Raw genomic sequence first — 144,179 nt, 5'->3', positions numbered from 1 at the left:
GTTTAAGCTATCTCAACACCACTCAATAGAGACCAGTTTACTCCATCTCACCACTCAGCAAAGACTAGTTTACCCAATCTCACCACCACTCAGAAGAGATCAGTTTACTCCATCTCGCCACCACTCAACAGGGATCAGTTAACTCTATCGCACCACCACTCAACAGAGACAAGTTTACTCCATCTCACCACCAGTCAGCAAAGACCAGTTTACTCCATCTCACCGGGACTCAACAGAGACCAGGTTAATCCATCTTTCCACCACTTAGCAGAGACCAGTTTACTCCATCTCACCATGACTCAACAGAGACCTGGTTACTCCATCTCACCAGCAGTCAGCAGAGACCAGTTTAATACATCTCATCACCACTCAACAGAGACCAGATTAAGCTATGTCACCACCACTCCATAGAGACCAGTTTACTCTGTCTCACCACCACTCAACAAAGACCAGTTTACTCAATCTCACTACCACACAGCAGAGACCAGTTTAATCCATCTCACCACGACTCAACAGAGAATAGGTTACTCCATCGCACCACCACTCAAGAGACCCAGTCTACTCTATCACACCACCACCAACAGAGACCAATTTACGCCATCTCATCGACACTCAACAGAGCAGTGTACTCTATCTCAGCACCAGTCAACAGAGAACATCTTACTCCATCTCATCACCACTTAGCAAAGACCAGTTTAAGCCATCTCATCACCACAAAAGAGACGCCAGTTTACTCCATCTCACCACCACTCAACAGAGACCAGTTTACTCCATCTCACTACGACTCAACAGAGACCAGGTTACTCCATCTTATCACCGCTTAGCAGAGACCTGGTTACTAAATCTCACCACCTGTCAGCAGAGACCAGTTTAATACATCTCATCACCACTCAACAGAGAAGGATTAAGCTATGTCATCACCACTCAATAGAGACCAGTTTACTCCATCTCACCACACAGCGGAGACCAGTTTACTCCAACTCATCACCACGCAGCAAAGACTAGTTTACTCCATCTCACCACAACTTAGCAGAGAAAAGGTTACTCCATCTTACCACCACTCAGAAGAGACCAGTTTACTCCATCTCACCACGACTCAACAGAGACCAGGTTACTCCATCTCACCACCAGTCAGCAGAGACCAGTTTAATACATCTCATCTCAATCTCAACAGGCACCAGTGTAAGCTATCTCAACACCACTCAATAGAGATCAGTTTACTCCGTCTCACTACCACTCAACAGAGACCAGCTTACTACATCTCACCACTCAGCAAAGACTAGTTAACGCAATCTCACCACCACTCAGAAGAGATCAGTTTACTCCATCTCGCCACCACTCAACAGGGATCAGTTAACTCTATCGCACCACCACTCAACAGAGACAAGTTTACTCCATCTCACCACCAGTCAGCAGAGACCAGTTTCCTCCATCTCACCACGACTCAACAGAGACCAGGTTACTCCATCTTTCCACCACTTAGCAGAGACCAGTTTAATACATCTCATCACCATTCAACAGAGACCAGATTAAGCTATGTCACCACCACTCCATAGAGACCAGTTTACTCTGTCTCACCACCACTCAACAAAGACCAGTTTACTCAATCTCACTACCACACAGCAGAGACCAGTTTAATCCATCTCACCACGACTCAACAGAGAATAGGTTACTCCATCGCACCACCACTCAAGAGACCCAGTCTACTGTATCACACCACCACCAACAGAGACCAATTTACGCCATCTCATCGACACTCAACAGAGCAGTGTACTCTATCTCAGCACCAGTCAACAGAGAACATCTTACTCCATCTCATCACCACTTAGCAAAGACCAGTTTAAGCCATCTCATCACCACAAAAGAGACGCCAGTTTACTCCATCTCACCACCACTCAACAGAGACCAGTTTATTCCATCTATCCACCACACAGCAGAGAAAAGTTTACTCAATCTCACCATCACACAGCAGAGTACAGTTTTATTTATCTCACCACCACACAGTAGAGACCAGTTTACTCCAACTCACCACCACACAGCAAAGACTAGTTTACTCCGTCTCACCACCACTTGGCAGAGACCAGTTTACTCCACCTCACCACCACTCAATGGAGACCAGTTTACTCCATTGCACCACCATTCAACATAGACAAGTTCTCTCCATCTTACAACCTCTAAACAGATACCAGTTTACCCCATCTCACCACTACCTAGCAAAGACGAGTTTACTCCATCTGACCACTAGTCTGCAGAGACCAGTTAAATCCATCTCACCACAACTCGGCAGCAACCAGTTTACTCCATCTCACCACCACACAGCAGAGACCAGTTTACTAATTCTCACCACCACACAGCTGAGACCAGTTTACTCCACTTCACCACCACGAAGCAAAAATTGGTTTAATCCATCTCACCACCACTTGGCAGAGACCAGTGTACTCCATCACACCACCACTCAGCAGAGACCAGTTTACTCCATTGCACCACCATTCAACAGAGACCAGTTCACTCCATCTTACCACCACTCAAAAGACGCCAGTTTATGCAATCTCATCAGCACTCAACAGACACCAGTTTCCTCCATCGCACAACCACACAGCAGAGAACAGTTTATGCCATCTCACCACCTCCACAGTGCAGTTTACTCCATCTCACCACCAGTCAGCAGAGACCAGTTTACTCAATCTCACCACCACTCAATAGAGACCAATTTACTCCATCGCACTACCACTCAACAGAGACCAGTTTCCTCCATCTCATCACCACTCAACAGAGACAAGTTTAATCCATCTCATCACCACTCAACAAAGACCAGTTTACACCATCTCACCAACACATAGCAGACCAGTTTACTCCATCTTGCTACCACACAAAAGGGTCTAGTTTACTCCATCTCACCACCGCACAGCAGAGACCAGTTTACTTTATCTCACTACCACACAGCAGAGACCAGTTTACTCCATCCCACCACCACTCAGCAAAGACTAGTTTACTCTATCTCACCACCACTCAACAGAGACAAGTTTACTCCATCTCATCACCACTCAACACAGACAAGCTTACTCCATCTCATCACCACTCAACAGACACCAGTTTACTCCATCTCATCACTGCTCAACAGAAACCAGTTTACTCCATTGAACAACCAGTCAACAGTGAACATTTTACTCCATCTCACTAACACTCAAAAGAGACCAGTTTACCCCATCTTACCACCACCAGGCAAAGACCAGTTTACTCCGTCTCACCGGTAGTCTGCAGAAACCAGTTAAATCCATCTCACCACCACTTGGCAGCGACCAGTTTACTCCATCTCACCACCACTAGCAGAGATCAGTTTACTCCATCTCATCACCACTCAACACAGAAAAGCTTACTCCATCTCATCACCACTCAACAGACACCAGTTTACTCCATCTCATCACTGCTCAACAGAAACCAGTTTACTCCATTGAACAACCAGTCAACAGTGAACATTTTACTCCATCTCACTAACACTCAAAAGAGACCAGTTTACCCCATCTTACCACCACCAGGCAAAGACCAGTTTACTCCGTCTCACCGGTAGTCTGCAGAAACCAGTTAAATCCATCTCACCACCACTTGGCAGCGACCAGTTTACTCCATCTCACCACCACTAGCAGAGATCAGTTTACTCCATCTCACAACCACACAGCAGAGACCAGTTTACTCCATCGCACCACCAATCATCACAGAGCAGTTTACACTATCGCACCACCACTCAAAAGAGACCAGTTTACGCCATCTCACCACCACTAAACAGAGAACAGCATACTCCATCTCACCAACACTCAGCAAAGACTAGTTTACTCCATCGAACCACCACACAGCAGAGATCAGTTTACTCCATCGAACCACCACACAGCAGAGACCAGTTTAATCCAGCTCACCAAGAAACAGCAGAGACAGAGCAGAGATCAGTTTACTCCATCGAACCACCACACAGCAGAGACCAGTTTAATCCAGCTCACCAAGAAACAGCAGAGACCAATTTACTCCATCAAACCACTACTCAACAAAGAACAGTTTACTCCATCCTACCACCAATTAACAGAAATAGTTTACTCCATCTCATGACCACTCAACAGAGACCAGTTTACTCCATCGCACCACCACCCAACAGACACCAGTTTACTCAATTGCATGACAACTCAAAAGAGACCTGGTTACTCCATCTTACCACCACTCAGCATAGACCAGTTTACTCCATCTCACCATGACTCAACAGAGACCAGGTTACTCCATCTTAACACCAGTCAGCAGAGACCAGTTTACTCCATCTCACCACGACTCAACAGAGACCTGGTTACTCTATCTCACCACCAGTCAGCAGATACCAGTTTACTACATCTCACCACGACTTGGCAGAGTCCACTTTACTCCATCTTACCACCACTCAGCAGAGACCAGTTTACTCCATCTCACTACGACTCAACAGAGACCAGGTTACTCCATCTTATCACCGCTTAGCAGAGACCTGGTTACTCCATCTCACCACCTGTCAGCAGAGACCAGTTAATACATCTCATCACCACTCAGCAGAGAAGGATTAAGCTATGTCACCACCACTCAATAGAGACCAGTTTACTCCATCTCACCACACAGCGGAGACCAGTTTACTCCAACTCATCACCACGCAGCAAAGACTAGTTTACTCCATCTCACCACAACTTAGCAGAGAACAGGTTACTCCATCTTACCACCACTCAGAAGATACCAGTTTACTCCATCTCACCATGACTCAACAGAGACCAGGTTACTCCATCTCACCACCAGTCAGCAGAGACCAGTTTAATACATCTCATCACAATCTCAACAGCCACCAGTTTAAGCTATCTCACCACCACTCAATAGAGACCAGTTTACTCCATCTCACTACCACTCAACAGAGACCAGCTTACTCCATCTCACCACTCAGCAAAGACTAGTTTACCCAATCTCACCACCACTCAGAAGAGATCAGTTTACTCCATCTCGCCACCACTCAACAGGGATCAGTTAACTCTATCGCACCACCACTCAACAGAGACCATTTTACTCCATCGCACTCCCATTCAACAGAGACCAGTTTCCTCCATCGCACAACCACACAACAGAGAACAGTTTATGGCATCTCACCACCTCCACAGTGCAGTTTACTCCATCTCACCACCAGTCAGCAGAGACCAGTTTACTCCATCTCACTAACGCTCAACAGAGACCAGTTTCCTCCATCGCACAACCACACAGCAGAGAACAGTTTATGCCATCTCACCACCTCCACAGTGCAGTTTACTCCATCTCACCACCAGTCAGCAGAGACCAGTTTACTCCATCTCACCACCACTCAATAGAGACCAATTTACTCCATCGCAGTACCACTCAATAGAGACCAGTTTCCTCCATCTCATCACCACTCAGCAGAGACAAGTTTACTGCATCTCATCACCACTCAACAGACATCAGTTTACTCCATCTCATCACCGCTCAACAGAGACCAGAGTAATCCATCGCTACACCATTCAACAGAGACCAGTTTACTCCATTGCACAACCAGTCAACAGTGAACATTTTACTCCATCTCACTACCACTCAAAAGAGACCAGTTTACCCCATCTTACCACTACCAGGCAAAGACCAGTTTACTCCGTCTCACCGGTAGTCTGCAGAAACCAGTTAAATCCATCTCACCACCACTTGGCAGCGACCAGTTTACTCCATCTCACCACCACTAGCAGAGATCAGTTTACTCCATCTCACAACCACACAGCAGAGACCAGTTTACTCCATCCCACCACCAGTCAGCAGATACCAGTTTACTACATCTCACCACCACTTGGCAGAGTTCAGTTAACTCCATCTTACCACCACTTAGCAGAGACCAGTTTACTCCATCTCACCACGACTCAACAGAGACCAGGTTACTCCATCTCACCACCAGTCAGCAGAGAAAAGTTTTACACATTTAGTCACCACTCAACAGAGACCAGTTTAAGCTATCTCACCAACACTCAATAGAGACCAGTTTACTCCGTCTCAGCACCACTCAACAGAGACCAGTTTACTCAATCTCACTACCACACAGCAGAGACCAGTTTATTCCATCTCACCACCACACAGCAGAGAGCATCTAACCACAACTTGGCAGAGACCAGTTTACTCAATCGCACCACCACTCAATAGAGACCAGGTTACTCCATTGCACAACCATTCAACAGAGACCAGTTCACTCCATCTTACCACCACTCAGCAGAGACCAGTGTAATCCGTCTCACCACCACACAGCTGAGACCAGTTTACTCCACTTCACCACCACGCAGCAAAAATTGGTTTAATCCATCTCACCACCACTTGGCAGAGACCAGTGTACTCCATCACACCACCACTCAGCAGAGACCAGTTTACTCCATTGCACCACGATTCAACAGAGACCAGTTCACTCCATCTTACCACCACTCAAAAGACGCCAGTTTATGCAATCTCATCAGCACTCAACAGACACCAGTTTCCTCCATCGCACAACCACACAGCAGAGAACAGTTTATGCCATCTCACCACCTCCACAGTGCAGTTTACTCCATCTCACCACCAGTCAGCAGAGACCAGTTTACTCAATCTCACCACCACTCAATAGAGACCAATTTACTCCATCGCACTACCACTCAACAGAGACCAGTTTCCTCCATCTCATCACCACTCAACAGAGACAAGTTTAATCCATCTCATCACCACTCAACAAAGACCAGTTTACACCATCTCACCAACACATAGCAGACCAGTTTACTCCATCTTGCTAACACACAAAAGGGTCTAGTTTACTCCATCTCACCACCGCACAGCAGAGACCAGTTTACTTTATCTCACTACCACACAGCAGAGACCAGTTTACTCCATCCCACCACCACTCAGCAAAGACTAGTTTACTCTATCTCACCACCACTCAACAGAGACAAGTTTACTCCATCTCATCACCACTCAACACAGACAAGCTTACTCCATCTCATCACCACTCAACAGACACCAGTTTACTCCATCTCATCACTGCTCAACAGAAACCAGTTTACTCCATTGAACAACCAGTCAACAGTGAACATTTTACTCCATCTCACTAACACTCAAAAGAGACCAGTTTACCCCATCTTACCACCACCAGGCAAAGACCAGTTTACTCCGTCTCACCGGTAGTCTGCAGAAACCAGTTAAATCCATCTCACCACCACTTGGCAGCGACCAGTTTACTCCATCTCACCACCACTAGCAGAGATCAGTTTACTCCATCTCACAACCACACAGCAGAGACCAGTTTACTCCATCGCACCACCAATCATCACAGAGCAGTTTACACTATCGCACCACCACTCAAAAGAGACCAGTTTACGCCATCTCACCACCACTAAACAGAGAACAGCATACTCCATCTCACCAACACTCAGCAAAGACTAGTTTACTCCATCGAACCACCACACAGCAGAGATCAGTTTACTCCATCGAACCACCACACAGCAGAGACCAGTTTAATCCAGCTCACCAAGAAACAGCAGAGACAGAGCAGAGATCAGTTTACTCCATCGAACCACCACACAGCAGAGACCAGTTTAATCCAGCTCACCAAGAAACAGCAGAGACCAATTTACTCCATCAAACCACTACTCAACAAAGAACAGTTTACTCCATCCTACCACCAATTAACAGAAATAGTTTACTCCATCTCATGACCACTCAACAGAGACCAGTTTACTCCATCGCACCACCACCCAACAGACACCAGTTTACTCAATTGCATGACAACTCAAAAGAGACCTGGTTACTCCATCTTACCACCACTCAGCATAGACCAGTTTACTCCATCTCACCATGACTCAACAGAGACCAGGTTACTCCATCTTAACACCAGTCAGCAGAGACCAGTTTACTCCATCTCACCACGACTCAACAGAGACCTGGTTACTCTATCTCACCACCAGTCAGCAGATACCAGTTTACTACATCTCACCACGACTTGGCAGAGTCCACTTTACTCCATCTTACCACCACTCAGCAGAGACCAGTTTACTCCATCTCACTACGACTCAACAGAGACCAGGTTACTCCATCTTATCACCGCTTAGCAGAGACCTGGTTACTCCATCTCACCACCTGTCAGCAGAGACCAGTTAATACATCTCATCACCACTCAACAGAGAAGGATTAAGCTATGTCACCACCACTCAATAGAGACCAGTTTATTCCATCTCACCACACAGCGGAGACCAGTTTACTCCAACTCATCACCACGCAGCAAAGACTAGTTTACTCCATCTCACCACAACTTAGCAGAGAACAGGTTACTCCATCTTACCACCACTCAGAAGATACCAGTTTACTCCATCTCACCATGACTCAACAGAGACCAGGTTACTCCATCTCACCACCAGTCAGCAGAGACCAGTTTAATACATCTCATCACAATCTCAACAGCCACCAGTTTAAGCTATCTCACCACCACTCAATAGAGACCAGTTTACTCCATCTCACTACCACTCAACAGAGACCAGCTTACTCCATCTCACCACTCAGCAAAGACTAGTTTACCCAATCTCACCACCACTCAGAAGAGATCAGTTTACTCCATCTCGCCACCACTCAACAGGGATCAGTTAACTCTATCGCACCACCACTCAACAGAGACCATTTTACTCCATCGCACTCCCATTCAACAGAGACCAGTTTCCTCCATCGCACAACCACACAACAGAGAACAGTTTATGCCATCTCACCACCTCCACAGTGCAGTTTACTCCATCTCACCACCAGTCAGCAGAGACCAGTTTACTCCATCTCACTAACGCTCAACAGAGACCAGTTTCCTCCATCGCACAACCACACAGCAGAGAACAGTTTATGCCATCTCACCACCTCCACAGTGCAGTTTACTCCATCTCACCACCAGTCAGCAGAGACCAGTTTACTCCATCTCACCACCACTCAATAGAGACCAATTTACTCCATCGCAGTACCACTCAATAGAGACCAGTTTCCTCCATCTCATCACCACTCAGCAGAGACAAGTTTACTGCATCTCATCACCACTCAACAGACATCAGTTTACTCCATCTCATCACCGCTCAACAGAGACCAGAGTAATCCATCGCTACACCATTCAACAGAGACCAGTTTACTCCATTGCACAACCAGTCAACAGTGAACATTTTACTCCATCTCACTACCACTCAAAAGAGACCAGTTTACCCCATCTTACCACTACCAGGCAAAGACCAGTTTACTCCGTCTCACCGGTAGTCTGCAGAAACCAGTTAAATCCATCTCACCACCACTTGGCAGCGACCAGTTTACTCCATCTCACCACCACTAGCAGAGATCAGTTTACTCCATCTCACAACCACACAGCAGAGACCAGTTTACTCCATCCCACCACCAGTCAGCAGATACCAGTTTACTACATCTCACCACCACTTGGCAGAGTTCAGTTAACTCCATCTTACCACCACTTAGCAGAGACCAGTTTACTCCATCTCACCACGACTCAACAGAGACCAGGTTACTCCATCTCACCACCAGTCAGCAGAGAAAAGTTTTACACATTTAGTCACCACTCAACAGAGACCAGTTTAAGCTATCTCACCAACACTCAATAGAGACCAGTTTACTCCGTCTCAGCACCACTCAACAGAGACCAGTTTACTCAATCTCACTACCACACAGCAGAGACCAGTTTATTCCATCTCACCACCACACAGCAGAGAGCATCTAACCACAACTTGGCAGAGACCAGTTTACTCAATCGCACCACCACTCAATAGAGACCAGGTTACTCCATTGCACAACCATTCAACAGAGACCAGTTCACTCCATCTTACCACCACTCAGCAGAGACCAGTGTAATCCGTCTCACCACCACACAGCTGAGACCAGTTTACTCCATTGCACCACCATTCAACAGAGACCAGTTCACTCCATCTTACCACCACTCAGCAGAGACCAGTGTAATCCGTCTCACCACCACTCAGCAGAGACCAGTTTACTCCATTGCACCACCATTCAACAGAGACCAGTTCACTCCATCTTACCACCACTCAAAAGACGCCAGTTTATGCAATCTCATCAGCACTCAACAGACACCAGTTTCCTCCATCGCACAACCACACAGCAGAGAACAGTTTATGCCATCTCACCACCTCCACAGCGCAGTTTACTCCATCTCACCACCAGTCAGCAGAGACCAGTTTACTCAATCTCACCACCACTCAATAGAGACCAATTTACTCCATCGCACTACCACTCAACAGAGACCAGTTTCCTCCATCTCATCACCACTCAACAGAGACAAGTTTAATCCATCTCATCACCACTCAACAAAGACCAGTTTACACCATCTCACCAACACATAGCAGACCAGTTTACTCCATCTTGCTACCACACAAAAGGGTCTAGTTTACTCCATCTCACCACCGCACAGCAGAGACCAGTTTACTTTATCTCACTACCACACAGCAGAGACCAGTTTACTCCATCCCACCACCACTCAGCAAAGACTAGTTTACTCTATCTCACCACCACTCAACAGAGACAAGTTTACTCCATCTCATCACCACTCAACACAGAAAAGCTTACTCCATCTCATCACCACTCAACAGACACCAGTTTACTCCATCTCATCACTGCTCAACAGAAACCAGTTTACTCCATTGAACAACCAGTCAACAGTGAACATTTTACTCCATCTCACTAACACTCAAAAGAGACCAGTTTACCCCATCTTACCACCACCAGGCAAAGACCAGTTTACTCCGTCTCACCGGTAGTCTGCAGAAACCAGTTAAATCCATCTCACCACCACTTGGCAGCGACCAGTTTACTCCATCTCACCACCACTAGCAGAGATCAGTTTACTCCATCTCACAACCACACAGCAGAGACCAGTTTACTCCATCGCACCACCAATCATCACAGAGCAGTTTACACTATCGCACCACCACTCAAAAGAGACCAGTTTACGCCATCTCACCACCACTAAACAGAGAACAGCATACTCCATCTCACCAACACTCAGCAAAGACTAGTTTACTCCATCGAACCACCACACAGCAGAGATCAGTTTACTCCATCGAACCACCACACAGCAGAGACCAGTTTAATCCAGCTCACCAAGAAACAGCAGAGACAGAGCAGAGATCAGTTTACTCCATCGAACCACCACACAGCAGAGACCAGTTTAATCCAGCTCACCAAGAAACAGCAGAGACCAATTTACTCCATCAAACCACTACTCAACAAAGAACAGTTTACTCCATCCTACCACCAATTAACAGAAATAGTTTACTCCATCTCATGACCACTCAACAGAGACCAGTTTACTCCATCGCACCACCACCCAACAGACACCAGTTTACTCAATTGCATGACAACTCAAAAGAGACCTGGTTACTCCATCTTACCACCACTCAGCATAGACCAGTTTACTCCATCTCACCATGACTCAACAGAGACCAGGTTACTCCATCTTAACACCAGTCAGCAGAGACCAGTTTACTCCATCTCACCACGACTCAACAGAGACCTGGTTACTCTATCTCACCACCAGTCAGCAGATACCAGTTTACTACATCTCACCACGACTTGGCAGAGTCCACTTTACTCCATCTTACCACCACTCAGCAGAGACCAGTTTACTCCATCTCACTACGACTCAACAGAGACCAGGTTACTCCATCTTATCACCGCTTAGCAGAGACCTGGTTACTCCATCTCACCACCTGTCAGCAGAGACCAGTTAATACATCTCATCACCACTCAACAGAGAAGGATTAAGCTATGTCACCACCACTCAATAGAGACCAGTTTACTCCATCTCACCACACAGCGGAGACCAGTTTACTCCAACTCATCACCACGCAGCAAAGACTAGTTTACTCCATCTCACCACAACTTAGCAGAGAACAGGTTACTCCATCTTACCACCACTCAGAAGATACCAGTTTACTCCATCTCACCATGACTCAACAGAGACCAGGTTACTCCATCTCACCACCAGTCAGCAGAGACCAGTTTAATACATCTCATCACAATCTCAACAGCCACCAGTTTAAGCTATCTCACCACCACTCAATAGAGACCAGTTTACTCCATCTCACTACCACTCAACAGAGACCAGCTTACTCCATCTCACCACTCAGCAAAGACTAGTTTACCCAATCTCACCACCACTCAGAAGAGATCAGTTTACTCCATCTCGCCACCACTCAACAGGGATCAGTTAACTCTATCGCACCACCACTCAACAGAGACCATTTTACTCCATCGCACTCCCATTCAACAGAGACCAGTTTCCTCCATCGCACAACCACACAACAGAGAACAGTTTATGCCATCTCACCACCTCCACAGTGCAGTTTACTCCATCTCACCACCAGTCAGCAGAGACCAGTTTACTCCATCTCACTAACGCTCAACAGAGACCAGTTTCCTCCATCGCACAACCACACAGCAGAGAACAGTTTATGCCATCTCACCACCTCCACAGTGCAGTTTACTCCATCTCACCACCAGTCAGCAGAGACCAGTTTACTCCATCTCACCACCACTCAATAGAGACCAATTTACTCCATCGCAGTACCACTCAATAGAGACCAGTTTCCTCCATCTCATCACCACTCAGCAGAGACAAGTTTACTGCATCTCATCACCACTCAACAGACATCAGTTTACTCCATCTCATCACCGCTCAACAGAGACCAGAGTAATCCATCGCTACACCATTCAACAGAGACCAGTTTACTCCATTGCACAACCAGTCAACAGTGAACATTTTACTCCATCTCACTACCACTCAAAAGAGACCAGTTTACCCCATCTTACCACTACCAGGCAAAGACCAGTTTACTCCGTCTCACCGGTAGTCTGCAGAAACCAGTTAAATCCATCTCACCACCACTTGGCAGCGACCAGTTTACTCCATCTCACCACCACTAGCAGAGATCAGTTTACTCCATCTCACAACCACACAGCAGAGACCAGTTTACTCCATCCCACCACCAGTCAGCAGATACCAGTTTACTACATCTCACCACCACTTGGCAGAGTTCAGTTAACTCCATCTTACCACCACTTAGCAGAGACCAGTTTACTCCATCTCACCACGACTCAACAGAGACCAGGTTACTCCATCTCACCACCAGTCAGCAGAGAAAAGTTTTACACATTTAGTCACCACTCAACAGAGACCAGTTTAAGCTATCTCACCAACACTCAATAGAGACCAGTTTACTCCGTCTCAGCACCACTCAACAGAGACCAGTTTACTCAATCTCACTACCACACAGCAGAGACCAGTTTATTCCATCTCACCACCACACAGCAGAGAGCATCTAACCACAACTTGGCAGAGACCAGTTTACTCAATCGCACCACCACTCAATAGAGACCAGGTTACTCCATTGCACAACCATTCAACAGAGACCAGTTCACTCCATCTTACCACCACTCAGCAGAGACCAGTGTAATCCGTCTCACCACCACACTGCTGAGACCAGTTTACTCCACTTCACCACCACGCAGCAAAAATTGGTTTAATCCATCTCACCACCACTTGGCAGAGACCAGTGTACTCCATCACACCACCACTCAGCAGAGACCAGTTTACTCCATTGCACCACCATTCAACAGAGACCAGTTCACTCCATCTTACCACCACTCAAAAGACGCCAGTTTATGCAATCTCATCAGCACTCAACAGACACCAGTTTCCTCCATCGCACAACCACACAGCAGAGAACAGTTTATGCCATCTCACCACCTCCACAGCGCAGTTTACTCCATCTCACCACCAGTCAGCAGAGACCAGTTTACTCAATCTCACCACCACTCAATAGAGACCAATTTACTCCATCGCACTACCACTCAACAGAGACCAGTTTCCTCCATCTCATCACCACTCAACAGAGACAAGTTTAATCCATCTCATCACCACTCAACAAAGACCAGTTTACACCATCTCACCAACACATAGCAGACCAGTTTACTCCATCTTGCTACCACACAAAAGGGTCTAGTTTACTCCATCTCACCACCGCACAGCAGAGACCAGTTTACTTTATCTCACTACCACACAGCAGAGACCAGTTTACTCCATCCCACCACCACTCAGCAAAGACTAGTTTACTCTATCTCACCACCACTCAACAGAGACAAGTTTACTCCATCTCATCACCACTCAACACAGAAAAGCTTACTCCATCTCATCACCACTCAACAGACACCAGTTTACTCCATCTCATCACTGCTCAACAGAAACCAGTTTACTCCATTGAACAACCAGTCAACAGTGAACATTTTACTCCATCTCACTAACACTCAAAAGAGACCAGTTTACCCCATCTTACCACCACCAGGCAAAGACCAGTTTACTCCGTCTCACCGGTAGTCTGCAGAAACCAGTTAAATCCATCTCACCACCACTTGGCAGCGACCAGTTTACTACATCTCACCACCACTAGCAGAGATCAGTTTACTCCATCTCACAACCACACAGCAGAGACCAGTTTACTCCATCGCACCACCAATCATCACAGAGCAGTTTACACTATCGCACCACCACTCAAAAGAGACCAGTTTACGCCATCTCACCACCACTAAACAGAGAACAGCATACTCCATCTCACCAACACTCAGCAAAGACTAGTTTACTCCATCGAACCACCACACAGCAGAGATCAGTTTACTCCATCGAACCACCACACAGCAGAGACCAGTTTAATCCAGCTCACCAAGAAACAGCAGAGACAGAGCAGAGATCAGTTTACTCCATCGAACCACCACACAGCAGAGACCAGTTTAATCCAGCTCACCAAGAAACAGCAGAGACCAATTTACTCCATCAAACCACTACTCAACAAAGAACAGTTTACTCCATCCTACCACCAATTAACAGAAATAGTTTACTCCATCTCATGACCACTCAACAGAGACCAGTTTACTCCATCGCACCACCACCCAACAGACACCAGTTTACTCAATTGCATGACAACTCAAAAGAGACCTGGTTACTCCATCTTACCACCACTCAGCATAGACCAGTTTACTCCATCTCACCATGACTCAACAGAGACCAGGTTACTCCATCTTAACACCAGTCAGCAGAGACCAGTTTACTCCATCTCACCACGACTCAACAGAGACCTGGTTACTCTATCTCACCACCAGTCAGCAGATACCAGTTTACTACATCTCACCACGACTTGGCAGAGTCCACTTTACTCCATCTTACCACCACTCAGCAGAGACCAGTTTACTCCATCTCACTACGACTCAACAGAGACCACTTTACTCCATCTTATCACCGCTTAGCAGAGACCTGGTTACTCCATCTCACCACCTGTCAGCAGAGACCAGTTAATACATCTCATCACCACTCAACAGAGAAGGATTAAGCTATGTCACCACCACTCAATAGAGACCAGTTTACTCCATCTCACCACACAGCGGAGACCAGTTTACTCCAACTCATCACCACGCAGCAAAGACTAGTTTACTCCATCTCACCACAACTTAGCAGAGAACAGGTTACTCCATCTTACCACCACTCAGAAGATACCAGTTTACTCCATCTCACCATGACTCAACAGAGACCAGGTTACTCCATCTCACCACCAGTCAGCAGAGACCAGTTTAATACATCTCATCACAATCTCAACAGCCACCAGTTTAAGCTATCTCACCACCACTCAATAGAGACCAGTTTACTCCATCTCACTACCACTCAACAGAGACCAGCTTACTCCATCTCACCACTCAGCAAAGACTAGTTTACCCAATCTCACCACCACTCAGAAGAGATCAGTTTACTCCATCTCGCCACCACTCAACAGGGATCAGTTAACTCTATCGCACCACCACTCAACAGAGACAAGTTTACTCCATCTCACCACCAGTCAGCAAAGACCAGTTTACTCCATCTCACCGGGACTCAACAGAGACCAGGTTAATCCATCTTTCCACCACTTAGCAGAGACCAGTTTACTCCATCTCACCATGACTCAACAGACACCTGGTTACTCCATCTCACCAGCAGTCAGCAGAGACCAGTTTAATACATCTCATCACCACTCAACAGAGACCAGATTAAGCTATGTCACCACCACTCCATAGAGACCAGTTTACTCTGTCTCACCACCACTCAACAAAGACCAGTTTACTCAATCTCACTACCACACAGGAGAGACCAGTTTAATCCATCTCACCACGACTCAACAGAGAATAGGTTACTCCATCTCACCATCAGCCAGCAGATACCAGTTTACTCCATCTCAGCACCACACAGCAGAGACCATTTACTCCATCGCACCACCACTCAAGAGACCCAGTCTACTCTATCACACCACCACCAACAGAGACCAATTTACGCCATCTCACCGACACTCAACAGAGCAGTGTACTCCATCTCAGCACCAGTCAACAGAGAACATCTTACTCCATCTCATCACCACTTAGCAAAGACCAGTTAAAGCCATCTCATCACCAAAAAAGAGACGCCAGTTTACTCCATCTCACCACCACTCAACAGAGACCAGTTTATTCCATCTATCCACCACACAGCAGAGAAAAGTTTACTCAATCTCACCATCACACAGCAGAGTACAGTTTAATTTATCTCACCACCACACAGTAGAGACCAGTTTACTCCAACTCACCACCACACAGCAAAGACTAGTTTACTCCGTCTCACCACCACTTGGCAGATACCAGTTTACTCCACCTCACCACCACTCAATGGAGACCAGTTTACTCCATTGCACCACCATTCAACATAGACAAGTTCTCTCCATCTCACAACCTCTAAACAGACACCAGTTTACCCCATCTCACCACTACCTAGCAAAGACGAGTTTACTCCATCTGACCACTAGTCTGCAGAGACCAGTTAAATCCATCTCACCACAACTCGGCAGCAACCAGTTTACTCCATCTCACCACCACACAGCAGAGACCAGTTCACTACATCTCACCAACAGTTAGCAGATACCAGTTTACTACATCTCACCACCACTTGGCAGAGTCCAGTTTACTCCATTTTACCACCAGTCAGCAGAGACCAGTTTACTCCATCTCACTACCACTCAACAGAGACCTGGTTACTCTATCTCACCACTAGTCAGCAGATACCAGTTTACTACATCTCACCATGACTCAACAGAGACCTGGTTACTCCATCTCACCAGCAGTCAGCAGAGACCAGTTTAATACATCTCATCACCACTCAACAGAGACCAGTTTACTCCACGTCACCACCACACAGCAGAGACCAGTTTACTCCACGTCATCACCACGCAGCAAAGATTGGTTTACTCCATCTCACCAACACTTGGCAGAGACCAGTTTACTCCACCGCACCACCACTCAATAGAGACCAGTTTACTCCATTGCACCACCATTTAACAGAGACCAGTTCACTCCATCTTACCACGACTCAAAACAGGCCAGTTTAAGCAATCTCAGCACCACTCAACAGAGACCAATTTACTCCATCGCACTTCCATTCAACAGAGACCTGTTTCCTCCATCGCACAACCACACAACAGAGAACAGTTTATGCCATCTCACCACCTCCACAGTACAGTTTACTCCATCGCACCGCCAGTCAGCAGAGACCAGTTCCCTCCATCGCACAACCACACAGCAGAGAACAGTTTATGCCATCTCACCACCTCCACAGTGCAGTTTACTCCATCTCACCACCAGTCAGCAGAGAACAGTTTACTCCATCTCACCACCACTCAATAGAGACCAATTTACTCCATCGCAGTACCACTCAACAGAGACCAGTTTCCTCCATCTCATCACCACTCAACAGAGACAAGTTTACTCCATCTCATCACCACTCAACAGACATCAGTTTACTCCATCTCATCACCGCTCAACAGAGACCAGTGTAATCCATCGCACCACCATTCAACAGAGACCAGTTTACTCCATTGCACAACCAGTCAACAGTTAACATTTTACTCCATCTCACTACCACTCAAAAGAGACCAGTTTCCCCATCTTACCACTACCAGGCAAAGACCAGTTTACTCCGTCACACCGGTAGTCTGCAGAAACCAGTTAAATCTATCTCATCACCACTTGGCAGCGACCAGTTTCTCCATCTCACCACCACTAGCAGAGATCAGTTTACTCCATCTCACAACCATACAGCAGAGACCAGTTTACTCCATCCCACCACCAGTCAGCAGATACCAGTTTACTACATCTCACCACCACTTGGCAGAGTTCAGTTAACTCCATCTTACCACCACTTAGCAGACACCAGTTTACTCCATCTCACCACGACTCAACAGAGACCATGTTACTCCATCTCACCACCAGTCAGCAGAGGCCAGTTTTACACATCTCGTCACCACTCAACAGAGACCAGTTTAAGCTATCTCACCGCCAATCAATAGAGACCAGTTTACTCCGTCTCACCACCACTCAACAGAGACCAATTTACTCAATCTCACTACCACACAGCAGAGACCAGTTTAGTCCATCTCACCACCACACAGCAGAGACCATCTCACCACAACTTGGCAGAGACCAGTTTACTCAATAGCACCACCACTCAGTAGAGACCAGTTTACTCCATTGCACCACCATTCAACAGAGACCTGATCACTCCATCTTACCACCACTCAAAAGAGGCAAGTTTACGCAATCTCATCAGCACTCAACAGAGACCAGTTCCCTCAATCGCACAACCACACAGCAGAGAACAGTTTATGCCATCTCACCACCTCCACAGTGCAGTTTACTCCATCTCACCCCCAGTCAGCAGAGACCAGTTTACTCCATCTCACCACCACTCAATAGAGACCAATTTACTCCATCGCACTACCACTCAACAGAGACCAGTTTCCTCCATCTCATCACCACTCAACAGACACCAGTTTACTCCATCTCATCACCGCTCAACAGAGACCAGTGTAATCCATCGCACCACCATTCAACAGAGACCAGTTTACTCTATTGCACAACCAGTCAACAGTGAACATTTTACTTCATCTCATTACCACTCAAAAGAGACCAGTTTACCCCATCTTACCACCACCAGGCAAAGACCAGTTTACTCCGTCTCACCAGTAGTCTGCAGAAACTCGTTAAATCCATCTCACCACCACTTGGCAGCGACCAGTTTACTCCTTCTCATCACCACTCAACAGAGACCAGTTTAAGCTATCTCACCCCCACTCAATAGAGACCAGTTTACTCCGTCTCACCACCACTCAACAGAGACCAGTTTACTCAATCTCACTACCACACAGCTGAGACCAGTTTACTCCACTTCACCACCACGCAGCAAAAATTGGTTTACTCCATCTCACCACCACTTGGCAGAGACCAGTTTCCTCCATCGCACCACCACTCAGCAGAGACCAGTTTACTCCATTGCACCACCATTCAACAGAGACCAGTTCACTCCATCTTACCACCACTCAAAAGACGCCAGTTTATGCAATCTCATCAGCACTCAACAGACACCAGTTTCCTCCATCGCACAGCAGAGAACAGTTTATGCCATCTCACCAGCTCCACAGTGCAGTGTACTCCATCTCACCACCAGTCTTCAGAGACCAGTTTACTCCATCTCACCACCACTCAATAGAGACTAATTTACTCCATCACACTACCACTCAACAGAGACCAGTTTCCTCCATCTCACCAACACATAGCAGACCAGTTTACTCCATCTTGCTACCACACAGAGGGGTCTAGTTTACTCCATCTCACCACCACACAGCAGAGACCAGTTTTCTTTATCTCACTACCACACAGCAGAGACCAGTTTACTCCATCTCACCACCACTCAGCAAAGACTAGTTCACTCTATCTCACCACCACTCAACAGACACCAGTTTACTCCATCTCATCACTGCTCAACAGAAACCAGTTTACTCCATTGAACAACCAGTCAACAGTGAACATTTTACTCCATCTCACTACCACTCAAAAGAGACCAGTTTACCCCATCTTACCACTACCAGGCAAAGACCAGTTTACTCCGTCTCACCGGTAGTCTGCAGAAACCAGTTAAATCCATCTCACCACCACTTGGCAGCGACCAGTTTACTCCATCTCACCACCACTAGCAGAGATCAGTTTACTCATCTCACAACCACACAGCAGACACCAGTTTACTCCATCCCACCACCAGTCAGCAGATACCAGTTTACTACATCTCACCACCACTTGGCAGAGTTCAGTCAACTCCATCTTACCACCACTTAGCAGAGACCAGTTTACTCCATCTCACCACGACTCAACAGAGACCAGTTTACTCCATCTCACCACCAGTCAGCAGAGAAAAGTTTTACACATTTAGTCACCACTAGCAGAGATCAGTTTACTCCATCTCACAACCACACAGCAGAGACCAGTTTACTCCATCCCACCACCAGTCAACAGATACCAGTTTACTACATCTCACCACCACATGGCAGAGTTCAGTTAACTCCATCTTACCACCACTTAGCAGACACCAGTTTACTCCATCTCACCACGACTCAACAGAGACCAGGTTACTCCATCTCACCACCAGTCAGCAGAGACCAGTTTTACACATCTCGTCACCACTCAACAGAGACCAGTTTAAGCTATCTCACCCCCACTCAACAGACACCAGTTTCCTCCATCGCACAGCAGAGAACAGTTTATGCCATCTCACCAGCTCCACAGTGCAGTGTACTCCATCTCACCACCAGTCAGCAGAGACCAGTTTACTCCATCTCACCACCACTCAATAGAGACCAATTTACTCCATCGCACTACCACTCAACAGAGACCAGTTTCCTCCATCTCACCAACACATAGCAGACCAGTTTACTCCATCTTGCTACCACACAGAGGGGTCTAGTTTACTCCATCTCACCACCACACAGCAGAGACCACTTTACTTTATGTCACTACCACACAGCAGAGACCAGTTTACTCCATCTCACCACCACTCAGCAAAGACTAGTTTACTCTATCTCACCACCACTCAAAAGAGACAAGTTTACCCCATCTCATCACCACTCAACACAGACAACTTTACTCCATCTCATCACCACTCAACAGACACCAGTTTACTCCATCTCATCACTGCTCAACAGAGACCTGTTTACTCCATTGAACAACCAGTCAACAGTGAACATTTTACTCCATCTCACTACCACTCAAAAGAGACCAGTTTACCCCGTCTTACCACCACCAGGCAAAGACCAGTTTACTCCGTCTCACCACCAGTCAACAGAGACCAGTTCAGTCCATCTCACCACCAGTCAGCAGAGACCAGTTTACTCCATTTCACCACCACACAGCAGAGAACAGTTTACTCCATCTCACCACCATTTGGCAGAGACCAATTTACTCCATCGCACTACCACTCAACAGAGACCAGTTTCCTCCATCTCATCACCACTCAACAGAGACCTGGTTACTCCATCTCACCACCAGTCAGCAGAGACCAGTTTAATACATCTCATCACCACTCAACAGAGACCAGATTAAGATATGTCACCACCACTCAATAGAGACCAGTTTACTCCATCTCTCCACACAGCGGAGACCAGTTTACTCCAACTCATCACCACGCAGCAAAGACTAGTTTACTCTATCTCACCACCACTCAAAAGAGACAAGTTTACTCCATCTCATCACCACTCAACACAGACAACTTTACTCCATCTCATCACCACTCAACAGACACCAGTTTACTCCATTTCATCACTGCTCAACAGAGACCAGTTTACTCCATTGAACAACAGGTCAACAGTGAACATTTTAGTCCATCTCACTACCACTCAAAAGAGACCAGTTTACCCCGTCTTACCACCACCAATTAAAGACCAGTTTACTTCATCTCACCACAACTCAACACAGACCAGTTTATTCCATCTCACCACCATTCAGCAGAGACCAGTTTACTCCATCTCACCACCAGTCAACAGAGACCAATTCAGTCCATCTCACCACCAGTCAGCAGAGACCAGTTTCCTCCATTTCACCACCACACAGCAGAGACCAGTTTACTCCATCTTACCACCATTTGGCAGAGATCAGTTTACTCCATCTCACCACCACACAGCAGAGATTAATTTGCTACATCTCACCACCAGTCAGCAGAGACCAGTTTACTCCATCTCACCACCACTCAATAGAGACCAATTTACTCCATCGCACTACCACTCAACAGAGACCAGTTTCCTCCATCTCATCACCACTCAACAGAGACCTGGTTACTCCATCTCACCACCAGTCAGCAGAGACCAGTTTAATACATCTCATCACCACTCAACAGAGACCAGATTAAGCTATGTCACCACCACTCAATAGAGACCAGTTTACTCCATTGCACCACACAGCAGAGACCAGTTTACTCCAACTCATCACCACGCAGCAAAGACTAGTTTACTCTATCTCACCACCACTCAACAGATACCAGTTTACTCCATCGCACCACCACTCAACAGAGACCAGTTTACTCCGTCTCACTACCACTCAACAGAGACCAGTTTACTCCATCTCACCACGATACAACAGAGACCAGGTTACTCCATCTTACCACCACTTAGCAAAGACTAGTTTACTCTATCTCACCACCACTCAACAGATACCAGTTTACTCCATCGCACCACCACTCAACAGAGACCAGTTTACTCCGTCTCACTACCACTCAACAGAGACCAGCTTACTCCCTCTCACCAATCAGCAAAGACTAGTTTTCCCAATCTCACCACCACTAAGAAGAGATCAGTTTACTCCATCTCGCCACCACTCAACAGGGATCAGTTAACACTATCGCACCACCACTCAACAGAGACAAGTTTACTCCATCTCACCACCACTCAGCAGAGACCAGTTTACTCCATCTCACCACGACTCAACAGAGACCAGGTTACTCCATCTTACCACCACTTAGCAGAGACCAGTTTACTCCATTTCACCACCACTCAACAGAGACCAGTTTACTCTATCGCACCACCAATCAACACAGACCAGTTTACTCCATATCATCACCACACAGCAGAGACAAGTTCACTCCATCTCACCACCAGTCAACACAGACCAGTTTACACCATCGCACCACCACTCAAAAGAGACCAGTTTACTCCATCTCAACACCACTCAATGCAGACCCGTTTACTCCTTCGCACCTCCACTCAACAGACCCAGTCTACTCCATCACACCACCAATCACACAGCTGAGACCAGTTTACGCCATCTCACCACCACTAAACAGAGAACAGCATACTCCATCTCACCAAAACTCAGCAAAGACTAGTTTACTCCATCTCACCACCACACAGCAGAGATCAGTTTACTCCATCGAACCACCACACAGCAGAAACCAGTTTAATCCAGCTCACCAAGAAACAGCAGAGACCAGTTTACTCCATCAAACCACTACTCAACAAAGAACAGTTTACTCCATCCTACCACCAATTAACAGAAATAGTTTACCCCATCTCATGACCACTCAACAGAGACCAGTTTACTCCATCGCACCACCACCCAACAGACACCAGTTTACTTGATTGCACCACAACTCGACAGAGACCTGTTTACTCCATCTTACCACCTCTCAGCATAGACCAGTTTACTCCATCTCACCATGACTCAACAGAGACCAGGTTACTCCATCTTACCAACAGTCAGCAGAGACCAGTTTACTCCATCTCACCACGACTCAACAGAGACCTGGTTACTCCATCTCACCACCAGTCAGCAGAGACCAGTTTACTACATCTCACCACCACTTGGCAGAGTCCACTTTACTCCATCTTACCACCACTCAGCAGAGACCAGTTTACTCCATCTCACCACCACTCAACAGAGACAAGATAACTCCATCTCAACACCAGTCAGCAGAGACCATTTTACTCCATCTCACCACGACTCAACAGAGACCAGGTTACTCCATCTCACCACCAGTCAGCAGAGACCAGTTTACTCCATCTCACCACCACACAACAGAGACCAGTTTACTCCATCACACCACCAATCAAGAAACTCAGTCTACTCTATCACACCACCACAAACAGAGACCAGATTACGCCATCTCACCGCCAGTCAACAGAGAACAGCTTACTTCATCTCATCACGACTTAGCAAAGACCAGTTTACTCCATCTCACCACCACTCAACAGAGACCAGATTATTCCACCTCACCACCACACAGCAGAGAACAGTTTACTTCATCTCACAAACACACAGCAGAGAACAGTTCACGCCATCTTATCACCACCAGGCAAAGAACAGTTTACTCCGTCTCACCGCTAGTCTGCAGAAACCAGTTAAATACATCTCACCACCACTTGGCAGCGCCCAGTTTACTCCTTCTCACCACCACACAGCAGAGATCAGTTTACTCCATCTCACAACCACACAGCAGAGACCAGTTTACTCTATCTCACCACCAGTCAGCAGATACGAGTTTACTACATCTCACCACCACTTGGCAGAGTCCAGTTTACTCCATCTTACCACCACTCAGCAGAGACCAGTTTACTCCATCTCACTACGACTCAACAGAGACCAGGTCACTCCATCTTATCACCGCTTAGCAGAGACCTGGTTACTAAATCTCACCACCTGTCAGCAGAGACCAGTTTAATACATCTCATCACCACTCAACAGAGAAGGATTAAGCTATGTCATCACCACTCAATAGAGACCAGTTTACTCCATCTCACCACACAGCGGAGACCAGTTTACTCCAACTCATCACCACGCAGCAAAGACTAGTTTACTCCATCTCACCACAACTTAGCAGAGACCAGGTTACTCCATCTCACCACCAGTCAGCAGAGACCAGTCTAATACATCTCATCTCAATCTCAACAGGCACCAGTTTAAGCTATCTCAACACCACTCAATAGAGACCAGTTTACTCCATCTCACTACCACTCAACAGAGACCAGCTTACTCCATCTCACCACTCAGCAAAGACTAGTTTACCCAATCTCACCACCACTCAGAAGAGATCAGTTTACTCCATCTCGCCACCACTCAACAGGGATCAGTTAACTCTATCGCACCACCACTCAACAGAGACAAGTTTACTCCATCTCACCACCAGTCAGCAGAGACCAGTTTACTCCATCTCACCACGACTTGGCAGAGACCAGTTTACTCCATCGCACCACCACTCAATAGAGACCAGTTTACTCCATTGCACCACCATTTAACAGAGACCAGTTCACTCCATCTTACCACGACTCAAAACAGGCCAGTTTAAGCAATCTCAGCACCACTCAACAGAGACCAATTTACTCCATCGCACTTCCATTCAACAGAGACCAGTTTCCTCCATCGCACAACCACACAACAGAGAACAGTTTATGCCAACTCACCACCTCCACAGTGCAGTTTACTCCATCTCACCGCCAGTCAGCAGAGACCAGTTTACTCCATCTCACCACCACTCAATAGAGACCAATTTACTCCATCGCAGTACCACTCAACAGAGACCAGTTTCCTCCATCTCATCACCACTCAACAGAGACAAGTTTACTCCAACTCATCACCACTCAACAGACATCAGTTTACTCCATCTCATCACCGCTCAACAGAGACCAGTGTAATCCATCGCACCACCATTCAACAGAGACCAGTTTACTCCATTGCACAACCAGTCAACAGTTAACATTTTACTCCATCTCACTACCACTCAAAAGAGACCAGTTTACCCCATCTTACCACTACCAGGCAAAGACCAGTTTACTCCGTCACACCGGTAGTCTGCAGAAACCAGTTAAATCTATCTCATCACCACTTGGCAGCGACCAGTTTCTCCATCTCACCACCACTAGCAGAGATCAGTTTACTCCATCTCACAACCACACAGCAGAGACCAGTTTACTCCATCCCACCACCAGTCAGCAGATACCAGTTTACTACATCTCACCACCACTTGGCAGAGTTCAGTTAACTCCATCTTACCACCACTTAGCAGACACCAGTTTACTCCATCTCACCACGACTCAACAGAGACCAGGTTACTCCATCTCACCACCAGTCAGCAGAGACCAGTTTTACACATCTCGTCACCACTCAACAGAGACCAGTTTAAGCTATCTCACCCCCACTCAATAGAGACCAGTTTACTCCGTCTCACCACCACTCAACAGAGACCAATTTACTCAATCTCACTACCACACAGCAGAGACCAGTTTAGTCCATCTCACCACCACACAGCAGAGACCATCTCACCACAACTTGGCAGAGACCAGTTTACTCAATCGCACCACCACTCAGTAGAGACCAGCTTACTCCATTGCACCACCATTCAACAGAGACCTGTTCACTCCATCTTACCACCACTCAAAAGAGGCCAGTTTACGCAATCTCATCAGCACTCAACAGAGACCAGTTCCCTCCATCGCACAACCACACAGCAGAGAACAGTTTATGCCATCTCACCACCTCCACAGTGCAGTTTACTCCATCTCACCCCCAGTCAGCAGAGACCAGTTTACTCCATCTCACCACCACTCAATAGAGACCAATTTACTCCATCGCACTACCACTCAACAGAGACCAGTTTCCTCCATCTCATCACCACTCAACAGACACCAGTTTACTCCATCTCATCACCGCTCAACAGAGACCAGTGTAATCCATCGCACCACCATTCAACAGAGACCAGTTTACTCTATTGAACAACCAGTCAACAGTGAACATTTTACTTCATCTCATTACCACTCAAAAGAGACCAGTTTACCCCATCTTACCACCACCAGGCAAAGACCAGTTTACTCCGTCTCACCAGTAGTCTGCAGAAACTCGTTAAATCCATCTCACCACCACTTGGCAGCGACCAGTTTACTCCTTCTCATCACCACTCAACAGAGACCAGTTTAAGCTATCTCACCCCCACTCAATAGAGACCAGTTTACTCCGTCTCACCACCACTCAACAGAGACCAGTTTACTCAATCTCACTACCACACAGCTGAGACCAGTTTACTCCACTTCACCACCACGCAGCAAAAATTGGTTTACTCCATCTCACCACCACTTGGCAGAGACCAGTTTCCTCCATCGCACCACCACTCAGCAGAGACCAGTTTACTCCATTGCACCACCATTCAACAGACACCAGTTTCCTCCATTGCACAGCAGAGAACAGTTTATGCCATCTCACCAGCTCCACAGTGCAGTGTACTCCATCTCACCACCAGTCAGCAGAGACCAGTTTACTCCATCTCACCACCACTCAATAGGGACCAATTTACTCCATCGCACTACCACTCAACAGAGACCAGTTTCCTCCATCTCACCAACACATAGCAGACCAGTTTACTCCATCTTGCTACCACACAGAGGGGTCTAGTTTACTCCATCTCACCACCACACAGCAGAGACCACTTTACTTTATGTCACTACCACACAGCAGAGACCAGTTTACTCCATCTCACCACCACTCAGCAAAGACTAGTTTACTCTATCTCACCACCACTCAAAAGAGACAAGTTTACTCCATCTCATCACCACTCAAACACAGACAACTTTACTCCATCTCATCACCACTCAACAGACACCAGTTTACTCCATCTCATCACTGCTCAACAGAGACCAGTTTACTCCATTGAACAACCAGTCAACAGTGAACATTTTACTCCATCTCACTACCACTCAAAAGAGACCAGTTTACCCCGTCTTACCACCACCAGGCAAAGACCAGTTTACTCCATCTCACCACCAGTCAACAGAGACCAGTTCAGTCCATCTCACCACCAGTCAGCAGAGACCAGTTTACTCCATTTCACCACCACACAGCAGAGACCAGTTTACTCCATCTTACCACCATTTGGCAGAGACCAATTTACTCCATTGCACTACCACTCAACAGAGACCAGTTTCCTCCATCTCATCACCACTCAACAGAGACCTGGTTACTCAATCTCACCACCAGTGAGCAGAGACCAGTTTAATACATCTCATCACCACTCAACAGAGACCAGATTAAGATATGCTACCACCACTCAATTGAGACCAGTTTACTCCATCTCACCACACAGCGGAGACCAGTTTACTCCAACTCATCACCACGCAGCAAAGACTAGTTTACTCTATCTCACCACCACTCAAAAGAGACAAGTTTACTCCATCTCATCACCACTCAACACAGACAACTTTACTCCATCTCATCACCACACAACAGACACCAGTTTACTCCATCTCATCACTGCTCAACAGAGACCAGTTTACTCTGTTGAACAACCAGTCAACAGTGTACATTTTAGTCCATCTCACTACCACTCAAAAGAGACCAGTTTTCCCCGTCTTACCACCACCAGGCAAAGACCAGTTTACTTCATCTCACCACAACTCAACACAGACCAGTTTATTCCATCTCACCACCATTCAGCAGAGACCAGTTTACTCCATCTCACCACCAGTCAACAGAGACCAGTTCAGTCCATCTCACCACCAGTCAGCAGAGACCAGTTTCCTCCATTTCACCACCACACAGCAGAGACCAGTTTACTCCATCTTACCACCATTTGGCAGAGATCAGTTTACTCCATCTCACCACCACACAGCAGAGATTAATTTGCTACATCTCACCACCAGTCAGCAGAGACCAGTTTACTCCACATCACCACCACTCAATAGAGACCAATTTACTCCATCGCACTACCACTCAACAGAGACCAGTTTCCTCCATCTCATCACCACTCAACAGAGACCTGGTTACTCCATCTCACCACCAGTCAGCAGAGACCAGTTTAATACATCTCATCACCACTCAACAGAGACCAGATTAAGCTATGTCACCACCACTCAATAGAGACCAGTTTACTCCATCTCACCACACAGCGGAGACCAGTTTACTCCAACTCATCACCACGCAGCAAAGACTAGTTTACTCTATCTCACCACCACTCAACAGATACCAGTTTACTCCATCGCACCACCACTCAACAGAGACCAGTTTACTCCATCTCACCACGACTCAACAGAGACCAGGTTACTCCATCTTACCACCACTTAGCAGAGACCAGTTTACTCCATCTCATCACCACACAGCAGAGACAAGTTCACTCCATCTCACCACCACTCAACACAGACCAGTTTACACCATCGCACCACCACTCAAAAGAGACCAGTTTACTCCATCTCAACACCACTCAATGCAGACCCGTTTACTCCTTCGCACCTCCACTCAACAGACCCAGTCTACTCCATCACACCACCACTCAACAGAGACCAGTTTACTCCATCGCACCACCAATCAACACAGTCCAGTTTATTCCATCTCACCACCATTCAGCAGAGACCAGTTTACTCCATCTCACCACCAGTCAACAGAGACCAGTTCAGTCCATCTCACAACCAGTCAGCAGAGACCAGTTTACTCCATTTCACCACCACACAGCAGAGACCAGTTTACTCCATCTTACCACCATTTGGCAGAGACCAATTTACTCCATCGCACTACCAATCAACAGAGACCAGTTTCCTCCATCTCATCACCACTCAACAGAGACCTGGTTACTCCATCTCACCACCAGTCAGCAGAGACCAGTTTAATACATCTCATCACCACTCAACAGAGACCAGATTAAGATATGTCACCACAACTCAATAGAGACCAGTTTACTCCATCTCACCACACAGCGGAGACCAGTTTACTCCAACTCATCACCACGCAGCAAAGACTAGTTTACTCTATCTCAACACCACTCAAAAGAGACAAGTTTACTCCATCTCATCACCACTCAACAGACACCAGTTTACTCCATCTCATCACTGCTCAACAGAGACCAGTTTACTCCATTGAACAACCAGTCAACAGTGAACATTTTAGTCCATCTCACTACCACTCAAAAGAGACCAGTTTACCCCGTCTTACCACCACCAGGCAAAGACCAGTTTACTTCATCTCACCACAACTCAACACAGACCAGTTTATTCCATCTCACCACCATTCAGCAGAGACCAGTTTACTCCATCTCATCACCACTCAACACAGACAACTTTACTCCATCTCATCACCACTCAACAAACACCAGTTTACTCCATCTCATCACTGCTCAACAGAGACCAGTTTACTCCATTGAACAACCAGTCAACAGTGAACATTTTAGTCCATCTCACTACCACTCAAAAGAGACCAGTTTACCCCGTCTTACAACCACCAGGCAAAGACCAGTTTACTTCATCTCACCACAACTCAACACAGACCAGTTTATTCCATCTCACCACCATTCAGCAGAGACCAGTTTACTCCATCTCACCACCAGTCAACAGAGACCAGTTCAGTCCATCTCACCACCAGTCAGCAGAGACCAGTTTCCTCCATTTCACCACCACACAGCAGAGACCAGTTTACTCCATCTCACCACCACACAGCAGAGATTAATTTGCTACATCTCACCACCAGTCAGCAGAGACCAGTTTACTCCATCTCACCACCACTCAATAGAGACAAATTTACTCCATCGCACTACCACTCAACAGAGACCAGTTTCCTCCATCTCATCACCACTCAACAGAGACCTGGTTACTCCATCTCACCACCAGTCAGCAGAGACCAGTTTAATACATCTCATCACCACTCAACAGAGACCAGATTAAGCTATGTCACCACCACTCAATAGAGACCAGTTTACTCCATCTCACCACACAGCGGAGACCAGTGTACTCCAACTCATCACCACGCAGCAAAGACTAGTTTACTCTATCTCACCACCACTCAACAGATACCAGTTTACTCCATCGCACCACCACTCAACAGAGACCAGTTTACTCTGTCTCACTACCACTCAACAGAGACCAGTTTACTCCATCTCACCACGACTCAACAGAGACCAGGTTACTCCATCTTACCACCACTTAGCAGAGACCAGTTTACTCCATCTCACCACCACTCAACAGAGACCAGTTTACTCCATCGCACCACCAATCAACACAGACCAGTTTACTCCATATCATCACCACACAGCAGAGACAAGTTCACTCCATCTCACCACCACTCAACACAGACCAGTTTACACCATCGCACCACCACTCAAAAGAGACCAGTTTACTCCATCTCAACACCACTCAATGCAGACCCGTTTACTCCTTCGCACCTCCACTCAACAGACCCAGTCTACTCCATCACACCACCACTCAACAGAGACCAGTTTACTCCATCGCACCACCAATCAACACAGACCAGTTTATTCCATCTCACCACCATTCAGCAGAGACCAGTTTACTCCATCTCACCACCAGTCAACAGAGACCAGTTCAGTCCATCTCACCACCAGTCAGCAGAGACCAGTTTACTCCATTTCACCACCACACAGCAGAGACCAGTTTACTCCATCTTACCACCATTTGGCAGAGACCAATTTACTCCATAACACTACCACTCAACAGAGACCAGTTTCCTCCATCTCATCACCACTCAACAGAGACCTGGTTACTCCATCTCACCACCAGTCAGCAGAGACCAGTTTAATACATCTCATCACCACTCAACAGAGACCAGATTAAGATATGTCACCACCACTCAATAGAGACCAGTTTACTCCATCTCACCACACAGCGGAGACCAGTTTACTCCAACTCATCACCACGCAGCAAAGACTAGTTTACTCTATCTCACCACCACTCAAAAGAGACAAGTTTACTCCATCTCATCACCACTCAACACAGACAACTTTACTCCATCTCATCACCACTCAACAGACACCAGTTTACTCCATCTCATCACTGCTCAACAGAGACCAGTTTACTCCACTGAACAACCAGTCAACAGTGAACATTTTAGTCCATCTCACTACCACTCAAAAGAGACCAGTTTACCCCGTCTTACCACCACCAGGCAAAGACCAGTTTACTTCATCTCACCACAACTCAACACAGACCAGTTTATTCCATCTCACCACCATTCAGCAGAGACCAGTTTACTCCATCTCACCACCAGTCAACAGAGACCAGTTCAGTCCATCTCACCACCAGTCAGCAGAGACCAGTTTCCTCCATTTCACCACCACACAGCAGAGACCAGTTTACTCCATCTTACCACCATTTGGCAGAGATCAGTTTACTCCATCTCACCACCACACAGCAGAGATTAATTTGCTACATCTCACCACCAGTCAGCAGAGACCAGTTTACTCCATCTCACCACCACTCAATAGAGACCAATTTACTCCATCGCACTACCACTCAACAGAGACCAGTTTCCTCCATCTCATCACCACTCAACAGAGACCTGGTTACTCCATCTCACCACCAGTCAGCAGAGACCAGTTTAATACATCTCATCACCACTCAACAGAGACCAGATTAAGCTATGTCACCACCACTCAATAGAGACCAGTTTACTCCATCTCACCACACAGCGGAGACCAGTTTACTCCAACTCATCACCACGCAGCAAAGACTAGTTTACTCTATCTCACCACCACTCAACAGATACCAGTTTACTCCATCGCACCACCACTCAACAGAGACCAGTTTACTCCGTCTCACTACCACTCAACAGAGACCAGTTTACTCCATCTCACCACGACTCAACAGAGACCATGTTACTCCATCTTACCACCACTTAGCAGAGACCAGTTTGCTCCATCTCACCACCACTCAACAGAGACCAGTTTACTCCATCGCACCACCAATCAACACAGACCAGTTTACTCCATATCATCACCACACAGCAGAGACAAGTTCACTCCATCTCACCACCACTCAACACAGACCAGTTTACACCATCGCACCACCACTCAAAAGAGACCAGTTTACTCCATCTCAACACCACTCAATGCAGACCCGTTTACTCCTTCACACCTCCACTCAACAGACCCAGTCTACTCCATCACACCACCAATCACACAGCTGAGACCAGTTTACGCCATCTCACCACCACAAAACAGAGAACAGCATACTCCATCTCACCAACACTCAGCAAAGACTAGTTTACTCCATCTCACCACCACACAGCAGAGATCAGTTTACTCCATCGAACCACCACACAGCAGAGACCAGTTTAATCCAGCTCACCAAGAAACAGCAGAGACCAGTTTACTCCATCAAACCACTACTCAACAAAGAACAGTTTACTCCATCCTACCACCAATTAACAGAAATAGTTTACCCCATCTCATGACCACTCAACAGAGACCAGTTTACTCCATCGCACCACCACCCAACAGACACCAGTTTACTCGATTGCACCACAATTCGACAGAGACCTGTTTACTCCATCTTACCACCACTCAGCATAGACCAGTTTACTCCATCTCCACATGACTCAACAGAGACCAGGTTACTCCATCTTACCAACAGTCAGCAGAGACCAGTTTATTCCATCTCACCACGACTCAACAGAGACCTGGTTACTCCATCTCACCACCAGTCAGCAGAGACCAGTTTACTACATCTCACCACCACTTGGCAGAGTCCACTTTACTCCATCTTACCACCACTCAGCAGAGACCAGTTTACTCCATCTCACCACCACTCAACAGAGACAAGATAACTCCATCTCAACACCAGTCAGCAGAGACCAGTTTAATACATCTCACCACGACTCAACAGAGACCAGGTTACTCCATCTCACCACCAGTCAGCAGAGACCAGTTTACTCCATCTCACCACCACACAGCAGAGACCAGTTTACTCCATCACACCACCAATCAAGAAACTCAGTCTACTCTATCACAGCACCACCAACAGAGACCAGTTTACGCCATGTCACCGCCAGTCAACAGAGAACAGCTTACTTCATCTCATCACGACTTAGCAAAGACCAGTTTACTCCATCTCACCACCACTCAACAGAGACCAGATTATTCCACCTCACCAGCAGTCAGCAGAGACCAGTTTAATACATCTCATCACCACTCAACAGAGACCAGATTAAGCTATGTCACCACCACTCCATAGAGACCAGTTTACTCTGTCTCACCACCACTCAACAAAGACCAGTTTACTCAATCTCACTACCACACAGCAGAGACCAGTTTAATCCATCTCACCACGACTCAACAGAGAATAGGTTACTCCATCGTACCACCACTCAAGAGACCCAGTCTACTCTATCACACCACCACCAACAGAGACCAATTTACGCCATCTCATCGACACTCAACAGAGCAGTGTACTCTATCTCAGCACCAGTCAACAGAGAACATCTTACTCCATCTCATCACCACTTAGCAAAGACCAGTTTAAGCCATCTCATCACCACAAAAGAGACGTCAGTTTACTCCATCTCACCACCACTCAACAGAGACCAGTTTATTCCATCTATCCACCACACAGCAGAGAAAAGTTTACTCAATCTCACCATCACACAGCAGAGTACAGTTTAATTTATCTCACCACCACACAGTAGAGACCAGTTTACTCCAACTCACCACCACACAGCAAAGACTAGTTTACTCCGTCTCACCACCACTTGGCAGAGACCAGTTTACTCCACCTCACCACCACTCAATGGAGACCAGTTTACTCCATTGCACCACCATTCAACATAGACAAGTTCTCTCCATCTTACAACCGCTAAACAGATACCAGTTTACCCCATCTCACCACTACCTAGCAAAGACGAGTTTACTCCATCTCACCACGACTCAACAGAGACCAGGTTACTCCATCTTACCACCACTTAGCAGAGACCAGTTTACTCCATCTCACCACCACTCAACAGAGACCAGTTTACTCCATCGCACCACCAATCAACACAGACCAGTTTACTCCATATCATCACCACACAGCAGAGACAAGTTCACTCCATCTCACCACCACTCAACACAGACCAGTTTACACCATCGCACCACCACTCAAAAGAGACCAGTTTACTCCATCTCAACACCACTCAATGCAGACCCGTTTACTCCTTCGCACCTCCACTCAACAGACCCAGTCTACTCCATCACACCACCAATCACACAGCTGAGACCAGTTTACGCCATCTCACCACCACTAAACAGAGAACAGCATACTCCATCTCACCAACACTCAGCAAAGACTAGTTTACTCCATCTCACCACCACACAGCAGAGATCAGTTTACTCCATCGAACCACCACACAGCAGAGACCAGTTTAATCCAGCTCACCAAGAAACAGCAGAGACCAGTTTACTCCATCCAACCACTACTCAACAAAGAACAGTTTACTCCATCCTACCACCAATTAACAGAAATAGTTTACCCCATCTCATGACCACTCAACAGAGACCAGTTTACTCCATCGCACCACCACCCAACAGACACCAGTTTACTCGATTGCACCACAACTCGACAGAGACCTGTTTACTCCATCTTACCACCACTCAGCATAGACCAGTTTACTCCATCTCACCATGACTCAACAGAGACCAGGTTACTCCATCTTACCAACAGTCAGCAGAGACCAGTTTATTCCATCTCACCACGACTCAACAGAGACCTGGTTACTCCATCTCACCACCAGTCAGCAGAGACCAGTTTACTACATCTCACCACCACTTGGCAGAGTCCACTTTACTCCATCTTACCACCACTCAGCAGAGACCAGTTTACTCCATCTCACCACCACTCAACAGAGACAAGATAACTCCATCTCAACACCAGTCAGCAGAGACCATTTTACTCCATCTCACCACGACTCAACAGAGACCAGGTTACTCCATCTCACCACCAGTCAGCAGAGACCAGTTTACTCCATCTCACCACCACACAGCAGAGACCAGTTTACTCCATCACACCACCAATCAAGAAACTCAGTCTACTCTATCACACCACCACCAACAGAGACCAGTTTACGCCATCTCACCGCCAGTCAACAGAGAACAGCTTTCTTCATCTCATCAGGACTTAGCAAAGGACAATCTACTCCATCACACCACCAATCACACAGCTGAGACCAGTTTACGCCATCTCACCACCATAAAACAGAGAACAGCATACTCCATCTCACCAACACTCAGCAAAGACTAGTTTACTCCATCTCACCAAGACACAGCATAGATCAGTTTACTCCATCGAACCACCACACAGCAGAGACCAGTTTAATCCAGCTCACCAAGAAACAGCAGAGACCAGTTTACTCCATCAAACCACTACTCAACAAAGAACAGTTTACTCCATCCTACCACCAATTAACAGAAATAGTTTACCCCATCTCATGACCACTCAACAGAGACCAGTTTACTCCATCGCACCACCACCCAACAGACACCAGTTTACTCGATTGCACCACAACTCGACAGAGACCTGTTTACTCCATCTTACCACCACTCAGCATAGACCAGTTTACTCCATCTCACCACCACTTGGCAGAGTCCACTTTACTCCATCTTACCACCACTCAGCAGAGACCAGTTTACTCCATCTCACCACCACTCAACAGAGACAAGATAACTCCATCTCAACACCAGTCAGCAGAGACCATTTTACTCCATCTCACCACGACTCAACAGAGACCAGGTTACTCCATCTCACCACCAGTCAGCAGAGACCAGTTTACTCCATCTCACCACCACACAGCAGAGACCAGTTTACTCCATCACACCACCAATCAAGAGACTCAGTCTACTCTATCACACCACCACCAACAGAGACCAGTTTACGCCATCTCACCGCCAGTCAACAGAGAACAGCTTACTTCATCTCATCACGACTTAGCAAAGATCAGTTTACTCCATCTCACCACCACTCAAGCAGAAACCAGATTATTCCACCTCACCAGCAGTCAGCAGAGACCAGTTTAATACATCTCATCACCACTCAACAGAGACCAGATTAAGCTATGTCACCACCACTCCATAGAGACCAGTTTACTCAATCTCACTACCACACAGCAGAGACCAGTTTAATCCATCTCACCACGACTCAACAGAGAATAGGTTACTCCATCGCACCACCACTCAAGAGACCCAGTCTACTCTATCACACCACCACCAACAGAGACCAATTTACGCCATCTCATCGACACTCAACATAGCAGTGTACTCTATCTCAGCACCAGTCAACAGAGAACATCTTACTCCATCTCATCACCACTTAGCAAAGACCAGTTTAAGCCATCTCATCACCACAAAAGAGACGCCAGTTTACTCCATCTCACCACCACTCAACAGAGACCAGTTTATTCCATCTATCCACCACACAGCAGAGAAAAGTTTACTCAATCTCACCATCACACAGCAGAGTACAGTTTAATTTATCTCACCACCACACAGTAGAGACCAGTTTACTCCAACTCACCACCACACAGCAAAGACTAGTTTACTCCGTCTCACCACCTCTTGGCAGAGACCAGTTTACTCCACCTCACCACCACTCAATGGAGACCACTTTACTCCATTGCACCACCATTCAACATAGACAAATTCTCTCCATCTTACAACCTCTAAACAGATACCAGTTTACCCCATCTCACCACTACCTAGCAAAGACGAGTTTACTCCATCTCACCACTAGTCTGCAGAGACCAGTTAAATCCATCTCACCACAACTCGGCAGCAACCAGTTTACTCCATCTCACCACCACACAGCAGGGACCAGTTTACTACATCTCACCACCAGTTAGCAGATACCAGTTTACTACATCTCACCACCACTTGGCAGAGTCCAGTTTACTCCATTTTACCACCAGTAAGCAGAGACCAGTTTACTCCAAGTCACCACCACGCAGCAAAGATTGGTTTACTCCATCTCACCACCACTTGGCAGAGACCAGTTTACTCCATCGCACCACCACTCAGTAGAGACCAGTTTACTCCATTGCACCACCATTTAACAGAGACCAGTTCACTCCATCTTACCACGGCTCAAAACAGGCCAGTTTACGCAATCTCATCAGCACTCAAAAGAGACCAGTTCCCTCCATCGCACTCCCATTCAACAGAGACCAGTTTCCACCATCGCACAACCACACAACAGAGAACAGTTTATGCCATCTCACCACCTCCACAGTGCAGTTTACTCCATCTCACCACCAGTCAGCAGAGACCAGTTCACTCCATCGCACTAACGCTCAACAGAGACCAGTTTCCTCCATCGCACAACCACACAGCAGAGAACAGTTTATGCCATCTCACCACCTCCACAGTGCAGTTTACTCCATCTCACCTCCAGTCAGCAGAGACCAGTTTACTCCATCTCACCACCACTCAATAGAGACCAATTTACTCCATCGCAGTACCACTCAATAGAGACCAGTTTCCTCCATCTCATCACCACTCAGCAGAGACAAGGTTATTCCATCTCATCACCACTCAACAGACATCAGTTTACTCCATCTCATCACCGCTCAACAGAGACCAGGTTACTCCATCTTAACACCAGTCAGCAGAGACCAGTTTACTCCATCTCACCACGACTCAACAGAGACCTGGTTACTCCATCTCACCACCAGTCAGCAGAGACCAGTTTACTCCATCTCACCACGACTCAACAGAGACCTGGTTACTCTATCTCACCACCAGTCAGCAGATACCAGTTTACTACATCTCACCACGACTTGGCAGAGTCCACTTTACTCCATCTTACCACCACTCAGCAGAGACCAGTTTACTCCATCTCACTACGACTCAACAGAGACCAGGTTACTCCATCTTATCACCGCTTAGCAGAGACCTGGTTACTCCATCTCACCACCTGTCAGCAGAGACCAGTTAATACATCTCATCACCACTCAATAGAGAAGGATTAAGCTATGTCACCACCACTCAATAGAGACCAGTTTACTCCATCTCACCACACAGCGGAGACCAGTTTACTCCAACTCATCACCACGCAGCAAAGACTAGTTTACTCCATCTCACCACAACTTAGCAGAGAACAGGTTACTCCATCTTACCACCACTCAGAAGATATCAGTTTACTCCATCTCACCATGACTCAACAGAGACCAGGTTACTCCATCTCACCACCAGTCAGCAGAGACCAGTTTAATACATCTCATCTCAATCTCAACAGGCACCAGTTTAAGCTATCTCACCACCACTCAATAGAGACCAGTTTACTCCGTCTCAATACCACGCAACAGAGACCAGCTTACTCCATCTCACCACTCAGCAAAGACTAGTTTACCCAAACTCACCACCAATCAGAAGAGATCAGTTAACTCTATCGCACCACCACTCAACAGAGACAAGTTTACTCCATCTCACCACCAGTCAGCAGAGACCAGTTTACTCCATCTCACCGGGACTCAACAGAGACCAGGTTACTCCATCTTTCCAACACTTAGCAGACACCAGTTTACTCCATCTCACCATGTCTCAACAGACACCTGGTTACTCCATCTCACCAGCAGTCAGCAGAGACCAGTTTAATACATCTCATCACCACTCAACAGAGACCAGATTAAGCTATGTCACCACCACTCCATAGAGACCAGTTTACTCTGTCTCACCACCACTCAACAAAGACCAGTTTACTCAATCTCACTACCACACAGCAGAGACCAGTTTAATCCATCTCACCACGACTCAACAGAGAATAGGTTACTCCATCTCACCATCAGCCAGCAGATACCAGTTTACTCCATCTCACCACCACACAGCAGAGACCATTTACTCCATCGCACCACCACTCAAGAGACCCAGTCTACTCTATCACACCACCACCAACAGAGACCAATTTACGCCATCTCACCGACACTCAACAGAGCAGTGTACTCCATCTCAGCACCAGTCAACAGAGAACAACTTACTCCATCTCATCACCACTTAGCAAAGACCAGTTTAAGCCATCTCATCACCACAAAAGAGACGCCAGTTTACTCCATCTCACCACCACTCAACAGAGACCAGTTTATTCCATCTATCCACCACACAGCAGAGAAAAGTTTACTCAATCTCACCATCACACAGCAGAGTACAGTTTAATTTATCTCACCACCACACAGTAGAGACCAGTTTACTCCAACTCACCACCACACAGCAAAGACTAGTTTACTCCGTCTCACCACCACTTGGCAGAGACCAGTTTACTCCACCTCACCACCACTCAATGGAGACCAGTTTACTCCATTGCACCACCATTCAACATAGACAAGTTCTCTCCATCTCACAACCTCTAAACAGATACCAGTTTACCCCATCTCACCACTACCTAGCAAAGACGAGTTTACTCCATCTGACCACTAGTCTGCAGAGACCAGTTAAATCCATCTCACCACAACTCGGCAGCAACCTGTTTACTCCATCTCACCACCACACAGCAGAGACCAGTTTACTACATCTCACCACCAGTTAGCAGATACCAGTTTACTACATCTCACCACCACTTGGCAGAGTCCAGTTTACCACCAGTCAGCAGAGACCAGTTTACTCCACCTCACCACGACTCAACAGAGACCTGGTTACTCTATCTCACCACCAGTCAGCAGATACCAGTTTACTACATCTCACCATGACTCAACAGAGACCTGGTTACTCCATCTCACCAGCAGTCAGCAGAGACCAGTTTAATACATCTCATCACCACTCAACAGAGACCAGTTTACTCCACGTCACCACCACACAGCAGAGACCAGTTTACTCCACGTCATCACCACGCAGCAAAGATTGGTTTACTCCATCTCACCACCACTTGGCAGAGACCAGTTTACTCCATCGCACCACCACTCAATAGAGACCAGTTTACTCCATTGCACCACCATTTAACAGCGACCAGTTCACTCCATCTTACCACGACTCAAAACAGGCCAGTTTAAGCAATCTCAGCACCACTCAACAGAGACCAATTTACTCCATCGCACTTCCATTCAACAGAGACCAGTTTCCTCCATCGCACAACCACACAACAGAGAAAAGTTTATGCCATCTCACCACCTCCAGAGTGCAGTTTACTCCATCTCACCGCCAGTCAGCAGAGACCAGTTTACTCCATCGCAGTACCACTCAATAGAGACCAGTTTCCTCCATCTCATCACAACTCAGCAGAGACAAGTTTACTCAATCTCATCACCACTCAACAGACATCAGTTTAATCCATCTCATCACCGCTCAACAGAGACCAGAGTAATCCATCGCACCACCATTCAACAGAGACCAGTTTACTCCATTGCACAACCAGTCAACAGTGAACATTTTACTCCATCTCACTACCACTCAAAAGAGACCAGTTTACCCCATCTTACCACTACCAGGCAAAGACCAGTTTACTCCGTCTCACCGGTAGTCTGCAGAAACCAGTTAAATCCATCTCAACACCACTTGGCAGCGACCAGTTTACTCCATCTCACCACCACTAGCAGAGATCAGTTTACTCCATCTCACAACCACACAGCAGACACCAGTTTACTCCATCCCTCCACCAGTCAGCAGATACCAGTTTACTACATCTCACCACCACTTGGCAGAGACCAGTTTACTCCATCTCACCACGTCTCAACAGAGACCAGGTTACTCCATCTCACCACCAGTCAGCAGAGAAAAGTTTTACACATTTAGTCACCACTCAACAGAGACCAGTTTAAGCTATCTCACCCCCACTCAATAGAGACCAGTTTAGTCCATCTCACCACCACACAGCAGAGACAATCTCACCACAACTTGGCAGAGATCAGTTTACTCAATCGCACCACCACTCAGTAGAGACCAGTCTACTCCATTGCCCCACCATTCAACAGAGAACTGTTCACTCCATCTTACCACCACTCAAAAGACGCCAGTTTACTCCATCTCATCACCGCTCAACAGAGACCAGTGTAATCCATCGCACCACCATTCAACAGAGACCAGTTTACTCCATTGCACAACCAGTCAACAGTGAACATTTTACTTCATCTCATTACCACTCAAAAGAGACCAGTTTACCCCATTTTACCACCACCAGGCAAAGACCAGTTTACTCCGTCTCACCAGTAGTCTGCAGAAACTCGTTAAATCCATCACACCACCACTTGGCAGCGACCAGTTTACTCCATCTCATCACCACTCAACAGAGACCAGTTTAAGCTATCTCACCCCCACTCAATAGAGACCAGTTTACTCCGTCTCAGCACCACTCAACAGAGACCAGTTTACTCAATCTCACTACCACACAGCAGAGACCAGTTTATTCCATCTCACCACCACACAGCAGAGAGCATCTAACCACAACTTGGCAGAGACCAGTTTACTCAATCGCACCACCACTCAATAGAGACCAGGTTACTCCATTGCACAACCATTCAACAGAGACCAGTTCACTCCATCTTACCACCACTCAGCAGAGACCAGTGTAATCCGTCTAACCACCACACAGCTGAGACCAATTTACTCCACTTCACCACCACGCAGCAAAAATTGGTTTACTCCATCTCACCACCACTTGGCAGAGACCAGTGTACTCCATCGCACCACCACTCAGCAGAGACCAGTTTACTCCATTGCACCACCATTCAACAGAGACCAGTTCACTCCATCTTACCACCACTCAAAAGACGCCAGTTTATGCAATCTCATCAGCACTCAACAGACACCAGTTTCCTCCATCGCACAACCACACAGCAGAGAACAGTTTATGCCATCTCACCACCTCCACAGTGCAGTTTACTCCATCTCACCACCAGTCAGCAGAGACCAGTTTACTCCATCTCACCACCACTCAATAGAGACCAATTTACTCCATCGCACTACCACTCAACAGAGACCAGTTTCCTCCATCTCATCACCACTCAACAGAGACAAGTTTAATCCATCTCATCACCACTCAACAAAGATCAGTTTACACCATCTCACCAACACATAGCAGACCAGTTTACTCCATCTTGCTACCACACAAAAGGGTCTAGTTTACTCCATCTCACCACCACACAGCAGAGACCAGTTTACTTTATCTCACTACCACACAGCAGAGACCAGTTTACTCCATCTCACCACCACTCAGCAAAGACTAGTTCACTCTATCTCACCACCACTCAACAGAGACAAGTTCACTCCATCTCATCACCACTCAACACAGACAAGCTTACTCCATCTCATCACCACTCAACAGACACCAGTTTACTCCATCTCATCACTGCTCAACAGAAACCAGTTTACTCCATTGAACAACCAGTCAACAGTGAACATTTTACTCCATCTCACTAACACTCAAAAGAGACCAGTTTACCCCATCTTACCACCACCAGGCAAAGACCAGTTTACTCCGTCTCACCGGTAGTCTGCAGAAACCAGTTAAATCCATCTCACCACCACTTGGCAGCGACCAGTTTACTCCATCTCACCACCACTAGCAGAGATCAGTTTACTCCATCTCACAACCACACAGCAGAGACCAGTTTACTCCATCGCACCACCAATCAACACAGACCAGTTTACTCCATATCATCACCACACAGCAGACAAGTTCACTCCATCTCACCACCACTCAACACAGACCAGTTTACACCATCGCACCACCACTCAAAAGAGACCAGTTCACTCCATCTCAACACCACTCAATACAGACCAGTTTACTCCTTCGCACCTCCACTCAACAGACCCAGTCTACTCCATCACACCACCAATCCCACAGCTAAGACCAGTTTACTCCGTCTCAGCACCACTCAACAGAGACCAGTTTACTCAATCTCACTACCACACAGCAGAGACCAGTTTATTCCATCTCACCACCACACAGCAGAGAGCATCTAACCACAACTTGGCAGAGACCAGTTTACTCAATCGCACCACCACTCAATAGAGACCAGGTTACTCCATTGCACAACCATTCAACAGAGACCAGTTCACTCCATCTTACCACCACTCAGCAGAGACCAGTGTAATCCGTCTAACCACCACACAGCTGAGACCAATTTACTCCACTTCACCACCACGCAGCAAAAATTGGTTTACTCCATCTCACCACCACTTGGCAGAGACCAGTGTACTCCATCGCACCACCACTCAGCAGAGACCAGTTTACTCCATTGCACCACCATTCAACAGAGACCAGTTCACTCCATCTTACCACCACTCAAAAGACGCCAGTTTATGCAATCTCATCAGCACTCAACAGACACCAGTTTCCTCCATCGCACAACCACACAGCAGAGAACAGTTTATGCCATCTCACCACCTCCACAGTGCAGTTTACTCCATCTCACCGCCAGTCAGCAGAGACCAGTTTACTCCATCGCAGTACCACTCAATAGAGACCAGTTTCCTCCATCTCATCACAACTCAGCAGAGACAAGTTTACTCAATCTCATCACCACTCAACAGACATCAGTTTAATCCATCTCATCACCGCTCAACAGAGACCAGAGTAATCCATCGCACCACCATTCAACAGAGACCAGTTTACTCCATTGCACAACCAGTCAACAGTGAACATTTTACTCCATCTCACTACCACTCAAAAGAGACCAGTTTACCCCATCTTACCACTACCAGGCAAAGACCAGTTTACTCCGTCTCACCGGTAGTCTGCAGAAACCAGTTAAATCCATCTCAACACCACTTGGCAGCGACCAGTTTACTCCATCTCACCACCACTAGCAGAGATCAGTTTACTCCATCTCACAACCACACAGCAGACACCAGTTTACTCCATCCCTCCACCAGTCAGCAGATACCAGTTTACTACATCTCACCACCACTTGGCAGAGACCAGTTTACTCCATCTCACCACGTCTCAACAGAGACCAGGTTACTCCATCTCACCACCAGTCAGCAGAGAAAAGTTTTACACATTTAGTCACCACTCAACAGAGACCAGTTTAAGCTATCTCACCCCCACTCAATAGAGACCAGTTTAGTCCATCTCACCACCACACAGCAGAGACAATCTCACCACAACTTGGCAGAGATCAGTTTACTCAATCGCACCACCACTCAGTAGAGACCAGTCTACTCCATTGCCCCACCATTCAACAGAGAACTGTTCACTCCATCTTACCACCACTCAAAAGACGCCAGTTTACTCCATCTCATCACCGCTCAACAGAGACCAGTGTAATCCATCGCACCACCATTCAACAGAGACCAGTTTACTCCATTGCACAACCAGTCAACAGTGAACATTTTACTTCATCTCATTACCACTCAAAAGAGACCAGTTTACCCCATTTTACCACCACCAGGCAAAGACCAGTTTACTCCGTCTCACCAGTAGTCTGCAGAAACTCGTTAAATCCATCACACCACCACTTGGCAGCGACCAGTTTACTCCATCTCATCACCACTCAACAGAGACCAGTTTAAGCTATCTCACCCCCACTCAATAGAGACCAGTTTACTCCGTCTCAGCACCACTCAACAGAGACCAGTTTACTCAATCTCACTACCACACAGCAGAGACCAGTTTATTCCATCTCACCACCACACAGCAGAGAGCATCTAACCACAACTTGGCAGAGACCAGTTTACTCAATCGCACCACCACTCAATAGAGACCAGGTTACTCCATTGCACAACCATTCAACAGAGACCAGTTCACTCCATCTTACCACCACTCAGCCGAGACCAGTGTAATCCGTCTAACCACCACACAGCTGAGACCAATTTACTCCACTTCACCACCACGCAGCAAAAATTGGTTTACTCCATCTCACCACCACTTGGCAGAGACCATTGTACTCCATCGCACCACCACTCAGCAGAGACCAGTTTACTCCATTGCACCACCATTCAACAGAGACCAGTTCACTCCATCTTACCACCACTCAAAAGACGCCAGTTTATGCAATCTCATCAGCACTCAACAGACACCAGTTTCCTCCATCGCACAACCACACAGCAGAGAACAGTTTATGCCATCTCACCACCTCCACAGTGCAGTTTACTCCATCTCACCACCAGTCAGCAGAGACCAGTTTACTCCATCTCACCACCACTCAATAGAGACCAATTTACTCCATCGCACTACCACTCAACAGAGACCAGTTTCCTCCATCTCATCACCACTCAACAGAGACAAGTTTAATCCATCTCATCACCACTCAACAAAGATCAGTTTACACCATCTCACCAACACATAGCAGACCAGTTTACTCCATCTTGCTACCACACAAAAGGGTCTAGTTTACTCCATCTCACCACCACACAGCAGAGACCAGTTTACTTTATCTCACTACCACACAGCAGAGACCAGTTTACTCCATCTCACCACCACTCAGCAAAGACTAGTTCACTCTATCTCACCACCACTCAACAGAGACAAGTTCACTCCATCTCATCACCACTCAACAGACACCAGTTTACTCCATCTCATCACTGCTCAACAGAAACCAGTTTACTCCATTGAACAACCAGTCAACAGTGAACATTTTACTCCATCTCACTAACACTCAAAAGAGACCAGTTTACCCCATCTTACCACCATCAGGCAAAGACCAGTTTACTCCGTCTCACCGGTAGTCTGCAGAAACCAGTTAAATCCATCTCACCACCACTTGACAGCGACCAGTTTACTCCATCTCACCACCACTAGCAGAGATCAGTTTACTCCATCTCACAACCACACAGCAGAGACCAGTTTACTCCATCGCACCACCAATCAACACAGACCATTTTACTCCATATCATCACCACACAGCAGAGACAAGTTCACTCCATCTCACCACCACTCAACACAGACCAGTTTCCACCATCGCACCACCACTCAAAAGAGACCAGTTCACTCCATCTCAACACCACTCAATACAGACCAGTTTACTCCTTCGCACCTCAACTCAACAGACCCAGTCTACTCCATCACACCACCAATCCCACAGCTAAGACCAGTTTACGCCATCTCACCACCACTAAACAGAGAACAGCATACTCCATCTCACCAACACTCAGCAGAGTACAGTTTAATTTATCTCACCACCACACAGTAGAGACCAGTTTACTCCAACTCACCACCACACAGCAAAGACTAGTTTACTCCGTCTCACCACCACTTGGCAGAGACCAGTTTACTCCACCTCACCACCACTCAATGGAGACCAGTTTACTCCATTGCACCACCATTCAACATAGACAAGTTCTCTCCATCTCACAACCTCTAAACAGATACCAGTTTACCCCATCTCACCACTACCTAGCAAAGACGAGTTTACTCCATCTGACCACTAGTCTGCAGAGACCAGTTAAATCCATCTCACCACAACTCGGCAGCAACCTGTTTACTCCATCTCACCACCACACAGCAGAGACCAGTTTACTACATCTCACCACCAGTTAGCAGATACCAGTTTACTACATCTCACCACCACTTGGCAGAGTCCAGTTTACCACCAGTCAGCAGAGACCAGTTTACTCCATCTCACCACGACTCAACAGAGACCTGGTTACTCTATCTCACCACCAGTCAGCAGATACCAGTTTACTACATCTCACCATGACTCAACAGAGACCTGGTTACTCCATCTCACCAGCAGTCAGCAGAGACCAGTTTAATACATCTCATCACCACTCAACAGAGACCAGTTTACTCCACGTCACCACCACACAGCAGAGACCAGTTTACTCCACGTCATCACCACGCAGCAAAGATTGGTTTACTCCATTTCACCACCACTTGGCAGAGACCAGTTTACTCCATCGCACCACCACTCAATAGAGACCAGTTTACTCCATTGCACCACCATTTAACAGCGACCAGTTCACTCCATCTTACCACGACTCAAAACAGGCCAGTTTAAGCAATCTCAGCACCACTCAACAGAGACCAATTTACTCCATCGCACTTCCATTCAACAGAGACCAGTTTCCTCCATCGCACAACCACACAACAGAGAACAGTTTATGCCATCTCACCACCTCCACAGTGCAGTTTACTCCATCTCACCGCCAGTCAGCAGAGACCAGTTTACTCCATCGCAGTACCACTCAATAGAGACCAGTTTCCTCCATCTCATCACAACTCAGCAGAGACAAGTTTACTCAATCTCATCACCACTCAACAGACATCAGTTTAATCCATCTCATCACCGCTCAACAGAGACCAGAGTAATCCATCGCACCACCATTCAACAGAGACCAGTTTACTCCATTGCACAACCAGTCAACAGTGAACATTTTACTCCATCTCACTACCACTCAAAAGAGACCAGTTTACCCCATCTTACCACTACCAGGCAAAGACCAGTTTACTCCGTCTCACCGGTAGTCTGCAGAAACCAGTTAAATCCATCTCAACACCACTTGGCAGCGACCAGTTTACTCCATCTCACCACCACTAGCAGAGATCAGTTTACTCCATCTCACAACCACACAGCAGACACCAGTTTACTCCATCCCTCCACCAGTCAGCAGATACCAGTTTACTACATCTCACCACCACTTGGCAGAGACCAGTTTACTCCATCTCACCACGTCTCAACAGAGACCAGGTTACTCCATCTCACCACCAGTCAGCAGAGAAAAGTTTTACACATTTAGTCACCACTCAACAGAGACCAGTTTAAGCTATCTCACCCCCACTCAATAGAGACCAGTTTAGTCCATCTCACCACCACACAGCAGAGACAATCTCACCACAACTTGGCAGAGATCAGTTTACTCAATCGCACCACCACTCAGTAGAGACCAGTCTACTCCATTGCCCCACCATTCAACAGAGAACTGTTCACTCCATCTTACCACCACTCAAAAGACGCCAGTTTACTCCATCTCATCACCGCTCAACAGAGACCAGTGTAATCCATCGCACCACCATTCAACAGAGACCAGTTTACTCCATTGCACAACCAGTCAACAGTGAACATTTTACTTCATCTCATTACCACTCAAAAGAGACCAGTTTACCCCATTTTACCACCACCAGGCAAAGACCAGTTTACTCCGTCTCACCAGTAGTCTGCAGAAACTCGTTAAATCCATCACACCACCACTTGGCAGCGACCAGTTTACTCCATCTCATCCCCCCTAACAGAGACCAGTTTAAGCTATCTCACCCCCACTCAATAGAGACCAGTTTACTCCGTCTCAGCACCACTCAACAGAGACCAGTTTACTCAATCTCACTACCACACAGCAGAGACCAGTTTATTCCATCTCACCACCACACAGCAGAGAGCATCTAACCACAACTTGGCAGAGACCAGTTTACTCAATCGCACCACCACTCAATAGAGACCAGGTTACTCCATTGCACAACCATTCAACAGAGACCAGTTCACTCCATCTTACCACCACTCAGCAGAGACCAGTGTAATCCGTCTAACCACCACACAGCTGAGACCAATTTACTCCACTTCACCACCACGCAGCAAAAATTGGTTTACTCCATCTCACCACCACTTGGCAGAGACCAGTGTACTCCATCGCACCACCACTCAGCAGAGACCAGTTTACTCCATTGCACCACCATTCAACAGAGACCAGTTCACTCCATCTTACCACCACTCAAAAGACGCCAGGTTATGCAATCTCATCAGCACTCAACAGACACCAGTTTCCTCCATCGCACAACCACACAGCAGAGAACAGTTTATGCCATCTCACCACCTCCACAGTGCAGTTTACTCCATCTCACCACCAGTCAGCAGAGACCAGTTTACTCCATCTCACCACCACTCAATAGAGACCAATTTACTCCATCGCACTACCACTCAACAGAGACCAGTTTCCTCCATCTCATCACCACTCAACAGAGACAAGTTTAATCCATCTCATCACCACTCAACAAAGATCAGTTTACACCATCTCACCAACACATAGCAGACCAGTTTACTCCATCTTGCTACCACACAAAAGGGTCTAGTTTACTCCATCTCACCACCACACAGCAGAGACCAGTTTACTTTATCTCACTACCACACAGCAGAGACCAGTTTACTCCATCTCACCACCACTCAGCAAAGACTAGTTCACTCTATCTCACCACCACTCAACAGAGACAAGTTCACTCCATCTCATCACCACTCAACACAGACAAGCTTACTCCATCTCATCACCACTCAACAGACACCAGTTTACTCCATCTCATCACTGCTCAACAGAAACCAGTTTACTCCATTGAACAACCAGTCAACAGTGAACATTTTACTCCATCTCACTAACACTCAAAAGAGACCAGTTTACCCCATCTTACCACCACCAGGCAAAGACCAGTTTACTCCGTCTCACCGGTAGTCTGCAGAAACCAGTTAAATCCATCTCACCACCACTTGGCAGCGACCAGTTTACTCCATCTCACCACCACTAGCAGAGATCAGTTTACTCCATCTCACAACCACACAGCAGAGACCAGTTTACTCCATCGCACCACCAATCAACACAGACCAGTTTACTCCATATCATCACCACACAGCAGAGACAAGTTCACTCCATCTCACCACCACTCAACACAGACCAGTTTACACCATCGCACCACCACTCAAAAGAGACCAGTTCACTCCATCTCAACACCACTCAATACAGACCAGTTTACTCCTTCGCACCTCAACTCAACAGACCCAGTCTACTCCATCACACCACCAATCCCACAGCTAAGACCAGTTTACGCCATCTCACCACCACTAAACAGAGAACAGCATACTCCATCTCACCAACACTCAGCAAAGACTAGTTTACTCCATCTCACCACCACAGAGCAGAGATCAGTTTACTCCATCGAACCACCACACAGCAGAGACCAGTTTAATCCAGCTCACCAAGAAACAGCAGAGACCAATTTACTCCATCAAACCACTACTCAACAAAGAACAGTTTGCTCCATCCTACCACCAATTAACAGAAATAGTTTACTCCATCTCATGACCACTCAACAGAGACCAGTTTACTCCATCGCACCACCACCCAACAGACACCAGTTTACTCAATTGCATGACAACTCAAAAGAGACCTGGTTACTCCATCTTACCACCACTCAGCATAGACCAGTTTACTCCATCTCACCATGACTCAACAGAGACCAGGTTACTCCATCTTAACACCAGTCAGCAGAGACCAGTTTACTCCATCTCACCACGACTCAACAGAGACCTGGTTACTCCATCTCACCACCAGTCAGCAGAGACCAGTTTACTCCATCTCACCACGACTCAACAGAGACCTGGTTACTCTATCTCACCACCAGTCAGCAGATACCAGTTTACTACATCTCACCACGACTTGGCAGAGTCCACTTTACTCCATCTTACCACCACTCAGCAGAGACCAGTTTACTCCATCTCACTACGACTCAACAGAGACCAGGTTACTCCATCTTATCACCGCTTAGCAGAGACCTGGTTACTCCATCTCACCACCTGTCAGCAGAGACCAGTTAATACATCTCATCACCACTCAACAGAGAAGGATTAAGCTATGTCACCACCACTCAATAGAGACCAGTTTACTCCATCTCACCACACAGCGGAGACCAGTTTACTCCAACTCATCACCACGCAGCAAAGACTAGTTTACTCCATCTCACCACAACTTAGCAGAGAACAGGTTACTCCATCTTACCACCACTCAGAAGATATCAGTTTACTCCATCTCACCATGACTCAACAGAGACCAGGTTACTCCATCTCACCACCAGTCAGCAGAGACCAGTTTAATACATCTCATCTCAATCTCAACAGGCACCAGTTTAAGCTATCTCACCACCACTCAATAGAGACCAGCTTACTCCATCTCACCACTCAGCAAAGACTAGTTTACCCAAACTCACCACCAATCAGAAGAGATCAGTTAACTCTATCGCACCACCACTCAACAGAGACAAGTTTACTCCATCTCACCACCAGTCAGCAGAGACCAGTTTACTCCATCTCACCGGGACTCAACAGAGACCAGGTTACTCCATCTTTCCAACACTTAGCAGACACCAGTTTACTCCATCTCACCATGTCTCAACAGACACCTGGTTACTCCATCTCACCAGCAGTCAGCAGAGACCAGTTTAATACATCTCATCACCACTCAACAGAGACCAGATTAAGCTATGTCACCACCACTCCATAGAGACCAGTTTACTCTGTCTCACCACCACTCAACAAAGACCAGTTTACTCAATCTCACTACCACACAGCAGAGACCAGTTTAATCCATCTCACCACGACTCAACAGAGAATAGGTTACTCCATCTCACCATCAGCCAGCAGATACCAGTTTACTCCATCTCACCACCACACAGCAGAGACCATTTACTCCATCGCACCACCACTCAAGAGACCCAGTCTACTCTATCACACCACCACCAACAGAGACCAATTTACGCCCTCTCACCGACACTCAACAGAGCAGTGTACTCCATCTCAGCACCAGTCAACAGAGAACATCTTACTCCATCTCATCACCACTTAGCAAAGACCAGTTTAAGCCATCTCATCACCACAAAAGAGACGCCAGTTTACTCCATCTCACCACCACTCAACAGAGACCAGTTTATTCCATCTATCCACCACACAGCAGAGAAAAGTTTACTCAATCTCACCATCACACAGCAGAGTACAGTTTAATTTATCTCACCACCACACAGTAGAGACCAGTTTACTCCAACTCACCACCACACAGCAAAGACTAGTTTACTCCGTCTCACCACCACTTGGCAGAGACCAGTTTACTCCACCTCACCACCACTCAATGGAGACCAGTTTACTCCATTGCACCACCATTCAACATAGACAAGTTCTCTCCATCTCACAACCTCTAAACAGATACCAGTTTACCCCATCTCACCACTACCTAGCAAAGACGAGTTTACTCCATCTGACCACTAGTCTGCAGAGACCAGTTAAATCCATCTCACCACAACTCGGCAGCAACCAGTTTACTCCATCTCACCACCACACAACAGAGAACAGTTTATGCCATCTCACCACCTCCACAGTACAGTTTACTCCATCTCACCGCCAGTCAGCAGAGACCAGTTTACTCCATCGCGCAACCACACAGCAGAGAACAGTTTATGCCATCTCACCACCTCCACAGTGCAGTTTACTCCATCTCACCACCAGTCAGCAGAGAACAGTTTACTCCATCTCACCACCACTCAATAGAGACCAATTTACTCCATCGCAGTACCACTCAACAGAGACCAGTTTCCTCCATCTCATCACCACTCAACAGAGACAAGTTTACTCCATCTCATCACCACTCAACAGACATCAGTTTACTCCATCTCATCACCGCTCAACAGAGACCAGTGTAATCCATTGCACCACCATTCAACAGAGACCAGTTTACTCCATTGCACAACCAGTCAACAGTGAACATTTTACTCCATCTCACTACCACTCAAAAGAGACCAGTTTACCCCATCTTACCACTACCAGGCAAAGACCAGTTTACTCCGTCACACCGGTAGTCTGCAGAAACCAGTTAAATCTATCTCATCACCACTTGGCAGTGACCAGTTTCTCCATCTCACCACCACTAGCAGAGATCAGTTTACTCCATCTCACAACCACACAGCAGAGACCAGTTTACTCCATCCCACCACCAGTCAGCAGATACCAGTTTACTACATCTCACCACCACTTGGCAGAGTTCAGTTAACTCCATCTTACCACCACTTAGCAGACACCAGTTTACTCCATCTCACCACCAGTCAGCAGAGACCAGTTTTACACATCTCGTCACCACTCAACAGAGACCAGTTTAAGCTATCTCACCCCCACTCAATAGAGACCAGTTTACTCCGTCTCACCACTCAACAGAGACCAATTTACTCAATCTCACTACCACACAGCAGAGACCAGTTTAGTCCATCTCACCACCACACAGCAGAGACCATCTCACCACAACTTGGCAGAGACCAGTTTACTCAATCGCACCACCACTCAGTAGAGACCAGTTTACTCCATTGCACCACCATTCAACAGAGACCTGTTCACTCCATCTTACCACCACTCAAAAGAGGCCAGTTTACGCAATCTCATCAGTACTCAACAGAGACCAGTTCCCTCCATCGCACAACCACACAGCAGAGAACAGTTTATGCCATCTCACCACCTCCACAGTGCAGTTTACTCCATCTCACCCCCAGTCAGCAGAGACCAGTTTACTCCATCTCACCACCACTCAATAGAGACCAATTTACTCCATCGCACTACCACTCAACAGAGACCAGTTTCCTCCATCTCATCACCACTCAACAGGCACCAGTTTACTCCATCTCATCACTGCTCAACAGAGACCAGTGTAATCCATCGCACCACCATTCAACAGAGACCAGTTTACTCTATTGAACAACCAGTCAACAGTGAACATTTTACTTCATTTCATTACCACTCAAAAGACACCAGTTTACCCCATCTTACCACCACCAGGCAAAGACCAGTTTACTAAGTCTCACCAGTAGTCTGCAGAAACTCGTTAAATCCATCTCACCACCACTTGGCGGCGACCAGTTTACTCCTTCTCATCACCACTCAACAGAGACCAGTTTAAGCTATCTCACCCCCACTCAATAGAGACCAGTTTACTCCGTCTCACCACCACTCAACAGAGACCAGTTTACTCAATCTCACTACCACACAGCTGAGACCAGTTTACTCCACATCACCACCACGCAGCAAAAATTGGTTTACTCCATCTCACCACCACTTGGCAGAGACCAGTTTCCTCCATCGCACCACCACTCAGCAGAGACCAGTTTACTCCATTGCACCACCATTCAACAGAGACCAGTTCACTCCATCTTACCACCACTCAAAAGACGCCATTTTATGCAATCTCATCAGCACTCAACAGACACCAGTTTCCTCCATCGCACAGCAGAGAACAGTTTATGCCATCTCACCAGCTCCACAGTGCAGTGTACTCCATCTCACCACCAGTCAGCAGAGACCAGTTTACTCCATCGCACTACCACTCAACAGAGACCAGTTTCCTCCATCTCACCAACACATAGCAGACCAGTTTACTCCATCTTGCTACCACACAGAGGGGTCTAGTTTACTCCATCTCACCACCACACAGCAGAGACCACTTTACTTTATGTCACTACCACACAGCAGAGACCAGTTTACTCCATCTCACCACCACTCAGCAAAGACTAGTTTACTCTATCTCACCACCACTCAAAAGAGACAAGTTTACTCCATCTCATCACCACTCAACACAGACAACTTTACTCCATCTCATCACCACTCAACAGACACCAGTTTACTCCATCTCATCACTGCTCAACAGAGACCAGTTTACTCCTTGAACAACCAGTCAACAGTGAACATTTTACTCCATCTCACTACCACTCAAAAGAGACCAGTTTACCCCGTCTTACCACCACCAGGCAAAGACCAGTTTACTCCATCTCACCACAACTCAACACAGACCAGTTTATTCCATCTCACCACCATTCAGCAGAGACCAGTTTACTCCATCTCACCACCAGTCAACAGAGACCAGTTCAGTCCATCTCACCACCAGTCAGCAGAGACCAGTTTACTCCGTTTCACCACCACACAGCAGAGACCAGTTTACTCCATCTTACCACCATTTGGCAGAGATCAGTTTACTCCATCTCACCACCACACAGCAGAGATTAATTTGCTACATCTCACCACCAGTCAGCAGAGACCAGTTTACTCCATCTCACCACCACTCAATAGAGACCAATTTACTCCATCGCACTACCACTCAACAGAGACCAGTTTCCTCCATCTCATCACCATTCAACAGAGACCAGTTTACTCCATTGCACCACCATTCAACAGAGACCAGTTCACTCCATCTTACCACCACTCAAAAGAGGCCAGTTTATGCAATCTCATCAGCACTCAACAGACACCAGTTTACTCCATCGCACAACCACACAGCAGAGAACAGTTTATGCCATCTCACCACCTCCACAGTGCAGTTTACTCCATCTCACCACCACTCAATAGAGACCAATTTACTCCATCGCACTACCAATCAACAGAGACCAGTTTCCTCCATCTCATCACCACTCAACAGGGACAAGTTTAATCCATCTCATCACCACTCAACAAAGACCAGTTTACTTCATCTCACCAACACATAGCAGACCAGTTTACTCCATCTTGCTATCACACAGCAGGGTCTACTTTACTCCATCACACCACCACAAAGCAGAGACCAGTTTACTTTATCTCCCTACCACACAGCAGAGACCAGTTTACTCCATCTCATCACCACTCAACAGAGACCAGGTTACTCCATCTCACCACCAGTCAGCAGAGACCAGTTTACTCCACCTCACCACCACACAACAGAGACCAGTTTACTCCATCGCACCACCACTCAAGAGACCCAGACTACTCTATCACACCACCACCAACAGAGACCAGTTTACGCCATCTCACCGCCAGTCAACAGAGAACAGCTTACTTCATCTCATCATGACTTAGCAAAGACCAGTTTAAGCCATCTCATCACCACAAAACAGACACCAGTTTACTTCATCTCACCACCACTCAACAGAGACCAGTTTATTCCATCTCACCACCACACAGCAGAGAACAGTTTACTCAATCTCACCATCTCACAGCACAGATCAGTTTACTTCATCTCACAACCACACAGCAGAGACCAGTTTACCCTATCTTACCACCACCAGGCAAAGAACAGTTTACTCCGTCTCACCGCTAGTCTGCAGAAACCAGTTAAATCCATCTCACCACCACTTGGCAGCGCCCAGTTTACTCCATCTCACCACCACACAGCAGAGACCAGTTTACTCCATCTCACCACGACTCAACAGAGACCAGGTTACTCCATCTCACCACCAGTCAGCAGATACCAGTTTACTACATCTCACCACCACTTGGCAGAGTCCAGTTTACTCCATCTCACCACAACTTAGCAGAGAACAGGTTACTCCATCTTACCACCACTCAGAACAGACCAGTTTACTCCATCTCACCACGACTCAACAGAGACCAGGTTACTCCATCTCACCACCAGTCAGCAGAGACCGATTCAATACATCTCATCACCACTCAACAGGCACCAGTTTAAGCTATCTCAACACCACTCAATAGAGACCTGTTTACTCCGTCTTACTACCACTCAACAGAGACCAGCTTACTCCCTCTCACCACTCAGCAAAGACTAGTTTGCCCAATCTCACCACCACTAAGAAGAGATCAGTTTACTCCATCTCGCCACCACTCAACAGGGATCAGTTAAAACTATCGCACCACCACTCAACAGAGACAAGTTTACTCCATCTCACCACCACTCAGCAGAGACCAGCTTACTCCATCTCACCACGACTCAACATAGACCAGGTTACTCCATCTCACTACCTCAAAGCAGAGACGAGTTTACTCCATCTCAACACCACTCAAGAGACCCAGTCTACTCTATCACACCACCAACCAACAGATACCAGTTTATGCCATCTCACCGCCACTCAACAGGGCAGTTTATTCCATCTCACCAGCAGTCAACAGAGAACAGATTATTCCATCTCAACACCACTTATCAAAGACTAGTTTACTCCATCTCACCACCACTCAAAAGAGACAAGTTTACCCCATCTCACCACCTCTCAAAAGAGGCCAGTTTACGCAATCTCATCACCACTCAACAGAGACCAGTTTAGTCCATCTCACCACCACTCAACAGAGACCAGTTTCCTCCATCGCGCAACCGCACAGCAGAGAACAGTTTATGCCATCTCACCACCTCAACAGTGCAGTTTACTTCATCTCATCAACCACTCAAAAGAGACCAGTTTAAGATATCTCGCCACCAATCAATAGAGACCAATTTACTCCATCGCACTACCACTCAACAGAGACCAGTTTCCTCCGCCTCATCACCACTCAACAGAGACAAGTTTACTCGATCTCATCACAACTCAACAGAGACCTGTGTAATCCATCGCAGCACCATTCAACAGAGACCAGTTTACTCCATTGCACCACCAGTAAACAGTAAACATTTTACTCCATCTCACTGCCACTTAAAAGAGACCAGTTTACCCCATCTTACCACCACCAGGCAAAAACCAGTTTACTCCGTCTCGCCGCTAGTCTGCAGAAACCAGTTAAATCTATCTCACCACCACTTGGCAGCAACCAGTTCACTCCATCTCACCACCACACAGCAGAGACCAGTTTACTTTATCTCACTACCACACAGCAGAGACAAGTTTACTCCATGTCATCACCACTCAACACAGACAAGTTTACTCCATCTCATCACCGCTCAACAGAGACCAGTTTACTCCATTGCACAACCAGTCAACAGTGAACATTTTACTCCATCTCACTACCACTCAAAAGAGACCAATTTACCCCATCTTACCACCACCAGGCAAAGACCAGTTTACTCCATCTCACCACCATTTAGCAGAGACCAGTTTACTCCATCTCACCACAACTCAACAGAGACCAGTTTACTCCATCTCACCACCATTTAGCAGAGACCAGTTTACTCCATCTCAACACCAGTCAGCAGAGACCAGTTCAGTCCATCTCACCACCAGTCAGCAGAGACCAGTTTACTCCATTTGACCACCACACAGCAGAGACCAGTTTACTCCATCTTACCACCATTTGGCAGAGACCAGTTTACTCCATCTCACCACCAGTCAGCAGAGACCAGTTTACTCCATCTCACCACCAGTCAGCAGAGACCAGTTTACTCCATGTCACCACCACTCAGCAGAGACCAGTTTACTTCATCTCAGCACCAGGCAGCAGAGACCAGTTTACTTCATCTCACCACCACTCAGCAGAGACCACTTTACTTCATCTCACCACCAGTCAGCAGAGACCAGTTTACTCCATTTGACCACCACACAGCAGAGACCAGTTTACTCCATCTTACCACCATTTGGCAGAGACCAGTTTACTCCATCTCACCACCATTCAACAGAGACCAGTTTACTCCATTGCACAACCAGTCAACAGTTAACATTTTACTCCATCTCACTACCACTCAAAAGAGACCAATTTACCCCATCTTACCACCACCAGGCAAAGACCAGTTTACTCCATCTCACCACCATTTAGCAGAGACCAGTTTACTCCATCTCACCTCAACTCAACAGAGACCAGTTTACTCCATCTCACCACCATTTAGCAGAGACCAGTTTACTCCATCTCACCACCAGTCAGCAGAGACCAGTTCAGTCCATCTCACCACCAGTCAGCAGAGACCAGTTTACTCCATTTGACCACCAAACAGCAGAGACCAGTTTACTCCATCTTACCACCATTTGGCAGAGACCAGTTTACTCCATCTCACCACCAGTCAGCAGAGACCAGTTTACTTCATCTCACCACCGCTCAGCGGAGACCAGTTTACTTCATCTCGCCACCAGTCAGCAGAGACCAGTTTACTCCATGTCACCACCACTCAACAGAGACCAGTTTACTCCATCTCACCACCATTTAGCAGAGACCAGTTCAGTCCATCTCACCACCAGTCAGCAGAGACCAGTTTACTCCATTTGACCACCACACAGCAGAGACCAGTTTACTCCATCTTACCACCATTTGGCAGAGACCAGTTTACTCCATCTCACCACCAGTCAGCAGAGACCAGTTTACTCCATCTCACCACCAGTCAGCAGAGACCAGTTTACTCCATGTCACCACCACTCAGCAGAGACCAGTTTACTTCATCTCAGCACCAGGCAGCAGAGACCAGTTTACTTCATCTCACCACCACTCAGCAGAGACCACTTTACTTCATCTCACCACCAGTCAGCAGAGACCAGTTTACTCCATTTGACCACCACACAGCAGAGACCAGTTTACTCCATCTTACCACCATTTGGCAGAGACCAGTTTACTCCATCTCACCACCATTCAACAGAGACCAGTTTACTCCATTGCACAACCAGTCAACAGTTAACATTTTACTCCATCTCACTACCACTCAAAAGACACCAATTTACCCCATCTTACCACCACCAGGCAAAGACCAGTTTACTCCATCTCACCACCATTTAGCAGAGACCAGTTTACTCCATCTCACCTCAACTCAACAGAGACCAGTTTACTCCATCTCACCACCATTTAGCAGAGACCAGTTTACTCCATCTCACCACCAGTCAGCAGAGACCAGTTCAGTCCATCTCACCACCAGTCAGCAGAGACCAGTTTACTCCATTTGACCACCAAACAGCAGAGACCAGTTTACTCCATCTTACCACCATTTGGCAGAGACCAGTTTACTCCATCTCACCACCAGTCAGCAGAGACCAGTTTACTTCATCTCACCACCGCTCAGCGGAGACCAGTTTACTTCATCTCGCCACCAGTCAGCAGAGACCAGTTTACTCCATGTCACCACCACTCAGCAGAGACCAGTTTACTTCATCTCAGCACCAGGCAGCAGAGACCAGTTTACTTCATCTCACCACCACTCAGCAGAGACCACTTTACTTCATCTCACCACCAGTCAGCAGAGACCAGTTTACTCCATCTCACCACCACTCAGCAAAGACTAGTTTACTCCTTGTCACCACCTCAAAGCAAAGACCAGTTTACTCCATCTCACCACCACTCTATAGAGACCAGTTTACTCCATCTCAGCACCAATCAACAGAGACTAGTTTACTCGATCGCACCACCACTCAAGAGACCCAGTCTACTCTATCACACCACCAACCAACAGATACAAGTTTACGCCATCTTACCGCCACTCAACAGAGCACTTTACTCCATCTCACCACCAGTCAACAGCGAACAGCTTATTCCATCTCACCACCAATTAGCAAAGACTAGTTTACTCCATCTCTCCACCGCTCAACAAAGACCAGTTTATTCCATCTCACCCCCACACCGCAGAGAACAGTTTACTCAATCTCACCACCACACAGCCGACCAGTTTACTCCATCTCACCACCTCAAAGCAGAGACGAGTTTACTCCATCTCACCACCACTCAAGAGACCCAGTCTACTCTATCACACCAACAACCAACAGATACCAGTTTATGCTATCTCACCGCCACTCAACAGGGCAGTTTATTCCACCTCACCAGCAGTCAACAGAGAACAGATTATTCCATCTCAACACCACTTATCAAAGACTAGTTTACTCCATCTCTCCACCACTCAATAGAGACCAGTTTACTCCATCTCACCACCATTTAGCAGAGACCAGTTTACTCCATCTCACCACAACTCAACAGAGACCAGTTTACTCCATCTCACCACCATTTAGCAGAGACCAGTTTACTCCATCTCACCACCAGTCAGCAGAGACCAGTTCAGTCCATCTCACCACCCGTCAGCAGAGACCAGTTTACTCCATTTGACCACCAAACAGCAGAGACCAGTTTACTCCATCTTACCACCATTTGGCAGAGACCAGTTTACTCCATCTCACCACCAGTCAGCAGAGACCAGTTCAGTCCATCTCACCACCAGTCAGCAGAGACCAGTTTACTCCATTTGACCACCACACAGCAGAGACCAGTTTACTCCATCTTACCACCATTTGGCAGAGACCAGTTTACTCCATCTCACCACCAGTCAGCAGAGACCAGTTTACTTCATCTCACCACCACTCAGCAGAGACCAGTTTACTTCATCTCGCCACTAGTCAGCAGAGACCAGTTTACTCCATGTCACCACCACTCAGCAGAGACCAGTTTACTTCATCTCAGCACCAGGCAGTAGAGACCAGTTTACTTCATCTCACCACCACTCAGCAGAGACCACTTTACTTCATCTCACCACCAGTCAGCAGAGACCAGTTTACTCCATCTCACCACCACTCAGCAAAGACTAGTTTACTCCTTGTCACCACCTCAAAGCAGAGACCAGTTTACTCCATCTCACCACCAGTCTATAGAGACCAGTTTACTCCATCTCAGCACCAATCAACAGAGACTAGTTTACTCGATCGCACCACCACTCAAGAGACCCAGTCTACTCTATCACACCACCAACCAACAGATACAAGTTTACGCCATCTTACCACCACTCAACAGAACACTTTACTCCATCTCACCACCAGTCAACAGCGAACAGCTTATTCCATCTCACCACCAATTAGCAAAGACTAGTTTACTCCATCTCTCCACCGCTCAACAAAGACCAGTTTATTCCATCTCACCACCACACCGCACAGAACAGTTTACTCCATCTCACCACCACACAGCCGACCAGTTTACTCCATCTCACCACCTCAAAGCAGAGACGAGTTTACTCCATCTCACCACCACTCAAGAGACCCAGTCTACTCTATCACACGACCAACCAACAGATACCAGTTTATGCCATCTCACCGCCACTCAACAGGGCAGTTTATTCCATCTCACCAGCAGTCAACAGAGAACAGATTATTCCATCTCAACACCATTTAGCAGAGACCAGTTTACTCCATCTCACCACAACTCAACAGAGACCAGTTTACTCCAGGTCACCACCATTTAGCAGAGACCAGTTTACTCCATCTCACCACCAGTCAGCGGAGACCAGTTTACTCCATTTGACCACCACACAGCAGAGACCAGTTTACTCCATCTTACCACCATTTGGCAGAGACCAGTTTACTCCATCTCACCACCATTCAACAGAGACCAGTTTACTCCATTGCACAACCAGTCAACAGTTAACATTTTACTCCATCTCACTACCACTCAAAAGAGACCAATTTACCCATCTTACCACCACCAGGCAAAGACCAGTTTACTCCATCTCACCACCATTTAGCAGAGACCAGTTTACTCCATCTCACCTCAACTCAACAGAGACCAGTTTACTCCATCTCACCACCATTTAGCAGAGACCAGTTTACTCCATCTCACCACCAGTCAGCAGAGACCAGTTCAGTCCATCTCACCACCAGTCAGCAGAGACCAGTTTACTCCATTTGACCACCAAACAGCAGAGACCAGTTTACTCCATCTTACCACCATTTGGCAGAGACCAGTTTACTCCATCTCACCACCAGTCAGCAGAGACCAGTTTACTTCATCTCACCACCGCTCAGCGGAGACCAGTTTACTTCATCTCGCCACCAGTCAGCAGAGACCAGTTTACTCCATGTCACCACCACTCAGCAGAGACCAGTTTACTTCATCTCAGCACCAGGCAGCAGAGACCAGTTTACTTCATCTCACCACCACTCAGCAGAGACCACTTTACTTCATCTCACCACCAGTCAGCAGAGACCAGTTTACTCCATCTCACCACCACTCAGCAAAGACTAGTTTACTCCTTGTCACCACCTCAAAGCAGAAACCAGTTTACTCCATCTCACCACCACTCTATAGAGACCAGTTTACTCCATCTCAGCATCAATCAACAGAGACTAGTTTACTCGATCGCACCACCACTCAAGAGACCCAGTCTACTCTATCACACCACCAACCAACAGATACAAGTTTACGCCATCTCTCCACCGCTCAACAAAGACCAGTTTATTCCATCTCACCACCACACCGCACAGAACAGTTTACTCCATCTCACCACCACACAGCCGACCAGTTTACTCCATCTCACCACCTCAAAGCAGAGACGAGTTTACTCCATCTCTCCACCACTCAATAGAGACCAGTTTATTCCATCTCACCACACAGAGGAGACCAGTTTACTTCATTTCACCACCACTTGACAGAGACCAGTTTATTCCATCTCATCACCACTCAATAGAGACCAGTTTACTCCATCTCACCACCACACAGCAGGGTCTAGTTTACCCCATCTCACCACCACACAGCACAGACCAGTTTACTTTATCTCACCACCACACAGCTGAGACCAGTTTACTCCTTCTCACCACCACTCAGCAAAGACTATTTTACTCTATCTCACCACCACTCAACAGATACCAGTTTACTCCATAGCACCACATCTCAACAGAGACCAGTTTACTTCATCTCACCACCACTCAACAGACACCAGTTTACTCCGTCGCACCACAACTAAACAGAGACCAATTTACTCCATCTCATCACCAGTCAGCAGAGACCAGTTTACTCCATTTCACCACCACAAAACAGAGACCAGTTTACGCCATCTCAACACCACAAAACAGAGACAAGTTTACTCCATCTTACCACCATTCAACAGAGACCAGTTTATTCCATCTCACCACCACACAGCAGAGACCAGTTTACTTTATCTAACCACCACATATTAGAGACCAGTTTACTCCATCTCACTACCAGTCAGCAGAGACCAGTTTACTTTATTTCACCACCACTCAGCAGAGACCAGTTTACTCCATCTCACCACGACTCAACAGAGACTAGTTTACTCCATCATACCACTGCACAGCAGATACCAGTTTACTCCATCTCACCACCATTCAGCAAATACCTGTTTACTCCATCTCACGACCAATCAGCAAACACTAGTTTACTCCATCTCACCACCACACAGCCGACCAGTTTACTCCATCGCACCACCACTCAAGAGACCCAGTCTACTCTATCACACCACTAACCAACAGATACCAGTTTATGCCATCTCACCGCCACTCAACAGGGCAGTTTACTCCATCTCACCAGCAGTCAACAGAGAACAGATTATTCCATCTCAACACCACTTATCAAAGACCAGTTTACTCCATCTCTCCACCTCTCAATAGAGACCAGTTTATTCCATCTCACCACCACACAGCAGAGAAGTTTACTCAATCTCACCGCCGCATATTAGAGACCAGTTTACTCCATCTCACTACCACTTGACAGAGACCAGTTTATTCCATCTCATCACCACTCAATAGAGACCAGTTTACTCCATCTCACCACCACACATTAGAGACCAGTTTAGTCCATCTCACCACTACACAGCAGAGACCACTTTAGTCCACCTCACCACCACGCAGCAAAGACTAGTTTACTCCATATCACCACCAATTGGCAGAGACCAATTTACTCCATCACACCACCACTCAATAGGGACCAGTTTACTCCATTGCACCACCATTCAACAGAGACCAGTTCACTCCATCTCACCACCACTCAAAAGAGACCAGTTTACCCCATCTCACCACCACCAACCAGCAAAGACTAGCTTACTCCATCTGACCACTAGTCTGCAGACACCAGTTTACTCCATCTCACCACCACACAGTAGAGACCAGTTTACTCCATCTCACTACCAGTTAGCAGAGACCAGTTTACTCCACTTCACCACCACTTGGAAGAGACCATTTACTCCATCTCACCACGAGTCAATAGAGACTAGCTTACACCATCTCACCGCCGCACAGCAGAGACCAGTTTACTTTATCTCACCACCACTCAGCAAAAACCAATATACTCCATCTCACCACACCTCAGCAAAGACTAGTTTACTTTATATCACAACCACACAGCAGACCAGTTTACTCCATCTCACCACCACACAGTAGAGACCAGTTTACTCCATCTCACTACCAGTTAGCACAGACCAGTTTACTCCATTTCACCACCACTTGGAAGAGACCATTTACTCCATCTTACCACCACTTAGCAGAGACCAGTTTTATACATCTCATCACCACTCAACAGAGAAAAGTTTAAGCTATCTCACCCCCACTCAATAGAGACAGGTTTACTCCGTCTCACCACCACTCAACAAAGACCAGTTTACTCAATCTCACTACCACACAGCAGAGACCAGTTTAATCCTTCTCACCACCGCACAGCAGAGACCATCTCAGCACAACTTGGCAGAGACCAGTTTACTCAATCGCACCACCACTCAATAGAGACCAGGTGACTCCTTTGCACCACCATTCAACAGAGACTAGTTCACTCCATCTCACCACCACTCAAAAGAGACAAGTTTACCCGATCTCACCACCCCTCAAAAGAGGCCAGTTTACGCAATCTCATCACCACTCAACAGAGACCAGTTTAGTCCATCTCACCACCACTCAACAGAGACCAGTTTCCTCCATCGCGCAACCGCACAGCAGAGAACAGTTTATGCCATCTCACCACCTCAACAGTGCAGTTTACTTCATCTCATCACAACTCAACAGAGACCTGTGTAATCCATCGCAGCACCATTCAACAGAGACCAGTTTACTCCATTGCACCACCAGTAAACAGTAAACATTTTACTCCCTCTCACTGCCACTTAAAAGAGACCAGTTTACCCCATCTTACCACCACCAGGCAAAAACCAGTTTACTCCGTCTCGCCGCTAGTCTGCAGAAACCAGTTAAATCTATCTCACCACCACTTGGCAGCAACCAGTTCACTCCATCTCACCACCACACAGCAGAGACCAGTTTACTTTATCTCACTACCACACAGCAGAGACAAGTTTACTCCATGTCATCACCACTCAACACAGACAAGTTTACTCCATCTCATCACCACTCAACAGACACCAGTTTACTCCATCTCATCACCGCTCAAAAGAGACCAGTTTACTCCATTGCACAACCAGTCAACAGTGAACATTTTACTCCATCTCACTACCACTCAAAAGAGACCAATTTACCCCATCTTACCACCACCAGGCAAAGACCAGTTTACTCCATCTCACCACCATTTAGCAGAGACCAGTTTACTCCATCTCACCTCAACTCAACAGAGACCAGTTTACTCCATCTCACCACCATTTAGCAGAGACCAGTTTACTCCATCTCACCACCAGTCAGCAGAGACCAGTTCAGTCCATCTCACCACCAGTCAGCAGAGACCAGTTTACTCCATTTGACCACCACACAGCAGAGACCAGTTTACTCCATCTTACCACCATTTGGCAGAGACCAGTTTACTCCATCTCACCACCAGTCAGCAGAGACCAGTTTACTTCATCTCACCACCGCTCAGCGGAGACCAGTTTACTTCATCTCGCCACCAGTCAGCAGAGACCAGTTTACTCCATGTCACCACCACTCAGCAGAGACCAGTTTACTTCATCTCAGCACCAGGCAGCAGAGACCAGTTTACTTCATCTCACCACCACTCAGCAGAGACCACTTTACTTCATCTCACCACCAGTCAACAGAGACCAGTTTACTCCATCTCACCACCACTCAGCGAAGACTAGTTTACTCCTTGTCACCACCTCAAAGCAGAGACCAGTTTACTCCATCTCACCACCAGTCTATAGAGACCAGTTTACTCCATCTCAGCACCAATCAACAGAGACTAGTTTACTCGATCGCACCACCACTCAAGAGACCCAGTCTACTCTATCACACCACCAACCAACAGATACAAGTTTACGCCATCTTACCGCCACTCAACAGAGCACTTTACTCCATCTCACCACCAGTCAACAGCGAACAGCTTATTCCATCTCACCACCAATTAGCAAAGACTAGTTTACTCCATCTCTCCACCGCTCAACAAAGACCAGTTTATTCCATCTCACCACCACACCGCAGAGAACAGTTTACTCCATCTCACCACCACACAGCCGACCAGTTTACTCCATCTCACCACCTCAAAGCAGAGACGAGTTTACTCCATCTCACCACCACTCAAGAGACCCAGTCTACTCTATCACACCACCAACCAACAGATACCAGTTTATGCCATCTCACCGCCACTCAACAGAGACCAGTTTACTCCATCTCACCAACACATAGCAGACCAGTTTACTCCATCTCACCACCACACAGCAGGGTCTAGTTTACCCCATCTCACCACCACACAGCACTGACCAGTTTACTTTATCTCACCACCACACAGCAGATACCAGTTTACTCCTTCTCACCACCACTCAGCAAAGACTATTCTACTCTATCTCACCACCACTCAACAGAGACCAGTTTACTCCATTGCACCACCATTCAACAGAGACCAGTTCACTCCATCTTACCACCACTCAAAAGAGGCCAGTTTATGCAATCTCATCAGCACTCAACAGACACCAGTTTACTCCATCGCACAACCACACAGCAGAGAACAGTTTATGCCATCTCACCACCTCCACAGTGCAGTTTACTCCATCTCACCACCACTCAATAGAGACCAATTTACTCCATCGCACTACCAATCAACAGAGACCAGTTTCCTCCATCTCATCACCACTCAACAGGGACAAGTTTAATCCATCTCATCACCACTCAACAAAGACCAGTTTACTTCATCTCACCAACACATAGCAGACCAGTTTACTCCATCTTGCTATCACACAGCAGGGTCTACTTTACTCCATCACACCACCACAAAGCAGAGACCAGTTTACTTTATCTCCCTACCACACAGCAGAGACCAGTTTACTCCATCTCATCACCACTCAACAGAGACCAGGTTACTCCATCTCACCACCAGTCAGCAGAGACCAGTTTACTCCACCTCACCACCACACAACAGAGACCAGTTTACTCCATCGCACCACCACTCAAGAGACCCAGACTACTCTATCACACCACCACCAACAGAGACCAGTTTACGCCATCTCACCGCCAGTCAACAGAGAACAGCTTACTTCATCTCATCATGACTTAGCAAAGACCAGTTTAAGCCATCTCATCACCACAAAACAGACACCAGTTTACTTCATCTCACCACCACTCAACAGAGACCAGTTTATTCCATCTCACCACCACACAGCAGAGAACAGTTTACTCAATCTCACCATCTCACAGCACAGATCAGTTTAGTTCATCTCACAACCACACAGCAGAGACCAGTTTACCCTATCTTACCACCACCAGGCAAAGAACAGTTTACTCCGTCTCACCGCTAGTCTGCAGAAACCAGTTAAATCCATCTCACCACCACTTGGCAGCGCCCAGTTTACTCCATCTCACCACCACACAGCAGAGACCAGTTTACTCCATCTCACCACGACTCAACAGAGACCAGGTTACTCCATCTCACCACCAGTCAGCAGATACCAGTTTACTACATCTCACCACCACTTGGCAGAGTCCAGTTTACTCCATCTCACCACAACTTAGCAGAGAACAGGTTACTCCATCTTACCACCACTCAGAACAGACCAGTTTACTCCATCTCACCACGACTCAACAGAGACCAGGTTACTCCATCTCACCACCAGTCAGCAGAGACCGATTCAATACATCTCATCACCACTCAACAGGCACCAGTTTAAGCTATCTCAACACCACTCAATAGAGACCTGTTTACTCCGTCTTACTACCACTCAACAGAGACCAGCTTACTCCCTCTCACCACTCAGCAAAGACTAGTTTGCCCAATCTCACCACCACTAAGAAGAGATCAGTTTACTCCATCTCGCCACCACTCAACAGGGATCAGTTAAAACTATCGCACCACCACTCAACAGAGACAAGTTTACTCCATCTCACCACCACTCAGCAGAGACCAGCTTACTCCATCTCACCACGACTCAACATAGACCAGGTTACTCCATCTCACTACCTCAAAGCAGAGACGAGTTTACTCCATCTCACCACCACTCAAGAGACCCAGTCTACTCTATCACACCACCAACCAACAGATACCAGTTTATGCCATCTCACCGCCACTCAACAGGGCAGTTTATTCCATCTCACCAGCAGTCAACAGAGAACAGATTATTCCATCTCAACACCACTTATCAAAGACTAGTTTACTCCATCTCACCACCACTCAAAAGAGACAAGTTTACCCCATCTCACCACCTCTCAAAAGAGGCCAGTTTACGCAATCTCATCACCACTCAACAGAGACCAGTTTAGTCCATCTCACCACCACTCAACAGAGACCAGTTTCCTCCATCGCGCAACCGCACAGCAGAGAACAGTTTATGCCATCTCACCACCTCAACAGTGCAGTTTACTTCATCTCATCAACCACTCAAAAGAGACCAGTTTAAGATATCTCGCCACCAATCAATAGAGACCAATTTACTCCATCGCACTACCACTCAACAGAGACCAGTTTCCTCCGCCTCATCACCACTCAACAGAGACAAGTTTACTCGATCTCATCACAACTCAACAGAGACCTGTGTAATCCATCGCAGCACCATTCAACAGAGACCAGTTTACTCCATTGCACCACCAGTAAACAGTAAACATTTTACTCCATCTCACTGCCACTTAAAAGAGACCAGTTTACCCCATCTTACCACCACCAGGCAAAAACCAGTTTACTCCGTCTCGCCGCTAGTCTGCAGAAACCAGTTAAATCTATCTCACCACCACTTGGCAGCAACCAGTTCACTCCATCTCACCACCACACAGCAGAGACCAGTTTACTTTATCTCACTACCACACAGCAGAGACAAGTTTACTCCATGTCATCACCACTCAACACAGACAAGTTTACTCCATCTCATCACCGCTCAACAGAGACCAGTTTACTCCATTGCACAACCAGTCAACAGTGAACATTTTACTCCATCTCACTACCACTCAAAAGAGACCAATTTACCCCATCTTACCACCACCAGGCAAAGACCAGTTTACTCCATCTCACCACCATTTAGCAGAGACCAGTTTACTCCATCTCACCACAACTCAACAGAGACCAGTTTACTCCATCTCACCACCATTTAGCAGAGACCAGTTTACTCCATCTCAACACCAGTCAGCAGAGACCAGTTCAGTCCATCTCACCACCAGTCAGCAGAGACCAGTTTACTCCATTTGACCACCACACAGCAGAGACCAGTTTACTCCATCTTACCACCATTTGGCAGAGACCAGTTTACTCCATCTCACCACCAGTCAGCAGAGACCAGTTTACTCCATCTCACCACCAGTCAGCAGAGACCAGTTTACTCCATGTCACCACCACTCAGCAGAGACCAGTTTACTTCATCTCAGCACCAGGCAGCAGAGACCAGTTTACTTCATCTCACCACCACTCAGCAGAGACCACTTTACTTCATCTCACCACCAGTCAGCAGAGACCAGTTTACTCCATTTGACCACCACACAGCAGAGACCAGTTTACTCCATCTTACCACCATTTGGCAGAGACCAGTTTACTCCATCTCACCACCATTCAACAGAGACCAGTTTACTCCATTGCACAACCAGTCAACAGTTAACATTTTACTCCATCTCACTACCACTCAAAAGAGACCAATTTACCCCATCTTACCACCACCAGGCAAAGACCAGTTTACTCCATCTCACCACCATTTAGCAGAGACCAGTTTACTCCATCTCACCTCAACTCAACAGAGACCAGTTTACTCCATCTCACCACCATTTAGCAGAGACCAGTTTACTCCATCTCACCACCAGTCAGCAGAGACCAGTTCAGTCCATCTCACCACCAGTCAGCAGAGACCAGTTTACTCCATTTGACCACCAAACAGCAGAGACCAGTTTACTCCATCTTACCACCATTTGGCAGAGACCAGTTTACTCCATCTCACCACCAGTCAGCAGAGACCAGTTTACTTCATCTCACCACCGCTCAGCGGAGACCAGTTTACTTCATCTCGCCACCAGTCAGCAGAGACCAGTTTACTCCATGTCACCACCACTCAACAGAGACCAGTTTACTCCATCTCACCACCATTTAGCAGAGACCAGTTCAGTCCATCTCACCACCAGTCAGCAGAGACCAGTTTACTCCATTTGACCACCACACAGCAGAGACCAGTTTACTCCATCTTACCACCATTTGGCAGAGACCAGTTTACTCCATCTCACCACCAGTCAGCAGAGACCAGTTTACTCCATCTCACCACCAGTCAGCAGAGACCAGTTTACTCCATGTCACCACCACTCAGCAGAGACCAGTTTACTTCATCTCAGCACCAGGCAGCAGAGACCAGTTTACTTCATCTCACCACCACTCAGCAGAGACCACTTTACTTCATCTCACCACCAGTCAGCAGAGACCAGTTTACTCCATTTGACCACCACACAGCAGAGACCAGTTTACTCCATCTTACCACCATTTGGCAGAGACCAGTTTACTCCATCTCACCACCATTCAACAGAGACCAGTTTACTCCATTGCACAACCAGTCAACAGTTAACATTTTACTCCATCTCACTACCACTCAAAAGACACCAATTTACCCCATCTTACCACCACCAGGCAAAGACCAGTTTACTCCATCTCACCACCATTTAGCAGAGACCAGTTTACTCCATCTCACCTCAACTCAACAGAGACCAGTTTACTCCATCTCACCACCATTTAGCAGAGACCAGTTTACTCCATCTCACCACCAGTCAGCAGAGACCAGTTCAGTCCATCTCACCACCAGTCAGCAGAGACCAGTTTACTCCATTTGACCACCAAACAGCAGAGACCAGTTTACTCCATCTTACCACCATTTGGCAGAGACCAGTTTACTCCATCTCACCACCAGTCAGCAGAGACCAGTTTACTTCATCTCACCACCGCTCAGCGGAGACCAGTTTACTTCATCTCGCCACCAGTCAGCAGAGACCAGTTTACTCCATGTCACCACCACTCAGCAGAGACCAGTTTACTTCATCTCAGCACCAGGCAGCAGAGACCAGTTTACTTCATCTCACCACCACTCAGCAGAGACCACTTTACTTCATCTCACCACCAGTCAGCAGAGACCAGTTTACTCCATCTCACCACCACTCAGCAAAGACTAGTTTACTCCTTGTCACCACCTCAAAGCAAAGACCAGTTTACTCCATCTCACCACCACTCTATAGAGACCAGTTTACTCCATCTCAGCACCAATCAACAGAGACTAGTTTACTCGATCGCACCACCACTCAAGAGACCCAGTCTACTCTATCACACCACCAACCAACAGATACAAGTTTACGCCATCTTACCGCCACTCAACAGAGCACTTTACTCCATCTCACCACCAGTCAACAGCGAACAGCTTATTCCATCTCACCACCAATTAGCAAAGACTAGTTTACTCCATCTCTCCACCGCTCAACAAAGACCAGTTTATTCCATCTCACCCCCACACCGCAGAGAACAGTTTACTCAATCTCACCACCACACAGCCGACCAGTTTACTCCATCTCACCACCTCAAAGCAGAGACGAGTTTACTCCATCTCACCACCACTCAAGAGACCCAGTCTACTCTATCACACCAACAACCAACAGATACCAGTTTATGCTATCTCACCGCCACTCAACAGGGCAGTTTATTCCACCTCACCAGCAGTCAACAGAGAACAGATTATTCCATCTCAACACCACTTATCAAAGACTAGTTTACTCCATCTCTCCACCACTCAATAGAGACCAGTTTACTCCATCTCACCACCATTTAGCAGAGACCAGTTTACTCCATCTCACCACAACTCAACAGAGACCAGTTTACTCCATCTCACCACCATTTAGCAGAGACCAGTTTACTCCATCTCACCACCAGTCAGCAGAGACCAGTTCAGTCCATCTCACCACCCGTCAGCAGAGACCAGTTTACTCCATTTGACCACCAAACAGCAGAGACCAGTTTACTCCATCTTACCACCATTTGGCAGAGACCAGTTTACTCCATCTCACCACCAGTCAGCAGAGACCAGTTCAGTCCATCTCACCACCAGTCAGCAGAGACCAGTTTACTCCATTTGACCACCACACAGCAGAGACCAGTTTACTCCATCTTACCACCATTTGGCAGAGACCAGTTTACTCCATCTCACCACCAGTCAGCAGAGACCAGTTTACTTCATCTCACCACCACTCAGCAGAGACCAGTTTACTTCATCTCGCCACTAGTCAGCAGAGACCAGTTTACTCCATGTCACCACCACTCAGCAGAGACCAGTTTACTTCATCTCAGCACCAGGCAGTAGAGACCAGTTTACTTCATCTCACCACCACTCAGCAGAGACCACTTTACTTCATCTCACCACCAGTCAGCAGAGACCAGTTTACTCCATCTCACCACCACTCAGCAAAGACTAGTTTACTCCTTGTCACCACCTCAAAGCAGAGACCAGTTTACTCCATCTCACCACCAGTCTATAGAGACCAGTTTACTCCATCTCAGCACCAATCAACAGAGACTAGTTTACTCGATCGCACCACCACTCAAGAGACCCAGTCTACTCTATCACACCACCAACCAACAGATACAAGTTTACGCCATCTTACCACCACTCAACAGAACACTTTACTCCATCTCACCACCAGTCAACAGCGAACAGCTTATTCCATCTCACCACCAATTAGCAAAGACTAGTTTACTCCATCTCTCCACCGCTCAACAAAGACCAGTTTATTCCATCTCACCACCACACCGCACAGAACAGTTTACTCCATCTCACCACCACACAGCCGACCAGTTTACTCCATCTCACCACCTCAAAGCAGAGACGAGTTTACTCCATCTCACCACCACTCAAGAGACCCAGTCTACTCTATCACACGACCAACCAACAGATACCAGTTTATGCCATCTCACCGCCACTCAACAGGGCAGTTTATTCCATCTCACCAGCAGTCAACAGAGAACAGATTATTCCATCTCAACACCATTTAGCAGAGACCAGTTTACTCCATCTCACCACAACTCAACAGAGACCAGTTTACTCCAGGTCACCACCATTTAGCAGAGACCAGTTTACTCCATCTCACCACCAGTCAGCGGAGACCAGTTTACTCCATTTGACCACCACACAGCAGAGACCAGTTTACTCCATCTTACCACCATTTGGCAGAGACCAGTTTACTCCATCTCACCACCATTCAACAGAGACCAGTTTACTCCATTGCACAACCAGTCAACAGTTAACATTTTACTCCATCTCACTACCACTCAAAAGAGACCAATTTACCCATCTTACCACCACCAGGCAAAGACCAGTTTACTCCATCTCACCACCATTTAGCAGAGACCAGTTTACTCCATCTCACCTCAACTCAACAGAGACCAGTTTACTCCATCTCACCACCATTTAGCAGAGACCAGTTTACTCCATCTCACCACCAGTCAGCAGAGACCAGTTCAGTCCATCTCACCACCAGTCAGCAGAGACCAGTTTACTCCATTTGACCACCAAACAGCAGAGACCAGTTTACTCCATCTTACCACCATTTGGCAGAGACCAGTTTACTCCATCTCACCACCAGTCAGCAGAGACCAGTTTACTTCATCTCACCACCGCTCAGCGGAGACCAGTTTACTTCATCTCGCCACCAGTCAGCAGAGACCAGTTTACTCCATGTCACCACCACTCAGCAGAGACCAGTTTACTTCATCTCAGCACCAGGCAGCAGAGACCAGTTTACTTCATCTCACCACCACTCAGCAGAGACCACTTTACTTCATCTCACCACCAGTCAGCAGAGACCAGTTTACTCCATCTCACCACCACTCAGCAAAGACTAGTTTACTCCTTGTCACCACCTCAAAGCAGAAACCAGTTTACTCCATCTCACCACCACTCTATAGAGACCAGTTTACTCCATCTCAGCATCAATCAACAGAGACTAGTTTACTCGATCGCACCACCACTCAAGAGACCCAGTCTACTCTATCACACCACCAACCAACAGATACAAGTTTACGCCATCTCTCCACCGCTCAACAAAGACCAGTTTATTCCATCTCACCACCACACCGCACAGAACAGTTTACTCCATCTCACCACCACACAGCCGACCAGTTTACTCCATCTCACCACCTCAAAGCAGAGACGAGTTTACTCCATCTCTCCACCACTCAATAGAGACCAGTTTATTCCATCTCACCACACAGAGGAGACCAGTTTACTTCATTTCACCACCACTTGACAGAGACCAGTTTATTCCATCTCATCACCACTCAATAGAGACCAGTTTACTCCATCTCACCACCACACAGCAGGGTCTAGTTTACCCCATCTCACCACCACACAGCACAGACCAGTTTACTTTATCTCACCACCACACAGCTGAGACCAGTTTACTCCTTCTCACCACCACTCAGCAAAGACTATTTTACTCTATCTCACCACCACTCAACAGATACCAGTTTACTCCATAGCACCACATCTCAACAGAGACCAGTTTACTTCATCTCACCACCACTCAACAGACACCAGTTTACTCCGTCGCACCACAACTAAACAGAGACCAATTTACTCCATCTCATCACCAGTCAGCAGAGACCAGTTTACTCCATTTCACCACCACAAAACAGAGACCAGTTTACGCCATCTCAACACCACAAAACAGAGACAAGTTTACTCCATCTTACCACCATTCAACAGAGACCAGTTTATTCCATCTCACCACCACACAGCAGAGACCAGTTTACTTTATCTAACCACCACATATTAGAGACCAGTTTACTCCATCTCACTACCAGTCAGCAGAGACCAGTTTACTTTATTTCACCACCACTCAGCAGAGACCAGTTTACTCCATCTCACCACGACTCAACAGAGACTAGTTTACTCCATCATACCACTGCACAGCAGATACCAGTTTACTCCATCTCACCACCATTCAGCAAATACCTGTTTACTCCATCTCACGACCAATCAGCAAACACTAGTTTACTCCATCTCACCACCACACAGCCGACCAGTTTACTCCATCGCACCACCACTCAAGAGACCCAGTCTACTCTATCACACCACTAACCAACAGATACCAGTTTATGCCATCTCACCGCCACTCAACAGGGCAGTTTACTCCATCTCACCAGCAGTCAACAGAGAACAGATTATTCCATCTCAACACCACTTATCAAAGACCAGTTTACTCCATCTCTCCACCTCTCAATAGAGACCAGTTTATTCCATCTCACCACCACACAGCAGAGAAGTTTACTCAATCTCACCGCCGCATATTAGAGACCAGTTTACTCCATCTCACTACCACTTGACAGAGACCAGTTTATTCCATCTCATCACCACTCAATAGAGACCAGTTTACTCCATCTCACCACCACACATTAGAGACCAGTTTAGTCCATCTCACCACTACACAGCAGAGACCACTTTAGTCCACCTCACCACCACGCAGCAAAGACTAGTTTACTCCATATCACCACCAATTGGCAGAGACCAATTTACTCCATCACACCACCACTCAATAGGGACCAGTTTACTCCATTGCACCACCATTCAACAGAGACCAGTTCACTCCATCTCACCACCACTCAAAAGAGACCAGTTTACCCCATCTCACCACCACCAACCAGCAAAGACTAGCTTACTCCATCTGACCACTAGTCTGCAGACACCAGTTTACTCCATCTCACCACCACACAGTAGAGACCAGTTTACTCCATCTCACTACCAGTTAGCAGAGACCAGTTTACTCCACTTCACCACCACTTGGAAGAGACCATTTACTCCATCTCACCACGAGTCAATAGAGACTAGCTTACACCATCTCACCGCCGCACAGCAGAGACCAGTTTACTTTATCTCACCACCACTCAGCAAAAACCAATATACTCCATCTCACCACACCTCAGCAAAGACTAGTTTACTTTATATCACAACCACACAGCAGACCAGTTTACTCCATCTCACCACCACACAGTAGAGACCAGTTTACTCCATCTCACTACCAGTTAGCACAGACCAGTTTACTCCATTTCACCACCACTTGGAAGAGACCATTTACTCCATCTTACCACCACTTAGCAGAGACCAGTTTTATACATCTCATCACCACTCAACAGAGAAAAGTTTAAGCTATCTCACCCCCACTCAATAGAGACAGGTTTACTCCGTCTCACCACCACTCAACAAAGACCAGTTTACTCAATCTCACTACCACACAGCAGAGACCAGTTTAATCCTTCTCACCACCGCACAGCAGAGACCATCTCAGCACAACTTGGCAGAGACCAGTTTACTCAATCGCACCACCACTCAATAGAGACCAGGTGACTCCTTTGCACCACCATTCAACAGAGACTAGTTCACTCCATCTCACCACCACTCAAAAGAGACAAGTTTACCCGATCTCACCACCCCTCAAAAGAGGCCAGTTTACGCAATCTCATCACCACTCAACAGAGACCAGTTTAGTCCATCTCACCACCACTCAACAGAGACCAGTTTCCTCCATCGCGCAACCGCACAGCAGAGAACAGTTTATGCCATCTCACCACCTCAACAGTGCAGTTTACTTCATCTCATCACAACTCAACAGAGACCTGTGTAATCCATCGCAGCACCATTCAACAGAGACCAGTTTACTCCATTGCACCACCAGTAAACAGTAAACATTTTACTCCCTCTCACTGCCACTTAAAAGAGACCAGTTTACCCCATCTTACCACCACCAGGCAAAAACCAGTTTACTCCGTCTCGCCGCTAGTCTGCAGAAACCAGTTAAATCTATCTCACCACCACTTGGCAGCAACCAGTTCACTCCATCTCACCACCACACAGCAGAGACCAGTTTACTTTATCTCACTACCACACAGCAGAGACAAGTTTACTCCATGTCATCACCACTCAACACAGACAAGTTTACTCCATCTCATCACCACTCAACAGACACCAGTTTACTCCATCTCATCACCGCTCAAAAGAGACCAGTTTACTCCATTGCACAACCAGTCAACAGTGAACATTTTACTCCATCTCACTACCACTCAAAAGAGACCAATTTACCCCATCTTACCACCACCAGGCAAAGACCAGTTTACTCCATCTCACCACCATTTAGCAGAGACCAGTTTACTCCATCTCACCTCAACTCAACAGAGACCAGTTTACTCCATCTCACCACCATTTAGCAGAGACCAGTTTACTCCATCTCACCACCAGTCAGCAGAGACCAGTTCAGTCCATCTCACCACCAGTCAGCAGAGACCAGTTTACTCCATTTGACCACCACACAGCAGAGACCAGTTTACTCCATCTTACCACCATTTGGCAGAGACCAGTTTACTCCATCTCACCACCAGTCAGCAGAGACCAGTTTACTTCATCTCACCACCGCTCAGCGGAGACCAGTTTACTTCATCTCGCCACCAGTCAGCAGAGACCAGTTTACTCCATGTCACCACCACTCAGCAGAGACCAGTTTACTTCATCTCAGCACCAGGCAGCAGAGACCAGTTTACTTCATCTCACCACCACTCAGCAGAGACCACTTTACTTCATCTCACCACCAGTCAACAGAGACCAGTTTACTCCATCTCACCACCACTCAGCGAAGACTAGTTTACTCCTTGTCACCACCTCAAAGCAGAGACCAGTTTACTCCATCTCACCACCAGTCTATAGAGACCAGTTTACTCCATCTCAGCACCAATCAACAGAGACTAGTTTACTCGATCGCACCACCACTCAAGAGACCCAGTCTACTCTATCACACCACCAACCAACAGATACAAGTTTACGCCATCTTACCGCCACTCAACAGAGCACTTTACTCCATCTCACCACCAGTCAACAGCGAACAGCTTATTCCATCTCACCACCAATTAGCAAAGACTAGTTTACTCCATCTCTCCACCGCTCAACAAAGACCAGTTTATTCCATCTCACCACCACACCGCAGAGAACAGTTTACTCCATCTCACCACCACACAGCCGACCAGTTTACTCCATCTCACCACCTCAAAGCAGAGACGAGTTTACTCCATCTCACCACCACTCAAGAGACCCAGTCTACTCTATCACACCACCAACCAACAGATACCAGTTTATGCCATCTCACCGCCACTCAACAGAGACCAGTTTACTCCATCTCACCAACACATAGCAGACCAGTTTACTCCATCTCACCACCACACAGCAGGGTCTAGTTTACCCCATCTCACCACCACACAGCACTGACCAGTTTACTTTATCTCACCACCACACAGCAGATACCAGTTTACTCCTTCTCACCACCACTCAGCAAAGACTATTCTACTCTATCTCACCACCACTCAACAGATACCAGTTTACTCCATCGCACCACCACTCAACAGACACCAGTTTACTCCGTCGCACCACAACTCAACAGAGACCAGTTTACTCCATCTCATCACCAGTCAGCAGAGACCAGTTTACTCCATTTTACCACCACACAACAGAGACCAGTGTACTCCATCTTACCACCATTCAACAGAGACTAGTTTATTCCATCTCACCACCACACAGCAGAGACCAGTTTACTTTATCTAACCACCACATATTAGAGACCAGTTTACTCCATCTCACTACCAGTCAGCAGTGACCAGTTTACTTTATTTCACCACCACTTGACAGAGACCATTTACTCCATCTTACCACCACTCAGCAGAGACCAGTTTACTCCATCTCACCACGACTCAACAGAGACTAGTTTACTCCATCATACCACTGCACAGCAGATACCAGTTTACTCCATCTCACCACCAATCAGCAAATACCTGTTTACTCCATCTCACGACCAATCAGCAAACACTAGTTTACTCCATCTCACCACCACACAGCCGACCAGTTTACTCCATCGCACCACCACTCAAGAGACCCAGTCTACTCTATCACACCACCAACCAACAGATACCAGTTTATGCCATCTCACCGCCACTCAACAGGGCAGTTTACTCCATCTCACCAGCAGTCAACAGAGAACAGATTATTCCATCTCAACACCACTTATCAAAGACTAGTTTACTCCATCTCTCCACCTCTCAATAGAGACCAGTTTATTTCATCTCACCACCATACAGCAGAGAAGTTTACTCAATCTCACCGCCGCATATTAGAGACCAGTTTACTCCATCTCACTACCACTTGACAGAGACCAGTTTATTCCATCTCATCACCACTCAATAGAGACCAGTTTACTCCATCTCACCACCACACATTAGAGACCAGCTTAGTCCATCTCACCACTACACAGCAGAGACCACTTTAGTCCACCTCACCACCACGCAGCAAAGACTAGTTTACTCCATATCACCACCACTTGGCAGAGACCAATTTACTCCATCACACCACCACTCAATAGGTACCAGTTTACTCCATTGCACCACCATTCAACAGAGACCAGTTCACTCCATCTCACCACCACTCAAAAGAGACCAGTTTACCCCATCTCACCACTACCAACCAGCAAAGACTAGCTTACTCCATCTGACCACTAGTCTGCAGACACCAGTTTACTCCATCTCACCACCACACAGTAGAGACCAGTTTACTCCATCTCACTACCAGTTAGCAGAGACCAGTTTACTCCATTACACCACCACTTGGAAGAGACCATTTACTCCATCTTACCACCACTCGGCAGAGACCAGTTTACTCCATCTCACCACGAGTCAACAGAGACTAGCTTACTCCATCTCACCACCGCACAGCAGAGACCAGTTTACTTTATCTCACCACCACTCAGCAAAAACCAATATACTCCATCTCACCACACCTCAGCAAAGACTAGTTTACTTTATATCACAACCACACAGCAGACCAGTTTACTCCATCTCACCACCACACAGCAGACCAGTTTACTCCATCTCACCACCACTTGACAGAGACCAGTTTACTTTATCTCACCACCACACAGCAGAGACCATTCTACTTCATCTCACCACCACTCAGCAAAGACATGTTTACTCCATCTCACCACCACACAGTAGACCAGTTTACTCCATCCCACCACCTCAAAGCAGAGACCAGTTTACTCCATCGCACCACCACTCAGGAGACCCAGTCTACTCTATCACACCACCAACCAACAGATACCAGTTTACGCCATCTCACCGCCACTCAACAGATTAGTTTACTCCATTTTACCAGCAGTCAACAGAGAACAGCTTATTCCATCTCACCACCACTTAGCAAAGACCAATTTAATCCATTTCTTCACCACTCAACAAAGACTAGTTTACTTTATCTCCCAACCACACAGCATACCAGTTTACTCCATCTCACCACCACTTGTCAGAGACCAGTTTACTCCGTCTCACCACCACTCAGCAGAGACCAGTTTACTCCATCTCACCACCAGTCAGCAGAGACCAGTTTACTCCATCCCACCACCACTCAGCAGAGACCAGTTTACTCCATCTCACCACTACTCAACCCAGATGCACCAGGAGGGAAAAGTCAAGATTAGTAGGGAAATAGTAAAGCCATTGAGTGTTAACGGGTTTGATTAAAACTAATGCAGGTGTAGGACTAATTTACCGATTAAACAACAACAACAACGGCCTCTACGGCATACTAGCAGACACACAGGAATGGAACGCAACGCTGAATAAACCACAGTCGTCACCTCCGTTTCAAGCCGGTTGCGTTTGGACTCAGTAGCCTGGTAACGGTAATAAGTGATCAGCGCGGCCATTTCCGGTTCATTTGCAGGTTTGAGTACATTATTGTTGTTTTCCCAGACGGTTTCAAAGCACACGCAAACAACATATAACAGATATGTTATTTGAGGTATTCGTGACAGTCCGTGTCCGTCTGCCGCCCCTTCCGCCGGGGCTCACGCGCACGCGGGCGGCGGGGCCGCGGCGCCGAAGACGTCTCGCGCGACGCAGCTCCCGTTAAAAAAAAGCGTCTCTTGGCAAACATGGCGGCAAGTTGGTACGAGAGCGACATGACTGTGCGAGCGTAAAACACGTATATATATATATATATACGTATATATATACGTATATATATACGTATATATATATGAATATATATATTTATATATTTATATATATATTTACACACACACACACACACACACACACACACACACACACACACACACACACACACACACACACTCACTCACTCACTCACACATACATACATAAGTACATACGAGGTCCCGACCCATTCGCCGAGAAACGGGAACGACGTCGCCATGCTGGTGGACGTCCGAGCCGTCGTGCCCGCAGCACCGAGGCCGGGGGAAATGTAAATGCGTGCTAGAAGACGAGCGGAGGCTACGCAGAGGAGGCGAGCGGGGCGCAGCAGAGGCTAGAGGAGGCGCTAAGGGGCGAGACATGTTGCTAAAGCAGAGCATCTTCACCGGAGAGACGTGGAGAACACGGCCCATGGCTGCGACGCATCTTTTCTCCGCCGGCGCGGTATTTTAATGGGATTTGCCGATAGTCGCGGAGGTGAGCCAGGACGAGCCACATCCCGGCGTCTGAGAGGAGCGAAACGCAAAGTGGACCCATGTCAATGACTGTTGTGGCAGAGAAGCCCCCACGGTGGAGTCGGCCGGCGAAGCGCGTTCCCAAAATATGACCAGGGGAGCTCGGACGTGTTGGCAGCAAGATGACGGCTTCCAAATCTGGCTAGCACCCCGCGAGAACGAAAAGCCATTCACCGACTCAGAGAGGGCGCAGAGATGGCGACTGTCCTTGGCATCCCTCTTGTTCTTCACTATTCTCCTCTCTGATCACCTGTGGTTCTGCGCCGAGGCCAAACTGACCAGGACCCGCGACAAGTTTTCCTCTCCGGACATGGGCGTCTATACATCCAACCACCCATCACCCCGAACCCATTTAGCACACAGCAGCCTCAGAGGAAACGAAGATGCTATTTTTATAGGAAATTCTACCAATTTATGGCGAATTGAAACTTGCCAACAAGATAGTTTATCTAAAAACTGCTTCGCTTTTGGAGATGCCGACCATTTGTGCAAGGGCCTTTCCGAAAAGGAGGGGACTCGGTCTGTAAATATGAGTGATTTGTACCTTTCTTTTTGTAATTCCTATTCTCTATTGGATTTGTTTTATGGGTCGACACGTCCGGACGATTTGAACTGCAGCCTGGATGTGCTCAGCGACGGTGACATGACGAGATGCAGTCTGTGCATCCAGGCGTACCAGCGCTACGACCAGCACGCCCAGGAGAAATATGATGACTTTGAGCTCATGACTCAGAAATACGAGACGGATGCATATTCAGTGAGGACGTGCATGGAGCAGTGCAAGGTAGGCTGACGGGATCTTGTACCCATCTGTTGATTTGGGCCAGATAGATGCGGTTTAGTCCTCCTGTCACCATGGAGACGGATGACAGATTCAAGGAGACTCTGTGCTCGAGGCAAGGCCTCACGTTCATTCATCTCCAAATTTTATTTAGGCCCCAAACTGATGCTAATGTGGCCTTATGAGCCAAGCTACTGGCCCTCATTTTCATATGCGTTATTCAGAGCTCGTCTTGCAGGTGGTGAAGTTCCCTCTCTTTATCTTATGGTGTATTATTTGACATTGAAGGCCGACTGGCCTCCTTAGACTAGTAGGGCCTAATCAGGCTGCACCGTTATTGATACCTAGATGGGGTGGGCTGAGAAAGATTATAATATTGCTTATTGATAGGCTGAAAGGATCAACTTTGCAGCCTGATATTTATAAGCTAAGATTTTATTCGAGAGCATGTTGCAGTCACTACCATTTGCAAACAACTTTCGAGCCTCGTTCATACGTCATCCTGCCTTTCCTGTCGCAGTCACCCAGGTGTTGATCATTGCTCCCCTACTTCATATCGAGTGCATTTCATTAAAGTGAAGAGGAGGTTTCCCTGCCTGCTGTGGCGGAAAGCCCCCCCCCCCCTTGCATGTGTTTGCTTATTATAGGTTGCACTTCTGTGGGCAGGCCCACGCCAAGGCCGTGTTCCTCTCCATTTGCACAGTCTCAGTATAAGCCTGGCACAATGTAGGCCCTGTAGCTCGCTGTTTTCCTTTCAGGGCTCCTGAAGCCACGTGACCGCAACGACGATGGCCACGTAAATGTCTGTCCCAGAACGTTTCTGTTTAAACTTGATCTGCACATGGGAAGTGTGTTAGCTTTCTGAGGAGAAATCTCAGATGAGGACCGTTTCATGAAGGGCAGATCCAGCGCCCCGGCAGCTGTCCGTGGTGCTGAAGCTGCCCTTCCCTTCCCTTCCCTTCACACAGGCCTCGGCCAATCCCCGATGGCCTCCATTCACTAATCGGTGGCAGAGAAGGTGTCAAAACATGAATCGGGCCATCTGCTAGCCTCCCAACAAACCAGCGTCTTTCAGTAGCATGAAAAGACCTACAGGGGGCTGAACCCCTTCGTTTGACCACTCAGAGAGGATAAAACGCTGATGAGACATGCTACATCCCTGTTGTGTATTCCTCCAGGGAAAATGATCTGCTCTTCCTCCTCTTTCCTGCCCTGGTTCTTGCAAAGGCAACGGGAAAATCGCTCACATCCCATCACACCACCAGGTCATATTCAGTACGTGTATGAAGTTAATGTAAGTCACAGGACAGGGTATCAGACAACCCTGATTTACTTTAAGCTGTGGGCTACAAGTGTTGAAACATGGAATAACACAGTCGTTGTCCGTCTGTAGAAATGGTCATGTCAATGAGCAGATCAAAAATAATTTCCTTCCTGTTGCAAAGTTCTCACAGCCATGCCACACGGGGAAGACGCCACAGAAACTTGAAATTGTACATTAATAAACCTTCAGGGACACCAGTATTTCATTTTCATTTCACTGTTTTACTTTGCGTTCGTATATGCCGCTTCGAAGTGCTTGATTGTGTCCCTGGTGCAAGTTTACACCCGTTGTTGAAGACGGTTTTGTCTTCATTACCTTCATAAAGTGGTCCGTGCCCTGGAGGGTGATAAGACATGATCACATCAGCTGCTCTTTAGTGTTCATTGAATGTCTGCATCAGCATATAAACGCGTCTTTCATGAAAACCACAGAGGTGACATGTGAAAGAATGCCGCTTAAAAAGTGCCTCAGCTAGACCACGGCCATGTGAAGTCTGGCCTTGTGGCTGAGTACTTGCGATTGAGGAAGTCAGTTGGAAGTCAGTTGACAGCTACCCTGCTCACGTTGCATCGCATTAGCATTGGAGTCCAGGGTTGAAACCCCTAAACTGAATTCATCATGGCTGATCGCCATTGCCCTGCTACCTCCTCTGGGTTTGCACTAATTTGGCGTATGTACAGTGACGTAAACAGGTGCGCGTCCTGCGTCTCTGCTGCACTAAAATCCGAAATCACAGAAATAAAGGAAATAAACCGCGAAATGCTGCTTTAGCTGCAACCAGCTCGCCGCACAGATTTTATTCGCTATATTTTGTTTATAATAACTTCCGGGTAGAAAACGCCAGCGTCACGTACATACAATGTGAGGGCGCGGAGTAAGCGGAGGCGAGGAGCCACTGAGATGCCGTCTCAGCTGAGGAGCAGCGGTTAGCCTCGTTGTGGGCGGGCGGGCGGGGTAACGGTGAAGCGTGAGAAGGGTTCGCGTCTTTCAGGTTCCCCTCTCCGGAGAGCAAACATGCTCAGACACTAGTGCAGTGCCCGTTCGTGTGTAATACCCCCTCCGACCACAGTGTGGGCCGCAATGGCAGCGTGGCGCTGTTCGTCCGGTCGCCATGGGAAGAACGTCTCTGTCTGTACTATGTATGTCAGTCCTGAGATTGTCTTGACAACCGCTCATCTCAACAGCTTCACACTCGGCACTGCTCTTCCTGGGTTCCTCAGCAACACACACCCGCCAGCTGCCAAGTCCCTCGGACGAAGGGTTGTCGAGAAAATCGGAGGACAGACATACATACAGTCAGATACCTTCTATTTTCGTAAGATGCTCCTTCCCTTTTCTCTTTCTGTCCTGGGTTGAATCAGTTTCACTTTTTCTTACAGCCTTTCAAGCGTGTTCTTAAATGAAGTGACCATGACTTTAAATAATGCAACATCTGGCAGCAGAATGTTGAATGTTTTGTTTTTTCGTGATGTTATGATGTCGCGTGATGTCACGTGTGATGATGATGTCATATCTCATCACAGCAACACTTTCACTAACGTTATAAGTTGGACACCTTATCTAACTGTTGGGCCACAAACTAGAGAAAATGACAGTTGGAGTTTACCTAAAACTAGCAGTTAGCAGACCGGTGGTTAGCTGTAGCTAAGATGTAGATTTGGTTTATTAAAGACGCTAGCAAAGCAGCGCAGTGCAGAAAAGAAACACAGTAGAAACGTCAGATAGGTCGGACCACCATGTTGAACTGTATATCTTTCAACGTTACACGTGCGCCTGAAAATGACGACAGATATAAACAAGTTTGCCTGTGCATAACTGTAGTCCACTGACTTCCGGTTTCTACTGCAGCGGTCATTTTTTTCCCCCTTTTCCAATTTTTTCTCCCCAATTTGAATCCGGCCAGTTACCCAGCTCCTCTTGAGCCGTCCCGTTCGCTGCTCCACCTCCTCTCCGCCGATCCGGGGGCGCTCCGACCGACCAGAGGAGGCGCCAGTGCAGCGACCAGGACACATACCCACATCCGACTTCCCACCCGCAGACACGGCCAATTGTGTCTGTAGGGACGCCCGACCAAGCCGGAGGTAACACAGGGATTCAACCCGGCGATCCCGCGTTGGTAGGCAACTACTGCAGCGGTCATACATACCAGTTTGTTGACGTGTGCTATTGACAATGGCATATTTTTCGCGATGCCTGCAAGATTTGCCATGGAGAAATGTCAACCATATGCACACCACTGTCCACACACTTTCACTTGCACCTATCAGCACAGGGGTGAAACGTTTCAAGTTATACATATCAAGTTATGCCCACAGTTATGAGGGTCATCCTCATAACTGTGGGCGTAACTTGATGGTGTAGACTGCGTGGATGGTACAGATGGGTGTAGACTGTGTAGATGGTATAGACTGTGTAGATGGTGTAGACTGTGTAGATGGTGCAGATGGGTGTAGACTGTGTAGATGGTGCAGATGGGTGTAGACTGTGTAGATGGTGTAGCCCGTGTAGATGGGTGTAGACTGTGTAGATGGTGCAGATGGGTGTAGACTGTGTAGACGGTGTAGACTGTGTAGATGGTGTAGACTGTGTAGATGGTGCAGATGGGTGTAGACTGTGTAGATGGTGCAGATGGGTGTAGACTGTGTAGACGGTGTAGACTGTGTAGATTGTGTACACTGTGGAGTCCTGGTCTGAGGTGTTAGGTCTCCAGTGTTGTGCCATCCTCTTCGGCAACCCTCCTTGTACTTAACAGCTACACTATATTGCTCTGTTTGTGCTGGGGGACCCGGTGCTAGGGGTGGACCACCTTCTGGTGCAGAGCGTTTTGGGGTTTGAAAGCAACCGAGTTGTGGTGCTGTGAAAATACAAGTCTCGGCTTTTCCGACACTCCCACCACATACAGAATCACCACTGGTTTACGCTTAGACAGCTGTTGTCCTCCTCCTCTCTTGGATCAGCGGGAGCACTGTTCAGGGTCTTCCTGGCTTAGACAAGCGCCCAGTCAGGATAACCACACTTAACCAGGGCCTGTTTAATGTGGGATTTCTCCCCTTCCCCGGCCGCTGTGTCGGTGGGGACGTTGTCAGCTCGGTGGTCCAGCGTCCTGATGACTTCTAGTTTGTGCTCCAGTGGGGGATGAGAGTCAAACCTTAAGTCCTGATCAGTATGTGTTGGTCTACAGTAACCATCAACAATCAAATGTCCCCCATCACCAACTGCAACTTAACAGTGTAAGAAGACTAACCTGTCATATTCCATATCCTCCTGGTGAACTGGATGTGGTGTCCACGGAGGTAATGTGGTTTACAGATGAAACTGGTCGTTGGTCTGGGTCTTTATGGGTTGGTTATAAGGGTGGGGACACCTGCAGGCAGGGGAGACTGAAGAGGTCACTTAGATGATGATGAAACGTGTCTGTCAACACACGTTGTGTCCAGATGAGCTGATTCACCTTCTGTGACTTCCTCACCTGGATTGTTCAGCATGCATCAATTGAATTTGGGATTTTGTTTGTTCATTTTTCAGATACCAGGATCAGAATCATGTTTATTGGCCGTGTAGGTTTGCACACACATGGAATATGACTCTGGTTTCGTGCCTCTCTCAGTGTACTTAACACAGAATAACAACACAACAACACAACAATCTTCACATATATGCACAAGGATTTATACACTGTCAGCATATACATGAATATAACCATAATCATAACTATATATAACATCAAACAAGGGTTAACACTACAATTTGTTGCCAAATGAGTTTTATTGGGGACCCTCACTCTTTCCCTGGGACACACTCAAATGACCACCTGTGGGTACTGGGGGGGGGGGGGACTCACAACATTGAAAAGCTGTTTACATCATTGCATGTATACGTCTGTAGGAGGGTGCAGCCATGTCTGTCTGCATGCATGGTGGAGTGAGTCTCACCTGTAGCCAGCATGCTGAACATGAGAGAGGGACTGAAGACACGAGTCTGTCATGTCTGGGTATACGTTGCAATTACAGACAAGAGGATGGTGAAAAGCTTCGAACCCTAAAACAGACGACTGTCGTGAACATCACGGGATATGACAAACACTTACCTCAGTATGTGATTTCACAACCAAGGACACATGTATGTGTGATGTCCCACACAGGACATATGTATGTGTGGTGCCCCACAAAGGACACATGTATGTGTGATGTCCCACACAGGGCACATGTATGTGTGATGTCCCACACAGGACATATGTATGTGTGGTGCCCCACACAGGACATATGTATGTGTGGTGCCCCACAAAGGACACATGTATGTGTGGTGCCCACACAGGGCACATGTATGTGTGATGTCCCACACAGGGCACATGTATGTGTGATGTCCCACACAGGACACATGTATGTGTAGTGCCCACACAGGACACATGTATGTGTGGTGCCCACACAGGACACATGTATGTGTGGTGCCCACACAGGACACATCTATGTGTAGTGCCCACACAGGGCACATGTATGTGTGATGTCCCACACAGGGCACATGTATGTGTGGTGTCCCACACAGGACACATGTATGTGTGGTGCCCACACAGGACACATCTATGTGTAGTGCCCACACAGGGCACATGTATGTGTGATGTCCCACACAGGACACATGTATGTGTGATGTCCCACACAGGGCACATGTATGTGTGATGTCCCACACAGGGCACATGTATGTGTGATGTCCCACACAGGACACATGTATGTGTGATGTCCCACACAGGGCACATGTATGTGTGATGTCCCACACAGGGCACATGTATGTGTGATGTCCCACACAGGACACATGTATGTGTGATGTCCCACACAGGGCACATGTATGTGTGATGTCCCACACAGGACACATGTATGTGTGGTGTCCACACAGGACACATGTATGTGTGGTGCCCCACAAAGGACACATATATGTGTGATGTCCCACACAGGACACATGTATGTGTGGTGCCCACACAGGACACATGTATGTGTGGTGTCCACACAGGACACATGTATGTGTGGTGCCCACACAGGACACATGTATGTGTAGTGCCCACACAGGACACATGTATGTGTGATGTCCCACACAGGACACATGTATGTGTGATGTCCCACACAGGACACATGTATGTGTAGTGCCCACACAGGACACATGTATGTGTGGTGCCCACACAGGACACATGCATGTGTGATGTCCCACACAGGACACATGTATGTGTGGTGTCCACACAGGACACATGTATGTGTGGTGCCCCACAAAGGACACATGTATGTGTGATGTCCCACACAGGACACATGTATGTGTGATGTCCCACACAGGACACATGTATGTGTGATGTCCCACACAGGACACATGTATGTGTGGTGTCCACACAGGACACATGTATGTGTGGTGCCCCACAAAGGACACATGTATGTGTGATGTCCCACACAGGACACATGTATGTGTGGTGCCCACACAGGGCACATGTATGTGTGGTGTCCACACAGGACACATGTATGTGTGGTGTCCACACAGGACACATGTATGTGTGGTGCCCACACAGGACACATGTATGTGTGATGTCCCACACAGGACACATGTATGTGTGATGTCCCACACAGGACACATGTATGTGTAGTGCCCACACAGGACACATGTATGTGTGGTGCCCACACAGGACACATGTATGTGTGATGTCCCACACAGGGCACATGTATGTGTGATGTCCCACACAGGGCACATGTATGTGTGATGTCCCACACAGGACACATGTATGTGTGGTGTCCACACAGGACACATGTATGTGTGGTGCCCCACAAAGGACACATGTATGTGTGATGTCCCACACAGGACACATGTATGTGTGGTGCCCACACAGGGCACATGTATGTGTGGTGTCCACACAGGACACATGTATGTGTGGTGCCCACACAGGACACATGTATGTGTGGTGTCCCACACAGGACACATGTATGTGTGGTGCCCACACAGGACACATGTATGTGTGGTGCCCACACAGGACACATGTATGTGTGATGTCCCACACAGGACACATGTATGTGTGGTGCCCACACAGGACACATGTATGTGTAGTGCCCACACAGGACACATGTATGTGTGATGTCCCACACAGGACACATGTATGTGTGATGTCCCACACAGGACACATGTATGTGTAGTGCCCACACAGGACACATGTATGTGTGGTGTCCACACAGGACACATGTATGTGTGATGTCCCACACAGGACACATGTATGTGTGATGTCCCACACAGGACACATGTATGTGTGGTGCCCACACAGGGCACATGTATGTGTGATGTCCCACACAGGACACATGTATGTGTGGTGCCCACACAGGACACATGTATGTGTGATGTCCCACACAGGGCACATGTATGTGTGATGTCCCACACAGGACACATGTATGTGTGGTGCCCACACAGGACACATGTATGTGTGGTGTCCCACACAGGACACATGTATGTGTGGTGCCCACACAGGACACATGTATGTGTGGTGCCCACACAGGACACATGTATGTGTGGTGTCCCACACAGGACACATGTATGTGTGATGTCCCACACAGGACACATGTATGTGTGATGTCCCACACAGGACACATGTATGTGTGATGTCCCACACAGGACACATGTATGTGTGGTGCCCACACAGGGCACATGTATGTGTGATGTCCCACACAGGACACATGTATGTGTGGTGCCCACACAGGACACATGTATGTGTGATGTCCCACACAGGGCACATGTATGTGTGATGTCCCACACAGGACACATGTATGTGTGGTGTCCCACACAGGACACATGTATGTGTGGTGCCCCACACAGGACACATGTATGTGTAGTGCCCACACAGGACACATGTATGTGTGGTGCCCCACACAGGACACATGTATGTGTGGTGTACCACACAGGACACATGTATGTGTGATGTCCCACACAGGACACATGTATGTGTGGTGCCCACACAGGGCACATGTATGTGTGATGTCCCACACAGGACACATGTATGTGTGGTGCCCACACAGGACACATGTATGTGTGGTGCCCCACACAGGACACATGTATGTGTGGTGCCCACACAGGACACATGTATGTGTGGTGTCCCACACAGGACACATGTATGTGTGGTGTCCCACACAGGGCACATGTATGTGTGGTGCCCACACAGGACACATGTATGTGTGGTGCCCACACAGGACACATGTATGTGTGATGTCCCACACAGGGCACATGTATGTGTGGTGTCCCACACAGGACACATGTATGTGTGATGTCCCACACAGGACACATGTATGTGTGGTGCCCACACAGGACACATGTATGTGTGATGTCCCACACAGGACACATGTATGTGTGGTGTCCCACACAGGACACATGTATGTGTGGTGCCCCACACAGGACACATGTATGTGTGGTGTCCCACACAGGACACATGTATGTGTGGTGCCCACACAGGACACATGTATGTGTGGTGCCCACACAGGACACATGTATGTGTGATGTCCCACACAGGACACATGTATGTGTGGTGTCCCACACAGGACACATGTATGTGTGGTGTCCCACACAGGACACATGTATGTGTGGTGTCCCACACAGGACACATGTATGTGTGGTGCCCACACAGGACACATGTATGTGTGGTGCCCACACAGGACACATGTATGTGTGATGTCCCACACAGGACACATGTATGTGTGGTGCCCCACACAGGACACATGTATGTGTGGTGTCCCACACAGGACACATGTATGTGTGGTGTCCCACACAGGACACATGTATGTGTGGTGCCCACACAGGACACATGTATGTGTGATGTCCCACACAGGACACATGTATGTGTGATGTCCCACACAGGACACATGTATGTGTGGTGTCCCACACAGGACACATGTATGTGTGGTGTCCCACACAGGACACATGTATGTGTGGTGCCCACACAGGACACATGTATGTGTGATGTCCCACACAGGACACATGTATGTGTGGTGCCCCACACAGGACACATGTATGTGTGGTGTCCCACACAGGACACATGTATGTGTGGTGTCCCACACAGGCAGATATTTGACATGGGAAGGGAGGACATGTGACATGTAGAGCAGCTTTTGTTGAGCAGCACATGCTTCTGTGCGCCACAGGTGGTGCTGTGGTCTGTCTGGCCTGAGATGGAACATTGTGCTGGCTCTCGTACTGGGCTCCCTCCCTCCTCCAACCTGGCACTGCTGACATCCATCACATACCACGAGCACAGGACTCCAGCATTTAAAACACTAGAACGACCAGGACGGTCACTTTGACCGTTTTGGATTTTCAAAGTTTATTAACTATGTGAAAAAAAGACACAGACCTGCCGCTCCCCGAATTCCCCTAAAACTGCACATATTTGCATTAAAACGAGTTTTAGACCAATTGCACACACACACACACACACACACACACACACACACACACACACACACACACACACACACACACACACACACACACACACACACACACAAAGCGTCATTTCCTTGGTGAAGTTCATTGCTGTCTCCTAGAAAGACACTAGCGCCCCCCAGTGCAGACAGAGAGGCTGCAGGTGATGTGTGATGATGTGCAGCATGTCTGGCGACAGACGCACCGTGGCGCTGCAGGGTTTACAGTCTCTGGACAGCGGCCGTTTTCAATTGTTTAAAATAGTATTAACGTTGTTAAAATGTTAATTTTGGTGTCAGTTACTTTCATAACAGACACACTAACATATGTAATGCATTAATATCTCAACTGGGTATTTATCGTGACAGCATATAGAGTTTAAACACCCTAAGTCGTCCCAGTAGTTTTGAAGTTGCGGTCGTTGTTTGGGACTGGTTCAATATTTATTTTCAGTTCTTTTTACAGGTCACGTGTTATAGGCCTTGTTCCGTTTGTTAGATCAGCCATATGTGTTTCCGTTTTGTTTTTCAGGTAATATTTTCACTTTTTCAATTTTGCTATTAAAGTGTGACCACGTCTCTCTGAGGTTTAAACTGTTTAAACACAGTATTATAGTTAACACATAAACGTTGGTGTCAGTTAGTTTCCTGACAGACACACTAACATATGTAATGCATTAATATCTCCGCTGGGCATTTATCTTGACACAATATAGAGTTTAAACACCGGCGGTCATTTTGACCGCCCATGGTCGTTTTAGGCAGGAGTGAAATCCCGGTCGTTCTGGTGTTTGACGGCCAGGTTACTCCACACATGAAAGCAAAGTGTTGCATCATCGAACCCTTACAATACCTGCGAAATCAGAGGATTTTATCATATCAGCTTCACAACAAACGTATTAATGCCCGAAGGCCGTCTCAGGTTGTGAGGCTGGTTCGTTTCAGCAGCGCAGAACTGAACCGGGGTCCCAACATGTACATTTTGCAGTATAATGAGTAAAGACAGTAGTAAGAAGGCTGGTGGACCTGAACGTCCCCGGACACAACGCAGCTCAATATGTGAACGGTGATGAAGTGAGCGATGCTGAACTCGCGCCAGCTTCACCTGCTGGTACCATGTCTGTCCTCCCCCTGGCCCTCAGTGTGGCCAGGCCGACCTGCGAGCTGCTGCTGCTGCTGCTGCTGCTGCTGCTGCTGCTGCACATTGCCAGGGACACTTTCTGGAGGTCAGAGACTTTTCTTCAACAGGCAAAGACGTGTGAATGAATGAATGGGTCATTAACGGTGGCAAAACTTAAAGGAAAGTTCAGCATCATTTACTCCATCCGCAGCAGAAAAGGAAAACGTCACATCAGTTGTCTGTTGAGGCTGACGACGACGGCTTCGCCTGCCAATACTGCGCTGGTGCTGCCGGGTTACTTTAGCCATTACCTATTGGAAAGTTGATTTTTTTTTTTAGGATTTCCCCCCTTTTTTTTATCCCTAATTGTACTTGGCCAATCACCCCACTCTTCCGAGCCGTCCCGGTCTCTGCTCCACCCCCTCAGCTGATCCGGGGAGGGCTGCAGACTACCACATGCCTCCTCCCATACATGTGGAGTCACCAGCCGCTTCTTTTCACCTGACAGTGAGGAGTTTCACCAGGGGGGCGTAGGGCGTGGGAGGATCATGCCATTCCCCCCAGCCCCCCCCCCGAACAGGCGCCCCGATTGAGCAGAAGAGGCGCTAGTGCATACCCACATCTGGCTTCCCACTCGCAGACACGGGCAATTGTATCTGTAAGGACGCCCGACCAAGCCAGAGGTTACACGGGAATTCGAACCAGTGATCCCTGTGTTGGTAGGCAACGGAATAGACCGCTACGCTATCCGGACGCCGAAAAGTTGATTTGTGATTGGAGTAGCTGCTACTCAGTAGGCTATTCAGGATGTAACTGACTGTCCTTACTCTTGCCAAAATCTGTAAATCTGAAGTCATTCCATCCTACAAATTGACTCGACTGATGACAAACCCAGTGAGGCATGGCTGTGATCGTGATTACCTGTCCAAGCACTCATTTTACTGACTTCATTTGCAGTTGTGTAAAATTGATAAAAAAGTGTGTTGTATTTCAGACCAGGTCAGCATTACTTAGTCCTCATTGAGACGTACAGATGGGCCACGGTGGCCCGCTGGCCGAGGCGGTGCTGGCCGAGGCGGTGCTGGCCGAGGCGGTGCTGGCCGGCAGCAGAAGCTCAGCTGTGATCCAGTCACCAAGCAGCTAACCCAAACAAGCGTTTTAAGCACTGTTTTGACAGGTAGTCAGATTTGATGTGACTTTGTGAGGTAAAATGCTAAACCAGAGACTCAAGAGGCAAAATGGTAAAAATGATGATGAATTCAATTTCAAGGTTAAAAGTTTTGAGATTGTAGAGCGTTATATCATAAAAATAATTCAGTTGTCCCACCACAAACTGAGCTGGTGTAACATTTGAATTAAGTGATTACTCTTCAGTGCAAAAGAGATACTTCATAGAATTTACTTTCTATTTTTAAGAGCAATGACTATAAAAACACAGTAATACTGTAAAAAAGATAATATGATTAAATGAAAAAATATTGAACTAACACATCAGTGAAGTCTGGTTGTAGCCCGTGACGTGTGCAGGTCCAAAGGGGACGTGTGGTCACAGTGTGCCGGGCTGTTCAGATCCTTGTCAGCGGCACACATATGCATCGATCTGTGCCCTGAGCAACAGGCTGGTGCTGATACCTGCAGGCTGATCCCTATTGATTTGCACCAAGCCATTTGCGTCCACCTGTTGTGTGTGGCCTCTTTCACTGGTATAGACGCATGAGTTCAGTAAAGACACCACATTATTTTGGGGGTCGGGTGAAGCAATTCATTTCAGAAACAAAACATGAAATTACCCGGGTCCTCAACTGCCCTTTGTGGGAACCAAAAAGGGCAGTTGAGGGGGATTCAGGTCAGCAAAATTATCCATAGTTGTACACACACAATACGACTGCTTGCAGCATAATTTCACTTACCAACAAGAGTATCATATTGTATTGAGAGGAGGAAAGTGCACACAGGTGGACTATATCTTATGTGGAAGGCGCGATCTGAAAGGGATTGGAGACTGCAAGGTGGTGACAGGGGAGAACGTAGCTAGGCAGCATCGGATGGTGGTCTGTAGGATGGCTTTGTAGACCAAGAAGAGGAAGCGAGTGAAGACACAGCCGAAGATCAAATGGTGGAAGTTGAAGAAGGAAGACTGTTGTGAGGAGGTGAGGGAGGAGTTAAGACAGGCACTGGGTGGTAGTAAGGAGGTGCCAGAAGGCTGGGCAACCACTGCAGAAATAGTGAGGGAGACAGCTAGGAAGGTACTTGGTGTGTCATCAGGACAGAGGAAGGAAGACAAGGAGACTTGGTGGTGGAATGAGGAAGTACAGCAAATTATACAGAGGAAAAGGTTGGCAAAGAAGAAGTGGGATAGTCAGAGAGATGAAGAAAGTAGACAGGAGTACAAGGAGATGCAGCGTAAAGCAAAGAGAGAGGTGGCAAAGGCAAAGGAAAAGGCGTATGGTGAGTTGTATGACAGGTTAGACACTAAGGAAGGAGAAAAGGACTTGTACCGATTGGCTAGACAGAGGGACCGAGCTGGGAAGGATGTGCAGCAGGTTAGGGTGATCCAGGATAGAGATGGAAATGTGCTGACAAGCGAGGAGAGTGTGCTGAGAAGGTGGAAGGAGTACTTTGAGGGGCTGATGAATGAAGAAAATGAGAGAGAGAGAAGGTTGGATGATGTGGGGATAGTGAATCAGGAAGTTCAGTGGATTAACAAGGAGGAAGTGAGGGCAGCTATGAAGAGGATGAAGAGTGGAAAGGCAGTTGGTCCTGATGACATACCTGTGGAGGCATGGAGGTGTTTAGGAGAGATGGCAGTGGAGTTTTTAACTAGATTGTTCAACACAATCCTGGAAAGTGAGAGGATGTCCGAGTAGTGGAGAAGAAGCATACTGGTACCGATTTTCAAGAACAAGGGCGATGTGCAGAACTGTAACAACTACAGAGGTATAAAGTTGATCAGCCACAGCATGAAGATTTGGGAAAGAGTAATAGAAGCTAGGTTAAGAGGAGAGGTGATGATCAGCGAGCAGCAGTATGGTTTCATGCCACGAAAGAGCACCACAGATGCGATGTTTGCTTTGAGAATGTTGATGGAGAAGTATAGAGAAGGCCAGAAGGAGTTACATTGTGTCTTTGTGGATTTAGAGAAAGCATACAACAGGGTGCCGAGAGAGGAGGTGTGGTATTGTATAAGGAAGTCGGGAGCTGCAGAGAAGTATGTAGGAGTGGTGCAGGATATGTATGACGGAAATGTGACAGTGGTGAGGTGTGTGGTTGGAATGACAGATGGGTTCAAGGTGGAGGTGGGATTACATCAAGGATCGGCTCTGAGCCCTTTCTTGTTTGCAATGGTGATGGACAGGATGACGGACGAGATCAGGCAGGAGTCTCCGTGGACGATGATGTTTGCGGAGTAGGGTGCATGTTGAGGAGAGCCTGGAGAGGTGGAGGTATGCACCGGAGAGAAGAGGAATGAAAGTCAGTAGGAGCAAGACGGAATACCTATGCGTGAATGAGAGAGAGGACAGTGGAATGGTGTGGATGGAAGGAGTGGAAGTGATGAAGCCATATGAGTTTAAATACTTGGGGTCAACTGTCCAAAATAACAGTGAGTGCAGAAGAGATGTGAAGAAGAGAGTGCAGGCAGGGTGGAGTGGGTGGAGAAGAGTGTCAGGAGTGATTTGCGACAGAAGGGTACCAGCAAGAGTTAAAGGGAAGGAGTACAAGATGGTTGTGAGACCAGCTATGTTGTATGATTTGGAGACACTAGCACTGACGAAAAGACAGGAGGTGGAGCTGGAGGTGGCAGAGATGAAGATGATAAGATTTTAGATGCTAAGAGACAAGAATGAGTTGGTTTGGACATGTGTGGAGGAGAGATGCTGGGTATATTGGGAGAAGGATGCTGAATATGGAGCTGCCAGGGAAGAGGAGAAGAGGAAAGCCAAAGAGGAGGTTTATGGATGTGGTGAGGGAAGACATGCAGGTGGCTGGTGTGACAGAGGAAGATGCAGAGGACAGGAAGAGATGGAAACGGATGATCCGCTGTGGCGCCCCCTAACGGGAGCAGCCGAAAATAGTAGTAGTAGTAGTAGTAGTAGTAGTAGTAGTCGTAGTAGTAGTATCATTTTGTATTGCGTTGTATTGCATTGTAATCCATCTATCCATCCATGATAAAAAGTGTTAACGTTCATTTACTTATTTGAAATACAGCTAGCTTACATCGTGCCTCTGTCTCTGTTAGTACCACAATGCATAGCACCATTTTACAGTCTAATGTATCCAAAGGAGTTGAATCAAGCGCAACTGGACTTGGTATATATCCGTGAAGACGTTTTGCCTCTCATCCAAGATATATCTCTCTCTCTTGGATGAGAGGCGAAACGTCTTCACGAATATATACCAAGTCCAGTTGCACTTGATTCAACTCCTTTGGATAAACATGACCTGGATAAATGGGAACATTCACAGACATACAGTCTAATGTATTGTACAGTCTGCTGTATTTTACAGTCTGCTGTACTGTACAGTTTGCTGTATCTTACAATATTCTGTATTTTACAGTCTACTATATTTTACAGTCTGCTGTACTGTACAGTTTGATGTATTTTACAGTATTCTGTATTTTACAGTCTACTGCATTGTACAGTCTGCTGTATTTTACATTCTGCTGTATTTTACAGTCTACAGTATTGTACAGTCTACAGTATTGTACAGTCTGCTGTATTTTACATTCTGCTGTATTTTACAGTCTACTGTATTGTACAGTCTTCTGTATTTTACATTCTGCTGTATTGTACAGTCTACTGTGTTGTACAGTCTGCTGTATTTTACAGTCTGCTGTGTTTTACATTCTTCTGTATTTTACAATCAGCTGTATTTTACAGTCTTCTGTATTTTACAGTCTACTGCATTGTACAGTCTGCTGTGTTTTACATTCTGTTGTATTTTACAGTCTACTGTATTGTACAGTCTGCTGTATTTTACAGTCTTCTCTATTTTACAGTCTACTGTATTGTACATTCTACTGTATTGTACAGTCTGCTGGCAGTGGAGACAGCAAAAGGACTCTTGTAGACATATATTATCAATACACAGTCAAACGGACTGAACTTCTTCTAGCTGGGTTTCCTTTTCTTAACAACTGTTAGTCCAAGCTTTGCCATGGTATATTTATGGGTTCTTTACTTTTTGACCTTCATGTCAGCAGTCGGTTAATTCTACACCATTGTCTTGTTCACTTTTAACTTTTAATTTTTAACTTAAAGCGCGTTGCATTGCACCTGTATGTGTGCAGTGTGCTGTAATAACGTTGTGCTGTAATAACGTTGGGCTGATGGAGGGAACGGCACTGTGCCAGTAATGACTGGTGCAGAGCTCATCCTGCATGGCTATGGAATGTTATTGGGAGCTCCTGATCTTAAACAACGATGGTTTGCCCAAAATGAACTTAAAGTTTTGACTATCTGCCAGCTGAGAGATTATTCATTGCAAAAACTAATATCCTGATGAGCATTGTAAACAATTTAATTTGCCAACCCAGTCAGAAGGAAATTTTACAAGTGGTGTGAGTATTAGCATGTCTCTCCTGCTTAGCTGTGCCAGCTGCGGTTTATTTACCCATTGCTGAATTCTGTTATGAAGACCACCTTCCATAGACTTCTACTGTCCTTCAAAGAAAAACTGGTTGTGGTAGCATCACTGTAACAGCTGGACTGAAGTGAATCACATTCAGTAACATCTTGACAATACTCAACCAAAAACTACATATATATATATATATATATATATATATATATATATATATATATATGCACAGCCTCTGTTTCTCTCTGCTTCCCCCCCCCACCCACTTATTTCCAAATCTATCATTTTCATTTCAGAGTTAAACAACTATCCGTGCAAGCCTTTGTTTACTGTTTGTATTAACCATCTTTTTAGCTGCCTGTTGCAACAGATTGTTGCACAGCATTGCATTTTGCATCTGTTTAGGTCACATGCCACACTGGATTGTGCATTTGGGCTGCACAGAGAAAGATACATACCACTGTGCCGTTGTGCATTTCTGCAGCAGTTTTGGACACTGACCTTCAAGAGGGCTCTGGCCCTTCAGACAGCCTGGCCCACTTACCAGAGCCTTTTATGAATGGACAGGTCTCTGAACAGCATGCTAACACGGCCGGAAGCAGAGAGGAGGCCATGTGCTACATACAGTACCTGGCAGTGGGTCATTATGTGCTACTCCTTTACTTTAAAGGGGATCAGATTGCAGAGGGGCTGGTCAAGGCAAAGAGACAGCACCAGGCCAAAGGTGTTAAAGAAGGTGACCCAGTTATTAGTCCTAATTCAACCCCATTGGCAGTTTCAATTAAGGAGCTGTTAGTATGGGAAGTTCCTTATCCGATGCGACAGTGTAAGGACAGGATGTTGTGTTGCTGTAAAGCCCCTTGAGGCAAATTTGTAATTTGTGATATGGGGCTATACAAATAAAATTGGCTTGACTTGACTAGTTTTTGACATACTATTGTCAATTTCTGGGGGTTATGTTCCATTCCAAGAAAAAACATAATTCAGTAGAGTGTAGCTTTCCGCCAGACATATCTACCCTAGACCGGTGCTCGGACTTGACGACAAGCCCCCCCTTTTTCCCCTAGTGGCAGAAGGGAATATACGGCGGTGCTGCCTGCGTATCTCTCCTTCTCTGGTGCTCAGACTTGGGTGAAAAACCAGCTGAGGAATTAGTACCCAATTGCGGTCTAAAAAGAAAAGAAAAAATGAAAAGCTCTTTGGGTATCGAGAAACTGGTATATAAATGTAATACATTATCATTATTAAAACATGTTTCTCAAAGGTTTTGAATCACCGCAACAATGAGAGGTCCTTGGTCATACTGTCACAACTGGGCACAAAAATTATTAGGCTGACAGGCCCAGTAGTATGCCATATTAGCAGCCCACATGGACAGAAAAAAATAAAATAAAAAATTCCCTGCCATTATACGATTTTGTGTATCGCCCAAGTCGACTGAACAGGAAAAATGGGGGAAAAAAGTTTTCAATGTGCAGTGCTCAAGCTAAAAAATCTACCTAATAAAAATGTTTTGCCTGTCAGTCCATGGATGTGCAGCCTAGTCTAATATGGCAATATGGCACTTTCCAAAATGAAAAGGTTTGCTTCTACGACCATTTATTATTATTATTATTATTATTATTATTATTATCATTATTATTATTAATCCTAACCCTGTCTTTCTTTTCATACTATAATAAAGCTGGATAATCCATTTACATCCACGCACGCATGACTCACATCTGCGGTTGACTCAGATCGGGCAGCAACCAGTGAAAAGAATACGCAACATTTCCTGTTTTGACTGCAACCTAGGGAAGTTGTTCCTTCATAGCTTTCGTGTTTTTTTGGATTATCAAAATTATTTTAATTTTCACTACCTGATCAGAGGAGTAATTCCACTCCTTTGATTTTAGTTATATACATAACATCTCCCTTTCGCCCTTTTTCTGGTTGTGTGTGTCTTGGTGAACCTCGAGTTCTCTACCAGAGGCATGGGAGGTTGAGGGTTCTGTGCAGTATCTTAGCTGTCCCTAGGACCACACTCTTCTGGACAGAGACCTCAGATGTTGTTCCTGGAATCTGCTGGAGCCACTCTCCCAGTTAGGGGATCACAGCGTCCAGTGGTCCTATTACCACTGGGACTACTGTGGATTACACCTTCCATATCTGATCTATTCTTCCCCAGCTCTTGGTATCTCTCCAGCTTCTCATGCTCTTTCTTCCTGGTGTTTCTGTTGCTCACGATTGCTCCATCAATTACTAGTACTGTCTTCCGTTCCTTGTTGACCACCACAATGTCTGGTTGGTTAGCCAGCACCTGCTTGTCAGTCTGGAACTTGAAGTATCACAGGATCTTAGCTTTGCCATTCTCAAACACCTTTGGCAGTGTCTCCCATTTGGACTTGGGGACTTCATGTTCCTGTACATGATCCCAGCCACTTGGTTATGCCTTTCAAGTGTACGCTTTCCCAGTTAGTATTTTACATCCTGCTAATAAATGATGGACTGTCTCAGGGGCATCATCACAGGCGGCCCTGAGATGGCCTGGTGGCCTGTCAAGGGTGTCCTCCCGCCTGCCACCCTACGACTGCTGGGATAAGCTCCAGCATTCCCATGACCCTGAGAGCAGGATACGCGGTTAAGATAATGGATGAACGGATGGATATATACAGGCCCTATGAATCTAGCTGGGATTTCTACAAAACACAAAGATTTGACACATTCATCTGTCTTGAAGTATTCCTGGACAATATCTAAGGCAGCTTTGAATATTCAGCTAACCGACAAATAACTACTTTGCTTTTTGATAAGACGTGACAATTCAAATATTTAATCTCTAGCATCATAAAATCGGGTTTTTCTCTCATGTGTTTAGAAATGGACAGGTGACATATTAACTTTTCCTGCATAATATGTATTGGGACTTGAAATTGAAAAAACAAAAAATGTTTGGCTATCCGTTCCTTCTGTGCTATTTTCAGAGTTGTTATTGAAGAACACTAGAAGCCTGCTAATTCAACAGTATCCTTTTAGAATTCGCCCTCTTCCAGGCTGATAAATCTATGGGCTGATTGGCTTCCTTTGTTGGTTGGGCAATTTTCCTTCTCACTTCCTTACTGTCATTACCACCCACATGGCACGTATTGATCTTTATTTTCCATAATTACCTGGAAAAATTGATTTGTAGTGACATTTTTTGCATGGCATGTTATCATTTCTGAAGTGAGAGAGACTCAGAATGAAAAACAGGGGGAAAAGGCACACAACAATATTCATTACTCACATGTAGACCCCCAGGGGGCAACACGCATTAATCATAATTATTATTTTAATGTTCCTTCTCACTTAGCCACAATAAACAAGCACCATAGGGGAACAAACCAATGAATAATTTTGATAAACGAATTTGAAAAATCTTCAGTACTGTCTGTTTCTTTTTTGGGGGGGGGATTCCCCCCCAAATTGTACTTGTCCAATTACCCCAGTCTTCCGAGCCGTCCCGGTCGCTGCTCCACCCCCTCTGCTGATCTGGGGAGGGCTGCAGACTACCACATGCCTCCTCCGATACATGTGGAGTCACCAGCCGCTTCTTTTCACCTGACAGTGAGGAGTTTCACCAGGGGGGCGTAGCGCATGGGAATATCACACTATTACCCCTAGTTCCCCCTTCCCCCCGAACAGGTGCGCCGACCGACCAGGGGAGGCGCTAGTGCAGCAACCAGGACAAATCGCCACATCCGGCTTCCCGCCCGCCGACACGGCCAATTGTGTCTGTAGGGATGCCCGACCAAGCCGGACATAACTCAGGGATTCGAACCGGCGTGTTGGTAGGCAACGGAATAGACTACCATGCTACTTGGATGCCCCTGTACTGTCTGAATAAAGCTGTCTGTGAGTTTCAGTGACATCTCATGAGATTTAACATCAATATGTCCCGGGCAGAGGTCAAGCTCCTGCCCAGATACCGGGCAGGAGGAGCACACTGACCCATTCAGCAGCCTCCCACAGGTCTGCCAGGACTGAAATGTAGCTGTCAAACCCCGGAGAATGTGGTAGCAATCCTGTGACCTCGGCATGGCTTTAGCGTGTCAGCGTGGTGCTGGATCTGTGACGTAGCCTCATAGTAATTGTACTGTAGAACAAGCAGGCTTTCTTACGTCAGCACAGCTGAACACAACAATGAGGGGGTTAATCTAAGAAAGAATAAATCGAACAAGTTAAGCTCGATTGACCGGCCTGAAAACATGCCCCGGCATATTTGTGAACATGGTTTTTGAGAACTTTACTATGGTTAACATGGTTCAGGGAACTGGATGAGCACAGGGACTGTAACACTGTTTAGAAAGGTGCAATATAAATAAAGCTTATCATTATTATTATTATTATTATTATTATTATTATCTGTGTGTAAATGTCTATCTAGGTTAGCTGAGGCTAAGGGACTAGGCTTGCAATATCAGGTCCTGAAACAGACTAAGCTCAGAACAGACCAAAGTCAGTCCCCTGGATCTTGTCAGTCCATCCTTATCCATTTCATGATGGATCAGTAGCATTTTCAGTCAAAGTTGGGGGACGCACTGATACCACACTTTCTGTTTTCCACACCTTTTTCACAATCTCAAGTATCAGCCGATAATGAGTACTGATCTGTTCCATCACTTTTGCTGAACAGTGCAGAATTAGACACTCAGTTTAGAGAGACTGGGCAAAATAATTCGGACAGAATCAGATTTTCCCCTCCATTAAAGATATAAAGACTTCTAGGTGCCAGAAATGCTGCCAATCCAGCCATGTTGCTTTTATTTCTGACATGGTATTCATAGCCTTTGGTAGTAGAGTTTGGTCTTGGATGAAATCTCTGAAACTGAGAGTCCAGTTTCACCTGGTATGGGTTTCATCATTTTCACCTGGTAGTGGGTTCATCAGTTTCACCTGGTAGTAGTTTCATCAGTTTCACCTGGTATGGGTTTCATCAGTTTCACCTGGTATGGGTTTCATCAGTTTCACCTGGTAGTGGTTTAATCAGTTTTACCTGGTAGTAGTTTCATCAGTTTCACCTGGTATGGGTTTCATCAGTTTCACCTGGTAGTAGTTTCATCAGTTTCACTTGGTATGTATTTCATCAGTTTCACCTGGTAGCAGTTTCATGAGTTTCACCTGGTAGTAGTTTCATCAGTTTCACCTGGTAGTGGTTTAATCAGTTTCCCCTGGTATTGGTCTGATAGGCAATACTGGTGTTGTTATTGGGGCATCCCTTGTCAAAGGAAAGGTTCAGCTAAACCCAACACCTATCTTTAGGTTTAATTAGTCTGAATAAGGATACTGTATCTACGGGTTCAATGCCTGTCTTCTTATCTCTGAGAAATACACATCAAACCTGTGAGCTCCTACAACAAGCTGACCAGTGATTGTACATAAAGTGTCACATTGTCATCTCCCATTTCTCTCAAACTATTTTACCAGGCTGGTGTTCCAGTGACGTTGAGGCCCATCACCCCTCTGTAGTTGCCAAACGCATCAGTTCTTGGCTTTACCATGTCGACTATACCTGAAAAAAGGAAAATCAAACTGCTCTGTTTACAATGCAGGAAAGTCATGTCAAAGTTTTGTCACGTTTGAGCTCCTACATGGTGCAGCTCTTGTTATGTTTTCTTTTTCTTACTATTTGGACTTACATTTAATGTACAACTACCGTATACAGTGCACATTTTTCAAACCACCCCCTCTCTCCATCATGTGAATTTCAGCTACCATCAGCTACAATCCCTTTTTAATTTCCCCATTAAACCTGCAATCTGAATTTGCTCAGCAAAAGGTAATGGAAGCACAAGCTGGAACTATATGAGTACATTATTTAGTGAATTGATGAAATTAAACAGTCTGATTTCACAGTGGTTACGTCATCAACAGATTATGTAGTTACTACAGTAACTGATGAACATGCTGCTATTCCAATATATTCACTCAGGTTGTCCACAACTTATTGTCCTTGAAGCTAGTAAGTTAAAACTGCAATCCCTAAGATCAGGGTGGGCAGTCTTATCCAGAAAGGGCCGGAGTGGGTGAAGGTTTTTGTTCCAACAAAGCAGTTACACACCTGATCCCACTAATCAACCAGCAGAGTCTTTGCTGAGGAACTTGATTAGGAGACACAGGTGTGTAACTGCTTGGTTGGAACAAAAACCTTCACCCACACTGGCTCTTTCTGGGTAAGATTGCCCACGCCTGCCTAAGATTCTGCGTTATTTTATTCATCTGAAACATGATAATGTGGCCATTGATGAACAGTCAGTGTTACAGTAGAGCAGCATTCCAACATAGCTGAATGTAGGAGGCAGACAAAATGGAATTATTGCAGCTGATTTTCTCGGACTACAAACAAGGCGCCAGCCATTGTAGCTGGTGTGCCATCAGCGTACCAGTAAATAGTCCACACCCCTGGACCAAGGCTAACGCAGGCAGTCTAAACTTCATCAAACTACGTTGCCACTTTGCTCTAGATAAAGACGCCAGCCAGTATTATGTACTCCATAGTCTACAATCAGGGATGGGCAACATGATCCAGAAAGGGCCGGTGTGGCTGCAGGTCTTGTTCCAACCAAGTTATACACCTGATTCTATTAGTTAACCAATAGTCTTTGCTAAGGACCTTGATTTTGTAGACTCAGGTGTGTAACTGCTTGGTTGGGACAAAGACCTGCACCCACGCCGGCCCTTTCTGGATCATGTTGCCCACCCCTGGATGGGTAAAATAATCATCTATTAAGGGAGAACTGTTATGGATTGCAGCTTTAAATCTGCTGTAGTCACAAAAATTGAAGATGTAGATAAAGGGGGAGGAGATGGGTTCAGGAAGGCCTTGAACTTGACGGGGGAAAGCATTTAAAAGAAATGTGAAACAAATGCTAAAAGACAGTACCATGTTTGCTAATTCACTGTATTGTGCTGACGAGTAAACCGTCACATATCAAATGAACTGGAGAGCCGTGTGTGAAGATAGCTCCAGGATGTGAGAGCGCCCTCCTGTTCTGCCCCGGCCATGATGTGTGTGACCGGTAATGATCTGTGTCGTTCAGCCTCAGCCTGGGTCTCAAACTACTGCTGACTCATATGCTTTTTATAGCCATCAATGCTATTCTCATGCTAGCTCTGGTAGCTGTGTGAGTGTGTGTGAGTGTGTGTGCGCGCGTGTGTGTTAATACCGTCTCTCTGATAAGAACACAAGTGTTGATGCCATTAGCCTCATTTCAGCAAATGGTAAGAGGAAGGTAAAGGTCTGTTTACCACAGCATAGTTCCATTAGACTGTTTTTTTTATCTTTGTTTCATTTTTACAAGCTTTGATAGACGAATCGATTTGGGATCAGACTGAAAGTGTAAAATAAGGGACGAAGGCTTATAAACAACCCATATTTGAAATGAACGATATTGCTGGTTTGTCCCAATGTAAAAAAGTGAAAGGTGAGAAATGTCATGCCGAGGGCAGGGATGGGGGACCCAAATACAGGACTCAGACAGACTGGGCTAGAACAATGCTTTAACAAAACAAAACAAAAAAAAAACGTACAGACAGCAGGGAAGGCTCGGAACAGGACGTGGCGCGTCCGGCGACCAAGAGTCCATATGTGTGTATGTGTATCTGTGTTTCTCTGTGACGATCCGACAAAGCACCAGGGCAACCGGGGGACTATACAACCTGAGACAGCCAATCAGGGAATGGGGAACAGATGAGCAGGGCAGGGCGGGAACAGGAAGCGCAAGCCAAATAAGGGCTGGGGATCAGGTGAGTACAGCATGGGCAATCAGGGGCAATCAGGTAAATGGGGCAATCAGAGTTACTCATGTAAATGGGCGCAGGTGAGCCGAAATACCAATCAGGGGATGGGGAACAGGCGAGTCCGATGACCCAGATCACACAACCAAGACAAGAAAGGTAAATAAAAATGTTTCATTGCTGCTTTAAAGCCTGCGTGCATCGAGGTAAACAGAGAAGGGAAGAAAATCAGGAAAATAGCCTATTGTGCTGCGACTAGATGGCCCACTTAGCTAACGGTCAATATAGTGTGTAGGAGACAAAACAGAGGAGCCCACGGAATATTCTGTGAATGTACACAGACCACGCAGATCACACTATCTACCACAAATATATCTTTACTCCACCCCAGAACCAGGGATGGGCAACATGATCCACAAAGTACCGGAGTGGATGCAGGTCTTTGTTCCAAACCAAGCAGTTACACACCTGCGACTATAAATCAAGGTCCTTAGCAAATACTATTGGTTGACTAATAGAACAGGTGTGTAACTGCTTGGCTGGAACAAAGACCTGCACCCACAACGGTCCTTTCTGGATCACGTTGCCCATCCCTGGTTCTGGAGTGGAGTAAATTTATATTTGAACATGAGCATGAACTATGGAAACAGTAGTTAAGTTGCTTCAACTACAAACTCACAGGGCTGAGAGGCTGAACAGCAGATCTGCTTACAGCCCTGTGGATTCAACTTTTACTGTTTCATAAAGATGCTAAAGTGGCTATCTTGAAGCATTTTTCTCCCTGTTAAAGGTTTTCTTTTAGGGAGTTGTTCCTTATCTCATGCGAGGGTCTAAGGACAGGATGTTGTGTTGCTGTAAAGCCCCTTGAGGGAAATTTGTGATATTGGGCTATACAAATAAAATTGACTTGACTTTCTACTGTCTGCTAGATCACTATCTTTCACTAGTGCTATCTTTGATACTTCTCTCTGGTTGGTCCATCAGAGAGGAGGTTCCGCCTTATCCTCCCCGGTGGGCCAATCACTGCTCGCTAGCTAAATAAATGTCAATTTCTGCCTTTTGTTAAATACTATCATTGTTGGACCAAGCGAGAGAAGGTTCCACCTATCCTCTCTGGCGGACCAACCCCTGTTGACTGAAGTAAGACACGTCACTTCCTGTTACAGTTTGTAGCAGTCACACCTTGAAGTTTTTTCGCAGACAGTGTCGTACCGACACCATGTTTTTAACGTGCTAATGCTTTCAGAAGCGAGGCTTTCATGAGCTGCGAGTGAGCTGAATCATTATTGTTTTACGTTAGTCGGTCATAGACAGTATAACGATCACGGATGACTCGCTAGCCCTTGACTAACGAGTCGGACCCCTTAGTCGAATGGTTAACGTAGTTGCCCGTGGTGCGGGAGACCCGGGTTCGCGTCCTGGCTGCGGTGGTTCTTGGCTACCCCCCCGAATTCGTTTGAACAACAACGTTTTGTATAGCGCCATTCAAGGAACCCAAGGACGCTTTACATTAGATAAGAAAAAAAAAGATTAAAACCAAGATCAAAAGACTACAGACCATAGGCCTTAGTAAGAAGGTAGGTTTTCGGTAGTCCTATCCAAAGAAGCAGCGTTGTGGATCTCTGCTGGGCTAGAGTTCCAAAGGGTGGAGGCTGCCACACTAAAGGCTCTGTCCTCATAAAGATGAGCAACATTTTTACTTTAAGCTACAGACATAAATTCATGTTAAACTCAATGTGCCTAGAAATGCCGGTATTACGTCATTATTGTTAGCCTGTCTTTAGTCATGAGCACATAAGCCCACCAGCATCAGTTAAGACGAGAGGAAAACAGTCGCTCAGACACACATACACTGTATGAACAGAACAACTACCCACAAAACACTTTAAAAGGATAATAGGTCACGTAAGGGCTTGTTTGATACAGTTGAAACACTGAATGATTAACTTCATGGTGTAACGTGACATCTTGATGATGATGACGGTGACATGAAAAATAGGCTGGGCAGTGTTAGTAATATTGCAATGAATTCGGGGGGCAGCTGGGAACCGCCTCAGCCGGGACACGAACCCGTATTTCCCGCGCTGCGGGAGATATCGCTAACCGCTCGACTAACGAGTCTGGCCCGTCAGCCGGCGGCCAACGTGTCTACTTATCCATGCACGCTACAACATTTAATCATGTGATACTGCTGTTATGACAAGATCGCTAAGCACCTGAGAAATCAGCCATTATGTGTGAGATATTCTGCAGAACTGGCCAGCAGCGTTCTAAAAGTCTTCTCGGTTACACCCCCCCCTACACTTAGAGTGTGTTCTTTATTAAGCACTGCAGCACTATTTATCATAGCAGATCTGTCCATCCGTCTGCAGTGTTAGGTTTCCAGTTTTGGTTCAACTGCAGGTTTCATTGCAACAATCAGTAACAATTACATACATCCTTACACTTTAAATTCTACCTTTTGTCCAGCAGCGGAGGGCACGCGAATGGACCGAGGAATAAGTGATGTTGCTCGGCCGAGCAGCAGCTCCTGTCATCCAGTGATGAACTCCCCCAGCATGCTCCCTGACAGGCATGTGGAAGGAGGTGGTGGCGTCTGTGTCAGTGTGATTTCGAACGTGATTTCAAGCCGCCATCTTCCCACACCGGTCATAGGGGATCACATATAGGGATCGCACAGGTCACAGGGGGTCTGTCATAGCTCTCACAAGTAGTGCCTCCCATTCCGATGACTGTGCTACCAGAAAGTCAAATAGCTCCATGACATTGTAATCGCAAAAGTTTCCTTTATCTACATTTCTCATTAAGACGTTATCGGCATCCAAATGTGGCCGTCTTTTGTTAGCACCACTTGTGGCGTATTAACGTCAGTCGCCCCACAATTCTGTAAGTGCTGCACACGACTTAAGGGGAGCGGACAAACTGTTCACACCTTGAATGAAATGCCGCTTCATTGAGCTCCCTGATAGATGGAAGGACATTATGTGAAGGTATAAAAGCTGACTGCATCAGCCATAAAAGTTTTTGACAGCCATTTTTGATCGCTAATGCGCATGCGTAGCAGCCCATAACACACCTGTGCTTGGCGTTTGCAAGTTCAGTGGATGACTTGTCAGTACATTCAGTGGCACCATATGAAGGCAAATGGATGTCATACACTTTAGAAATCTAGCTTTTGGGAAACAGGCTCCGAGTAGCCAAACAAGGATGAGAAAAGGTCCATCCATCCATTATTCAAACCACGTATCCTGCTCTCGTGATCGCGGGGATGCTGGAGCCTCAGACTCTCACTACATACACAATGCAATACGTGAGTGCAAACTAACCGAGTAATTTATGGTGTAAATTAATATGATGAGAATGTGACGTGACCGTGTCTGCGGGTGGGAAGCCGGATGTGGGTATGTGTCTTGGTCGCTGCACTAGTGCCCGCTCTGGTCGGTCGGGGCGCCTGTTCCGGGGGGTGGGGTGGAATAGCGTGATCCTCCCACGTACTACGTCCCCCTGGCGAAACTCCTCACTGTCAGGTGAAAAGAAGCGGCTGCTGACTCCACATGTATCGGAGGCTACAAGTCCTCAAACCCATACGACCACATAGGTCGTATACCCTCTAATAAGACCTACAGGAGCGTTTCCTAAATTAGCGCCCCTACCGGCGGCAGGAGTCACGCCACAGATACTTTTCGCCTCTGTGCATTGTGGGTTTTTATCCGCTTGTCGACATCCTTTTTACAACGCCTCATAGACAGGCCAGTGAAGCTCAGTCGTCAGTAAACAGGGATGAAAACAACGAGAACAATAGAATGTGTAGTCCGTGCGTATTTGTGTTGTTTCGCCGTCTGCTGTAGTAACTAAGACTGCTATTGGCAGCACGGCCGCCTCATCGGAGGAGGCATGAGGTAGTCTGCAGCGCTCCCCGGATCTGCAGAGGGGGTGGAGCAGCGACCGGAAGAGTGGGGTAATTGGCCAGGTGCAAGAGTTCAAGTCATGAAGAAGTGTGTGAAGAACCGTCCCGTACTTCAGTTTTTGAACGTGTATTAGCTTGTAAGGACTCGTGAGTTTTGATTGGTTAGAAACATTGCAAAAAGTATATTCATGTATAAATGTATTTTCACAAACTACACCCGCGTGTGGTGAGAGCACGCCGCTGATGTGTGTGAAGCTGCTGCATGGCCACACGTGTCTGGATCGCCAGGTCCCCATTCACACCGATCACACATTAGGCTGATCCAGCCAGACTCCAGGTCTGCTCCACGACCAACCCCATTTCCTCTCGTACACCTCCCTGTCTCACCGGCTACACACTCTCTCTCAACCCCCCCCCCCCACACACACACAGATACACCCACAGTTGGATGCACACGAGGCTTACATACACACACGTCACATGAACATGCTGAAAGAAAACCAACAAAGACTGGGGCAATACCCACTGAGCACTGATGAAAAACTGAGGACGGGTTTCCTTGGCAGTTGTGGAGTGATATATGGAGTGATATGTAGGGTGCTAGGTGGAGTGATATATGGAGTGATGTATGGAGTGATATGTAGGGTGCTATGTGGAGTGATATATGGAGTGATGGGTAGGATGCTATGTGGATGGATATATGGAGTGATATGTAGGGTGCTATGTGGAGTGATATATGGAGTGATATGTAGGGTGCTAGGTGGAGTGATATACGGAGTGATATGTAGGATGCTATGTGGAGTGATATACGGAGTGATATATGGAGTGATATGTAGGGTGCTATGTGGTGTGATATATGGAGTGATATGTGGAGTGATATATGGAGTGATATGTAGGGTGCTATGTGGAGTGATATACGGAGTGATGTATGGAGTGATATGTAGGGTGCTATGTTGAGTGATATATGGAGGTATATGTAGCATGCTATGTGGAGTTATATACGGAGTGATATATGGAGTGATATGTAGGGTGCTATGTGGAGTGATATGTAGTGTGCTATGTGGTGTGATATATGGAGTGATATGTAGGGTGTTATGTGGAGTGATATGTGGATTGATATGTAGGGTGCTATGTGGAGTGATATGTAGGGTGCTATGTGGTGGGATATATGGAGTGATATGTAGGGTGTTATGTGGAGAGAGATATGGAGTGATATGTAGGGTGCTTTGTGGAGTGATATGTAGGGTGCTATGCGGAGTGATATATGGAGCGATATGTAGGGTGTTATGTGGAAATATATATGGAGTGACATTTAGGGTGCTATGGGGAGTGATATGTAGGGTACTATGTGGAGTGATATGTAGGGTGCTATGTGTAGTGATATATGGAGTGATATACGGAGTGATATATGGAGTGATATGTAGGGTGCTATGTGGAGTGATATATGGAGTGATATGTAGGGTGTTATGTGGAGAGATATATGGAGTGATATGTAGGGTGTTATGTGGAGAGAGATATGGAGTGATATGTAGGGTGCTTTGTGGAGTGATATGTAGGGTGCTATGTAGAGAGATATATGGAGTGATATGTAGGGTGCTATCTGGAGTGATATATGGAGTGATGTATGGAGTGATATGTAGGGTGCTATGTTGAGTGATATATGGAGTGATATACGGAGTGATATATGGAGTGATATGTAGGGTGCTATGTGGAGTGATATATGGAGTGATATGTAGGGTGTTATGTGGAGAGATATATGGAGTGATATGTAGGGTGCTTTGTGGAGTGATATGTAGGGTGCTATGGGGAGTGACATGTAGGGTGCTATGTGGAGTGATATGAAGGGTGGTATGTGGAGTGATATACGGAGCGATATGTAGGGTGCTATGTGGAGTGATATATGGAGTGATATTTAGGGTGTTATGTGTTGTGATATGTAGGGTACTATGTGGAGTGATATGTAGGGTGCTGTGTTGAATGATATATGGGTTGATATGTAGGATACTATGTGGAGTGATATGTTGGCCTCTATGTGGAGTGTTATGTGGAGGGGGAAAGCACTATATAAAGGCCACGAATTCACCATTTGAAGACTACCACGTGCCTTCTCCGATACATGTGGAGTCACCAACTGCTTCTTTTTACCTGACAATGAGTAGTTTCACCAGGGGGACGTAGTGCATGGGAAGATCACTCTCATCCCCCCAGTTCCCTCCCCAACAGGCACCTCGACCGACCAGACGAGGCGCTAGTGCGGCGACCAGGACACATCCCCACATCTGGCTTCCCACCCGCAGACACGGCCAATTGTGTCTGTAGGGACGCCTGTACCAAGCCAGAGGTAACACAGGGATTCGAACCGGCGATCCCCGTATTGGTAGGCAACGGGATAGACCGCTCTGCCACCCGGACGCCCCACCACGAACTGAGATTTAAACGAGATATGTGTTGTGGCTGTGCTGCACGGCTGCGTATCGGTTATGTCCCTATGTGTGCATCTGTCAGGTAACACGCTGAACCGCTTGGAAGCTTTTTGGTTAACATTTCACCTCCGGCGTTTGATGAAACTGTCCTGACATCAGGACTTCACACGTCATATGTTCACAGGTTTATATTATAATTTTGACACTGATAGGGGACATTTTTGCTACCTTACTTCATGGCAGTTTTTCTTGTTCTTTGTTATCATCATTATTCTTATAATTTTTCTTTCCACTGTTGTTTTTTATGTTATCTGTCTTATCTGGACTTGTGAAGTGTACTTGGTGACTTGAAAGGTGCTTATGAATAATATTTATTATTATTATTATTAGTGAAACGAATTAGGGGGAGGCTAGCCTGGGAACCGCCACAGCCAGGACGCGAACCCTTATTCCCTGCACCGTGGGTGACTACGTTAACCAGTCGACTAAAGGGTCTGACACGTTAGCCAAGGGCCAACGTATCTACTTATCCATGCACGTTACATTATTGTTATTATTATTGTTATTGTTATTATTGTTTTTGTTGTTGTTGTTGTTGTTGGAATTATCATTATCACTATTGTTATTATTATCATCCTCATCATTATTATTATTATCATCATTACTATTATTAATATTATTATTATTGTTATTATATTATTATTAATAATAATAATAATAATAATAATAATGTTTTTTTATTTTTTTTACCTGCAAATAGAGTGACATGTTGGAGTGGACAGGAAGCACCAGTTACAAGGTGCTTGTGCAGAGTAAAAGGAGAAACCTCTGTGGTTTTGTGGCCATGCTTTTAAATGATGCCTCCCTGTGTTGTGTTGTGTTGTGTTGTGTTGTGTTGTGTTGTGTTGTGTTGTGACCTGTCAGTGGATGGCGGTTAACAGGGTTAAAAATCAATTTTTTCGCTGCGGTGTTACACGGCTTAAAGGGTAGTCTCATCTGTGTGTGTGTGTGTGTGTGTGTGTGTGTGTGTGTGTGTGTGTGTGTGTGTGTCTTTATTACACTGTGCTGATATATCTGTGCACAGTCTACTTTGAATCGCTGATGCGGGAGCTCAGGATGTTTAGGACTGTTGTTGCTCCCTCAGGTGAGCGTCATGGTTCAACATGCGGGCAATGAGAGCCTCCTAAATGCTGCCATTTTGTCGGAAAGAAAATCAACGCGACTAATTATTTCACTGACGACATCCTCCAGTTCCACGAATGGCTTTATGTCGCAGTCGGTTTGGTAACGGTTTTGCATAGATGAATGGCCACTGACAGCAAAACAGCACTTTTTGCACCACTTCACTGCATACACAGTCGTACAAATACCTATCAGTCTCGCAAATCCTAAACTGGACCTTCCAGAGCATAACACATGTTAGAGAGCCTCCACGTGACTATACTAACACTAATCAGCAGCTTATTCATTTTCCTATGATTAATATCATTATCATAATCCAAAAAAATCCCCATCTTGGGATATAACATCATCCTTCGACCGCAGTCGAGCTAAATTATGCTTGTCGTCTGCTGATGGTAGACCGAGGTCACAGCTCCTTCAGAGCGCAGTTTCTGCCTGGGTTGGTCCCGTAGCCTTTACCCCTGCCAGGGCGTCTACAAGGCAACCGTGATATGGGGGGTTAGGGTATATATGGGATATAACACCAAGCTTGTGTTTGCTGTAGGTAGGGGGACAGGTTATGCTGCACAGTCCTGAATTCACTACACAACAAAGCCATCATAGGAAATATAAAAGTCCACCCCTCCATCTGCCACGTACAAGCTCAGTGATGCTCTACTCATTACAGCTGACCTTGGCTTGACAAGTCGGGGCAGGGACTGGTGCCCTGCATGTCTGGTCATTGTTTGGGCATAGAAAAGCCGTGTATGATTTTGTGCCTTAAACGCAGCTATATGGAGTCCTCTTGGAAATGGTGAACTTGGGCTCAAGGCGGATCTCCTGTCTTCTTGTCTCCTCTCCTCAGATGGCCTACAAGCCCTGGCTGTGTGCTCAGTATTTCCCCACCACCCAGAGGTCATGTCAGAAGAAAATGCCGTGTCACCAGTACTGCCTGGAGGTCCAGCAGAGCTGTCCTTTCATTCTGCCTGATAATGATGACCTGATCCACGGAGGCAGCCCCAGCTTCATCTGCACAGGTCAGCATGGATTCCATGTCACTTAGTGGTGGTCGTCCGGTTTACGTCTGTAGAGTTTAGTAGTGTGCATGACAGCGACAAATCCTTGCCGTTTAAAGTATTACAAGGGCTATTACATACCTCAAATACATCAATGTTCTAGTTTATCAACAGAAACAGGTGATTACATCGTCTGTGGATGGGCTACCATACAGTAAGTAAGTTACAGTTTATTTGTAAAGCACCTTTTAAAACAAAGAAAGAGCTGCAAAAGATGCAGATACAGAAAAAAAACAGCATACCTATACAGTTACATACAGAAAATTATAAGTTACAGACCCATTATAGGGAGGCAGATCGGTAGAGATGGCTTTTGAGAAGTTTTTAAAGCTGGTTTCAGACTCAGTTGATCTAATAGGGGGGATAGGGGGGTGGTTCCAGAGGGACAAGGCCCTTATGGCTAAAGCACAGTCACCCTTGTATTTGCAGAGGGAGCAGGGAATTGGTAAAAGACCCGGGTTGGAAGATCTGAGTGGCCTAGAGGTGGAGTAAGAATGCAAAAGTTCTGAAATGGGTAATGGGGCAAGACCATGTAGGGCCTTATATATGGTAAGTGGTATCTTGAAGTCTGTTCTTCAAGAATTCAATTCAATTTTATTGTTATCAAAAACAATGTGCAGGCACATGTTAAAAACGAAATGAGGGCTGTGGCTTCACCAAACAGTGCAAGACAGACACAGACAAGCACAGCAAACACAATATAAGATATACACACATGAAGACCAAAAGCTAAAATAAGTTAAAAAAGAGCTGGAGTACAAAATATTTAAAAATATCTACAGACATTCAGTGGGTAGCCAGGTTCAGATGGGCAAAAGCTCGTGGAAAGAAGCTGTTTTTGAGCCTGGTAGTGTGGGCTCTGAGGCTCCTGTAGCGCCTCCCAGAGCGCAGAGGGGAGAACAGTCCATGGTTGGGGTGGGTGGGATCTCTGCTGATGCTCAGACCCCTTCGAAGGCAGCGTTTGTGATAAATGTCTTTTTTGGCTGGGAGATGGGTACCGGTGATATGCTGGGCCGCCTTGACGACCCGCTGCAGAGCTTTCTGGTCTACTGAGGTGCAGTTCTTCTTGCTGTAAGGCGACTGCACTAACCACTGCACCTCCGTACCGCCCCATTATTATTATTATTATTATTATTATTATTATTATTATCATTATCATCATCATCATCATCATCATCATCATTATTATTATTATTGGGCAGCACGGTGGCACAGTAGGTACGTATAATTGTCACCTCACAGCAATAGGTCCTGGGTTTGAGCCCTGGGGTAGTCCAAACTTGGTGGTAGTACTGGGTCGTGCTCTGTGTGGAGTTTGCATGTTCTCCCCATGTCTACGTGGGTTTCCTCCAGCGGCTCCGGTTTCCTCCCACAGTCCAAAGATATGTTGGTCAGGTAAATCAGCCGTACTAAATTGTCCTTAGGTATGAATGTGTGTGTGTGTGTGTGTGTGTGTGTGTGTGTGTGTGTGTGTGTGTGTGTGTGTGTGTGTGTGTGTGTGTGTGGGCCCTGTGATGGACTGGCAGCTTGTCCAGGGTGTCTCCCTGCTTGCTGCACAATGACTGCTGGGATAGGCTCCAGCATCCCCGCGACCCTGAGAGCAGGATAAGCGGTTTAGATAATAGGTGGATGTATAATAATAATTATACTTATTATTATTATTACTGTATACTTTATGGAAAGCTAATGAATTGATGCGAGGATTGGTATGATGTGGGATCTAAGATTGGTATTTGTTAGCAGCCTGGCGGGACAGGGCTGCTTGGCTGAGACAGGAGAAAGGAGCATTGTAGTATTCAAGGCACGGAAACATTAGGGTATGGATTAGTAATTCTAGATCGCTGGTTGATAGCATTGATTTGATTTTTGCAGTGTTCGAGTTGGACAAAGCAGGTTTGCACAAGCTTGTTAATGTGCGGATCTAAATTCTGATTTTGGCCTAAGAGTATACCCAGATTTCTTGAGGAGGGATGAACAGTGGGGCCCAGAGGGCCAATACAAGATTTCACTCTGAGACAAACTTATTAGGACCAATAAGGAGAACTCAGATTTTCTGAATAGAGCTGAAGGAAATTGAGTGACATCTACTCCTTAATAGCAGCCAGGCAGTCATGATGGGTACCAATATTACCCATATCATTTGGCTTAACTGATAAATACAGCTGCATGTCATCAGCATAGCAGTGGTGAGAGATGCAATTGAACTGGCCAACCAGATCGCCTAGAGGTAACATGTAGATTGAGAAAAGGATGGGACCAAGGGCTAAACCCTATGGAGCTCCACAGAGTATAGGGGCAGTTGAAGACACAAAGTTGTCTATGACAACCTGAAACTTCCTGTTAGACAGATAGGACTAGAAAAACTGGGAGCAGAACCAGAGATACCAATCCACTCATTTAAACGTTCAACCAAGGTGGAGTGAGCAATAGTATCAAAAGCAGCAGTTAAGTCAAGCAAGACCAGGATAGAATGTTCGCCATCGTCAGCTCGCATGAGGATGTCATTTGTCACTCTTAGTAGTGATGTTTCTGTACGATGTTGGTGGCAAAAGCTGGATTGAAATTGATTGAAAACATCATGTCTTTCAATGACCTCAAGGAGCTGCTGTGCAATGATTTTTTTTAAAGAATTTTGGAGATGAATGGTAGTTTTGAAAAAGTTCTGTATTTATTTGGCATGGTTGGATCAAGGACAGGTTTTTTTTAAAAATAGGTTTGGATGCTCGCCACCGTCCGGACCACAGCCAGAGGTGAGAGAATTAATAATAATGGTGAGCAGGCTATGGCCCAAGGTAGGCAGGGCGTCTATAAGGATTTTTTTTTTGGGGGGGGGTTACATCTAAAGGACAAGAGGACAGGCATATGGGATACAGTGTCAATGAGATTGTGGGGGTCTGTGGTGGTGTAGCAGTCTAAGCATTGGCTTTGTGTCGGTGCAGTTGGCCACTGGGGACAGGGGTTCTTGCCTCAGTCTCGTCAGATCTGACTATGGCCGGATTTGATGAAGCAGCAATAATCGGCAACGCTGTCTTCGGGAGGGGGGCGGAGTCGGCTTGTGTTGGTCACATGAATGCGTCTCTGTGTGTGTCGGAAAAAGCAGTGGTTCGGCCTGGAGTCGCCTTGTCACAAAAGTGGTGAGGTGTCTCCTTCGAGACTGCCGGCCGGAGAGATGCAGTTGGCAAATGCACACAGTTCGAGGGTGGGTGTTTGAACTAGAATAGGGAGGGATTACCACTAAATTGGGAGAAAAAGGATAAAATCAGAAATAAAAATTAACTAAATTAGATTTTACAGAAAGTTTGGGGGGAAATCAGACAAGTGAGTAGGGCAGTAAACTGAAGAATCAGAGGACATATTAACAATGTTAAAATCAGAACAAATATTACTGATTTTGTCAACAAAGAAAGACAGAACTTTTTGACAGTCTACTGGGGAGGAGGCAGACACAGCAGAATGGGCAGGGCTTACAAGCCAGTCAATGGCTTTAAACAGGAACCTCGGATTGTGTTTATTGTTGTTAATCAGGCCTGCAAAAGTAGGCAACTCTCTCCTCCTTGATGTTTTGGTTGAGCGTGGACAGCAGTTCTTCAGATGGAGGAGATGGGCCCTGAGTTTGGATTTATTCCAGCTATGCTCCACTCTTCTGACTTCCCTTTTCAGATGATGAATGTTGTTGTTAATCCAGGGGAAAGAGCTAGCTGACAAACACGGCCTGGTAGTGTAGGGAGCTGTGGTATCTAGCGCAGGAGCACACTGATCACTGAACCAGCTCACAAGAGCATTAAAACTGGAGGAGTCAGGTGGGGGGTATAGGAATCAGGGTTACACTTTATTTTAGGGGGTTGGAGGGGGCCGAAAATTACCTAGTAATAAGGTGGTAATTATCACGTAATTTCTTAGAAATAAGGTTGAAATTACTGTTAGAGTTAGGGTTAGGGTTAGCTGTGAAATTACTTGTAAAAACTACCACCTTATTACTAGGAAATTACAAGGTAATTTCAACCTTATTTCTAAGAAATTATGTGATAATTACCATCTTATTACTAATTTCCGACCCCTTAAAATAGTTATCAGAATCAGAAACAGGATGAAAAAGGAACTGCAGGAATTGGCATAGAAGAAGCATGAGTGTACTGTGCACTTTAGCGGTTGATCAGAAGACTGAAGTGGGGTCAGAGACAATATCAAACATGGAAGGGGAGTTCAAGAACAGAGTGAGGGTAGAAACGAGATCAAGAGTGTGGCCATGGTCATGCATAGTGCAGGACACTAGTTGCATAAGTTGAAAAGGGTTGGCAATATTTAAAATGTTGGTTGCAAGAGAAGCAAAGCATCAATGTCCACATTAAAATTGCCAGCCATAACAACTATCATATTTGAGAACCACCGAAGTTAACAGTTCAGAGAATTCATTTAAAAAAGGATTGTTGGGTTTGAGTGGTCAGTAGACAACTAAGCAACATACTGGGATTTCACAATCCGTTTTAAAAGAAACTAATTCCAGGCTATTGAAAGTTCCCCATGTTTTCTGATTACAAATAAATGTATTCTTAAAAACAACTGCAATACCCCCACCACGACCAGTGAGCCTAGGGAGATGAGGGCCTGGCAACTGGGAGGTAAGAGCTCTGTTAGAGGGCAGCGGTCCCTGACTTTGAGCCAGGGCTCAGTTAAAAGAAAGAAATCCTGATTGTGAGATGAAATGAGATTAAGAATAAAGTCTTGTTTAACAGGGATATTATGTTACACAACAAAAGTCTTGTTTAACAGGGATCTTTATTTTACACAACACAAACACTGTTGGAGTGAAAGGCTTGGCTGAGAGTAAACCATTGATGGAGATCTGAGAAAGGGTGTTGGCATTTAGAGCAGACTGACAGTGTTTAGCACATCTTGGTGGTCTGTTGTTAACTGACAGAGATGGGATGGACTGGGAGAGAACCAGGCTCAGCCAGATGAATGGAGGGCTGTATCCTGGCAGAGGGAGTGCTAGAGGGACACATGATAGATACAGAGTTTGATGCATGACCTCTGCTTGCAGCTAAATGCCAGGCTGAAAAAGCTACACAATGGATGAGGTTATATGTCAGTTGCCTAACCCCCTTGCTGTTTGAGTGAACACTATGTTTTTTTTGTAAAAGTCCTTCCTCAGAATGAGACAAGTTGTTAATGAAACCATGGCCTGTAGCAGTACAGAAATTCATTAACCAGCAGCGCAAACTGAAGGGGCGGCTAAAACACTGTGAGCCCTTACCTAGGGGTGGAATGGGACCAGACAGGATATAGATTTTGCCCAGGCTCTCTAAAATTGGAGTGAGGGCCTCAAAGTCAGACTGTAGCTTTAATGACTGCCTTGACATGATAACATTGGTTCCAACATGCACGATAATATTGTGGACAGTTAGATGGCAATCAAGTATAGCTGGAATGTGTATAGAGATGTCAGGAACTTTACATCCAGACAAACAGTAAGTTATACCACCAGGGAGCTTAACGAACCTGGAGATGGAATTGTCAACTACAAGGATTTCAGGTTGACCGTTCAGGCATCCTCCATTGTAGATCGTCAGCTTTCGATGACCAAGGTCATTGGTGTCAGCCGCCACACTCACCGCAGTAGGGACCTCGATAATAGTGGTGGAAGGAGGAGGTCGTTGGACAGCTGAAGGCCGAAGGGATGGCGGTGTGGAGTTGGCGAGCTCGATTCTTGAGCGCTTGGTCTTGGGGATGTAAAGCGGAGAGCATGTCGGGCTGGGTGTTGCAGGCCGTTTTCTAGTTGGTGGAGAAGCTCCATTGCCAACATCAGCCACTGGGGTGACCAGTTGGGATATATTGTCAGCGAGCTCTGTCGGTGGAGAGAATGAGTTTTCCAGAGGGAAGATGAAAGTCAAAATCAAACAGGGGATAGAAATCCATCTCTTTCCCTGTGCTACTGAGGACCAGCTGCAAGAGGGACCCAGACTGTCAACCAGACATACCCACATCCGGCTTCCCAACCACAGACATGGCCAATTGTGTCTGTAGGGATGCCTGACCAAGCCGGAGGCAACACAGGGATTCGAACCGGCGATCCCCATGTTGGTAGGCAACGGAATAGACCGCCACACTGCCCGGATGCCCCAACATTTTTAAAACCACCACTGACCTCAATGATGACTGAAAAGTTAACACAATAAATGATCGTGTTACATTGCAATGACTTACGTTCTGGATGTGGAGTGACAGTTTTCAACACGATAAAGAGGTTACCTGTACATGAAGTTACCTGTAATTAATAAAGTACAGGTAACTTAATGCACCACATGATACAGAGGTTACCTGTACATGAAGTTACCTGTAATTAATAAAGTACAGGTAACTTAATGTACCACATGATACAGAGGTTACCTGTACATGAAGTTACCTGTAATTAATAAAGTACAGGTAACTTAATGTACCACATGATACAGAGGTTACCTGTACATGAAGTTACCTGTAATTAATAAAGTACAGGTAACTTAATGTACCACATGATACAGAGGTTACCTGTACATGAAGTTACCTGTAATTAATAAAGTACAGGTAACTTAATGTACCACATGATACAGAGGTTACCTGTACATGAAGTTACCTGTAATTAATAAAGTACAGGTAACTTAATGTACCACATGATACAGAGGTTACCTGTACATGAAGTTACCTGTAATTAATAAAGTACAGGTAACTTAATGTACCACATGATACAGAGGTTACCGGTACATTAAGTTACCTGTACTTAATGAAGTACAGCTAACTTAATGTACAACATGATGGGTTACCTGTACATGAAGTTACCTGTACTTAATGAAGTACAGCTAGCTTAATGTACAACATGATAAAGAGGTTACCTGTACATGAAGTTACCTGTACTTAATGAAGTACAGCTAACTTAATGTAATCCACGTGATAGGTTACCAGTACATTAAGTTACCTGTACTTAATGAAGTACAGCTAACTTAATGTAATCCACGTGATAGGTTACCTGCACATGGAGTTACCTGTACTTAATGAAGTACAGCTAACTTAATGTACAACATGATAAAGAGGTTACCTGTACATGAAGTTACCTGTACTTAATGAAGTACAGCTAACTTAATGTACGACATGATAAAGAGGTTACCTGTACACGAAGTTACCTGTACTTAATGAAGTACAGCTAACTTAATGTACAACATGATAGGTTACCAGTACATGAAGTTACCTGTACTTAATGAAGTAGAGCTAACTTAATGTACAACATGATAGGTTACCGGTACATTAAGTTACCTGTACTTAATGAAGTACAGCTAACTTGATGTGCAACATGATAAAGAGGTTACCTGCACATGGAGTTACCTGTACCAAATGAAGTACAGCTAACTTAATGTACAACATGATAGGTTAACGGTACATGAAGTTACGTGTACTTAATGAAGTACAGCTAACTTAATGTACAACATGATGGGTTACCTGTACATGAAGTTACCTGTACTTAATGAAGTACAGCTAACTTAATGTACAACATGATAAAGAGGTTACCTGTACATGAAGTTACCTGTATTTAATGAAGTACAGCTAACTTAATGTACAACATGATGGGTTACCTGTACATGAAGTTACGTGTACTTAATGAAGTACAGCTAACTTAATGTACAACATGATGGGTTACCTGTACATGAAGTTACGTGTACTTAATGAAGTACAGCTAACTTAATGTACAACATGATGGGTTACCTGTACATGAAGTTACCTGTACTTAATGAAGTACAGCTAACTTAATGTACAACATGATAAAGAGGTTACCTGTACATGAAGTTACCTGTACTTAATGAAGTACAGCTAACTTAATGGAATCCACGTGATAGGTTACCAGTACATTAAGTTACCTGTATTTAATGAAGCACAGCTAACTTAATGTACAACATGATACAGAGGTTACCTGCACATGGAGTTACCTGTACTTAATGAAGTACAGCTAACTTAATGTACCACATGATAAAGAGGTTACCTGTACATGAAGTTACCTGTACTTAATGTACAACATGATGGGTTACCAGTACATTAAGTTACCTGTACTTAATGAAGTACAGCTAACTTAATGTACAACATGATGGGTTACCAGTACATTAAGTTACCTGTACTTAATGAAGTACAGCTAACTTAATGTACAACATGATGGGTTACCAGTACATTAAGTTACCTGTACTTAATGAAGCACAGCTAATTTAATGTACAACATGATACAGAGGTTACCTGTACATGAAGTTACCTGTACTTAATGAAGTACAGCTAACTTAATGTACCACATGATAAAGAGGTTACCTGTACATGAAGTTACCTGTACTCAATGAAGTACAGCTAACTTAATGTACAACATGATAAAGAGGTTATCTGTACATGAAGTTACCTGTACTTAATGAATGGGTTTGTGAAATGTTTTGTTTCGCTGCTGGTTTGGTTTATGTGTGTGACCTTTTTCAGCCTGGTCCATTATGCCACCTGGGGCAACAACAGACCTTACATCAGCCTCTGATGTTGCTTTAAGACCCATTATTACTTTTAATCAAGCTCGATCTAAAACTTATAAGGTCTTCACCCAAGTGAAGTATTTTCTGATAAGCCTCCCTTTCACGAGCTGATTTTAGCTTATTCCTGGAAAACACCTTTCACATGTACCCGGCAAATCATTATCCTACAATGACATCAGTCCATGTCTGGTTGTACGAGGAGCCAATATGGTGTATTGGTAGTACGAGGAGCCAGTATGGAGTGTTGGTTCGTCTTTGTTGAATTTGACACTTTCCCATCAACACAACACAAGGAATTTGCTGTGCCAGACCCTGCATTCGTTTTCTAGAACGCAGAAGTGTGCATGCTTTCACGCCAAAGATGATCTGACTTACGTCCAAGGATTTGAGACTGGTGTGAAAAGGGTAATCAACGTGGGCCCAGGGACCACAGCCCTGCCTGGAGCTGCACCCGAGGAGGATGCCCAGAGGGAGGTCTGACAGGACGCGGAAGCGGGGCAGGCTAAGCTAACTGCTAGCCCATGCAGACCGGCATTTCCGACAGTCATCCTGGACAAACCAGAGGCCTTCTGAAGTCCATTCTCTGGACAGACGAGTCCAAGATAGAATTGTTTGGTCACAATCAAAACCAACATGTTTGGAGAAAAGCCAACACTGCATATGAAGAAAAGAACCTCCTCCCAACAGTGAAGCATGGTGGTGCAAATGTGAAGGTCTGGGGCTGCTTTTCTGCTTCTGGACCTGGACGACTCCATATTATCCAAGGAACCATGAATTCTCCGGCATATCAACAAATTCTTGACCAGAATCTCCTGCCATCAGTCAGGGAGTTGAAGCTGGGACGAAAATGGATTATGCAACAAGACAATGACCCAAAGCATTCCAGCAAAGCTACAAAGGCATGGCTTCAGAGAAAGAGGATTCGTACTCTGGATAGGCCCAGTCAAAGTCCGGATCTTAATCCAATTGGAATGTTGTGGCGAGACCTGAAGAAGTTGGTACATACCAGATGTCCCTCCAACCTCTCTCAACTGGCTGAGTTCTGCAAGGAGGAGTGGGCAAAAAGCCCCATAAGCAGATGCGAGAGACTGGTTAGTGGTTACAGAAGACGTTTGGTTGAAGTAATGGCTGCAAAAGGAGGAGCCACAAGCTACTAATACAAGTGTTCACATACTTTTGCACATGTAAAATTTTCAGTTTTTGTGAAATAAACCACCTTTGTTGAATTAAATAATGAAAATATATCTCTTTTTGTGTGTGTGTCCATTATTTGGAAGGCGTGCTTTACAAATTGGGATTTGGATGTATGTGTAATAAGCTTATTTTAATGTTTTTTACAAAAACAGTGACCATGTCTGGAGGGTTCACAAACTTTCAAGCAGCACTGTATGTGTTAGTTTGGATATGTGTTCTTGTAGTTATTGGATGAGTTTTTGTCTTTGTGTTGTACTGCTGTGGGCTGGGGGAAATGGTATTTCATTTCATTTCATGTACACAAGTACATGAAATGAAGTGACAAATAGTGTTCATGATTCCCGATATTCTATATCGACACTATCGCAAAACAAACCCCAGATGTTGGTGATCATCTGTCCAGAAACACTTTGAGAACAAGCTGTTAAGTGTGACTTAACTGGTAAACTCTCTCTCTATCGCTCTCTCTCTCTCTCTCTCTCTCTCTCTCTGGAAGTCCTACAGCCGTTCCCACATGTTCTCATAGCAGGAGGGTCGAGTGCAGCTTTGCAGCCTGTTGAGGAAGCTTGGCTTTCCAGGAACTGTTCAGGGAACAACAGGCCACCGTGCAGAGCATAAGATGGAACAGCTGAAGGGGCGGGGGGGGGTTGTGCTGTTTGTAGATCGATCCCTCCCTGGGTGCATAAATCACTTGAACCTGCTTACTTTCTTGCGAGAATAGCGGCGAAAGTGCAGCTCACAGATTCAGCCCTTTGTGATGCATGAGGTAGCACTTGTAGAGTCACAGTGACAGACCGTAAAGGTTGTAATGACACCAGGATAAATATCGACAGTTTCACTGCATTTGTAAAAGTACTTTTTCGAATCTTCAAAGAACTTTTTGCTGCAATAATCACAGCGTAGACCTCTGCATCACAACATTTATTCAGAATGATCTGAAGCAGAACTCGCCAGAGATGTTGTTAATGTGTAACGCTTGTGGAGGCTTAGCAACACAGGCTACCTACTTGAGTCCTCTGAGCCATCACTGGCACATTAGTACAGCGCTGTGAGTCTGCACGCCTTGTGATCCTGGGCATAATGTTATGCACATACTACATAGCTGTGTGTTTTGGCCCTCACATTTAGTGTCAAGATGGATCTCATAGGTGGTTTTCCTCTAGGGTGTTGCCCCAGGGGGAGATTTGGTGGTTTTCCTCTGGAACAGTGTGTGTGTGTGTGTGTGTGTGTGTGTGTGTGTGTGTGTGTCCATGTTTTGATCTGAATCCCGTTCCTCTCTAACTTGTACAAGTGGAACCAGTAGTCACCGGGTGATGCAGTGATGTGTTATTATTCCCTCTGCAGACTTGTGAGTTCAGCCGCGGGTCATTGTCTGGCCTGCTCCTCCATATCATGATTACAACTACAGAGTGAATGGACACACTTCAATAAACCTCCACCCTACCAACCCCAAGTCTTAAACTTTCACATGAGGTTTACAAATAGATACAGTAGGAGGTCTCTAACCACGTTTACCTTTATGTCTTCTCCCTGCAGGGCTCCTGGGAGAGCATCCGCCAGACAATGAGGCGGAATGCTGCGATGTCCGATGGGACTCCAAGATGGACAGCCCTTCAGGTGGGACACTTAAAAGGACTGCTACCCCCTGCCATCCCCAGGGGGCCTCCGTTACTGACACTGCCCCTCCCAGACTGTGCAATGGGCGGCTGAAGATCTGTCTGCTGGCCCTTGTCCTCCTACACACTGTCATCATCATCTCAGTCTCCCATAATTCCACATTTTTGGGTGGGGCTACCATTTTCCCACCAGACGAGAGCTCTTCGAAAGAGGACTGAACACTGTGGGAATCGAGGATTGAGCTTGTAAAGAATGATGTCTTTCACTAGTTTCCCTAAGGCTTTTCCAGCGTCATGGCTGCCAGGGACAGGACTGGCATGACGTAGTGGACATGCCTCTACGACCTGCCACCAACGAACCTTCAAGTACACAGGAAGTGGGAAGGATCTCACTGAAGCTGAGGGTGCTGGCGTTGGACATCAGCTGACCCGAGAAGTTAAAGAACTGACCTCTTCTCACTTGAAACCCACTTATTTGTTTCTATTTCATCGAAAATGTTTTTCTATCAAACTGTTCCTCTCCCTCTCTTTTCCCCTCCCTCCGTTTCTATCTTCCTTATGCCCTTCCCTTCTAAGTTGTGTTTGTGAAGATCTTAGGGTGTGTCTGGACAGTGTCTGAGGGAAGGCAGTCATGAGAAAAGGGCATAATAACATGTACGCGCTCTCACTCCTCACAACCTTTCAAGGTTCTCGCTGCATTTTTCAGGTGCCAGAACATTTTACATATCAAGTACGGTCCAGTTCTTTCTCCAACACACTTCAGAGTACAGCAGCATCCACCCACCTTATGTTTGGTGGTGGTTCCTACTAGAAGGCATACCAGGACTAGTCAGAGATTTCCCATAATCCATGTGGTGTTGTTTCTCTAAAAAGTGTGTGATTCTTTTGTACTCTGATGTCCAGCGTGTGTTTCATCAGGATCCAGTTCTCTCAGCCCCCTGGTGGACGTACACACCTTCATATTTTAGGACCTAAAGTGCTCTACAGCTAGCTTGCTTTCTCTTCTTCATAGTGGGCTAGCTGAAAGTGCACGTATGTGTTTTCCAATTAATTTTATTCTCTTCAAAACGTTGGACTCTAACTCATCCCATATTATTTAACGCAGCAACTCTGTTCAAGCTTGAAACATTCAGCTACTTCAAGGGACGAGTGACTGATTTCAAGGTTTGGGGACTTTTGGGGTTTCTGTTTTTAGCCATAGAACTGAACGGCAAACTCTTGAGTCTTGCAAGGGAGCAATTGCATCATAGCTGCTGATAATCAGCCGTTGGTAGATGTTCTAGCGACCACAGAGGAACCACCTCAGCATCACTTTCAGCTAGTCCACACATGTCCTCCAGGAACTCTCCAACCTAGTTTATAAAACTGTGCCACTGAGCAAGATAGGAGTTATAAAGCAAAGGCAATGATGGAGAAAGAAGTGACTGATTTCTTTTTCAGGATTGGTTTGTGTCAAAATGTTGGGATGTGAAATGCAGGAATTGGTTTTGTCTTACGACGGAGTTGAGTTGTCTTGACTAGAGGAACCATACAGTGAACAGCTCGCCACGCAAAGAGGAGTCATTTTGGCTATTCCATCCACCATATGACAGACATGCCAATGGAGGGAAGCTGGGGAGAAGGAGGTGCAGAGCGAAGTAATGAATTATGCCACAGCAAGAACAGGTGTACCCTCTGTCTGTGCGTTCTGTCTGTAGTTTGCGTCCTATGGTAATGTTGAGCTTCTCAATGGGCAGCCCTGCAAAAGGTGGTGTTTCCGCTGTACTGCCGAGCAGATCGTCTTAGCGACGCCATGGCAGGGAGAAGTTGGAGTTGTGACGCTTGGGACTTTAGGGGTGCCATGGGACTTCTGAGTTTAGGTGTTTTGGCTCCCCATTGCACGAAGGACAGTACCATAAAAAAAAAAAAACACAGGCCTTCTGAGTGCCTCTCAGCTGTGTCAGCCCAGCTGGCTGGACGCCGGCTGTCAGTGCAGCATCACAGGACATCCATGTCTTTTGAATAGATCGGCTATTGCCCCAGTCCCTGGCAAAACCACCTCTGTCAGGTGGTTTTGCGACCTGTATCAGGTGGTTTTGGTTTAAAGGTTTGCGGTAGACTTGGTGCAGGTGATCAGCCAGCCAATAGGTGAATCCATAACACCTCCTACACTTGTTTTTTTAGATTTTGGTTTCAGATCCACCATTAGAGTAAATCTATCTTTCACAGGCTAGCAAAGGGCTGTGTTACTATCAGCATTTCTGAGGGGGGTTTCCAAGGGCTGACTCATCCAGTTTTCTTCTCGTTTTGTACGACTGCTGCTAACAGTAATGCTATTTGGACAGGTAATACAGTGACTGAGAAAACCTCTCACTCCCTCTTCTGCCAGGCATTCACCAATACAATAGCTGAATCGGATATCAGGGAGATATCAGGCCAGAATCTGTGCTGAGAATTTCATCAACAGCAAAATGTGTTACCTGCACAATTCAGTCACAGCAGACCTCTAACGGGCTGCATTTAAACCACATTTGTACTATGACCATAAACCCGGAGTTTGCGTCAGCATTGGCATCAGGTGGTAAAGCGTGGTCCTAGTGCATCCCTCCACTCTGTTTACCGGTGAAAGTAAAGCTTCCCACACATATTGAGCATCACTCATTATGTGCCTTCCTGGTACACGTCATCGCTCAGTGTGCGCCTTTCCGACAGACATCTGATTGGGGTGACATAAGAAAGTCCATGCTCGCCTCTGGATTTTCAAGACACACGTTGTTGGCTGTAGCGCTCCCCCGTCCACTCTTGACTGAAGTTTGCTTGATATTCTTACAATGTGCTGATTTTTCTTTTCCTCAAAAAAACAAAACAGAAAAAAAAAACTGTGGAGGAGAGAAGAACTGCATTCCCTTGAAGACAGCAGAGGATGTATTGCCATCACCATGCTCCTGAATCTGCCCCGTCCCCTTCGATCCCCAGCTGTTCATGATCTGAGTCCAGTGGATCTATGCAGAAGAACCCCAGCCGCCAAATCCCCCGCCACCCCATCCCCCTTGTCCTTTCTGTTGTAAATATGTCTCGAAGATGTGGGATCTCAAAATACCCCCCCTCCCCCCGTTGAAATCTCACTGTGCTCTCCATTTGCCTCCTTGGTTTTTGTATGATTTTTTGGGGGGGTGGGGGGATTTTTTGCTGCATTTTCTGTTGACTAAAGCAAAGCTGGATGTTAAAAGATGAGATGAGGAGGTCTGAACAAAACATATTAAAATAAAGCTTGAAACGAGAAAATGGTTCAAATGTAGAGAAAAATGTGATAACGTTGTCATATTGTCATACTAGAGATGCTTTAGTTTGCTAATTTACTTTCTTTTTTTCTACAAAAGACTTGAATGAAATTATTTATAAAATGCGTCCCACGAGTCATGATCTTTTTTGGACGTGAAACAAATTCGCATTTATTAACATTTTGTTCAAAAGAAAATAAATATAAATGATGTTAAACATGATTGGTGGTAGTTTTTTCCCTCTACTGCCATTCACCTTGATGCTGCAGTAACACAGTGTTGTCTAGTTTTGTCCAGTGAGGCGTATGCAAGACAGAAACCCTGGCAGATGAATGGATAGACAGAAACCCTGGCAGATGAATGGATAGACAGAAACCCTGGCAGATGAATGGATAGACAGAAACCCTGGCAGATGAATGGATAGACAGAAACCCCGGCAGATGAATGGATAGACAGAAACCCCGGCAGATGAATGGATAGACAGAAACCCCGGCAGATGAATGGATAGACAGAAACCCCGGCAGATGAATGGATAGACAGAAACCCCGGCAGATGAATGGATAGACAGAAACCCCGGCAGATGAATGGATAGACAGAAACCCCGGCAGGTGAATGGATAGACAGAAACCCCGGCAGATGAATGGATAGACAGAAACCCCGGCAGATGAATGGATAGACAGAAACCCCGGCAGATGAATGGATAGACAGAAACCCCGGCAGGTGAATGGATAGACAGAAACCCCGGCAGATGAATGGATAGACAGAAACCCCGGCAGATGAATGGATAGACAGAAACCCCGGCAGATGAATGGATAGACAGAAACCCCGGCAGATGAATGGATAGACAGAAACCCTGGCAGATGAATGGATTTCTTTTCAATTTCACGTGAGCAGCTAGAGCAACATTACAAACCCTGTTCCCTTATGTGCAGACAGGGGGAGCTGTACGATAGCGTTCAATGTAGCACGTGCTTTCCCCGCTGCACACACAACCTACTGATGTATGCAGCGATGACCAAACCCAGCGAGACACGGAGGAGCTTGTTGTCAGTGTGCAGTAGTAGTGGTGTGGACTCGAGTCAGACTGGTTGTTAGTGTGCAGTAATAGTGGTGTGGACTCGAGTCAGACTTGTCAAACTTGTCGAGTCAGTTGTCAGTGTGCAGTAGTAGTGGTTTGGACACGAGTCAGACTTGTCAGACTTGTCGAGTCAGACTTGTTGTCAGTGTGCAATAGTAGTGGCGTGGACTCCAGTCAGACTGTCAGACTTGTTGTCAGTGTGCAGTAGTAGTGGTTTGGACTCGAGTTAGACTGGTCAGACTTGTCGAGTCAGACTTGGGTTACAAGTTTGATGTCTTTAGACTTCAGAAAGACTAAAGTCACATTTAGACTTTAGTTAAGCTGGAAGTCTTTAGAAAAAGATTTGCAGCTTGACTTTGTCTCTAACACCAGTGACTCGTGACTTCACTTGGACTTGAGCCTTTTGACTAGAAAGACTAGATCCCTTCTCCAAGCCCAAAGATAAAATGCTTTAAAAAAAAAAGAAGTGTGCAGCCAGTCACCTCTTCATTTCCATAACACATCCACTTTGAATCATCCATCCATCCATCATCCAAACCGCTTATCCTGCTCTCAGGGTCGCGGGATGCTGGAGCCCATCCCAGAAGTCATTGGGCAGCAGGCGGGCAGACACCCTGGACAGGCCGCCAGGCCATCACAGGGCGTCCGCGCGCGCGCGCGCGCGCACACACACACACACACACACACACACACACACACACACACACACACACACACACACACACACACACACACAGGGACAATTTAGTACGGCCGAGTCACCTGACCTATATGTCTTTGAGTCACCTGACCTACATGTCTTTGAGTCACCTGACCTACATGTCTTTGGACTGTGGGGGGAAACCGGAGGCCACCCACGCAGACAAGGGGAGAACATGCAAACTCCACAGAGGACGACCCGTGACGACCCACAAGGTTGGACTACCCCGGGGTTGGAACCCAGGACCTTCTTGCTGCGAGGTGACCGCGCTAACCACTGCGCCACCGTGCCGCCCCACTTTGAATCAGTCCATAATAACACCAACTGTAAAAAACATTCCGCTTCAGTCTTCTAATTAATATTCTGTGAACATTTTGAAACGGCATTAAATATGATGAGCACGGAATGACTTGTTTAGGACGTACTACTCAATGTTTAGGACTTGGGACTTAACTTTGGACTTACTTGTTTTGATTTGGGACTTGACTTGGGATTTGAGTGCCGAGACACGAGACTCACTTGTGACTTGCAAAACGATGACTCGGTCCCACCTGTGTGACAAAACCGTCCGACACCACTGACGATGGAGCTGCTCGTGGCAGAGAAAGGGGGAGATCCTTCGGAGAAGAGAGGTGATACTGGACTGAGAGGACGTGTCAGGTGGTGGTGGTGGTGTGTGTGTGTGTGTGTGTGTGTGTGTGTGTGTGTGTGTGGGGGGGGTGTTGTGTTGTCAGGTGTTTTCAGGGGTCGACCGATTTACGTCAACACCCTTAAATCCTGGTACGTCTACACCATTCCCTACCCATCTCTTTGTCTACACGTGTACGCTTGATGCTCCTCTGTGCTCCCGACCAATAAAAGTCAGTGGATCTGTTGGAGTTGCTGGAAGAGCTCATTTCAGGGGACAACCGCCCCAGAGGGTCTTCTGCCTGGATTCCCAGAACTGCATCTAATAGCCATGCACACCAATTAAAACAGCAGTCTAAGGACAGGGGCTGTAGCACATCACACAGAATGTAATGTGATTTTAAGCCCACTTGGGTTTAGTTATGTTTAGGGTTTATGATTTAGGGTTACACTAATACATTTTTCTTTGACTTGAATCTGGATGAATATAGGTTTGCCACGCTTTCTACCCTCACTTTGTCAAGTGTAATCTACAAGGGTTTGGGCGTTAGAAGCCCAGTGGACAGTAGAGAGTTTGGGAGTTGAGTTACAAGTTCTCTACCATGTTCAAAAACTCCACTTCTGTCGTCTGCTTAAGCACGGTGCGAACTGCGGGGGGGGGGGGGGGCTCAGTTCCCCTTAATAAGACATGGGCTCCCCTGAAAACGTGATGTGTGAAATTTTGGGGGGGGGGTCTCTAAAATATTGACAGTGTGTTATTTTGACATGCAATTTCAGTTTTGTGTGTCGTCATCGTCATGGATTATTATGTGTAAAAGTGCGAATGTGTCATTCATCCAAGCATGTGTCATTCATTCACTACACATGCTATTCTTCTCGTGACCATCACGGCGTGGCGGCGCTGCGGCGCAAATCAAACTCCACTCGTGTTTACATGTCAACTCAAAGATTCGTAGAACAAATATCAACGTTGGAGGCTGAGTCCCGTTATCTGCGCGTGAAGTCCTTAGCATTTCCTGTTTGCGGTTAGCATCAACAGCCATGCCAATTAACTTTGGTTTCACTAAGAAGTCGCGTTCTAGTGACGTCAGCATTGGTCCACGTGACCCTCGATGTTTTAGCTGAACGGAGGGATTATGGTTCTTCTGTAGCCTGTGACGGCTGATTTGACCGTTGCTGATGTACTCATATTCATATTCATATCCATATTCATATAGAGGGAGTACAAGAGCATATATGTACTATATAGTTTACACGATGTGCTGGCGTAAGGCAGGCAGGCCATCCACTTGAATCTGTGGAAGGCCTCTTTTTGAGGCACGCGCAAGCGCCCGGTCGGTGACAGAAATAGAAAAGTGGGCTCCCCGAAGGCCACGGTATACTCGAACACCGTTAAGGGATTTTTAGTGATTAAGTTTGAGTATTTCATTTGTGTACTCTTACAGAGCTGCTCATGTGTGGCTTTCAGACTTCAGGACGCGCGATACTGGATTTTTGCCGATATCCGGTATGCCAATATTTCCTGCTCATTCTGGCTGACTGCCGATATGCACATGTGTTCCCCACCTAATGTCAGAGAACAGCGGGTCTGTCCTGTAGTGGACTGGACGGAGGCTGGGCCGCTGGCCACAGAAGCCACCTGCCACAGAAGCCACCTGCAGCCGCGCTGCTGAGCTCTGGCTGGTCTAGTTTACTTTTCCCGCGCGGCACTCCCCTCCAACAGGTAACACACTACGCAGACCTGTGTAAAACACGAGTGCAGTGTGCTTAACAACAGCTACACAATCAAGTGCAACTGGGATCACAAAGAGCCACGCATATCAATAGCTCTGACAACGACTCCTAGAGGACAAATGCCGAGTCTCATCAGCAGCCAGTCAGACTAGCTTGGTCTAGTCAGAAAGGCACGAACTGAGGAAGCCTCTTGGATGAGAGGCGAAACGTCTTCACGGATATATACCAAGTCCAGTTGCCCTTGATTCAACTCCTTTGGAAAACCATGACGACCTGGATGAATGACAACATTCACAGACACCTTGCTACACAACCTCGATGCACCAGAGACAAGGCAGCTCGACCTGCCAGGGACGAGGGGAAGAGGAGGGCCAGAGAGGAGGGTTATAGATGCGGTGAGGGAGGACATGCAGGTGGCTGGTGTGACGGAGGACGATGCAGAGGACAGGAGGAGAGGAGAACGGTGGCGACCCCTAACGGGAGCAGCGGAAAGTAGTAGTAGTGGATATTAAAATAAACCAGTCAAATCAATGTGGAGGAGGGGAGACCGGGGCTTCTTGTCACATGGGTAAGTTGTCACATCGTTCATATTTCACCACCAGAGGACGCTACATAAACATCAAATACTTTTTTTTGGTTTTGGATTTTCACCCCTTTTTCTCCCCAATTGTACATTGTACTTGGCCAATTACCCCACTTTTACCCACATCCGACTTCCCACCCGCAGACAAGGCCACTGGTGTCTGTGGGGGTGCCCAACCAAGCCGGAGGTAACACGGGGATTCGATCCGACGATCCCCGTGTTGGTAGGCAACGGAATAGACCACTACGCTACCCGGATGCACCGGTTTTGTGCATCTACTTGGTCTGATGTCATATCCTGTCTGGGAAAAGTAAAGCACACACCCAACTGAGGTGAGCACTGACATGCCGTTTCTCACATTCTAAAGTAAAAAAAAAATCAACTTGACATTTTTGTAAAAATCTTCTAGTTAAAAATCTTCACATTTGTACATTTGTACTTGGTAGAGGACAGAATAACATGCCTTGTTTTACTTCTGCTAATGTCCTGCCTTAGATTCACATGGAGATTCAGATTCAGACTCAGACCACTTTACCTACCCCAGAAGGACAACTGAGTTCCACAATCTACCCACACCATACACAATCTACCCACACCATGCACAATCTACCCACACCATACACAATCTACCCACACCATACACACACTCACAATCTACCCACACCATACACATACACACCATACACATACTCATAATCTACCCACACCATACACACACTCACAATCTACCCACACCATACACATACACACCATACACATACTCATAATCTACCCACACCATACACATTCTCACAATCTACCCACACCATACACACACTCACAGACAAGCGGCCATCATCAGTATGTCAGAGACAACAGTCAGATCAGCACACGGACAAGAGATGCACACTGGCGCCCTTGTGTGACCAGGCATGCAGGCTCACACGAGGACCATTCATCCATCCATCCATTATCCAAACCTCTTATTCTGCTCTCAGGGTCTCGGGGATGCTGGAGCCTATCCCAGTAGTCATTGGGCGGCAGGCGGGGAGACACCCTGGACAGGCCGCCAGGCCATCGCAGGGCCGACACTCACACACACACACACACACACACACACACACACACACACACACACACACACACACACACACACACACACCTAGGGACCCTTTAGTACGGCCTAGTCACCTGACCTACATGTCCCGCTTGGTGCAATCATTCAGAATTTATTTTTTTCCATCGTCAAGAGGATGGGTGTAGCTTAGCTAAGCTACGTGAACTACCTCGTACTGTCGCTGAGGACTGTCGTTCTGTGGGTGAGTGCCATTCGGACTAACCGTGGCTAAAGCCTGTCTTCTCTTTACGCTTTTCATTGCGTTTTCTTCCATTCTTGCGCGTGAACCTTATGCAACGAAACCAACGCGTTTGAGTGCAGTGGTACCTAGCCGCGAAGCAGCTGGTACCAAACAGAGACAGCGACGCACTCCTGCTAACCAGAACCTTGGGACTGACACATAATGCCAACGATATGATCTCCTTTGTCGTGCCACTGCTGTCATGTCATATTATGAATTTGCTCCATAACATGATTTTGATGCCTTCTGATAAAACTCCTGATAAAACTGTGTATGAAATGAAAAAACGTCACAACCCCCAGCTAACTCCCTGCCGTGCTTTGATTCTGCTGCTACTGTTAATGTCTGGTAATGTTCATGTTCATCCTGGTCCATGTGATGTATCTAGTCCCACAAGCTCTGGCACATGTCCTGCTACTGCAAATCACTGTACTGATACCAACCCTATGAACCTGACCTTTGCTGATTTCTGCTCCCTCAAAGCTCTGGGTTTCCTCCATGTAAATGCCAGAAGCCTGTTGCCAGATTCTGCTATTGCTATTGCAGGTTACAATGTCTTTAGACAGGATAGGTCCTCCAGAGGTGGTGGGGTAGCTATCTTTACTAAGGAACATCTCCAATGTTCCATCGCCATCAGGAAATCCATGCCCAAACAGTTCGACCTACTTATTCTCACCATCCAGCTAGTCCAATACTCAACACTGTCTGTTGCTGGCTGCTATCGCCCTCCCCCTCTGCCCCCGCTGGTGCTCTACCTGCCCTTAGCGCCCTCCTGGCCCCTTATACCAAGTCTGAGCTTGTGCTAATGGGCGACCTTAACTGGGACATGCTCAATCCTCCAGCCCAAGTCCTACGACAATGGGACTCCCTTAACCTCACACAAATTATCTCCAGTCCCACTCAGTGCGACCCCAAAAACCCAGATCTGTCTAAAAAGGGCACACTTATTGACGTCATTCTTACAAATAACCCCGAAAAGTACATTCCGGTGTTTTCAGTAGAGACCTGAGTGACCATTGTTTCACTGCCTGCATCCGCAATGGCGGCATAGCCAAACAACCTGTCCTAATTACCCACAGGCGACTGCTCAAACAGTTCAATGAACAAGCCTTCCTCCATGACTTAGCTGCTGTCAAGTGGGACAGAATAAGCCTACTCCCTGACATCAATAACGCCTGGTCTTTTTTCTATGACTCCTTCCGCAAGATAGTCGATAAACATGCCCCTCTAAAAAAAATGAGGATCAAAAACAGATGCAGCCCGTGGTTCGACCGTGACCTAGCAGAACAGCTCCGCCTTAAAAACGCCATCTGGTGTAGAGCCTGCTGGTCAAAATCTCCTGAAGACGGGCTATCCTTCCGAAAAATCAGAAACAAGTGCACCCAGGCCATCCGCAAAACCAAAACCAGCTACTTTCAAGAACAGTTCAGTCTCAGTGCCTCAAATTCTCACAAGTTCTGGAAGACCGTTAAAGAGATGGAGAACAAACCATCTTCATCCCAACTTCCCCCCTCCCTGGTGGTCGACGATCTGGTCATAGCTGGAAAGGAGCGTGTGGCAGAGGATTTTAATAACCACTTTATTAAAGCCGGAAACCTGTTTGAGTCTACAGCACCTTCTGCTCCACCATCTGCCCCTTTGCCTCCTACCGCTCCTTCTAATCTCATGCCCTCCAGTGCTACAGTGCCTCCTGTCTCACCCCCCACCTCTCTGCCCAGTCCAGCTACATACCACAGCTTTCGACTGCAGGATTTTACGGAGAAAGAGATTTCTAAAGTCCTCAGCAAACTGGATCCCAGGAAGCCCCCTGGCCTCGACGGATTGGACCCCTTTTTTACCGATCTACAGTCACCATTGTGGCAGAACCTATTTCCCACCTCTCCAACCTGTCCCTGCAAACATCTGAACTGCCCTCTGCATGGAAAGCAGCCTTGGTACATCCCCTGTTCAAAGGTGGAAACAACGCTGACCCCAACTGCTACTGCTCAATCTCAATACTACCATGCATCGCGAAAGTACTGGAAAGGCTAGTATGCAAACAACTCACATGCTTTTTAGACACCCATAACATAATATCAGTCAATCAGTCAGGTTTCCACTCAGGGTATAGTTGTGAGACTGCTACTACTAGAGTACTTAACGATGTCCTCAATGCCCTCGACGCCAAGCACTGCTGTGCTGCCATCTTTATTGATCTGGCGAAAGCCTTTGACACCGTAGATCATAAATTGCTCCTGGAACGTCTGAAATGCATAGGTGTCACAGATCAAACAGTAGCTTGGTTCGATAACTACCTTTCCGGTCGCACACAGTCAGTAAAATCTGACAACCTGCTATCCCAGCCCCTATCCATCGCGAAGGGGGTGCCCCAAGGTTCCATTGTAGCATCAGTCCTCTTCTCAGTCTATATCAACAATATAGGTCAGTTCACCGGAAACTCCATGATACAACTCTATGCCGATGATACAGTCCTGTACACCTCTGGTCCCTCCCCTGATGCTGTCCTGAAAACTCTCCAGGAGAGTTTTATAAAAATCCAAGCTGGCTTCTCTGCCCTTGGCCTGGTTTTAAACACCAGCACGACCAAAATGATGTGGTTCGGCAGCAAAGGTGCCTCCCAATCTGACACCATCGTAGCCGCAGATGGCAAAAAGCTGGAAGTGGTCACCTCCTATAAATACCTAGGAGTGTGGATCGACAGCACCCTGTCATTCTCGGAACATCTGTCCAAACTGCAGGCCAAGGTCAAAGCAAGGCTTGGCTCTCTCTACAGAAACCGCTTCTCTTTCACTACCTGTACTGGTCCAGATGATTGTCCTGCCACTACTCGACTTCGGCAATGTAATCTACCATTCAGCCTGCAAGGGATCTTTCGAGCGTTCAGATGTTTTATATCACTCCGCCATACGTTTTGCCACCAATGCTCCCTATAGGACCCATCACTGCGAGCTGTACTCCCTCATAAACTGGCCCTCCCTCGAAACCAGACGCAACATCCACTGGCTGACGTTTATCTACAAAACACTTCTAGGTCACACTCCCTCATACCTCACACACCTCCTCCACATACGCTCACCCCCGAAGTACTCCACTCGTTCAGCTACGCACATCCTGGTAAGTATTCCCAGTACCAAATCCTCATTAGACTGCTCTTCGCTTCAGTATGCAGCAGCCGATAGCTGGACCAGGCTACAAAAATCCCTGAATATGGAAAAATTCATCTCCATCCCTTCCTTTAGGGAAACCATAAAAAATGCACGAGTGCACACTTGCAGCTGTTTTACCTGAGCCAACTCCTTGCCACCATTACTGTTTGTCTGTCCTCCTGCTCCCATGATTGTTTTATACTCTGCCTGTATGTCATAGCCTAACCTGCTGCCCCCCCCGTCTGTTTTTAAACCGTGCTAAACGTGTGGTATGTCATAACCTGTTGCTACACCCCCGCTGTCTGCTTTATCGCCGCTAAATGTACTGTATATCCTAACTGCCTGAGTTGTATGTCTACTTGCCTCCTAACTGCCGGCTATACTGTCCCATTAATTGTGCTGTAATTAACTGTCCACTGTCTAATCCTGCTGATACTGTATGTTGCCAATACCATTAATGCTTTATGTGTGTGTTGTATGTTACCATTGGATGTATCATATGTTGCCACCACTGCTTACGTGTATTAACCTACTCCTGGGTTATTCCATATCTGCTGCTACTGCTCTACTCTGCGTGAACGTGTGTGCTATGTCTTACCTGTTGCTATATGTCAGCCTTGTTCCTGTGCACACGTAAGTATGACCACTATGAATGTTTTATTGTACTGATTGTGATGTCCACATCTGTGTACTTGGCCTGTCATGTCATTGCTGTTCCTTGTTTTTACCTCTCTTTTTTATTTTACTCCCCATCCCCTTCCCCTAGGGAGCACTTACCCCCAACATAGGCCGTTATTGTAAATAAGAGTTTGCTCTTGATTAACTTGCCTATTAAAATAAAGGTTGATGAGAGGGGCATCTGGAGTGCCCTGCTTAGCTTGCTGCCACCGCGACAGACCCGACCCCGGAGAAACGGCTGATGATGAATGACTGTTCATCGTCATCCAGAAGATATTCAGCTCCACCTCCCACCTCAATGACGTGGGTATCTTCAACAACAGAGTGACTGTCTTGAAGTTATGAAGTACTGACTTCACAAATACTTTTATCTAGCTGAATGACAGCAAATTGAAGGTCATATCTGGCCGTGTAGACCCCCCCCAAAAAATATAAATAAAATAAAAGTCACCGACCACCAATGCTTTTTGAAAAAAAAACCGTTGTAATTTTCGACTCAGGTCTCAAAGTTGGCAAACAAATAAAGTCAGCAGCTGAATCTACCCCCCCCCCCCCCGCTCAGAATCGTTTACAGAATTAAGTCGTCCCGTCCCATTCATGACCTGGAGAAACTCATCCATGCTTCAGAATCATAACGTTGACATGCATATTTCAATTAATATCATATGAAATACAACGCGTGTTGTAACCTTCTGCAACTTCAGTATGGGCTTCTGCAGCTTTTGTATGGGCTTCTGCAGCTTCTGTATGGGCTTCTGCAGCTTCAGTATGGGCTTCTGCAACTTCAGTATGGGCTTCTGCAGCTTTTGTATGGGCTTCTGCAGCTTCAGTATGGGCTTATGCAGCTTCTGTATGGGCTTCTGCAGCTTCAGTATGGGCTTCTGTATGGGCTTCAGCTTCAGTATGGGTTTCTGTAGGTTCTGTATGGGCTTCTGCAGCTTCTGTCTGGGCTTCTGCAGCTTCAGTATGGGCTTCTGCAGCTTCAGTATGGGCTTCTGCAGCTTCCATATGGGCTTCTGCAACTTCTGTATGGGCTTCTGCAGCTTGTGTATAGTCTTCTGTATGGGCTTCTGCAGCTTCTGTACGGGCTTCTGTATGGGCTTCTGCAGCTTGTGTATAGGCTTCTGTATGGGCTTCTGCAGCTTCTGTATAGGTTTCTGTATGGGCTTCTGCAGCTTCAGTATGGGTTTCTGTAGGTTCTGTATGGGCTTCTGCAGCTTCTGTATGGGCTTCTGCAGCTTCAGTATGGGCTTCTGCAGCTTCTGTATGGGCTTCAGCAGCTTCTATATGGGCTTCTGCTACTTCAGTATGGGCTTCTGCAGCTTGTGTATAGGTTTCTGTATGGGCTTCTGCAGCTTCTGTACGGGCTTCTGTATGGGCTTCTGCAGCCTGTGTATAGTCTTCTGTATGGGCTTCTGCAGCTTCTGTACGGGTTTCTGTATGGGCTTCTGCAGCTTGTGTATAGGCTTCTGTATGGGCTTCTGCAGCTTCAGTATGGGCTTCCGCAGCTTCAGTATGGGCTTCCACAGCGGCTTCTGCAGCTTCTATATGGGCTTCTGCTACTTCAGTATGGGTTTCTGTAGCTTCTGTATGGGCTTCTGTATGGGCTTCTGCAGGTTCTGTACGGGCTTCTGCAGCTTCAGTATGGGCTTCTGCAGCTTCTGTATGGGCTTCTGCAGCTTCAGTATGGGCTTGGCCAATTTGAATAAGAATTTACTTTGAAAACTGTAATCTGTGTTATTATTGTGTATCTTTCTTTTGGGACTTGAAAGAGAGTTGTTCAAGAAGCATTCTTGCATATTTTAACACATTAGATTGAATCCAATACATGCTACAATGGAAAAATAATAGAATGGTTTAATAAATTCCTCTGTTATGAAGTTACAATGGTGTCCAACGACCGGGCCTTCACTCCTACCTAAAAAGACCATGGGCTGTCAAAATGACCGTCGGTTTTAAAACGATATTCTGTCAAGATAAATACCCAATTGAGATATTAATGCATTGCGTATGTTAATGTATGTGTCACGGTTCCTAGTGTTTTCTCCGTTTTCCACCTTGTCTGTGCTGCTGGTCCCTCCCCCTTCTGTCTGTCTGGAGGTTGGCCGGGAGCTGGGCTGGAGCTAATCACCTGCACACCTGTCTTCCATCAAGCCTCATCAGCCACCTACTCTCCTGGTCTATAAAACCTGGTTCATTCTCCCACTCGTCGCCAGATCGTCTGCTTACCTTTGTGGTACAGTTGCATTGGCTTCTTGTTTGCGTTTATCGCTGTGCCTGCTGTGTGCTCTTTGTACTCCCTTTCTGTGTTGTGACCATCACAGCTCCAGCTTCCAGTCCTGCTCGGTCTCCAGCCGTCCTGACCCTAGACCCAGCTCTGCCCCGCTCGACCAGCCTCCCATCCCCCTGCCTTGTCCTACCTGATGTCTCTCCCACTCCCAGCCTCCATCTTGGATTTCCAAATGCCCGTGAGACCATTCAGACCGGCAAAACGAGCGTACTCTATTAAACCTCTTTCTTCTCACTATCTGGTAGTTTCTTGTCTGTGTCTATCAGTGGGTGGCCAGAGAACACATTGGTTATTACGACAGAACGATCTGGCCACAAAATGGACACCTCGGACACAGACAATGAATCTGTTTTTCTCCGTCAGGCAGTTTCTCAGCAAGGGACCCTGCTTGGTAAACATGAACTTTGTATTGGGACTCTCTGACCAAAACCTAACCCAACAATTATCTCAACTTATCTCTCAAATTTCATCTCTACTCTCCATCCAGACAGCCGCCCTCTCTGTAACCCCTGCTGCCTCAGCTTCAGTGGACCCTGAGCTCCAAGACTCCAGAGCCCCGGACCCAGAACCCACTCAGGCCAGCCTAATCAGTGTAGAAGTTTTCTTTTTCAGTGCTCCACCGCCTTCCAGTTAAAATCTGTCTCATTTGCCTCTGGTGACTCCAAGATTTCGTATATTTGTGGCTTATTGAGAGGAAAGGCTTTAGCCTGGGCCGAAGCCCGGTTCTCCAGTCGTTCGTTCCAGGACACAGGTTATGACGAGTTCTTAAAGGAATTTAAGGAGGTTTTTCATCACCCTGATTATAAGTATAATGCTTCCATGAGGTTAATGGCCTTGTCTCAGGGCTTCAGGCCAGTATCTGATTACACCATTGAATTTTGGGCACTGGCTTCAGAGGTGAATTGGTCAGAGGATGCTTTAAGAGCAGCGTTTATAAAGGGACTCAGTGAACAAATGAAGGATGAACTGGTTTCAAGAAAGGAGCCTGTGGAATTGGACTCTCTGATTTCATTAGCTAACAGGCTTCGTTCTTGCCTTCAGGAGGAGACTTCTGCTTCTAGACCCAGGAGCCCCATGCCTCCGCCAACCTTCAATCCTGCCCGTGCTGTTGTTCTGGCCCCACCTCCGTTTCCTCCTGAGGAACCCATGCAGTTGGGCCGGGCCCGCCTTTCTCCAGAGGAGATACTTAGGAGGCTTCGGGCTGGTGAGTGCATTTACTGTTGGAAGAGTGAACACTTTATCGCCGCCTGTCCGGTGCGGCCAAAA

General features: G+C 46.6%; 1 protein-coding gene across 1 annotated transcript; it reads left to right on the top strand.

Annotated features, from left to right (window-relative positions):
• Positions 1-82,680: 82,680 nt before the first annotated feature.
• Positions 82,681-127,699, top strand: LOC130131966 (NALCN channel auxiliary factor 1-like). Its single transcript, XM_056301694.1, has 3 exons — positions 82,681-83,376; positions 115,935-116,106; positions 127,401-127,699. Exons 1-3 carry the CDS (start codon positions 82,681-82,683, stop codon positions 127,697-127,699), a joined length of 1,167 nt encoding a protein of 388 aa, XP_056157669.1.
• Positions 127,700-144,179: the final 16,480 nt, after the last annotated feature.

This window comes from Lampris incognitus, unplaced genomic scaffold, assembly GCF_029633865.1.
Source record: "Lampris incognitus isolate fLamInc1 unplaced genomic scaffold, fLamInc1.hap2 H_1, whole genome shotgun sequence".
Taxonomy (NCBI): domain Eukaryota; kingdom Metazoa; phylum Chordata; class Actinopteri; order Lampriformes; family Lampridae; genus Lampris; species Lampris incognitus.
Note: the sequence above shows the minus strand (reverse complement) of the source record. Positions and strands in the feature narration are given on the sequence as shown.

What these genes read in the sequence shown, in the direction of transcription:
- LOC130131966 (XM_056301694.1), top strand. Translation starts at nt 82,681, where the DNA reads ATGACCAGGGGAGCTCGGACGTGTTGGCAGCAAGATGACGGCTTCCAA. An exon ending in CGTGCATGGAGCAGTGCAAG is followed by an intron (nt 83,377 to 115,934) that starts GTAGGCTGACGG and finishes TCCTCTCCTCAG; the next exon opens with ATGGCCTACAAGCCCTGGCT. An exon ending in CCCCAGCTTCATCTGCACAG is followed by an intron (nt 116,107 to 127,400) that starts GTCAGCATGGAT and finishes TTCTCCCTGCAG; the next exon opens with GGCTCCTGGGAGAGCATCCG.